Source organism: Somniosus microcephalus, chromosome 3 (assembly GCF_052327205.1).
Source record: "Somniosus microcephalus isolate GS21.2 chromosome 3, FLI_Smic_1.0, whole genome shotgun sequence".
Lineage (NCBI taxonomy): Eukaryota > Metazoa > Chordata > Chondrichthyes > Squaliformes > Somniosidae > Somniosus > Somniosus microcephalus.
The window spans coordinates 63,584,136-63,728,314 of NC_140989.1; the positions used below are offsets into that span (position 1 = coordinate 63,584,136).

The 144,179-nt window shown below is 45.1% G+C and overlaps 1 protein-coding gene across 3 annotated transcripts; it reads right to left on the reverse strand.

Annotated features, from left to right (window-relative positions):
- Nucleotides 1-20,873: 20,873 nt before the first annotated feature.
- pkdcca (protein kinase domain containing, cytoplasmic a) lies at nt 20,874-85,943 on the reverse strand. Of its 3 annotated transcripts, none has more exons than XM_085980776.1 (7): nt 85,052-85,938; nt 73,386-73,508; nt 71,240-71,511; nt 68,533-68,612; nt 58,617-58,724; nt 24,968-25,141; nt 20,874-22,357 (listed from the first exon to the last, which is right to left on the reverse strand). In XM_085980776.1, the coding sequence occupies exons 1-7, from the start codon at nt 85,763-85,765 to the stop codon at nt 22,272-22,274; spliced, it is 1,557 nt and encodes a 518-aa protein (XP_085836902.1). In that variant the 5' UTR covers nt 85,766-85,938; the 3' UTR covers nt 20,874-22,271. The 3 variants fall into 3 exon arrangements, 2 of the variants coding, with proteins under 2 accessions (XP_085836902.1, XP_085836903.1); XR_015076564.1 differs by lacking the exon at nt 20,874-22,357 and adding an exon at nt 47,928-48,040 and having other exon boundaries at nt 25,073-25,141; nt 85,052-85,943; XM_085980777.1 differs by lacking the exon at nt 58,617-58,724 and having other exon boundaries at nt 85,052-85,939.
- Between the last annotated feature and the right edge of the window lie 58,236 nt (nt 85,944-144,179).

Sequence of the window (144,179 nt, forward strand, 5' to 3'; positions counted from 1 at the left end):
TTAAGAGAAGGAGGAGGCCTGCAGTACCGCAGCCTGCCGCTCCGCAGCGGCTGGCGCAGCGGCGCCAAGAGCGCTGAAATTCAGTGTCAGCGCCCCAAGCGGAGGCGGGCACACCCTGGCATAGCGCCCGGTTCCGAATTGGGGCGCAAACACTGAATATCTGACGATCGCTAATGGCTCCCCGCCCAACGCTAACTTTTGGGCGCGAGCGAGCTGGCCGCCCCAAAGTGAATTTCTAGGCCATAATCTTAAAATTGAAGCTAGACTATTTAGGAGGGAAATCAGCAAGCACTTTTTCACAATACATAGAAACATAGAAGATAGGAGCAGGAGTAGGCCATTCAGCCCCTCGAGCCTGTTCCGCCATTTAATGAGATCATGGCTGATCATCCAAATTCAGTACCCTGTCCCTGCTTTCTCCCCATATCCCTTGATCCCTTTAGCCTTAAGAAATATATCTAACTCCTTTTTGAATATATTTAATGAATTGGCCTCAACTGCCTTGTGTGGTAGAGAATTCCACAGGTTCACCACTCTCTGGGTGAAGAAATTCCTCCTCATCTCAGTCCTAAATGGCTTACCCCTTATCCTTAGACTGTGACCCCTGGTACTGCACTCCCCCGCCATCGGGAACATCCTTCCTGCATCTAGTCTGTCTAGTCCTGTTAAAATGTTATAAGTTTCAATGCGATCCCTTCTCATTCTTCTAAACTCTATCGAATATAAGCCTAATCGACCCAATCTCTCCTCATACGTCATTCCTGCCATCCCAGGTATCAGTCTGGTGAATCTTCACTGCACTCCCTCCATGGCAAAAACATCCTTCCTCAGATAAGGTGACCAAAACTGCACACAATACTCAAGGTGTGGTCTCACCAAGGCCCTGTACAACTGCATCAAGACATCCTTGCTCCTGTACTCGAATCCTCTTGCTATGAAGGCCAACATACCATTTGCCTTCTTAACCGCCTGCTGCACCTGCATGCTTACCTTCAGCGACTGGTGCACAAGGACACCCAGGTCTCGTTGCGCATCCCCTTTTCCCAATCTATTGCCGTTCAGATAATAATCTGTCTTCCTGTTTTTGCCACCGAAGTGGATAACCTCACATTTATCCACATTATACTGCATTTGCCATGCATCTGCCCAATCACCCAACCTGTCCAAATCATACCTGAATACTCATAGCACTGTTATGTTATAGGTACCCATTTGAGACTAGTAGCTGCTTGGAGGGATGCAAAACTGATGCAAGTGCTGGCACTCAGTTTTACTGAGCCCAGTGTGAAGGTAAAACAATATAAAACTAACTCCTTGAGGTCTGACATCTTTTGCCTTAATTTGATCGGGCTAACCAGAGTTACACTACACACTGTACCTCAATGCAAAACTGAGGTGTGTGGTAGTATAGCTCACACCTTCAGCTTTTTATATTGTAATTGTTTCTCAATGGCATCAGACAACTGGTGGGCTGATACAGTACAATGTTTACATTCCCTTTTTAGGGCAATTTAACCTGCACATTCCTGTGGCAGGCGTGTGTCACAAACCAGTAATGTGCTGCGGATACAGGGAGATTTGAAGGATTACAGTTGGAGTCTCTGCCAGTTCAGATGAGATTAGAGAGACTGATGTTCTGCTAGCAGAATGGACCACACCAAAAGGGAAGGTAATGGGTGAGCACTGTTTTAAAAAAAAGTCTAGTGCTGACTTTTGTTTTGGGACTGCTCAGATTAACAGTAGATAAAATAGGTAAATAATGGAATGAAACAATGCTGCTGAGGAATTCTCACACAGCCTTTTTTTCAACTGGAGCTAATACCTCTGAGGTTCCAAGAAGTAATGGTGTGGTAAATTATTTGAAACTTCTTTTTTTAAAGAGGGAGGAAAGTCTAGACGTGGAATACATTTTGTTCATAAGAACATAAGAAATAGGAGCAGGAGTAGGCCATTCGGCCCTTCGAGCCTGCTCCGCCATTCAATAAAATCATGGCTGATCTTCTATTTCAATTCCACTTTCCTGCACTATCCCCATATCCCTTCATTCCCTTAATATGCAAAAATCTATTGATCTCTGTCTTGAATATACTCAACGACTGAGCCTCCACAGCCCTCTGGAGTAGAGAATTCCAACGATTCACCACCCTCTGACTGAAGAAATTTCCCCTCATCTCAGCCCTAAATGGCCGACCCCTTATTCTGAGACTGTGACCCCTGGTTCTAGACTCTCCAGCCAGGGGAAACATCCTCCCTGCATCTACCCTGTCAAGCCCTGTAAGAATTTTATATGTTTCGATGAGATCACCTCTCATTCTTCTAAATTCTAGGGAATATAGGTCTCTTCTCCTCAATCTCTCCTCATAGGACAATCCCCATCCCAGGAATCAGTCTGGTGAATCTTTGTATAGTACTCCGCAATGTCTATCTGAAAAACAAAGTAACATACAGACATATTATTGTTATTAGATTGATGTTGGTTTTTATTGCTTCACACAGACCTGCTATTTCAGGCCTTCGTCCCTACATGGATGTTCAGGTGAGACGGCTGATGGGGAGGAGCTGCCTACACCTTGGAATAGCTCCAACCACTTTAAGGGGCGGGAACACCTTTTGGGCCTGCCTGAGAATGCCTGACCCCCGGTAAAACACGCTTCATGTTGGGTAAGTTGCATACTTTACTGGTAGCATATTTTGGGTGGATCAGGTTTAGATCCAGACTGGCCTAATATTGCAGCCCCCATTAAATTGAAGGAGACACTCAGAGAAAAGCAGACGGTTCCTCCCTGTCAATGTATTTTATAATGAGCATTGAGATAACATCATTAATGGCTAGGAGGAGTCACTGGGCCAGACAGTGCAAGGAAGCTGAGTTAGCAGGAATACTTGAAATGACAATGCCTAAATCGTCCCTGTGTTAAAGGCTGCGATCGGTACTGACATTAAATTAACTCCCTCACACTCAGTACAGATCCGAGCCGGTAACTGCTTCAGGCCAATTCCCTTGATAATATCATCAGCACTCACTGTTTAGATAAAAGTAAATTCTTTTTAAATTGACTGAAATAATCAGGGAGAAACAAAAGGATCTTCATAACCATTAGTCTTGATAGCAAGACTTGTTCTTAATTGGCAGTTCTCACTGAATTTTTAATTTTAGAAAGAGACATTGTGAAGAGATTACAGACACCAACCCTCAATTTTCTGAGTCTGGGAAAATCAAGGCGAGGCAAAGCCTCCCCCATTCCACACCACCAAACATGCCCACAGCACCAACGGCAGGCTGTCACCACAGTTGCTGTTGCTACTCGTGAAGCACTCCAACAGTCTTAAAATGAGGCATAGGATGAGCGCAATTTATAGGAACACCAAGGGGAAGCACAGCCATAGAGATTACAGCACGTGAGCATTAAATAACACCGAATAACCAGAAACCTTGTTATTTCTCCTTTGTATCATAGAATCATAGAATGATACAGCACAGAAGGGGGCCATTCGGCCCATCAAGCCTGTGCCAGCTCTTTGGTAGAGCTATCCAATTTCATGGAATCATAGAATGGTTACAGCACAGAAGGAGGTCATTCAACCTGTCGAGCCCATGCCGGCTCTCTGCAAGAGAACTTCAGCTAGTCCCACTCCCCTTACCCCGTAGACCTGTAGTTTTCTTTTCTTTCAGGTACTTATCGAATTCCCTTTTGAAAGCCGTGATTGAATCTGCCTCCACCACCCTTTCAGGCAGTGCATTCCAGATCCTAACCACTCGCTGCGTAAAAAAGTTTTTCCTCGTGTCGCCTTTGGTTCTTCTGCCAATCACCTTAAATCTGTGTCCTCTGGTTCTCGACCCTTCCACCAATGAGAACAGTTTCTCTCTATCCACTCTGTATTAGACACCTCATGATTTTGAACACCTCTATCAAATCTCCTCGCAACTTTACGATAGCAAAATTGTTCCACGGAAGCTCAGCGTAAACTCGAGGAACAGCACCTCATCTTCCGATTAGGCACTTTACAGCCTTCCGGACTCAATATCGAGTTCAACAATTTCAGATCATAACCTCGGCCCCCATTATATTTTTATATTTTTTATCCACACTTTTGGTTTGTGCCTTTTCCAGTTTATTCTCTTTCTCCCACATGGCAGCTGTCTTTCACTCTGCCAGCGCATTTCACACTTCATCTAGAGCCATTGTTTGTTTCTTTACCTGTCCTATTACTATCTCGTCTCACCTTGAATATCTCTTAATGTCTCTTCTTTCATCCCCTCCCCCATTTCCCAGCCCCCAAACTGCCTTTTAATCAGTTTCATTTCCTGCCTTTCTCAGTCCTGACGAAGGGTTTCAATCCGAAACATTGACTCTGTTTCTCTCTCCACGGATGTTGCCTGGCCTGCTGAGTTTTTCCAGCGTTTTCTGTTGTCATCTCCTCTCAACCTTATCTGCTCTAAGAAGAACAACCCCAGCTTCTCCAATCTATCCACGCAACTGAAGTCCCTCATCCCTGAAAGGTAATGTCAGAAGTGAGGTTTAGGCCCACTCCCCTGCTCTCTCCCCATAGCCCAACAATTTTTTCCTTTTCAAGCATTTATCCAATTGCCTCTTGAAAATTATTAAATCTGCTTCCACCACCCTTTCAGGCAGTACATTCCAGATCATAACAACTCGCTGTATAACATTTTTCTTCCTCGTGTTCTTCTGCCAATTACCTTAAATCTGTGTGGCTTGAAAGGATCCTGTGGCATAGGTGCTTAGCACCATAGTGATGTTCACAGCTCCAGGAAGAGCTGTCTCAGTCCTTGACATTACCTATAGATCAGCTTACAGAAGATGGCGTAGTTCAGTGACTTCCTCTCATGTGAAGTGGAGGCACCAACGACAGGTCTCCTTTGACATACCCATTCAGCAGTGGCATGGTTTGTAAACATAGGTCCTTGGACATGACGGGACTGAAAACCCATTGAGGTATATTTGGACCTGAAGCTGTTGAGTCCTTATGAATGGTTTCTCTTCATCCAATTCATGCAGCGCCAAGTAAATACCCAAATGGATTTCCATCCTGCCAAGTAAGTTAGCTGCAACATGTACTGAAGCAGTAATTGCCTAGACTCCAAGAAAATATATCTTAGCAAAACAAAGGCTTAAACATAAGGTCAAAAATATGGAGGAAACAGAAAATATGTAAGATGCTAAATGTACAAGCAGAGAATGTTCACTGCAAAAAAAAAATCATACTTCAAAATTCAATCAAACAACAACAGCAAACTAGCTTTAAAAACACTCCAAAAGCAAGACAGGCTGTTACCCCTGTTGTACCCATTTTATATGGGTGAGCCACATGCTAGGGGTGTTCCCACCTAGGGTCATGATGTTAAAAACAGAATACTCTCCCTCCCCTCCAAAAAAGCTACTTCCACAAATAGCCGACTGGTCATGGTGTTTGCAATGCAGAAAAGCACGGCTGCATTGCATACTGTTTGTCTAGCAATGTTCCTTTCCCCCTTCCCAAAAAGGAACAATTTTCTTATAAAAGAAATAACTGCAAGAAGAGACCCAGAGAAAGGTCTCACTATAACAATAGTTATGGTACTCGACCAGTAACCCAGAGGTCATGAGCTTAAATCCCACCTTGCCAAGTTGTAAAATTGATTTCAATAACTCTTATAAGTTATGAGCTAACACAGGAGAAATGATCATCTAAGGATGCTGGATTGTTGTAGAAATCCAAATGGTTCAATAATGCCCTCAGGGGAGGAAACCTACCATGTTTGTCTGGTCTGGCTTACACATGACCTTAGTCCTATAATATCTGGTTGACTATTAATGCTCTTTAAAGTGGCCTATGGTCTGGATTTTAACTGGCAGCGGGTTTCTGAAACTGTGCTGGCGAGTTAATTTCTCGCGCACCTACCCGAGGCAGAATGAGACCTGGCCGATTTTGACGGATGAACCTCATTTAAATCCCACCAGGCGGCTTTCTACCCATTCTATCTGTTTTAGTCATGTTGATTGAGGAATAAATATTGGCCAGGACATAAGAACATAAGAAATAGGAGCAGGAGTAGGCCATACGGCCCCTCGGGCCTGCTCCACCATTCAATAGGATCATGGCTGATCTGAATCTAGGCTCACGTCCACTTCCCTGCCCTCTCCCCGTAACCCCTAATTCCCTTATCTGCTAGGACAATGTCTATCTCCATTTTAAATTTATTTAATGTTGCAGCTTCCACAGCTCTCTGGGGTAGCAAATTCCATAGATGTACTACCCTCTGAGTGAAGAAGTTTCTCCTCATCTCAGTTTTGAAAGGGCAGCCCCTTATTCTAAGATTATGCCCCCTAATTCTAGTCTCACCCATCAATGGAAACATCCTCACCGCATCCACCCGATCAAGCCCCCTCACAATCTTATATGTTTCGATAAGATCGCCTCTCATTCTTCTGAACTACAATGAGTAGAGTCCCAACCTATTCAACCTTTCCTCATACGTCAACCCCCTCATCTCTGGAATCAACCGAGTGAACCTTCTCTGAACCGCCTCGAGAGCAAGTATATCTTTTCTTAAATATGGAAACCAAAACTGCACGCAGTATTCCAGGTGTGGACACCAGGGATAACTCCCCTGCTCTTCTTCAAAATAATGCCATGGGATCTTTTACGTCCTCCTGAGAGAGCAGATGGGGCTTTGGTTTAATGTCTCATCTGAAAGACAGCACCTCCGACAGTGCAGCACTCCCTCAGTACTGCACTGGAGTGTTAGCCTAGATTTTTGTGCTCAAGTCTCTGGAGCAAGACTTGAACCCACAACCTTCCGACTCAGAGGTGCGGGTGATACCAACTGAGCCACGGACACACATGCTACCTAACAGAATCATGAGAGAAATATCGGACAGACCAATTGGCATTGACCCAGGTATTGGATCAGGACAAGACTCGGGCAATCACAGCACAGGTGATCCTGCAAAGTCCTCCTCATGAACATCTGGGAACTAACATCCAAGTTGAGAGAGCTGTTCCACACACTAGTCAAGCAACAGCCTGACATAATCATACTCACAGTCATATCAATCAGCCAGCATCCTCCATCATCATCATCCTTGGGCATGTCCTGTTCTACCAGCAGGATACACACACCAGAGGTGGGCGCACAGTTGTATACAGTCAGGTGATCATGGGCATGGGAGACCTCAACATTGACTCCAGGCCCCATGAAGTCTCATGGCTTCAGGTCAAACAATAGTAAGGAAATAACAACAGAAAATTCTGGAAACACTCAGCAGGTCAGGTAGCATCGAGGAGAGAGAATCAGAGTTAACGTTTCGGGTTGATGACCCTTCGTCAGAACTGGAAAAGATTAGAGGAGAGATTTTTAAGCAAGTGCAGGGGCAGGGACGGGGGAGGGGAGGAAAGAACAAAGGGAGGGACTGTGATAGGCTGGAAGGCAGGAGGGATTGACTGACAAAAGGGATGATGGTGCAAGGCAAAAAGAGAAGGTAATGGGACAAGTTAAGAAACAAAAGATGACTCTAGATGAGGTGAAAATGGCGATGGCAGAATCATCAACAGCTACCATGTGAAAAAAAATATATCGGGGCCAAGGTTATGGTCTGAAATTGTTGAACTCGATTTTGAGTCCAGAAAGCTGTAAAGTGCCTAATCGAAAGATGAGGTGCTGTTCCTCAAGCTTACGTTGAGCTTCGTTGGAACAGTGTAAGAGGCCGAAGACGGAGAGGTCAGAGTGGGAGTGGAGTGGAGAATTAAAGTGACAGACGACTGGGAGCTCGGGGTTATGCTTATGGACTGAATGGAGATGTTCTGCAAAGCGGTCACCCTTGTCCAATTACCTTCTCTTTTTGCCTTGCACCATCATCCCTTTTGTCAGTCAATCCCTCCTGCCTTCCAGCCTATCACAGTCCCTCCCTTTGTTCTTTCCTCCCCTCCTCCCTGTCCCTGCCCCTGGACTTGCTTAAAAATCCCTCTTCTCTAACCTTTTCCAGTTCTGATGAAGGGCCCTCGACCCAAAACGTTAACTCTATTTCTCTCTCCTCGATCCTGCCTGACCTGCTGAGTGTTTCCAGCATTTTCTGTTGTTATTTCAGATTTCCAGCATCCGCAGTATTTTGCTTTTGTAATAGTAAGGAAATCTCCTGCTGATTGACAACTGCTGAACTCCCTCAATTGACGAATCAGTACTTCTCCATATTGAACAAAACTTGGAGGATACACTGAGGGAAGCGAAGGCAGAGAATGTACCCTGGATGAAGGATTTCAATGTCTACCACAAGAAGTGTTTTGGTAGAACATAAGCACATAAGAAACAGGAGCAGGAGTAGGCCAATCGGCCCCTCGAGCCTGCTCCGCCACTCAATAAGGTCATGGCTGATCCAATCTTGTCCTCAACTTCACTTTCCCACTCTCTCCCCATACCCCTTGACTCCCTTGTAGTAACATTACTGATTGAACTGGTCGAGTTCTGAAAGGCATAGCTGGCAGAATGAGCCTGCATCATGTGGTGACAGAACCAACACAAGGAAGTTACCTACTTCATTTTTGTCCTCACCGATGTAACGATTGTAGACATGTATGTCCATGATAACATTGGCAGGAGTGACCACTGCACAGTCCTTGTGAAGACAAAGTCTAATTTTCACGTTAAGATGCCCTTCATTGTGTAGCATGGCAGTACACCGTGGTAATGGGCCAGACTGAACATGGCGCTAGCAGGCCAAAACTAAACATTCATATGGCACTGTGGGCTATCAGCAGAATTGTATACCACCACAATCTGTAACAGCCTGACACATCCCTCACTTCTCCATTACTATCAAGCTGGAAGATCAACCATTGTTCAATGGAGTATAGCAGAATGGTGGTGGACAATCACCAATTGAAGGGAGGAGGAGGCTCTGTGAACATGCCTATTCTCAACTATCGTGGAGTCTAGTGCATGAGTGCAAGGGGCAAGGTTGAAAGGTTGCAAGCATCTTCAGCTAAAAGTTCCAAGTAGACAATCCACTCAGCTTTCTCTTGAGGTCCCTACCGTCATAGAAGCCTATGTCCAGCCAATTTGGATCACTTCATGTGACATTAAGGAGTGGCTGAGTGCACTGGACACAGCAAAGACTATGGACCCTGAAGATCTGTGCCGCAGAACTAGCTGCCACCCTAGCCAAGCTATGATACTGGCACCTACCCAATAAAGTGGAAAATTGCCCAGCCATGTTCATTGCTGACAAAAAGCTGAACATCCTGGGGGGGTCACCACTGACCAGAAGCCTAACTGGGCCAGTCATATCAACAATGTGACTACAAGAGCAGGGCAGAGAATGGGTACTCGGAACAAATAGCTCACCTCCCTGCCCCTCAATGCCTCTGTACCATCTACAAAGCTCAAACAGGACTGTGATAGAATCCTCACCACTCACCTGGATTGGTGCAGCTGCAACAACACTCAAGAAGCTCAACACCATTCAGAAAAAAGCAGTCTGCTTGACCAGTGCCCCTATCACTAGATTGCACATCCACCCTTTGCACTTTGGCACACTGTGGCTGCAATGTCGACAATCTACAGGATGCACTGCAGCAGCTCACCACGCTTACTTTAACAATGCCTCACAGCGCCACAACTTCTACCATGAAAAAGGACAAGAGCAGCAAAATTATGAGAACATCATCACCTCCAAGTTCCCCTCCATCCTGACATGGACATATAGCACTGTCTTTCATCACTGAGTCAATATCCAGAAATTCCCTAACTCCATTAAGGGAGCACCATTGGCAGAAGGACAGCAATGTTCAAGGAGAAGGCCCACCAGCACCTTTTCAGGGCAACTAGAGATGGGCAATAAATGCAGCCTTACAAAGCATCACATACGTTCTAAGAACAAAATCAAAAAGTAGCAGCAATGACGTATTCTTTACTTTATGTGACACTGTATGAAAGCGGAGGATAGTGTCTCTTGCTATAACTCTTGATTGTGTTGCATTTCTTCCATTTGTGTAATTGAAATTGCCAAAAGCTTATCAGAAGCAATTTGCAGTGATTGTCGCTGAGAACTTTATGGCCAGCACATATCATAAACCAACAACTCAGCCTTCAAGCACAGCTTCTCTTCTTTCTACAAAGAGACATCTGATATGGTGATTTTTTTTTTTACAGAAAACCTCATGAAGATTTCTACAAAAATATTTGAGGGATTCTTGCCCAATAATATTTTGCAAACTTCTTTAAAAACATTGCCCTGAAACGCTATGGTCGTGTTGTAAAGTCTTGTACCCTGCAGTGGCACTAACCCAAACTTCCCAACATGGCACAGTACATCAACATGTGATTAAGGGCAATGAGAGATTATCAGAAGTCCTGATTTACTCATGAATCCTGCAATTTTCCGATAGTTTTTTTGAACTGCATGCAGTTCAATTGGAAACTTAAGCATGTAGAAAACTATTGTTACATTTTCCCACCTGAAGCACAGGCATTTAAAAACATTCCTGAAAATCTTGGGGCTCATGAATAAATCGAGTTTTGGTGCTGCTGGGCTAAGCATACCTGTACCAGGTACGGAAGAGAAAAAAGCCACAAGCACTTATCATTTTACTCGCGACCTCTACCACCTAGAAAGACAAGGGCAGCAGGTTCATGGGAACACCCTCCAAGTTCCCCTCCAAGTCACACACCATTCCTTCATCGTTGCTGGGTCAAAATCCTGGAACTCCATCCCTAACAGCACTGTGGGAGTACCTTCACCTCACAGACTGTAGCAGTTCAAGAAGGCGGCTCACCACCACCTTCCCAGGGGCAATTAGGGATGACAGTAAAAGCTGGCCTTGGCAGCGATGCCCACATCCCATAATGAATAAAAAAAATGTTGCTGCCACAGAAATTCCTTTAAACTCTGAAATAAAATCATAAAAAGCCTAATGGGAAAATTTATCACATGGTATGGCATTGAAGGAGCCTTTATAGATCATGAAGATCCTACGTTCGATCACCAGTCTGTGCTGAAATGACTGATTTCATTTGGGCACTGTGTTGACCTTGGTGCCCCTGGCCCAGGGTTCCTGCTGCTGATCACCATCCAGTGAACCCTGCTGCAAGATCATTTGACTGGACATTGGGTGAGTACAGGATCATGGTTGCTGTGATGCCCTCTAAGGTTGCATAACCTGCCAAACATAACTGTTTTCGGTTTCCACATGAGGGCTGGCCAAATTGTATCCCTGGAAGAGTCTAGAGAGAAGAGAAATGTCAGAAAAATAAACATACAGATATTTTAATGTTAAACTAATTGTTCTTGGATTTGCTTTGTGCTTGCTACTAAAGTTTCTCAATTATGTATGAGACTCCAGAATCTCCTGGGAGTATTAAGGCAAGAAGATGAAAGCAGATGCTTACATTTTCAGCGAGCTTGGAGTCTGAGGGATGGCTCCACTCTGCAATTTCCCTCACCTCATGACAGAAGATAAAACCCTTACAGTTTTGTGCCAGACAGGTATTAGCACTTTGTGCAAGTGACTAATAGAGAGGTAAGTGTGTAATTTGTAGTAGAAACATCAATTTTTGTGACCGATAAGACTGTGCATGTTGGAGAACATAAATTGAAATTTGTATTAAATATTGCCAACAAATTACATAATGAAACCATTAGCTTTCTTTAGTGATGGGCATCTATCCAGCTTGGCTGAAAGTTTGAGAACATTAAGCTCATGGATACCTACAACAAATAATTCAAGCTGACTTTTTTCCCCATTCAGCTCGCTAGCTTTCAAACAAGTATTTCATTTACTTAAATCCCTGGCACAACAGAGCTTTTATTTATATTTTGACAACTAATGGATCTCTTATTAAAAAATCTGTGCCTTACAGACAGTAACACGCCTAGCTTTGATTCTGGGTCAGTACTGAGTTAGCTGATTTCAGTTAGGTCAGTAGAATGGGCACTAAAATTAGCTTCAGAGCTCCTTGGCCAAGGAGGAAAAAAATGATTGAGGATTCCTGCTCTTGATTTCTATCCAGTGACAGTTACTGGAAAGTGCATGTGTAGACATTGGAATCTAGATTTTTCACATGAGTTAAAGCCAGAACAGAAAAATGTCAGAGTTTGATTCACACCTACCCAGTCAGAAGTCCTTCTTCTTAGGCAGTCCCTCGGAACCGAGGATGACTGGCTTCCACATTAAAAATGAGTTTGCAGGTGACTGATGAGTCCAATGCGGGACCTACAGTCTCTGTCACAGGTGGGGCAGACGGTGGTTGAAGGGGCAGGTGGGTGGGGTGCCTGGGTTGACGTGCGCTCCTTGCGCTGCCTGCGCTTGGCTTCCACTTGCTCCCGGCGAAGAGACTCGAGGTGTTCGGCGCCTTCCTGAATGCTTCTCCTCCACTTTGTGCGGTCTTGGGCCAGGGATTCCCAGGAAGCTTTGACCACGCTCAATCAGCTCCGATGGACGGGTCACATCGTCCACATGCCCGATACGAGACTCCCAAAACAAGCGCTCTACTTGGAACTCCGACACGGCAAGAGAGCCCCAGGTGGGCAGAGGAAACGCTTCAAGGACACCCTCAAAGCCTCCTTGAAAAAGTGTAACATCCCCACCGACACCTGGGAAGTGAGAAGTAGATTGACCCTGTCAGAGTTTCTGAAGTCAGCCTAGTTTGACTAATAGTGATAAGCACCCTGTATCAAGAACACAGGGTGCTCATTACCATTATTCAAATTAGACTTTGAGGTTGCCAGGTTCATCGATGAGTCTGTGGAAGTGCTTTTCCACAAAGTTAGGTAGAGACGGAAGGCATTGGTTGGCACCCAGAGTCACAAGCTCACAAGGAGAGCAGCACAGCAGCAGTGGAAGGAGCTGGCCAGGGCAGTCAATGCCAACTCCAAAGCTCCATGGCAATTTAGTGCCAGAAAGAGTTTAATGACCTTGCCAGGTGTGGCAAATTAAAAGGAACCAGCTGCACCTTCCAAGAATACACTGAACGAAGCATTGTTTGCAATTTACAATCACCTCTCCCTCACTGTGTTAGAGTTCTTGAATGGCATGCCATCAATGTCCATGAGGTAGTGTGATGCTCTTTATGTTCCTAGCCTTCACGTGCAAGTATTCCTCCACTCACATTCTTGCATGGTTTCACCCCACTAAAAGCATCACATGGCATGTACCTGCTTGGTTGATGCACCCATCAACACCCCATTATGAGCTGCATGCTGACACCTGGGTTTCACTGTATCTCATGGCAACCAGAGGTCATTCTCACCTTTTGCAATATTTTTAAAGGAGCAGACCGCCCATAACAGCTGACAGAGATTGGTGACTGGCAGCGAACCACTAAACCTCTGTCTACTCATCCCAACAAAGAGGAAGCATTGGAGCACCTGGGGACGGAGGCCATAGTGGGAGATGGAGATGGAGAAGTAGCAGGGCAAGTGCCAGCTGCAAATTTGTCATAATATTCTGCTTCTCTTCTTCCTCATCCTATTGTATTGGCCATTACCTGTCATTAAATAATGTCAGAAAACCTTCATGTTACTCCCGTTACTGAAAGCAACATGTGAACTTCATCCCTTGGCAACTTGTTTAAACCTCTTTTCTTACTCTAGATGTGCTTGAAGAAGAAGAAACAGAAGAAGAAGAACCAGGCTCCTCTGCATCTGGCCCTGCCAGCACTTCAGAGTATGTGTCATTACTCACTCACTCCCTTTCAAGTACCAGCCCCGAGGCATCTGGGGAATAAGAGGGTGAGCCAGAGAAGAATATATTGGATGAAGTGCAGAACATGAATGAGCTGGAGCAGCTGTCAGTGGGAGGTAAGGAGGAAGACCTTGCTGACTGGAATGTTTCCCCTCGATTGAAGAACCTGGAGAACCAATTCTTACAGGTCCTCCTTTTAAAAGAAGGATGCTTGTAGAGTATCAAGCATACATACAAGCACTGAGGAACATTCCAGACAGTGTGGAGGAGTCCACTACCTGCATGTGTAGTACATTGATGGATGGCTTTGGAGTGTTTGGCCGCTTCAGCTAGATCTGCACTGAAGCTCTCCAAAACGGAGACCCTATGGGCAATCTGTGCTTGCTCCAGGGATGCTCAGAGTATTGCCATAGAGGCCTGGAGCATCAGACTGGGGAGAACTGTTTCATTTGGCCTCAGGGTGAATACAGAATACTAGAATACAGACTGGTATCTGACTTCACTGATCTCATCGTTACTATTAGGCCTTCTTTTCCACAGATAAATGGCCATACAGAGGCACTGAACAGTACTAGTAGTGTGGCAGAAATTAGCACAGATGATGTTGTTTTCTCTCATGAGTGCAGCACATGTGGCCCCCCAGCTACCCCCCTCCCATGTGTAAATGTGTCTGAAATGGCCAGGCTGGCCATGCATTTGTACAAGAGGTGTAAATCAATCTTGCTATGAGATGAGGGCCATCTCAGTTCCAAAAGACTCATATAGGATCACAACAGCCAGCCATTTCCCAGACTGTTACCATTCATGTAGCACCTAGGAGAAGACAAGATTACATTTAAGAGTTCACGCTGGCGCCAAGGAGAAATATTGATAAAGAAGCATTAGGCACGCACACAATATGGTTTTCAATTAAAACTATGGCTGTGTTGTTGCTTTTATCTGGTGGAATAAATGGGATTTGTGTGTCTTGCAGCATGCAGGGAAAATTCTGCGGTTGAGAGCATGTCATTGGTGGGAAGGGGAGAAGGTGGACACAGGACTGGTGATGCAGGTAATGAGGAGGAGTGCTCCTGTATCAGTGTGACATGACTGGCTTTTCACAGGATGAAAGGTTATCCTCCATAACATCTTAGAACATAAGAAATAGGAGCAGGAGAAGGCCATTTGGCCCTTCGAGCCTGCTCCACCAATCAATAAGATCATGGCTGATCTTCTACCTCAACTCCACTTTCCTGCATGATCCCCATATCCCTTGTGTCCCTTAATATGCAAAAATCTATCGATCGCTATCTGAATATACTCAACGACTGAGCCTCCACAGCCCTCTGGGGTAGAGAATTCCAAAGATTCACCACCCTCTGAGTGAAGAAATTTCTCCTCATCTCAGTCCTAAATGGCCGACCCCTTATTCTGAGACTGTGACCCTTGGTTCTAGACTCCCCAGCTAGGGGAAACATCCTCCCTGCATCTACCCTGTCAAGCCCTGTAAAAATGTTGTATGTTTCGATGAGATCACCTCACAATCTAAACTCTAGAAAATATAGGCCTAGTCTACTCAATCTCTCCTCATAGGACAATCCCCCCATCCCAGGAACCAGTCTGGTGAACCTTCATTGCACTCCCTTTAAGTATATCCTTCCTTAGGTAAGGAGACCAAAACTGTACACAATACTCCAGGTGTGGTCTCACTAAGACCCTATATAATTGCAGTAAGACATTTTTACTCTTATACTCAAATCCTCTTGTAATCAAGGCCAACATACCATTTGCTTTCCTAATTGCTTGCTGTATCTGCATGTTAACTTCCAGTGATTCGTGTACAAGGACACCCAGGCCCCTCTGAACACCAACATTTCCCAATCTCTCACCATTTAAAAAATACTCTGCTTTTCTATTTTTCCTGCAAAAGTGGAAACTTCACATTTCTCCAAATTAAATTCCATTTGCCATGTTCTTGCCCACTCACTTAGCCTGTCTATATCCCTTTGAAGGCTCATTGCATCCCCCTCACAACTTACATTCCCACCCAGCTTTGTATCATCAGCAAACTTGGATATGTTACATTTGGTTCCCTCATCCAAATCACTTATGTAGATTGTGAATAGCTGAGGCCCAAGCACTGATCCTTGCGGTACCCCACTAGTTATAGCCTGCCAACCTGAAAATGACCCATTTACTCCTAATCTTTGTGTTCTGTCCATTAATCAATCCTCAATCAATACTAGTATATTACCCCCAATCCCATGAGCCCTAATTTTGTTTAATAACCTCTTTTGTGGCACCTTATCAAATGCCTTCTGAAAATCCAAATACACCACATCAGCATACATTCAGCAGACTGCTCCTGCTCATAGAATGATAGAATGATACAGCACAGAAGGAGGCCATTTGGCCCATCATGCCACTGCCAGCTCCTTGAAAGAGCTATCCAATTACTCCTACACCCCTGCCCTTGCCCCATAGCCCTGCAAAATGTTCCCCTTCAAGTATTTATCCAATTCCCCTTTGAAAGTTACTATTGATTCTGCTTCCACTATCCTTTCAAGTGCATTCCAGATCGGAACAACTCGCGGTGCAAAAAATGTTTTCCCTAATTTCTCCTCTGGTCCTTTTGCCAATTACCTTATATAACTCCTTGGGCAAATGCAGGTAGAGGTGCCTCTGCTGTATCCTCTGGTGTGAGGTTTCCAGTGGGTAGGCGCCACGTGTCATAGAGTCATAGAGTTATACAGCACAGAAAGAGGCCCTTCGGCCCATCTGCAGCCTGGCTTCCCAATGTTGCTCCTCCTCTTTCTTGAGGAAGAAAGGGTAGAGATGACTACCCAAAGAGAAACCCATTGTGCTAACCCACGTGGTGTTTGTGGGGGTGGACTGGGGGTGCGAATTTTTGCCCCACAGCAAATGACAGCAATGGAGCTTGCAAAGTGGTTGAGATGAACAAAATAAATGAAGAAAATAATGATTTTGTAAAGCTTTCAAATATCTAGCTCGTTAAAATAAATGGTGCCTTTTTCCTCAGTTCCTAACAACCTTTATTTTGCAGTCATGATTACTGCTGAGCACAAATGCAGTAGAAATGGCGAGAGATGGGATGCATGATGTCAGCAAGTCATTACCACTTCATTTAAATGCTGGAAATGACAGTGAAAACTTGAGTGAGAACAAAGGTGGCAAGGGTCTGGTGTAATGGGACCCTGCTTGATACCCCATCCATCTGAGGGCTGTGCGAAAATCGGGCAACAGAAAATCCAGGCTGAGTGAGTACAAAATCTGGCTAACCTATAATACACCGTGGAAGAAAAAGCCTCCAAAACTATTTTGCTGCCATGTGAAGAGCAGCTACTTAGGCAAGATACTGAAAAGGCTCTTACCCCTTCTGGAACTGTATCGCAGTACGAACAAGTGTCTTCAGAAGAGAAGTGGAAAAAACGTCCGGGAGTGGGGGGGGAGGTGGGGGGGGGAATAGTGGACCGTGCAAATTAAACATCTTGTTCAACATTTTGATGAACGAGCATGCTTGTGGTGCCCTCCCCTCACCACCTTAAATTCAACAACCTCCCATCCATACAAAGCTAGATTTGCCAAATAGAGATCCTCCACCCTTATTAGTAAAATGGGCATTTTCACTCCAATGCCACTGCAATTAAAATAGTTTTGAAACTTCACAAATTGGCCACCACAGGACAAAGATGCTAATGTGGACTATGTATAAAAATACCAGTAGCATCCGGAAGTTTAAGGAAATGTGTACTGCATCATTTTGTGATCCCATTCTTAGTCATTCCCATTGTCCTACAGTCACTTTTCATCAATGGCTGCTGGTCTTGTACTGAGTAAATATCGTTCAGCTGCTTTTTTTCAGATTTGTTTATCTTGTGCTCTGGGCCAGCCACTCAGCAGACCCCTGGATCTTCTTTCAGAGCAGGGTTAGAGCTTCTCAGGTCTGAAGTAGAGTGAGTGGATGTATTTGAAAAGGCAAAAGGGCAGGTCAGCCTGTTTGAACCTCACAGTGAGGATAGAGTAACAAGCAATCCATCACACCTGCCCCATTCAACATGGACATTTCTTTAATCTGAAGCACTGTCCATCTGTTAACTGGTTTAACCACATTATTTGTCTTACAAATTTATCTATTACAACGAGCAGCTTGGGAGGCTAGGATCCTGCTTCTCTCCCCTCCCCCATATTTTAAGAGGCTTTGATGGACTGTGCCGAGTTCTGGTCTAATCAAGTGTGTAATCAAAAATCATTTTGTCCCGGCTACACACAGTCCTCACCGCACTGAGCACATCCTTTGCAGACCTGGCTCTGTGATTGCCAGACTGAACAAGTCTGTCACACTTCAGCTTTATGGGACCCGCAACACACTGTGCAATACCATCTCCAGCCCACCCCCCACCCCCCCTCAAACCCAGTTACACGGGATCCACAACACACCACACAACCCCCATAATCCCAGCTACAAGGGAATCACAATAAAACATGTAATTCCACCTCCAACCCCCCACCCACTTTGCAGACACAGCTGCATGGAACCAACAACACACCATGCAAACCACCCTTCCCTCCAAACCCAGTTACACAGCACCCACAGCACACCGTGCAACCACTGCAGTCCCACCTACATCCATATCACACCAAGCAACCCTCACAGGGTGCAGGTGGCAATTTGCGACGTTTCAAATTGCAGTGATGGAATGCAAATGACACTACATCGTACCAACACTACACCACCATATCCCCCATTGTCTATCGGGATGGTACCAACACTACACCACCATATCCCCCATTGTCTATCGGGGTGGTACCAACACTACACCACCATATCCCCCATTGTCTATCGGGATGGTACCAACACTACACCACCATATCCCCCATTGTCTATCGGGGTGGTACCAACACTACACCACCATATCCCCCATTGTCTATCGGGGTGGTACCAACACTACACCACCATATCCCCCATTGTCTATCGGGGTGGTACCAACACTACACCACCATATCCCCCATTGTCTATCGGGGTGGTACCAACACTACACCACCATATCCCCCATTGTCTATCGGGGTGGTACCAACACTACACCACCATATCCCCCATTGTCTATCGGGATGGTACCAACACTACACCACCATATCCCCCATTGTCTATCGGGGTGGTACCAACACTACACCACCATATCCCCCATTGTCTATCGGGATGGTACCAACACTACACCACCATATCCCCCATTGTCTATCGGGGTGGTACCAACACTACACCACCATATCCCCCATTGTCTATCGGGGTGGCACCAACACTACACCACCATATCCCCCATTGTCTATCGGGGTGGCACCAACACTACACCACCATATCCCCCATTGTCTATCGGGGTGGCACCAACACTACACCACCATATCCCCCATTGTCTATCGGGGTGGTACCAACACTACACCACCATATCCCCCATTGTCTATCGGGGTGGTACCAACACTACACCACCATATCCCCCATTGTCTATCGGGATGGTACCAACACTACACCACCATATCCCCCATTGTCTATCGGGGTGGTACCAACACTACACCACCATATCCCCCATTGTCTATCGGGGTGGCACCAACACTACACCACCATATCCCCCATTGTCTATCGGGGTGGCACCAACACTACACCACCATATCCCCCATTGTCTATCGGGGTGGCACCAACACTACACCACCATATCCTCCATTGTCTATCGGGGTGGCACCAACACTACACCACCATATCCCCCATTGTCTATCGGGGTGGTACCAACACTACACCACCATATCCCCCATTGTCTATCGGGGTGGTACCAACACTACACCACCATATCCCCCATTGTCTATCGGGGTGGTACCAACACTACACCACCATATCCCCCATTGTCTATCGGGGTGGTACCAACACTACACCACCATATCCCCCATTGTCTATCGGGATGGTACCAACACTACACCACCATATCCCCCATTGTCTATCGGGGTGGTACCAACACTACACCACCATATCCCCCATTGTCTATCGGGATGGTACCAACACTACACCACCATATCCCCCATTGTCTATCGGGGTGGTACCAACACTACACCACCATATCCCCCATTGTCTATCGGGGTGGCACCAACACTACACCACCATATCCCCCATTGTCTATCGGGGTGGCACCAACACTACACCACCATATCCCCCATTGTCTATCGGGGTGGCACCAACACTACACCACCATATCCCCCATTGTCTATCGGGGTGGCACCAACACTACACCACCATATCCCCCATTGTCTATCGGGGTGGTACCAACACTACACCACCATATCCCCCATTGTCTATCGGGGTGGTACCAACACTACACCACCATATCCCCCATTGTCTATCGGGGTGGTACCAACACTACACCACCATATCCCCCATTGTCTATCGGGGTGGTACCAACACTACACCACCATATCCCCCATTGTCTATCGGGATGGTACCAACACTACACCACCATATCCCCCATTGTCTATCGGGGTGGTACCAACACTACACCACCATATCCCCCATTGTCTATCGGGATGGTACCAACACTACACCACCATATCCCCCATTGTCTATCGGGGTGGTACCAACACTACACCACCATATCCCCCATTGTCTATCGGGGTGGTACCAACACTACACCACCATATCCCCCATTGTCTATCGGGATGGTACCAACACTACACCACCATATCCCCCATTGTCTATCGGGGTGGCACCAACACTACACCACCATATCCCCCATTGTCTATCGGGGTGGTACCAACACTACACCACCATATCCCCCATTGTCTATCGGGGTGGTACCAACACTACACCACCATATCCCCCATTGTCTATCGGGGTGGTACCAACACTACACCACCATATCCCCCATTGTCTATCGGGGTGGTACCAACACTACACCAAGCAGTGTCCCCACTGTGTGATCACATGGTACCCACAGTACACCAAGCAACTTCCTCCGCCTAGCTGTGGCACCCACACCACATCACCCAAACCGTCCCAACTGTCCAGATGTGGCTCTCCTACCACTCCAACATATTCTGCCACAACTGGGGAATATAGCAACAGTTGAGAAGCATAATATCTGACCCTGAGAGGTCCCACACCACAGTACTCACACAGGCACCCACACTGGCACGCAATAAAATACACAACTGACTGGATGTTCACTTCATCAAGTTTAATGCTTTTTCAATACAAAAAATAAATAACTGTTTACTAAAAATATGTATATCACATTTTTTAAAATATTAAAGAGGTGATTTTCTGACTTTATGCTTTCAGTGGAAAGCCCCACCTACCGAAGGCACATGTCGGAAATTCGGGCATGGTTTTTATGATATCTTAAAATAATAACCGGAGAATTGTGCACAGGGCACACCCCAATTTCCAATATGAGCTCCGATGGGCGACGCTCCCTCAATGAAGTGCAAAGTTGGAAAATTACCCCTTAGAGACAGAAAGGATCATGACAGATGTCACTGCATCAATAATACTTTCACTGAAAGCAAATAAGCGAGACAAACTTTGTCTATCACAAAACATTAATTTAAAAATACACCTGATCGGTTGGCACTTGTGGTTGCGCTCTTGGTGTACGGTTATGCTTTGATTTTCTTCTGTTCTTAGGTTCTCCTTCTCTGCTAATGTTACTGAACAGCACTGAACTGATAAACATTGGTATGGTCAAAATAATAAAAGGCTTGCGTTATTAGGTAGCAGGTGAATGGTAGAAGTTAGTACCTTGGACTAAGGCAGAAGAAACAGGTGAATGCCTCAGTTAAAATAACACGAAAAGGAATTTCATCTGAACTTGTTAATATTCAAAGGGCCTACCTTCAAGGGAAAGGTTTCAAACCTGAGATTCTGGGAGATGGAGGGAAAACTTGGAATGGAGGCTCTGTATGTATTGCTCACATACATTCCCCTATCAGCTATCAGGAACAGCTCCATTGGGGACCTGAGAACAAGTCTTTGCAGGAAGTGAGTGTGCAGCGTGTAGGGTAGGGGAGGGGTAGACAATACCAGGAAATAAAAATGAGGGCAAATAAAATGCCCTTGTTACGTTTCAAGATTGAAAATGCCAGGAGCTCAGTGCTACTTAATACATTTCTGTATCCTGACATAGGGCAAACTGTCAGCTTTATTAACAGATTATCATGTTCAAAATGCCCTCTTCATCTACTCCAAGCGATGACTTGTGGTTTGGCTTATTTCACTCGGCATCCTGAGATGGTTTTTCTGCTTGCTCAGTGACAAGAGAAGTGGAGGAGATTTCCAGACTGAATAATCTAAACAAAACAGCAGTGACCTTACATTAGAAAGTCACATATACATTTGGATTGTTCTTTTGTTCACTTTCCCCACCCTCTTAGTATTGCACATTTGTCGTCAGCATTCCAGGTGATCCTGATCACCTGCCTTTTGTTCCATCACATGGCACTCTAGCAGAGAAAAAAAACACAAGCAACAGTGCAGGAGCACTTCAGCCCACACTGGGCCTTGCTTTTTATTCCCTGCCAAGGTAGTTCATGCTCTTCAGTGTCAAAAGCTCATCCAGTGCTCAGTCTTTCACTTTCACAAATGTTATCTTCCCCACATCAGGCACAATGCGATTCGAACTGGTTTTGAAGAAGACAAGATGTCGCCCTGTGAATGGAAGAGAATTAATACAGTGAACTGGGATCTGGTCATAATTGCACTCAAATGAGGAAACAAATGCTGAACTGCTGGAGTCCCACTCAAGCTTGTTTTAGTAAAGGTAGTCAAGGTAATGTCAAACGATGAGTTTCCTTCAACTATATGCTTTAATTAGATGGGACTTTTTTTCTCAAAGCTTCCTGTTAAATTACAGAAGCAGCATATTATGCTGACAGACAGGCACCCATTACAGTTGCTGCTACACTGCTTATCCTTCTGCAGCTCATAGAAGTAATTAAAGCCATCTTTCAGTAAAGTGTCATTTGCAGATTTCATCAGTGCCTGGTGTTTTCACACTCTGGCCTCATACACGCTGAGCTGAGCTCCCACTCACATTCTCCAGCAGCTGGACTTGATCCTAGTCTGTGCTGCCCCTGATCACTGGTGCGTGCACCAAGATATGACAGAGAAACATAGATCAGTGGTCCATCCAGTTCACCATTGGTATGCACGTTGTGACTTGCGGTGACTTTTTTTAACCAAACTCCCTCCCTCCTCTATGTTATCCAATCATACTGCATGGCACTTTTTCTTTAAAAATCTTCTGTTTACTTCAGCAGACTTTATTTTCAACATTTCTCAAAACTGACCTTTAATTTAAGAGTTTCCTTAAGCCTGTGTACATACATTTAAAAAAACCTCATAAAACTGCAGTATCTTGTTTGAATTTGGGTGCTGTACAATCTGGCAGAATGTTTACCCTCATTCTGGGGTTCCTTGAGTACTCTAAATATTGTTATTACACATGCCTTAAATTAAGATTGTCATGATGTGTATTTTCATATTTAAATGAAAGAAAACCATATTTTTGTGACAAATAGACCTGGCAATGCATGCACTGGGCTCCCCCTGAGACCTGGTGCAGTAGGGTTTATCTTGCATTTTGAATGCAAATCATCAGCATGACTGAGGAAGGTTATGAGCGAGATCACCATTTTTTTTTACAGAAAGACAAATAGAACAGAAAACACTGGGAAAGATCCGGACTCTCAGATAATAAAAACTAACTTTTGACTTATCCAGTCATCATAAGCTAGTGACCCTCGTTGTGAGAAGTCATTTGACACAGCTCATGGATCTTCTGGCTAATGTTCTTGCGATGCTTCACCCAACATAGCCAAGTTTTTCACCCACTCTCAGACTCCTTCCCCATCCCTTCAAGAGTTCAAGAATGTCATGAAAATTGTCACTTGTGCCTGCTGGAAACCACTGCCGCTATTCCTGGCAATCTTTCTGGAGTTCTGAAATCTATATCCCAATGGCATTCACCTGTGCCACTAAGGATGAAGCTGGAATGCCTGCCTGAAAAAGAACAGAAGGTCATGCTGAAGGTTGCCTAGCTGGGAATAGGGGCTGCTAGGTCCCTGCCTCTGGAACCAAGAGAGGTGCCCCTCACTGGCACCCTTTGTAAAGACCACAGTCTATTAAAAAAAAAAATTGGCCTTTTTCTTCAGCGGTCCAGCTCACAATCATAGCCTGGATCCTCACGTGGTTCCCTATATTCTAGAAAGGTCCCAGCGGATTGGAAGATAGCAAATGTAACCCTGCTATTCAAGAAAGGAGGGAGAGAGAAAACGGGGAACTACAGGCCAGTTAACCTGACATCAGTCGTCAGGAAAATGCTGGAATCCATTATTAAGGAAGTGGTAACAAGGCACTTAGAAAATCATAACATGATTAGGCAGAGTCAACATGGTTTCATGAAAGGGAAATCATGTTTAACAAATTTATTAGAGTTTTTTGAGGATGTAACTAGCAGGGTAGATAAAGGGGAACCAGTGGATGTAGTATATTTGGATTTCCAAAAGGCATTCGATAAGGTGCCACATAAAAGGTGGCTAAGTAAGATTAGGTCTCATGGGGTTGGGGGTAATATAGTAGCATGGATAGAGGATTCGTTAACGGACAGAAAACAGACAGTAGGGATAAATGGGTCATTTTCCGGCTCTAGGGAAACTCACAAGGAGGCGGGATTAGAGCGGGATTTTGACAGTGGACCTGCCTCCAAACCCGCCCTCTAAGCGCCGGCAAAATTCTGCCTATAAGATTCTACGTTGGATTGACAGGGCAGATGCTGAGAGGTTGTTTCCCCTGGCTGGAGTGTCTAGAACTAGGGGGCATAGTCTCAGGATAAGGGGTCGACCATTTAATACTGACATGAGGAGGAATTTCTTCACTCAGAGGGTTGTAAATCTTTGGAATTCTCTATCCCAAAGGGCTGTGGATGCTGAATCGTTGAGTATATTCAAGACTGAGATAGAGAGATTTTTGGACTCTAGGGGAATCAAGGAATATGGAGGTAGAGCGGGAAAGTGGAGTTGAGGTCGAAGATCAGCCATGATCTTACTGAATGGTGGAGCAGGCTCGAGGGGCCATATGGCCTACTCCTGCTCCTAATTCTTATGTTCTTATGTTCTTATGACCAAATGTTATCAGGGAGGTACACCTGTTCTGACCAGTCCAATGTTCTCACTAAACTTGCCCCAATATGGCAAGTTTTGCACCCACCCATTGTCATGATATTGGATTGGATTTTGTCTGGACTAGAACAAGGTTTACCTGTCCAAGTTGTCTGATTGGTTAGAACAAAGACATGGCATTGGGAATGATTATCACAGATCTCCATGGCCTCATTGAGGTCGTAGACAGACAGCAGGCAGCCCTCGTGGTGGTAAGATGGCCAACACCTATAGTTCTCATCTGGCACAGCAACGTCAGCCAATTGCTTGTATTCTGCAAACCAAGCGTAATAAATGAGGTTAATATCATTGATATATGAACCAAACCAATCAACAAGGAACTGGTGGAGCGAATCCCGTTTTTCAACCACGAACAGTATGCGTTAGGTATTCACTCATACCAAAAAACAAGCTGGTCACATCCTGGAGATTAATCTTATTCTCCCCTCCTTTTTAGTCTTGTTTCTCGGTCTCTCTCTATTCCTATAAATGCTGGGATACTCTCCCCTCCACGACCATGTCTTGCCTACTTGTGCTCTCCAGCAAGAGAAATACCGTATATCACCAGCACAGTGCACATGCCCAGGAGTTGGCAATCCCTAGGAGATCACTATCAGCCAATGAAGTACTTTTGAAGTGTAGTCACTATTGTAATGTAGGAAACACAGCAGCCAATTTGCGCACAGCAAAGTCCCACAAACAGCAATGTGATAATAACCAGATAATCTATTTTAGATGTGTTGGTTGAGGAATAAATATTGACCAGGACACCGGGGATAACTTCCCATCTCTACTTCGAAATAGTGCCATGGGATTTTATACATCCACATGAGAGCGCAGACAGCACCTCGGTTTAGTGGATCATTCAGAAGACTGCACCTCCAACAGTGCTGAATTGGAGTGTGAGCCTAGATAATGATCACGGGAACCTGTCTGCACAGATCCGTGTTATGAAAGATGCAGGTGCAGAGCTGTGCCCTCTGCTACAAAGACATCTGCAGCGACCAAGCAGAATCGGGCTGGCACATCCAGTGACTGTGGCCTGAAATGTGGCACTACCTCCTTGCAGGCATGCTGTAATGGTGATCTATGGGGATGGCTGATTTTTAATGACCTCTGTAGTGGCTGCCACCACATTCTCAGTGATGGGCAGTAAATGTGGCCTTACCAAGAACAAAACAAAATTAGAAATGATCCTGTTAAGTGACAGAGAGTGCAAACCTCCTTGTAACTATCTCCACTTCAGTAGTCATCAAATAGGGGTCTGGTACTGGGCTGTTCCATCACTTGCCTGCAGACTTGTGCCTGCATTGTCATTCTACTTTCCCTTCATTTATGCCTAATTCTTTTTGGTCCTCTGCCCATTCAATACTGGCAAAGGCTAGTCATGGGCTGAGATGCCTTTTAAGGCACTTCAAAAGCTTACAGAAAATGTCCCTTTAATTGTCCTATCCATTTAAATTTCAGTTACACACAAACCTGCTAGCACTATGCTAAGTGTGGTGACAGAATGTCTCACAATAGGGAAGGGGGAGTCCAGGGTAGGAGAGGACACAACTTTCCTTGTAGGGCCCAGAGGAGCACTCCTGTTCCTGCTGTCACAAAGGAAAGTAAAACTTTACCTTCAATGACCCTGGGGGCGATTTTGCCAGTCCTGAGGAGGTGGGTCTGGAGGCGGGACTGCCGGGAAAATGGCAGAATTTGGGGGTGGGTGCCCAACCCGCCTCCATGCCATCTTCCTAGGAGGTGGGTAGCTGTCCCGTGCTGGGTCCCGTCTCCTTTGAGGCGGGAAGGGATTAAAGCCTATTAACTGCCTGTTAACAGGTAGTTAACAGGCAGAAAATAGGATTATCTCCTTTTTGCCCTCACAAGTGTGGGCTTCCTGAAGGCTCCAAAAGCCGCCAGGTCAACGAGGCGAGTACTGGGTCTGCGGGGGTCGGGGGGGTGCAAAAGTGTGGTGTGAAGTTAAGTGATGGGTATAGAGGTGAGTATCTGAGGTAAGTGCAAAGTGTTAGTAAAAGTGTACTTACCTTTGTTTCTTCCTGCAGGCATCAGTCGGTGTGTATGCGTCTCGGACCTCCATGTTGCAGATGTGAGATGGCTGTTGCATTCTCAGATGCAACAACCATCTAATTTCTGTAAAAGAAAGAAGTTTGATGAGGTCTTGAATTCAAGACTTCGTCAAACTACAGAGAATGTCAGTGTTTGACAGCTTCACAGAGCTGTCAAATGATGACAATTCATCTCAAAAATTTTTGACAGATGAACCGTCATACGGTGACATTCTCTGCAACAGGCTTTCCCTTAATTGGCCTGCTAAGCCTGCTGGGTCAATCAAGGTCAATCAAGGGAAAATAGCGTGGGTTGGCCACAAATTAATGGAGGCGGGACACTGACCAGCCAAGCAGCAGTCCCGCCTCCAACGCGCCCCCATTAACAAAATCGCCCCCCCCCCCCCCCCCCCCCCCTGTGTTTCCAATCTCATAGCAGCTTTCCCACTCAGGCTGGAGTTAAAATTGCAGTCAGGGCCCAATGACATAATCGGATCCCAATCTGCATATTTAAAGAAGTACATCGTCAGTTTTAGTGACTTAGCTGTCCGAAAATGCCAGTAAAAATGGGCAATGGCGGGATCCAGGCTTGGCATCGACAGGTAAGTCACACGTCTATGCACCTATCAGGGTTTCCACCGATCTTCCACCAAAGTTACAGCAGCCATTTGGGAGAATCCCAGTGGAAATTCCCAGCGACTGTTTTCAAGATGTAAATGACTCAGAATCTGGGTGTATATCGCTGAATAATGATTATTTTCTACAAGGAAATAATGCGTTAGATTTCCAATCAACATTATTTTAACACTAGCATGTCTATGATTTCTAAGTGAGAAGCAGCTTTTTGTGAACAATGTCAAAATTGTCAAAAAGTAAATGAGAAAAGTTGCTGTTAACTACTTGCATGATATTAAAAGTCTGAAACTGTAAATTTTCACACGGTATATTGCACTTGTAACGAAACAATTAGCTCCTGGCACTGACCACGTTGACTTTGTACCTGCTGGTAACGATCTGTTTGTGCTGTGCTACTGGAAAGCGCAAAAGCTGCATTGAGGTTGCAATGCTGAAAGTGCCATTTTGTCTGCTGCATAGGGAGCAATGGCAGCTTTTCGCCTGCCTTTATTTTAAAAGAATCCTAGATTAACTAACGAACTTATGTCCCTGTCGGGACTGGAGCAGTGGCCTGCAAATGTCACATTTTCATGACATGACATGGCCTGGTCTTGAGGTTTTTGTAGGCTGGTCTACCTAAGTATGACATAACATTTATAATGTTACTCTTGAATAAGATTTTTTTTGAAACGTACTTCTTTGGAATGCTGCTTTTATCTCAGTGTAGTGCCTTTGCTTATCTGATACAAAGTCAGAAGGCTAAGATGAACTGCAACAAATAATTACAAATAGGAGATGCTTTTATTTTTTTTACCTTGGCCTGGTTATTTGTAATTATAAAAGCCAATCCTATATTGGCCAATCCCAGGCTGTTGTGGGAGGCAAGGGAGGAGATTGCAGGGGCTCTGACACTAATTTTCAGAACCTCTCTGGCCACAGGGGATGTACCAGAGGACTGGAGAACAGCTAACGTAGTACCATTATTCAAGAAGGGTAGCAGGGATAAACCAGGGAATTACAGGCCAGTGAGTCTAACATCTGTGGTGGGGAAATTATTGGAAAAAATTCTGAGGGACAAAATTAATCTCCACTTGGAGAGGCAAGGATTAATCGGGGATAGTCAGCATGGCTTTGTCAAGGGTAAATCATGTCTAACAAATCTGATCGAATTTTTCGAGGGGGTGACTAGTGGGGTGGATGAGGGAAATGCTGTGGATGTGGTGTACATGGACTTCAGTAAAGCTTTTGACAAAGTCCCGCATAGGAGACTGGTCAAGAAGGTAAGAGCCCATGGGATCCAGGGTGCCTTGGCGCGTTGGATCCTAAACTGGCTGAGTGGCAGGAGGCAGAGGGTGATGGTCGAAGGTTGCTTTTGTGACTGGAAGCCTGTGTCCAGTGGGGTACCTCAGGGATCGGTGCTGGGTCCCTTATTGTTTGTGATCTACATAAATGATTTGGATGAAAATGTAAAAGGTATGATCAGTAAGTTCGCAGATGACACGAAAATTGGTGGGGTGGTAAATTGCGAGGAGGAAAGCCTCCGGCTACAGGACGATATAAACGGGTTGGTCAGATGGGCGGAAAAGTGGCAAATGGAATTTAACCCTGAAAAGTGCGAGGTGATGCATTTTGGACGGACAAATAAGGCCAGGGAATACACAATGAGTGGTAGGACCCTAGGAAGTACAGAGGGTCAGAGGGACCTTGGTGTACATGTACATAGATCCCTGAAGGCAGCGGAGCAGGTAGATAAGGTGGTTAAAAAGGCATATGGGATACTTGCCTTCATTAGCCGAGGCATAGAATATAAGAGCAGGGAGGTTATGATGGAGCTGTACAAAACGCTGGTGAGGCCACAGTTGGAGTACTGTGTGCAGTTCTGGTCGCCTCACTATAGGAAGGATGTGATTGCTTTGGAGAGGGTGCAGAGAAGATTCACCAGGATGTTACCTGGGATGGAGCGCCTCAGCTATGAAGAGAGGCTGGACAGGCTGGAGTTGTTTTCCTTGGAGCAGAGAAGGCTGAGGGGGGACCTGATTGAGGTGTACAAAATAATGAGGGGCATAGATAGGGTAGATAAAGAGGAACTTTTCCCCTTAGTGGGGGGGTCAATAACAAGGGGGCATAGATTCAGGGTAAGGGGCAGGAGATTTAGAGGGGATTTGAGGAGGAACTTTTTCACCCAGAGGGTGGTTGGAATGTGGAACTCAATGCCTGAAAGGGTGGTGGAGGCAGGAACCCTCACAACATTCAAGAAGCATTTGGATGAGCACTTGAAATGCCATTGCATACAAGGCTATGGACCAAATGCTGGAAAATGGGATTAGACTGGACAGGGATGGATGGGCGGCGCAGACACGATGGGCCGAAGGGCCTCTTTCTGTGCTGTAAAACTCTATGACTCTATGACTCTATATTCATTCTTGCATGTGATTCTGATCTAACATCAAACAGTGCCATAATATCACAGATCAGGATACGGAAAGATTAAATATCTGTAATTACCTGCTATAACCTATGAGTATGTGAACTTGGAGGCCTGGTCCAAGCAAATGGACTGATTTTGATTTCAAAAAAATGTTAATTGCCTTGCCTTTATCACTCACTGAATTCTATTGAAATTTCTTTGTTTATCTTTTTCTAGTAAATGAGGTAGCATTTTGGATCATAGGAAAATTTAACTGGAGTAGGGCATTCGGCCCCTTGAGCCTGCTCCACCATTCAATTAGATCGAGGCTGATCTATATCTTAACTCCATTTACTTGCCTTAGTTCCATAGCCCTTGTTACAATTTAACTGACAAAGAAACACAACAAAAATCTATTGTAAACATTTACTGTAAATCAATTTCCAGTCTAAATATCATGACGTTTTGCACATGAGCTAGAGATTACAAGCAACTTCAGAACAGTAAGAATTGCTGAATTCTTTTAAGCAGAAACTAGAGTACAGCCCACAGTATGCTTACTCATCACAAAATCCCTAGGTTGATGGTATATTTTTGGGGTGATCCATTTTCTTCCCTAATTTTCTCCGTCTTCTCAGTGCACTCGCTAATATTGACTCAGGTTCCAGGCGTGTCAGCAGCCCTGTAGTCATAAAAATCATAGAAGCTTACAGCACAGAAGGAGGCCATTCGGCCCATCGTGCCTGTGCTAGTACTTTACCCAAGTATCCATTGTTTTAATGTGTGAGTTTCAACAGTGTTTCCTTGCCGAGCAAAACTGTCAGAATTAGACAAATGGTAAGTTGGAGATTTTCAGACGTGGGTCATATATCAGAGGCATTAAGGCTTGCTCTAGAAATATACACGTGGCTAAAAGCAGTAGGCTGCATCTGTCATGCATGCGGCAGGAGACTGTCAAATGGCATTAACCTACTCTTTTATCCTATTTTTCTTTCTTTCCTACTCTTTTCTCTCTCTTTCCTCAGCCCACCTGGCAGTGGAATTTGAGAATGTTTTCAGTTGCTTTCGCTCACTGGAGAGCAAGAAAAACACTGGGATACACTGGCACAGGCCATACTTGTATGTGAGCACGATCCTTAAGCAGGAGGGCAGGAGATCGCAATCTCACGCGTGAGACTCCTGCCGAATGTGGGAAAGTTGCTAGGTCTAATTGTAACTAGATTTTTCTTCCAAATAATTTGGACTGTAGAGAGACACACAGCATAGTGGGCTAATTGTAAACAGATGAATTGATATATTATGGTGATTTTAAAGTGTGTTTTTAAAAAAAAGACTGGCTGTAGCTTGTCCAGCTCTACGAATTCTTCCTTTCATTATTCAGTGAAGCACATTCTTTAGCAAAGCAGTGCTGCCTTGCCACGTGCATCTTAAATGGACAACTAACAGATTTACAGCCGTGGGGCCAGGCCAATCACATTAGTCATTTGCAACCAGATGTTTTGTACTGTCAGTACCATGCCGTTAAGTGGGACTCAAAGCATTAAAAGATGAGCTTTTAAAGTTTGACTAAAGAAAAGAGCAAACAGTTAACCACTTGACCGCTGAACTTCATAAAAAATGTATTTCCTTTTATAAAAAAGTTAATTAACTGTATATCCTTGACAAATATGCCGCCTAGGGAGTTCTTGGGAAGGCTTAGTTCCTGGAAAAGTCAGTAACACCCGGCCTGGAAAACTCATTGTTTGATGGCAATATAAAATGATATATAGATTTGATTTGGCACAACCTTTGCTTGGCAGTGTGGTTTCTCCATTTACTTTTCCAACTTGCCGCCCTTTCCCCAAAGCTAGTGAATCTTGCTGGAATAAGATTACACAACGCTCCAGTATCTTGCCCTAGTGACCATTCTTCATGTATGAAGCTTGACAATGAGTATGAGCAGACTATACTTCCTCACAGATTCTCTTGATCCTGTTCACACCCAATATCCACAGATGTGTACTTTTGAGCAGAAGTAACTTGGATAGCGACCACAACTGTAAACCCTGGTTGATTTTAGCCCCTCCTGTGGGGAAATGTGAGGTTATTCACTTTGGTAGGAAGAATAGAAAAACAGAATATTTTTTAAATGGTGAAAAACTATTAAATGTTGGTGTTCAGAGAGATTTAGGTGTCCTCGTACAGGAAACGCAGAGAATTAGCATGCAGGTACAGCAAGCAATTAGGAAGGCAAATGGCATGTTGGCCTTTATTGCAAGAGGGTTGGAGTACAGGAGTAAGGAAGCCTTACTACAGTTGTGCAGGGCTTTGGTGAGACCGCACCTGGAGTACTGTGCACAGTTTTGGTCTCCTTATCTGAGGAAGGATATACTTGCCTTAGAGGTAGTGCAACGAAGGTTCACTAGATTGATTCCTGGGATGAGAGGGCTGTCCTATGAGGAGAGATTGAGTAGATTGGGCCTGTACTCTCTGGAGTTTAGAAGAATGAGAGGTGATCTCATTGAAACATATTATGAGGGGGATTGACAGGGTAGATGTTGAGAGGTTGTTTCCACTGGCTGGAGAGTCTAGACCTAGGGGGCATAGTCTGAGGATAATGGGTCGGCCATTAAAGACTGAGATGAGGAGGAATTTCTTCACTCAGAGGGTTATGAATCTTTGGAATTCTCTACCGCAAAGGACTGTGGATGCTGAATCATTGAGTATATTCAAGGCTGAGATAGATAGATTTTTGGACTCTAGGGGAATCAAGGTATATGGAGATCGTTCGGGAAAGTGGAGTTGAGGTCGAAGATCAGCCATGATTTTATTGAATGGCGGAGCAGGCTCGAAGGGCAATATGGCCTACTCCTGCTCCTAATTCTTATGTTGTAATGTTCTAATAACACGGGCTGCTGAGATCAATTGTAACACTTCTACCATCACCGAGGCTGTGACCAACTAACTCAACAGACCAAGTATTAGACCTGGGACCTTCCTAATTTGTATGGCTAAGTATCACATCAGGTGACACACCTATGCAGTAAGCCACTGGGGGAGCACATCAAGTGGCTTATTTTATATGCACCATTGTATCTTTGGTATACAAACGTGGTAAAGTGTTTACAAGATAAATTAACATGGTAGCGCACCCCCTTAAATTGTTGTTTTATGGTGTTAAGAATAACAGCAGCCTGATCTGAAGCACTTTCACTTCACTAAGTTACCTCAGCATTCCTGATGCAGCACACTGAAACTCAGCTTCTTTTTTTTTACATGCATCTTATTTACAGGCAGCATAGTGGCACAGTACTTTAAAGGCGTAACACAGCAGGTTATGGACATGCGCTCAGGCACCGTGTTATTTCTGGCAGTGACTTTATATCTGGGCTATACCAATGGAAGGAGGGGTCAGATGGAGGCTAGGCACTTAGAGGAATGGAAAGCAATTGCTCTGTCACAGCCCCAACCCCTGCTCCTGGTCACTCTTGCACAAAACCTAAGACCTGCATTTCAGTCTGCCATCTCCACAGTACAGATTCATTTCACTGATCCCGCACTCACGGGACAGTGACAGGAATCTGTACGACGTTTTCAGAGATAAAATGAAAAACCGTGAACGGTGGAAATCTTCTGAAATAAAAATAGAAAATGCTGGAAATACACGGTGAGCCCAAAACATTAATCTGCCTTTTCTTTTTCAGATGCTGACTGACCCGCTGTGTACACTCAGCATTTATTTCTTTAGACTTCCTATTGCTCTACAACCAGCAGTGCTTAGTAAAACAAGCAACAGATTGAAAGCAAGTTTCTCAAGAGCATGCAACTATATATTTTTTAAAGGAACAATATGACATGTTTAACACACTTCAGCAGTCAAGTGGTTAAATGTCTAACCATGTCTTTTTAATTATTCACAAGCATATAGGAAGAGGTGTTTTTGAGCCCTTCAACCATCTCAAAATAAACTGTAAGAAAATGGCATTAACTGTAACTTCAAAAGTTCCTTTGAGATTCACTGCACAAAGCTCTATCTATTAAATCTACAGAACGCCGACATACTTCTGAAAAAGATGTTGCAGATAAATTTGGTTCAACAAATTCAATATCCATTACCCTGTGAAGTGCATGTCTCTATTCTATTCAGTTCTCACAGGAAGAATGCAGCTTTTAATAAGTAGCATCCATTCAACTGAACTATTTCTTCATCAAATCCCAAACACTGAGTTTGATTGTTGCTGTTAGAGCTGGACTGGCGTCTTCTGCCCCTCCCCCCAAATCAGAAACGCAAAACTATTTTGCTTTTCTTCTCTCTGAGCATGAATGGTGCAGAGGCTTTTAATTAACAAAACTTTTCTTGCTCTGTTTGACAAAAAGGTTTCTTGATGGGATTCAAAGAAAGGAGTACATGAAGCATGTCAGCTTGATTCTTGCCCAGTTTCTCTGGCCTGCCCGGCACTGCACCCTTGGCTGCCATTCAGTCTCGCTTCCCTCCATGAACTCCCTCTATTCTATGTGGTTCAAGGAGAAAAAAAAAGTGTCCTGTCTCTCAACTCCCCAGCTGCCTCTGAACTTTTAAGCTAAGCCATGCAGCAGCAAATTAAAATAATCACGAATGAAGATTTTTTTTATTTGCAGCTGTATGTAGACTCCACCTTTTAACCTTTCTATGTTGATTGAAGTCTCCTGTTGAACTACATTCTCAGCAACAAGTATCCCTGTAATGTCACATTCATATTACAGAATTGCTTCCACTTGAAATGATTTCTATAATAATTCTGGCTGCTGTATGTAATATGCCCCATTACATCACGGACGATTAAACAGTAGTGGTAGCGCCAGACAATAATCACAACTTTCATTTCTTGCCATGAGTGCTCACTTAATGGCTAGGGAAGATCCATACCAGCCAATCATTTTAAAACTAATTTGCTGGCCTAAAGAGGGAACTGAGCAGTCAAACAGTCTATGGATAAAGAAAATGGTGGCTGGCACCGTATAATCAGATACTTATGATGTTGCTTTGGTGCCACTGTCACTCTAAGAGCCTCTATGGATAACAGGAACGGGATTGAGACTGTTCAAACTTGTTTCTTTCTCTTCCTAATTTTCTCCCTCCTTTTGTGAAAGTGCTGACTCACTGGGAATTGGGGACTATTTTAACCCTACTCGCTCAAACCTGGTGGGTGGGTAGTTAAGATCGCCCTTGCTCTTACCTGTCTGAAAATCACCATGATCACAACATCTGCAATTTTAACCTGCTCTCCCGAGCAGGCGGCAAGGATACGTGCCCGCAGCCAACAGGGTCCTTCTTTACATATGCATGTTGCGGCCCGATGACATAATTGAGACCCAACTGTAATTTTAACTCAGGCCTGAGCGGGGAATCCAACTGGTGTTAAAATCAGGGCCATATGGTTCAGCAGCTCTCTGCTACCTTACCCAAGTGGCCATTCTTCATCTGTTAGCATAGATAATGAGTACTGGCAGGTTACTGGACTGTGAAGGGTATCATCCATCCACATACAAGCATTTCTGGCAGTGGTGATTGCAAAGTGATCATAAACAGAAACCACAGCTGATTTTTCCCCCTCTCTGGCTCACAAGCTACTTATATCTATCACCCCCATCAGTAACCTGACTGAGATCAGCTACCTCAACACAAACCAGAGACTGAAACTGGGACCTGGTTTGTGTGGCTCAGAATCATATCATCATGGTGCATTAATCCAATGAGCTACTGAGAGAGCTATGAAATTAATTTTAGGTAAGACCCTTGCAGTTGCCAATGAGAGATGTTCATCCCTCTGGTCTGGGCCAAATTTAAATGCAGCTCTCAGAGGTGCTGGGACAGCAGACTAATCTACTGACCCACATGGTCATCCTGGAGCTTTCTTGTTAGCCCATGCTGAAATTGCTCCCTGGTCAATCCTCAGGGTAGCAGCTGAATCTACTGATCAGAAGAATGGCACACTTGAACCTAGGTCATCAGATTCTGTTGAGGTTAGTTGTTAGGTTGGTAAAAAGAGGTTCACCACCACACAGATGCCACTGCTAAAAGCAACTTCCTCTCATATTCCTTAAAGCATTGGACCAAACTTAAGAGGTAGATAGCCAAGTTTCAACTAAACTAGTCATCAAGAATAACAGAAAGTACCTCACAGGCTTTCATGCATCCAGGTTCCACAATTGCGACACACACAAAAAAACATTATTATGAGATCTTTTCATCAAGCACACGGGTTACACAAGGAAACCAATTTGTAGCTTCAAGGTGGCAAGATCAAAGTCAATCAGAAGTTGATTTGAGGGCTCTGTACAAGTAAAATCCAGTCAAGTCTCAAACACTTTGAAGAAGCTTGATTTTTGAGCCCTGACAGCGAGTATCTGCAAACCCACACTTTGAATACTGGGCAGCTCCTGTCACAGTCCTGCTTATAGATATCAGAGACAGCTTTCCCAGTGACTCAATTGGTAAAAGTAGTATATAACTGAATCATACAGACCAGTGGGTCCTGGATTCCATCCCCGGTGTGCGCTAAACTCGCTGAGCTCAGCCAAGGTGGCAGTAGAGACACCACAATTAAACTGTCTCGACTCACACATGAAATATGACCACTTGGGCGCAGGAGGGTGCTCAGTGCCTGTGGAATCATATCTTAACACAATGGCTTTGAGAGAGGAGGAGGGGGGAAACAGGCAAAAAAGAGATGGTAGTTAAGAAGGGATGCATTTATTCATTAAGCTGCCTGGTCCATCAATAGGAATGATTCACAGGTAGCCAGTATATCAGAACAGCTGAAGGCTACAATACCAGAAAGAAAGGATAGGTTGGGCCCACAGTCACGAACATTTATGTAATGTAAATTTATAACCCACAGATCTGATTTTCTCCTGCCGTTCTTCACAGTTTTGCACAGGAGATTAAGGGGAAGATAGCAAATGAAATATTTCATATGAAACTAAGCTAGCAACTCTCCAGTTAGTCACAAGGGAGTGGCTCAAACTTTAACTCTCTAGGTGATTAAATTCCTCAGCCAATGCACCACTTAAGATGGATGACCAGAGCTACCCACTAAAGCCGTAATGTAAAATTGTTAAGAGTCAGTAGAAGAAAGTACACAACCATAGAAAACACAGAGAAAACGGTTGTGTCCTAGCTCCTGTCACTGAAGAATTTAGATCGCAGTGCTTTTCAAAAAAATTGCATATACTAAATGATATAAACAACTTGGAGGAGTCTGGGTTATTGTTAATTCCTATTGTGAAACTATTAATTAATTATAATTATTCAAGGTTTCTCAACAGGGATTATTGTTCAAAGGGACATAAAGAAATGAGTTGCGCAACTCTAGTTATAAATAATTTAGTATGAGCCATTTAAAAAAAAATTCCTCACTTGATCGTCTGATCATTAAGACATATTTCAGAACATGTCTCAAAACTCTGGTGCAGGCATCGGTACAAAGAAGCACCAAGCTGAGGCCAGGTGTTTTCCCCAATGGGAAGGAGGGAACATTGGAAGCAGAATCGTCTCTAGGCCGCTGTCGCAGAGCAACTAGTGGCTTGTTTCAGAGCAGCAGTGATGGCGGTTTGAAAAGCTGGACACCCAGTCACTCTTCTGGCTTTGGACTGTGTGATGTAGAAAGACTCCACTGGGGCCAGGGAAGTAAATCACTTTTTAAAAAGGAACACCCCTGTCCCAAAAAAGTACTTCAAAGTTATACACAGAGACTATTACTGATCTTTTGTTTGTGCAGTAGACAGTAATAACTGAAGACACTACTTACAACCTTTCGCATGTGTGAAAGCGCTCCAGCACCACATGGTAATGCAATTTCCCAACACTTTCATCATCATTTACTACACTTTCCTGCACATTGTCAGTCAGCATGCCTTCCCTTTGCATTAAATCTGTTTACATGGTGCTACTTGAGGTTGCTATTAGGCTGGCCTTCCAAATCATGTTAAAGTGGTAACATGTGTTACACGGTGTGCTGGAGTCCTCACAACTGACTAGGTAAATGGCAAAGGAAGGGCTAAGATGCAATGTTTACATGTGTTTAAATATAGCAGGTATTGCCATGTGGAAGCTGCCTAGTTATTCCATGGATGTAAAACACAGTACATACATTACACTATAATTAGGCTGCTACTTATACTTACACAGTTATTTATTTCATTAATTCAAAACTAATATTTAGCTGTAAAACAATTTTTTTTTTAATTCTGTATATCTATATATATATATAAAACGGTCTGTCTTTCTGTCTGTCTTTCTGTCTGTCTTTCTTTCTGTCTGTCCGGCTATACAATCAAAAGTTATAGAGCGTACCTACACATGTGTTATATCAAAAGAAAGCTTATGATTATCGAAACCTCATAAGCGTATTTACTTTTTGCTCAGACAAAAATTGTTCAGGCAGTATACAAAAACCCTTCAAAAGCCTTCAAAATTCCACTCATTATCCACTCATTACCATTGAGTGACGTGAAGGTTGTCACAATCCTGTGACGTGATGATTGACCAATCCTACAGTTCAGTCACCTGATGTTTGACCAATCGCTGCGTGTGTGGGCGAGACTAATCATTCTTGGCTCAGGGATCTGGCAGCCATTACACACCAGCCGGGCCTGAAGCTAAAAATATGGTAATCGAGGTCAGTATCTTTTTCAAAAAAAATAAGATTTACCAAAAATGTTTTATAAGTACTTTAACTTTCATCTTTGAAGGTATTAAAAGCTAGAAATGTTTAGGTTAAAAAACAGTGGAAAATACCCAAGGCCCCGGGGCCTAGGCTTCTCCAACTGCTGACAACCCAAATCCAGTCCCAGGCTCCTGGCCCAGACATCGACCAGGCCCAAAAAAGCCCTGGCAACGCCGGGCCCCCCCAGCTAGTCTATATATATATATATATATATATAAAAAAAAGAGTTTGTCTCTCTGTCTGTTTGTCTGTCTGTGTGTCTGTCTGTCTGTCCGGCTATACAATCAAAAGTTATAGAGCGTACCTACACGCATGTTATATCAAAACAAAGCTTATCATTAGGGGAGTCTCATAGGCATATTTACTTTTTGGTCAGACAAAAATTGTTCGGACAGTATACAAAAAACTTTCAAAAATCCTCAAATCTCCGCTCATTAGCGGTTGACCAATCCTAACTCTCATTAGCGTTGAGTGACGTGCTGGTTCACCAATCCTACAGTTCAGTGACCTGATGGTTGACCAATCGCTGCATCACGGGCGGGACCTAATCCTCCAGTCTCCCAAAACTTCACCGCCATTTTTTTCATCCCCACAGCCACAGCACCAGCCAAACAAACCCCCACATTGCGGCTCTGGGAGCGGCAGGTCAGTTTACACACAGCGGGCGGGGGAGCAGCAGCGGCCGGCCGTCAACCGCGCCATCCACAGGGGAGCTCAGCTGGGGTCCGTCTCAGCCCGAGAGCCCGGCCGGGCCTGAAGCGCTAGGCCCCGCACGGCCGGTATCACAACGGCACCGGGCCTCAGGCACTAGGCAGCGAGAGGGGACGGAGGGACAGAGAGAGGGGGAGGGAGGGGAGGGAGGGAGAAGAGAGGGGGAGAGGGAGGGACAGAGAGAGGGGACAGACGGGGCAGGGAGACCGCGCGGCCCAAAATTGCCCTGGCAACGCCGGGCACCCCCAGCTAGTATTAGATAAATATAGCCTTTGATTGACAGATGCCCATCCACATGCCTCTGCAATTGCTTAAAAGTTCAAGGACATTCTACTTGTGGTTCTGTTACTTAACTGATTGAGTAGCTGAGCTATATAGACCAACAAGGTCCCTGGACTATGTGCTGAGTTAGCTGACCTCATCAAGGCATGGGGTAGGGATATTACAATTAGCCTCAGCTTTCCTCGCTTAGGAAGGAGAAGCTGGCCAGGGTTGCTCTTGATCACAATCCAGCGACTCCTGCTGAAAGTGCACATGTGTTGATCTTCTTGCAGTGAAGACAGTAGTGTGTGCAAACCCTGCTCCTGAGCTCCCACCAATTCTCCTGTTATCAGCAAGGGACTACCCAGGCATGAATCTCAGTTCAGATTCCCTCCTACAGCCACTAAGAGATGCCACAGCGTCACTTGATGCCTCCCTGCTCAACACAATGGAAGTCAGCTTTGTAGGACTGGAGCCTGCGTGTGCCCTGCGTTAATGCTCAGTGCTATTACAGCGCCATTTTGTCATAGGCAGCAGCTAATAGTCTTCTCTGAAGTGTGCAATGAGTATAAATTTCCTGCAGTCCTTCAAAGTGAAGCTGGCCAGGTTCCTGGAAGAGGACAGCAATTCCAGTTATAGAGGATAAGTTTACAGCTTAGTTAGACCCTTCTTTTGGTTGACATGTAGAAGGTGACACTGAGTTGCCCCAGTGTCACCAGACAGAAACATTAAAATATTAAGGCAAGTGCCCTAGGGCACCACAAATGTGATAAACAAACAATAAATAGCTATGCATTATACAGCAACATTACACAAATAATAATTAAATGATAATGTGATTGTGAGCATCAATTAGGAATAGTAGGATTTATGAGTTATTGCAGTTTGCTAGAGCCCTTCTTGATTGCCTTAGGGAGTTAGAGAGGAAATTCCCAGAGTTTTAGCCTCAGGTTTTTTCACCTCTCCTTGAAATTTGTGACTGTGGGGCGGGATCAATGAAATACATGGCTGCATATGTAGGTCCCGCATTGGACTCATCAGTCACCTGAGAACTCATTTTTAGTGTGGAAGCAAGTATTCCTCGGTTCCGAGGGAAGAGGCAGTTAGAAAGATTACCTGTAATCATCTGGCAGTGTTCTCTGACTATATATGCTGTGCCTATATGCGTCTCTTCACTTCACCTGATGAAGGAGCAGCGCTCCGAAAGCTTGTGATTTCAAATAAAGCTGTTGGACTATAACCTGGTGTTGTGTGACTTCCCACATTTGCCTAAGAGAAGACATGGCTGCACCATGGGGCAGGCTGGATGGGATGAATAGTCTTTTCCCACTCCTCCATTGAAATATTTCAACTGTGTAAATAACTTCTGAAGTACCCCGGCAAGCCACTCAGCTGTATCAAATTGCTGGAAAGAAAAACAAGTATCAAACCGGATGGACAACTTGGCTGCAACATCAGCATTGAATCAGGACAGGGCAAAGGCACACCCAGCCCACACGACCCTGCAATGTCCTCCTCACTAACATCTGGTGACTGTCGAAGACTAGTCAAGCAACCGTCTGACATAATCATGCTTACAGAACTGTATCTATCAGCCAAAGTCCCAGACTCCTCCATTACCATAGGATCAGGAGAAGTGCCACTTAGCCTCTGTTACATCATGGCTGATCTATAACACAATTCGATTAACCCTCCTTTGTTCCATATCCCTCGATATCCCTGTACCCCTAAAAAATCTAGCGATCTCAGTCTTGAACATTTCAATTGACCCAGCATCCACAGTCTTTTGGATGTCTTAGCTCTCATTTTAAGACTGTGCCGTCTTGTTCTGGATTCGCCCACCAGAGGAAATCGTTTCTCTGTATTTACCCTATCGAATCCCTTTTCATTTGAAACATCTCAATTAGGTCATCTCTCAACTGTATAAACTAAAGGGAATACAAGCCAAGCTTATGTAACCTGTCCCCATAATTTAACCCTTTAAGCCCTGGTGAATCTGCGCTGTACTCCTTCCAAGGCCAATATATCTTCCCTGAGGTTCGGTGCCCAAAATTGAATGCAGATGGAGTCTGACCAAGGCTTTGCACAACTGAACCATCACTTGAGATAAAGTCCAATATTCTATTAGCCTTTTTTATTACTTTTTGTACTTGTGCACTCGCTTTCAGTTATTAATGTGCATGGGCTCCTAAATCCCTTTGCTCCTCCACAGCTCCTAGGCTCTCACCATTAAGAATATATTCCCTGTTTGTTTTTCTCCGATCCAAAGTGGATGACCTCACATTTGCCTACATTGAACTCCATCTGCCATAGATTTGCCCTCTCACTTAGTCTGTCTATGTCTGTTTGTAATTTATTGCACCCATCCACATGGAGTCATACCTGGAACAAAGGAAGATGGTTGTTATCATTGGAGGTCAGCATCTGAGCCTTGGGATATAACTGTATGAGTTCCTCAGGGCAATGCCCTAGGCCCAACTATCTTCAGCTGCTTCATCAATGACCTTTCCTCCATCATAAGGTCTGAAGTGGGGCTGATCACTGATGATTGCACAGGGTCAGCACCATACGCAATTCCTCAGTTAACAAAACAGTCCGTGCCCGCATGTAGCAAGACCTGTAAAATATCCAGGTTTGGGCTGATAAGTGGCAAGTAACATTCGTACCACACAAATGCCAAGCAATGACCATCTCCAACAAGAGAGAGCTTAACCATCTTCCCTTGGCATTCAATGGCATTTCCACTGCCGAGTCCCATGCCATCAACATCCTGGGGGTCACCACTGATCAGAGACTCAACTGGACCAGGCACATAAATGTCGTGGCTACGAGAGCAGGTCAGAGACCGGGTATTCTGTGGCAAGTGGCTCAGCTCCTGACTCCTCAAAGCCTCTCCACCATCTACAAAGCATGTTGGGAGTTTGATGGAATACTCTCCAATTGCCTGGATGGATGCAGCTGCACCACATGGACTGCAGCAGTTCAGGAAGAAGGCCCACCACTACCTTCTCGAGAGCAACTACGGATGGCCAATAAACGCCAACGACGCTCATATCTCAAGAATGAATGAACAAAATAACGATATTAATCTCAATTCACTTTTACCTTTGAATAAGAGGGAACATTTTGTCTAATTTACAGTCCTGTCCCAATACTACCTGATTAGCAATAATTTTCTCTGAGTGGCAACAGTATGTTGCTGAAAGATCACCGCTTACTCTGCATAAATCTTTATGCTTTAACTATGGATGATTCTGGATGCTGGCCAAGACGAGTTTGGCAATGATCAGAGACACCTGCTGAAGATCCTAGAGAATAGGGACTTCCTACAGCACATCGTGCAGGTATGTGAAAGGTATGCTTGTGTTGTGAGCTTCTGTTCATCTCTGTGCCAAATCTTCCCCCACCCCCTCCCCTCTACCCCCCACCAAGTCAGCTGCTCGTCCCTACCTTTCACAGTCATTCAAAACAGTCAGCATAACTGGTTGATCTCAGATAAAGAGACTAAAGATTTCCTGTGACCAGCCTCGCTCAAAACAGTGTGCAACAAACTTCAATTTATCAAAAATCCAAGCGCACTCTCAACCAGCTGTTCTCAACTCCTACCCACCCCCATTGGAGACATCCCATTGCTTTAAAACAGTTAGATTTTATTGAGGCTTGGTCGAGTTCAGTCCTGTGTCCTGCCAAGAGAGGCCTTCACCCAAACAGTTTCAATAAAATTTGAAGGCTCACATTAGTAAATCATAGTACAAAAGGCAAAGTTATGGTTGATTTACAGCCTAATGGTCTTTCAAAGTAATAAATACATGTCCACCACCAGACAGGCACTGCAATAAATTCACACATTTTCATCTCTCGCAGTGTATGTAAATGTGCATCTGCATTTGCGGTGGTACGTTGCATTAGAAATATAATCAACATTTGTAAAATAAATTAAATCAATTACTTTTTTAAATATAATTTGAGTGTTGATGACAGCACATTTTATGAGACTGTGGATAAAATGTCATTTAATCAGACCGTTTGATGTTTCCCTCCCTCCAGGCAGCCCATTTCCCAGACAAGACTTAAGCAGTTTCAAGTTGTAGCCTGCGGTAATATTTCCTGGCAGCTACTCCTGGGTGATTTTTGTCATATCTAATGTTGAACTGTCTTGGTGATCTGGCACTTCCTTTTATTCAGTTCTTTTTCTTCTTGTACTTTGAAGCTTTAACTTTTACTTTGAAGCTTTAACTTTAAGTGACAAATATTACAACTTGCACGCTGCAGCCTCATTAATAAGGGCCATAAAACCCAGCTTTGCTCTCATCATGTTAGCTTACAATTGGTATATTTGGATTTTTGTTTTATTCGGAAGATTCGGCTCGAGCCATAAAGATTTTTTATTTTAAGCAGTCAATCTGCACACTCACAATCTAGGTTCACGCATGAAACATGGCAACTTGGGCCAGGTACTGGAGGCATGCATGTTCCCATGGAACCGTAGCCCAGCAAGAGCTTCAAAAGAAAAGGAGAGAAAATTGGAGGAAACAAATAGAATCATAGAATGGTTACAGCACAGAAGGAGGCCATTCGGCCCATTGAACCCATGCCGGTTCTCTGCAAGAGTACTTCAGCTAGTCCCCACTCCCCCGCCCTTTCCCCGTAGCCCTGCAAATCTTTGGCCTCGAAATTCAGTAAGGCCCCACCAGCTCGCTTGCGCCCAAAAGTTAGCGCTGCGCGCGGAGCCAGTTGCGACCGTCAGAAATTCAGTTTTTGCGCCCCAAGTCGGAACCGGGCGCTATTCCAGGGTGTGCCCGCCCCCGCTTGGGGCGCTGAAACTGAATTTCAGCGCTGTAGGTGCCGCTGCGCCACCCGCTGTGGAGCGGCAGGCTGCGGTACTGCAGGCCTCCTCCTTCTCTTAAGGGGGAGGTGCCTGCAACGGGCAGATCGCCGCTGGATTGTGCCGGCAAATGTGCCCGGCACCACGGAGAAGTGCCGGGCTCGCGGAAAGCAGCCGGCAATGCCGCGGGGGGGGGGGGGGTGGAGGAGGCCGGGGAAGGAGGTGCGAGCAGGCGGCCGCCGAAAAAGCGGCCGGCCGCACCTCCGCCTTAACTAACGCCACTAAGGCTGCAGGACAGCCACGGTTGCAGAACGTTGTTTGCGGCCGCTGCGGAAGAGGCGGCCGCAACTAAATATGGGAGTCGGGCCGGTATCGGGGCGGAACCGGGGCACTGCGCACACCGATGACGTCATCGGTGCCGGTGCAGCGCTACCGGCTACCGCCGCCATTACCGCTGCGCTGAATATCAGCGCAAACTCCTCTATTGGCGCAGAAGCCCTCTTTGGGCGGTAACTGGGCGCAAAGCTGGCGGGGCCTTACTGAATTTCTAGCCCTTTTTCCCTTCAGGTTCCCTTTTGAAAGCCATGGTTGAGTCTGCCTCCACCACCCTTTCAGGCAGCGCATTTCAGATCATAACCACTCGCTGCGTAAAAAACTTTTCCTCATGTCGCCTTTGGTTCTTCTGCCAATTAGCTTGAATCTGTGTCCTCTGGTTCTCGACCCTTCTGCCAATGGGAACAGTTTCTCTCTATCTACTCTGTCCAGACCCCTCATGATTTTGAATACCTTTATCAAATCTCCTTTCAACCTTCTCTGCTCTAAGGAGAACAACCCCAGCTTCTCCAGTCTACCCAGGTAATTGAAGTCCCTTATCCTTGGAACCATTCTTGTAAATCTTTTCTGCACCCTGCGCCTTCACATCCTTCCTAAAGTGCGGTGCCCAGAATTGGACACAATACTCCAGTTGAGGCCGAACCAGTGTTTTACAAAGGTTCATCATAACTTCCTTGCTTTTGTACTCTATGCCTCTATTTATGAAGCAAAGAGTTGGAATAAACGGGTCTTTTTCCGAGTGGCAGGCAGTGACTAGTGCGGTACCGCAGGGATCGGTGCTAGGACCCCAGCTATTCACAATATATATTAATGATCTAGATGAGGGAACTAGATGTAATATCTCCAGGTTTGCAGAAGACACAAAGCTGGGTGGGCGTGTGTGCTGTGAGGAGGATGCAGAGAAACTCCAGTATGATTTGGACAGGTTGGGCAGATACATGGCAGATGCAGTATAATGTGGATAAATGCGAGGTTATCCACTTTGGTGGCAAAAACAGGAAGACAGATTATTATCTGAATGGCAATAGATTGGGAAAAGGGGAAGTGCAACGAGACCTGGGTGTCCTTGTGCACCAGTCGCTGAAGGTAAGCATACAGGTGCAGCAGGTGGTTAAGATGGCAAATGGTATGTTGGCCTTCATAGCGAGAGGATTCGAGTACAGGAGCAAGGATGTCTTGCTGCAGTTGTACAGGGCCTTGGTGAGACCACACCTTGAGTATTGTGTGCAGTTTTGGTCGCCTTATCTGAGGAAGGATGTTCTTGCCATGGAGGGAGTGCAGCGAAGATTCACCAGACTGATACCTGGGATGGCAGGAATGATGTATGAAGAAAGATTGAGTCGATTAGGCTTATATTCGCTAGAGTTTAGAAGAATGAGAGGGGATCTCATTGAAACTTATAAAATTCTAACAGGGCTAGAAAGACTAGATGCAGGAAGGATGTTCCCGCTGGCAGGGGAGTCCAGAACCAGGGGTCACAGTCTAAGGATAAGGGGTAAGCCATTTAGGACTGAGATGAGGAGGAATTTCTTCACCCAGAGTGTGGTGAACCTGTGGAATTCTCTACCACAGAAGGCAGTTGAGGCCAATTCATTAAATATATTCAAGAAGGAGTTAGATATATTTCTTAAGCCTAAAGGGATCAAGGGATATGGGGAGAAAGCAGGGACAGGGTACTGAATTTGGATGATCAGCCATGATCTCATTAAATGGCGGAGCAGGCTCGAGGGGTCGAATGGCCTACTCCTGCTCCTATCTTCTATGTTTCTATGAAGTCCAGGATCCCGTAAGCTTTTTTAACTGCTTTCTCAACCTGCCCTGCCACTTTCAACGATTTGTGCACATATACCCCCAGGTGTCTACTGGAGTAAAGTTTACACTATGAGCCAGCAGATTCTCCATGACAGCTTTAATACTTCGACCTACCTCTTTTAATGGTAGGTGGGTGGATGCTGCAAAGGTGACTGGACGTCTGTATTGCTGCTAAATCAATTGTTTGGTCTAACCAGCAACAAGATCACTTTCCTAATTGGTCACGTCTTTTCTTTAAAAAAAAAAATTCTTGATAAAAGTCTTAGGCCTAGAAATTGGGTTGAGGCGCCAAACTGGCACCAAGTTCGCCTGGCCGCTGGTTTTTGCGCAGCGTTCGAAGCTGTAGCGATCGCCAGAAATTCAGTTGAAGTACCCCTAGAGGGAGACGGGGTGAGGCTCGAGGCGCTCCGCGTCCCTCTTAGGGCGCTGAAACTGAATATCGCAGCGCAACGTGCCACACGCTGCGGCACGGCACGCTGCGGTACTGCAGGCCTTCCTCCCACTGTTAAGGGGAAGGGGCCTGCAACAGTGTGAACCCCGATCGCGAGTGCCGGCAAAAGAGCCCGGCACCAAGGAGAAGTGCCGGGCTCTCGGGAAACAGCCGGCAATGCCGCAGGGGGGGGTACCAGGAGGCCGGGGACGGAGGTGCTGGCAGGCGGCCGCCAAAAAAGCGGCCGCCCCGCACCCCCACCTTAACTTGCGCCTCTGCCGGCGCAGCAAGGCCCTGTGAACCGGGCGCGGGTAGCGAACGGCGCCGCCGTTCGCTACCAAATATCGCGTTCGGGGCGCGAATGGGGCGCTGCGCACACCGATGACGTCATCGGTGGTGGCGCAGCGCAAATGGCTAACGCCACCATTAGCGCCCCTGCTGAATATCGCGGGAGGCGCAGCCAGTGGCGCTACAGCCACTGACTGCCTCTTTAGGCGCTAACAGGTGGCGCTACTCACCCAATTTTTCCCCCTTAAAGTTTGACAATAATTTCCACTCTCAATTAGTCTGTTGTTTGAGTTGAATTAACTTGACAGGCATGCTTCTTTCAAAGAACAAATACCTTACATCACTTGTAAACAGTCTTCGTGAGTACAAAATGATCGGTTATAGTTCGCCTCCAGGCAAGCTACTGTGAATACATATAGCTAAAAAACACAAAACCGATTACAACAGGTACAATTCACCAGTAATAACTCAGTTTTGTATACATTCTCAATAAACCCATATCCCAAAAGCCTGTAGGGTCAAACAAACTCATTTTACAGTTTTAATGCAGCGTAATAGGTGCAATAGATTGTGGTCTCTTTATTCAGCTTGTCTGAAGGACCCCTGAAGCTGAATTTAATCAGCCCTAATGACCACTTACTCTACCCACAGCAGTCGGGTTGTGATTTACTGCTTAGTGCAGATCCTGGCTGGAAACATGCCAGTCTTTCCCCAGTTATCACCTGCAAATACACCATGGTTCCAGAAGTACAGCTGCAACAAAATAAAATTTAAGTAGACCATTTAGGATCCTACCCACAAAAATGAGAAAAAAAACACCTTGTTTAAAGTCAAGTATATGAATCCTCACAGAGCACAGCTGCCTATTCTGTGCAGAAATGAACTAAACAAAACACCATTTTATTAACATGAGACATTGCAAACTCTTTACAATCTGTATGTTCAAATCTCAATTTTCCTCTTATCTGTTCTTCATAGGAAGTGTGGGATCGATTTTCGCCTTCACTGTCTGAGTGGAAATCTGGCGGGTGGATTACTTGACCATTGTAGAACCCATTGATTTCAATGGGATGAAGAAAAGGTGGGATCTGTAACGGCTGGGCAACCTACTCCACCAGATTACTGCCCAGGCGGTGAAGATAAAAATCTACCCTTGTATCTTCCTTCTCAAATCATAGCAGCCAACATGGCTCTGGATGAAATGCCAAGTTTAATCAATTCTTGTCATGTGACATGTACTTCACACATTGTGGGATCCCGTCTCCAAGACAGAAGACACACACTGTGGGAACCAATCTCCAGACGGAAGCTGCATCCGTTACTGTGTAGCTAATAGCATACGGTCTATATGTACCGTCATTTTTTCAAGTCTATATCTGTGCCTGTGCAAACACAGCTATTACATAAGCTGCTCTCCCATACTAGTGCAGTGCTGTACATTACTACATAAGCTTTGTGATGAGTAAAAACATCTTTTCAGGCCCCTTCTGAGAGTAGTGGGCATTCTCTCTGTTGATTTTCTTTCTGATGTTCATCTATTGAATGTTTAGATTTATTTTTGTCCCTTTTTTAAGGTTTATCCTCTTTCCTACCTGACGTTCACTGGCTCAGAGGGGAGGGAGATACTACAGCCTAGACCTTCCACTTGGGTGATTATACCAGCAGAAGTGCGGTGGGACTGGGCACCACTGGCTGATTGTCTGGGGTCAGCTCACTTAAATATTGCTAGGTGGGCACAGACCACATTTCCGCCAGGCATTGGAGTTTAGCCTGAGGAGGTGGGGGAGGGATGGAAAACCTTTTGCTGCAGCAGAATTATTGCATGTGTTATTTCCTCACCACTTGGTCAATGTTCAATTGATGGAAGAATGCTTCTTCATGAGACTCTAGTCTGGATTTTAACTACTGGAGGGAGTTGGGCTGAGGCAGATGGGAAACCGCCAGGCCCTCGGCAGTGTGACATTTTAACTCCCGAGCCTCATGTGTATGGGCTCCGTCAGACCTGTGCCCGAACCTGGCAGGAAGTGCTAGCTGGATGGCAGGTGGGAGTGGGATTGTGGTCAGCAGTGAGCCGCAGTCAAGGGCCTAAAGGAACAGTCCCCAGTGGTCAGGTAAGTGGCTAGGAATGGGGTCCGGAGGGCCATGCGGTCACAGTAGGGAAGCCTGAAGCGGGGGGGGCCTAAGCTTGCCTTGTGGAGCCTGGAAGAGCACTCCTGCACGCTGAACCACTTGCAGTTTAGAGAAATTCACACTATCTTGCTACCCAATGCCACGTATCATAAAAATATTAGAGCAGCTCATGGGAATCACACAGTTGAAAGTTGGGTAAGATAGAGTGAGCGAAAGAAAGAGAAAGATAGAAACAGAAAAGGCAAGAAAGAGACAGAGGGAGAAAGGGTATGATCGAGAGAAACAAAGAAGGAACGAAGATTGCAAAAGATAGATTAGGAAGGAAGAGATAAAGTGTGAGAAAAGAAAGACTTGCATTTATATAGCGCCTTTCACGACCACCGGACGTCTCAAAGCGCTTTACAGCCAGTGAAGTACTTTTGAAGTGGAGACACTGTTGTAATGTGGGAAGATGAGAGAAAGATGGGGAAAGAGAGAAAGGAAGGAGAAACAATATGACAGGCAGACAGGGAAGGAAAGATATGAGGGTGATAGGCAGAGAGAAAGAGAGGCAGAAAGAGAAAGAAGGAGAAAGAGTACGAAAAACAAATTAAGAGACAGACAGGGAGGAAGGGATAGGATGTGATAAACAGAGAAAGTGAGGAAGACAGAGTGTGACAGATTGAGCACAGACTGAACAAGAGAAGGACAGAGAAAAACTGATCATAACTTTCCTGCTGTTCCTAAAGTCTCTCTTTTCTAGACTTAGCGCATCTCTCATCAATTTTTTAAATCAAAACAACACAGCGGTTAATCCACATTACCTCAACGGTGTGTTCTGATTTGCCACTTAAACTGGGATCAACTACCACCAGAGAAACCATAACCTTCCTGGCACTTTCTCGACAAAGGAATGTTTGTTATATTGATTGTGGTGCTGAAAATAAATTTAGTGTGATGACAGGCATCAGTCAGCGGGGAGCATGACGGATATCAGAGAATTAGAAAGTCATCAGAACACCTGTGCAGTTTTTCGTGCTAATTATGAAGCAAGGTAACTACAGAGAATCTGGGGCTATTTCAGCTCTGTTTGACAATGAATGGCTTTTCTGTCCTTTCTATTCCCCACTCTGAACTCCGCAATCAATCATCGCTCATCTCCCTCTGCTATACAGCTGCAGTGAAGCGGTAAGCGACAGACGCCCATTTCAAATCAAACAACCGCCAACCAGCCAGAAAGACTGGACAACTCGACTGCAGTAGGCTTAGGGCCTGCCCACAACCCAAAACCTGTTCATAATTCTTCTTTACAATACCCAAGTATTTTTATTTTGTCTCATTATGCTATTTGTATGAACTGTACTAAGCAATGGAATGTGACAGATTTGAACATTACAACTTTAAACAGTCAAAGAATGCAATGGCTCTGGAATATACGGGAAACACAATCTGAACTTTCGTTATGCTTGATTTTTTTTGATAAAAAAGTAATATTCCACATAGTAGAGCTAACAGGAACGACTGAAAGAGAAATGGATCGTTTCTGATAAAGGGTCCTTCCCAAAAGGTTACGCTGTCTTTTCTCCTTCTGGTGCTGCCAGACCTGCTATGAAGTTCCGGCATTTCTGTTTTTATTTAACTTGAACAAATTTCCTGTGGTGCTGCTCAGGGTAAGTCACTATTTTATAAAGACAGGCACACCGTTCCATATAAATACAATGGGCAATAAATTTCACTTCCGCCCAAAACAGGCGCAAAGTCTGCAGAGCAACGGTTCTGCATTTTGGTCCTTGCAGGCCCGAGGCCGGTGCCAAATTTGGCTTTGGGCATCATTTAAATGCCAATGGTGAGCTGGGGATGCCAAACAGGTGCTCCGTTGCAGCTCACAGGTCAGGCAGGGCAGGAAATCAGCTGACAAGCCGGATCTGGGAAGGGCAAGGAGGCTATCCTGGGGGGAGGGGGAGGAAATCGAACAAGCCAGCAAAGGGCCAGCGTTTCTGGTGAGCCCAGCAGGAGCACTCCTGCTTTTACTAGGCCCACAAAATTAAAACTTAACATTTCCTGACCCATTTTTTTTGAGCGGCCTCCAGTATTCCCTTTAAGGCCACTCAACACCTGGTACAACTCTGCAAGCTCCACCCATTTTTTTACCTGACTTTCGCATTTGGGGCCTTATAACGGCTGTGTCAGCCTTGGTTCTGTGGGTACCAATCTCTCCTCTGAGTCAGAAGGTTGTGGGTTCAAGTCTCACTCCAGAGACTTCAGCACAAAATCTAGGCTGGCACTCCAGTGCAGTACTGAGGGAGCGCAGCACTGTCGGAGGTGCTGTCTTTTGAGTGAGATGTTAAACCGAGGCCCCTTCTGTCCTCTCAGGTGGACATAAAAGATCCCATGGCACTATTCGAAGAAGATTATGTGGTCCTTATCATATTGCTGTTTGTGGGACCTAGCTGTGTGCAAACTGGCTGCCATGTTTCTTGCATTACAACTATGACAGCACTTCAAAAATTGTAGGGTCCTTTGGGATGTCCAGAGGTCGTGAAAGGCCCTGTATAAATGCAAGTCTTTCTTTCTTTACAAGCCCAATTTGCATATTTAAGTAGCATAATGCCTGAATGACTAAAAGTTGCCTGAGCCTATATGGGCTCTTCTGGTGAAGTTCTGGGGCGACACATCACAATGTAAAATATGGAGATCAAATGCTGTTTTTGCACCAGGAAAACAGGCAGAGCCGTGAGTTGAATTTTTCCCCAATGTATTATTCTTCTGCTAAGGCCCTATGGCCTAGAAATGCAGTTGCTTGCGCCAGCCGGTAGCGCCTGAGGAGGAGGAGATGTTGGGCGCTAGGCGGCTAGCGGCCGGGCGCAGCGCGATCTGCGCCTCTCCCCAACTTCACTCACGATTTAGCGGCGGCGCAAAGTCTTTGCGCGCGCTCAGCTGCGCGCGCAGATCCTGACGTCATTTCCTCGTGCAACGCCCTTTGTGCGCCCCAAACCGGAAATTCAGTGGCGACGCCCTATTGTGCACCTGGCACCCCTAGCGACTGGTAGAAGGGAACGGTTCTCAGTCGATGCGGGGCGCGGGGGGCGCAAATTAAAGGGCACACCTCCTGCAGTAGAAAAGGCTGCCATTTCGCAGCACTCCTTTTTGAGAGACGGTTCTTTGCAGAGAGACAAAGGTAGAGAGCTTTCTGCTTTGGCTCAACACTCGGACAGGTACTTGTGGCTTCAGGCCACAGCTTTGCACTTGTCTTTGCCTTCAGTGTCATATCATTGTTTGCAAACATATAATGGGGGCTGCAATGGGTGCAAACGCTGGCCTTCTCCATTGCATCCAAAGGGCTCACAGACGCCGTGAGAGAGTGGCAGTCCTGGCTAGACGGAGAGGGGGCAACAGGCGTCGGGAAAGGAGGCCTTACCCACCCAGGGTATACCGCCAGCAGTTCTCATATCTGAACACGTCTGACGAGCAGTGTGTTCGGAGGCTGCGGTTCCGAAGGGTGGTGGTCACTGAGATCTGCAACCTGCTTGGCGGTGATCTGCAGGAGCAGGACGTCTCTGTCGGTGGCAGTGAAGGTGACGGTGGCTCTCAACTTCTATGCCACCGGCTCCTTCCAATCCGCTACTGGGGACATTTCCAACATCTCCCAGTTCGCCGTGCATTGCTGCATCCGCCAGGTGACCAATGCCCTTTTCAAAAGGAGACGTCAGTTCATCTCCTTTTCCATGGCCCTTGTCAAGCAGCAACAGCGTGCAATGGGCTTTGCAGCATTCGCGGGCTTCCCCATGGTGCAGGGCGCCATTGACTGCACGCATGTGGCTTTGCGGGCACCTCTGGAGAATGCCGAGGATTACCGCAACTGGAAGGGCTACCATTCCCTCAACGTTCAGCTGGTGTGTGACCACAGGCAGCTCATCCTAGCTGTCAATGCCCGCTTTCCAGGCAGCAGCCACGATGCCTTCATCCTGCGCCAGACTTCTGTGGCAGACATGTTCCAGGCCCAGCCTCACCCACGAGGATGGCTTCTCGGGGACAAAGGCTATCCTTTGTGTACCTGGCTGATGACCCCGCTCCGTGCGCCCAGCATCCTTGCTAAAGAGGGATACAACGACAGCCATCAAGCGACCAGGAACATCATTGAGCAAACAGTCGGCGTCCTGAAGCAACGGTTCCGCTGTCTGGATCGTTACGGTGGAGCCCTACAATATTCGCCGGAGCGAGTCTCCCATTTCGTGGTCGTGTGCTGCATGCTGCACAACCTGGCTATCCGCAGGACTCAGCCACTGCCACCAGAGATTGGAGGACCACCTGAGGAGGAGGAGGAGGAGGAGGAGGAGGAGGACCAGCACAGGAGGGAGGCAGAAAGTGCAAGGGCCGCCCGTCGGCGGCTTATTGAACGTCGGTTCTAGGCCCCCTCTCAGGGAATGGCTTGTGCCAATGTCACCAGATGAATGTAGCCGCTCCACAAGCCCTCAGCCGAGCAGGGCAACCAGGACTTGCAAAAAAAAGCATGCACAGTGCGATTTAAGAACATTTATTTATTGGAAACCTCTGCCCTTCCCACATTACAACCTCATGGAGAGAAGCCCCCTCCAAAAACACAAAACGAACAGTCTCGGCCTTACAAAACAAAGAAAGACACCAGTCTCGGCCTTACAAAACCACAACTACACCAGTCTCGGCCTTTCAACAAACACAAAGCATTTGGCCAGACCTTCTACTTTTTGCCCTGCGAGGGCGATGCCTTTCGCATCCATGACTGGCCCCTGCCCGCCCTGCAGCTGCTCCTCAATGGGACCCCAGTGGCTGCAGCAAGGCTGGGGGAAGGCTGCTGAGGGTCAGATGGCGAGACGCCAGATGCCCTTGGGGGTCGGCCTGCACCAGCTCTGGCCCTGGAGGGTCCGGCTGCTGACTGCTCCAACTCTGCTTGGGCGGCAGCAGTCTGTCCAGCGGTTCGTGGCAGCTGCAATGGCTGAGTGGCAGTGTCGGCTGCAGGAATGGTGCCAACCTGACTGATCGCAGGTGCTCCCTGGTCGCCTGAGACATTGGCACTCGCACGGGCCAGCACTGCAGCATGCGCAGCAAACAGCTGAAGAACAGACTGCTGGGCTGCTGCTGCGCGGCGAGTGCCCTGGCGATGCCTGGCCGATCCAGCGAGGGTGGCAGCAGTTAGTGCCCGTGTGGCCCTGGTCTGTGTCCGCATGACACCAGCCAGTGAATGAACGGCACGACTGAGCACTTGGCTAGAAGCCGCCTGTGCTGCCGCGAAGTCCTGCAGACTCCTGGCCTGTGCTGTACTGAATTGTTCCAGACTCCTGGCCTGCGCTGCACTGAATTGTTGCAGACTCCTGGCCTGTGCTGCTCCGAATTCCTGCACACTCCTTGACAGAGACTCAATGAAGTCAGGCATCCTTGCCACTGCAGCCATGAGCTCATTGTGCCTGCGCTCAGCCTGGAAGGCCATTTCCTCCAGGAGCCGCACCTCCTCTGCGCTCACCGTCGCAGGACTGGAGGCCGCACTCACCCTCTGGGGAGAAGTCCGCCGAGCTTCCCCACCCCTCCCGCGTTGCTGCAGGCCGCTGGGCCCCGGAGCTTCACTCTCCTCCGACCCTTCCCCCCGGCTCCCCTCCAGGGAAGACGTGTCCCCTTCATCGCCATGGGCTGGCGCGGCTGAGGGTGGCACTGATGGGCCGCCTTCCTCTTCCTCCTCCTCGAATTCGGAATCGCTGACAGTGGCAGCTTGAGGGCCCGCCTCCTCACCTGGCGATTCACCATCTGAAAGCAGGGAGGCACAAAAGTTGCTTTAGAGTGAGGACAGGGCGGCAGCGAGGGAGGCATGAGTGCTGCCATGCACTGCATTGGTCGGACAGTGGCAAAGGATGCTGATCTGAGGCGCAAGTGGAAAGAGGTCAAAAAGGTGACGCCCTTACCATTGGTGCCCAGAACAGGGTCGGCATCTCCACTGGCAACGGGGCCAATCAGCCGTCCTGCCATAATGCGCTCCACACGCTGGTCGAGGTCGGAGAGCTCTTTGACGTCAGGACGGCCTCCCCCGGTCTCACGTTGCTTCCTCCGGCTGTGCGCCACCTTGGCCTGCAAGAGAAAGGACGGCCTCTAAGTACAGTGTGAAGCCCTGATCTTGTCTGCACTGCCTCCCGTGGTGGACTGGCCCTGACAGTGTGAAGCCCTGATCTTGTCTGCACTGCCTCCCATGGTGGACTGGCCCTGACAGTGTGAAGCCCTGATCTTGTCTGCACTGCCTCCCATGGTGGACTGGCCCTGACAGTGTGAAGCCCTGATCTTGTCTGCACTGCCTCCCATGGTGGACTGGCCCTGACAGTGTGAAGCCCTGATCTTGTCTGCACTGCCTCCCATGGTGGACTGGCCCTGACAGTGTGAAGCCCTGATCTTGTCTGCACTGCCTCCCATGGTGGACTGGCCCTGACAGTGTGAAGCCCTGATCTTGGCTGTACTGCCTCCCATGGTCGAATAGCTTGTACAGTGTGTAAAGTGCTGAATGTGCAAGTGGTTTTCATGACAGTCCCATAGCTGCTGGATGAGGGCTGGCCCTGAGGGCTTTCAGGTCCCTTTGCCCATAAACTGAGGTGCACATGCAGGGATGAGGAGGACACTGGAAAGGGTACTCACCCTGACAACCCAAGTGAGGTCGTTGAACTTTTTCCGGCATTGCACAGGAGTCCTGGCAACCACGCTGTTGGAAGTCACCCTGTTTGAGACCTCCCTCCAGGCTTTCCGGTAGGCGCTGGGCAGCAGCCTCCTGCCACCTTCTGGGAACAGAACATGGCACCTGCGCTCCACTCCGCCAACCAGCACCCTCAGGTCACCCTCGCTGAAGCGCTGCGCTCTCTCCCTGGCCTTCTCCATAGCCCTGGGCGTTGCGCAGATGAAGCAGAAGTGGTCAGGCCTAGCTTGAGGGCTGCAGTGTGCAGGGCGTGGCAGGCAAACAAATCCACCCTCCCCCTTTAAGAGCTGACCGGCGCCAGAGTGTCTGCCGTCAATCAACAACTCTCCGCACCTGCGCTGCGCCCGGCCTCGGGGGTATCGCTCAGGACCGCCGGCTTAGCGCCTAAAGATAGTCGTGCATCACCTGTTTTAGCGCAGCAGCAACCTCTTGGGGCGATGCGACTGAATATCGGCGAAGGTGGCGCGAACTTGCGCCGGGCGCAAACTTTAGCGGCCGCCCGACTTTAGCGCCCCGAACGTGGCTATACTGAATTTCTAGGCCTATGTCCCTTTTAAAGCAACAAAAATCTACGGTAAGTAAGTAAACACCGAGTTCATACAAAGAGCAATTAAGAGGCTGTTACTGTTTTAAAAAAAGATAGCTGCATAAAGAGGCTGGCTCTGGTATTTTGTGTCCTAGATTTTCCTTTATTTCTTTATAGTTTCCTTTAAAGTGTGACACAGAAGTTGAAGTGCAACAGAGAAGTGTGGCAGACAGGAAATATGTGCTAAATCTACCATTTTTATAAAATTTAGTTATACATATATCATGTTCATTACAGTACAAAGATACACACAAGCATCTTAAAGAGATACACCTTCACAACTAGAGAATGCTTCGACTTACGACTAAAAAGAGAAACGTATTTGTTCACATTCGATTCACCAAACAACTAATAAACCAACCAAATTATTTTAAAATTTAAAAAAAATGTAACTTGAAAGCACAGCAGTTGAAAAGTCTCTGATTGATGGATACAAACTATAATTTCAGCACCAGCTGTGAGGAGCTAGAATTGGTCTCTCTTCAATTAACCTGTAAATATTCCCTGTCGTAGAACAGTATATGGATGTGAAATGTGCACGTGTCAGATTAGCACTGTATAGAAGCACTTAAACTTTATTTCAACTTTCTTATTACAGCTATTTTTTGTACCTCTTTGTTTCACACTCATAGCCTCCGCACTGCACGCCCACGCATACATATGTGCGCATGCACACACATGTGTGTACACAGGCATGCTCACACACACATGCTCACACACGTGCACACGCATTGCATTATTTCCCAGATGAAAGGGGTGAGTAAGAAATCTGCTCCCAAGCTTCTGCCATTCTTCAGGTCAAAGAAAAAACAGAAAGACTTGCATTTATATAGCACCTTTCACGACCTCAGGACGTCCCAAAGCACTTTACAGCCAATGAAGTACTTTCTTGTTTAAGTGTTGTAAGTCACTGTTGTAATGTAGGAAAATGCAGCCAACAATTTGCGCACAGCAAGGTCCCACAAGCAGAAATGAGCTAATGACCAGATAATCTGTTTTAGTGATGTTGGTTGAGGGATAAATATTGGCCAGGACACCAGGGATAACTCCTCTGCTCTTCTTCGAAATAGTGCCATGGGATCCTTTATATCCATCTGAGAGGGCAGACGGGGCCTCGATTTAATGTCTCATCTGAAAGACGGCACCTCTGACAGTGCAGCACTCCCTCAGCACTGCATGGAGCATCAGCCTAGATATTTGTGTTCCTTTCTCCAAAGTGGGACTTGAACCCACAACCTTCTGACTCAGGCAAGAATGCTACCACTGAGCCAAGGCTGAAACCCTGGAGGAGGGCAACTCACATTCTGCTTTTTCTTCCCTTGCTGTGAAGGGACAGATTCTACTCCTGGCACTTTTGATGTTCAGCAAGTTGTGGACAGCAAGCTGTTTCATGCACACACAGAAAAATGGTGCTGATCTAGTGCTGCCCCTCCCCACCTACCCCATTGAAAAGGGGCATGGAGTAACTATACCTAAATGGAAATTTCCTCTTGAAAATTGTCAGGGTGTAACATGGATTCTGACACTGAAAGAAACCAAAGTCTCAAAAGTCTCAAGCCGTTATTTGTTTTCATGGCAACAGTCAAACAAAATTACTTTACACGGACTGCTGTGTAATAAAATAAAAGTTACATTTTGCAAGCTATCCATAGCAGAGGACCAAACACATACGTAATGTACCCCACCTAAACACATGCCAGGATTAAAATATGTGGCCATTACTTTATAATTATTTTTCTTTATACACTCTGCTTTCATACAGCTCAAACCACAGACTCTTTCATCACAGTGCTTTGAACATTTGGATCAATGACACAATCTGTGATGAATCAAGTTCCCCTGCCCCCTCCATTTAACCTGATGCCCAAACAGTACGCAGCATGTTTGGAGGTTTGGCAGTCTTGCAGTTAAAGTATTTGAGGCTGTCTTACCCGAGGCTCGACTTCGAGTGACATTCTGCAGATATAAACCACTCTTGAACAGGTACAGAACATCCTCTAGCTGAGCCAGGGTCTCGTCTATCCCCCAGCGTAACTCCCCTGCAAAACAAACAATGTTTCAGTTAAATGTTTTCTTGTCTCTTTCAATCACTTGAGCACAATGTCACTTTCTCTTTACATTTTAGCTTCTCAACACGACTATGGTCAGCGCTGCTCTGAACAGTTTTCTCTTGTTCCTCTTCCGACCCCCTACATTCACACTGTTGAACTCAATACTCATTGTACTCATTGTACTGTCTGTCTAACTCTTTTATTCTTCCACAGGGCCTTAAAAACTGTGGAACGCCAGTCTTTTTCTCCTCCTACAAACCATACAATTCTCAAGCTTTTAAAATCCAAACTTAAGAGTCACTTAACCACTACTTTCTGATAGCCATTGTCTTCTCTTCTATTCTTCTCACCCTTGCACCATAGGCCTTAGCCCTTCATCTAGGCTTCTCAATTAAAAAAAAGTAGAAACCTGATGTTCAGGGCAGTGCGAATGCACAAAGGCTGCTAGGAAGCAGGTTCTCTCTGCAACTCCCCAGACAGCAAGTTCCTGATCTCAATTATGCCATTGTATGGAAGTGCCCAGCAGAATGCAGGCACATCCCCACAGGAGGGAAGAGGCAATAGATTATCAAGTCACATGCACTCCTTACTTTCTAATGTAAAATGGCATTTGACCTTATCTTCAATTTAGGTAGCGAAGGTACATGATATAGAGCAGACTACAGGAAGGGAAATAGGGGAACTAGGTAATTGCAAAAAGTACCACATATGGGCCTAGAAATTCGGTTTTGGCACAGCGAGGGCTTTAGCGCCGGAAGTTAGTGCCGGCGCTAAGTCCCCCTGCGCGCGCCAAAAATTCAGTAGCGCCGCGCCCAAACGGCTGCCGGCGCTACTGAGGGGTCTCAGCGCCTCAAAACTGGCGCCACGCGCCGCATTGCGGCGCTATTCCGGCGCTGCGGCGCCCGCTGCGGTGTGGCAGGCTCGGGAAGTGCAGGCCTCCTCCTTCCGTTAAGGAGGAGCTGCCTGCACCCGGCCGCGGCCCGCGATAATCTTTTTAAAAATGAGCCCGGCACCTCGGACAAGTGCCGGGCTTGCTTCTGTTCCGGGGGGGGGGGGGGGGGAAGTCCGGGGAGGGAGCTGCGGCCAGGCGGCCGGCGGGAAAGCGGCCGGCCGCCGCGGGGCCTTTAATGCGCCGGCGCAAAGTTCTGTAAGGCACCTCTGCCAGAACGTTGCTTGCGGCTGCCACGGGCGAGGCGGCCGCAACTCAATTTCCGAGTTCGGGCGGGTTACCATGGCAACCGGGACGCTGCGCACACCGATGACGTCATCGGTGCCGGCGCAGCGCTACCGGCCTAACGCCGATTTAGGGCCCCTGTCAATTTCTAAACTGGCCATAACTTCGGCGCTAGGCCCTCTAGCGCCTCAAAAGCGGCGCTAAGGCCAGTGAATTTCTAGGCCATGATGTTTACAGCTTTATATGATTTTTGACTAAATATATTAGTGGAATGGGAATGTCACAAACCAGAAGCTACTGTTGGAAAACACCACTACAGTTAAACTCCTTCTGCTCTGACAGTAACATCTGTAATAGCCATTTTACAATTAGCACGGTGTGGAATGTAGTTGTCTGAGCTGCATCTCCAGAATGCGTTCATTATGCTTGTTGCATAGTGGATGTGTCATTAATAAACTGAGTGCGAGATTAGCACTGTGGGCGCCATATCTATATTGTCTACTTTTTCAGAATTATGAAAATCTACAGAAAGAAGTCTAGTTCCCATCCCCCCTCTTTTCATGTTGCAGTTTGACGCCCTCTCTCAGCCAGGGTGGGGGGTGGGGGGCAGGGTGGGCTGAGCTGGCTCAACTATCATCTGGTATTCAGTCAACCAACAGGGGATGCACTTGCAGTGGCATGAGCCATTGAACGGTAGCACAGTGGTTGTATTACTGGGCTAGTAATCCAGAGGCCTGGACTAATGATCCGGAGACATGGGGCCCGATTTTGTGGCTTGTGTGGGAAATGGTCGGATTCCCCCGAATGTGGGGTTCTGACACACAAAAAAATGTCAGCCAGCTCCACGCAATTTTCCCTCAAGTGGGCAATTAATTCCCAGCATGTGAGCAGCCTTGCTAATTGTCCATTTCTAGTCAGAAAGCCCCACAGTATGATGTCATCATTCGTGGTGCTTTCAAGGTCTATAGCAAGCACTGCATCTTCTGAAGGCTTCCAAACGAACCATACAGGATGGAAGAGGAGCCTGCAGCAGCTGTGGCCAGTGCCAGACCCCGAGCTGCCTCCAAATTCGACGAAGCTTCACTGCAGGCATTATTGGATGGGGTTAGGGCCCACATGGAGGTCCTCTTCCCTAGGTCAGGCAGGAAGAGGCCTCCCACTGAGACCAAGGCTGCATGGATGCAGGTGTCAGCAGGTGTCAACTCGAATGTGCATGTAACCTTGGTATCACATCTCTAACTCCTTCCTCTACTCCCCCACAGGACCATCCAGAGCCCCCGTCTCCACTGTGGAGGAGGAAGAGGCTGTGCAGCCAGACTCCTCAGAGGAAGCTCCAACCTCTGAGGGCGCAGCGTCAGCAGAAGTAAGCGCACCCAGCACCAGCGCAGACACACTCACCTCGGGGGGACCTTCGGGACATAGAGTAGTGTTGTCACCTGGTGCTTCACAACTCACAAGTGAGCCTCAGCAGATTCTGGAGACAGGGACAGCAGTGGAGAGTCCTCGTCGGAGGGCGCAGGACTCTGCCAGCTCAGCTCAGCTGCGCTGCATGTCGACCTTCTGCCTCTGGGTCTATCCGCAAGAGAAGAGGTGATGGATCTCCATGCACAGATGCAGGAGTCTCTGGCAGGTTTTGTCTCCAGGGTCGCTGTGAGTGTGGAGCGAATGGAGGAGTCCATAGCGACCATGAGCAGAGCCTTTGTGGAGTCATTGGCGCATGAACACATCACCATGGAAAGGTTGGCAACCTCCATGGAGGAGATAACTCGCCAGGGTACGGAAAACATGGTGAGTGCTCATAAGAGAATGACATCTCTTGAGCAGCGTTGGCCATCTATTGAACAGAGAAACCAGACCTTCATGGAAGTCCTTCTGAGTAGGACTGCCAGTGCAGAAACGGGTCCCCATGGCCCCCTAAAGCGCAGCAAGGTGCTCTCGAGCCATTTCCAAGTGCTGGCCCCTTCTGGCCTGTGCAGCTTCAGGTGAGTGAGCAGCAGCCTGGTGCTCATCCTGCTGTTCCTGGTTCTGCTGCTGCCGCCTCTGCTGCTGGAGATCCTCTAATGGCAAGAAGGGAAGGAAAAAAAGGCGTCCCATGCTTCTCGTAGGTGCCTCCGCTGAGGAAGCGCTGAGTGAGGGTGGCGAGAGGGGCTTCACAGGAGATCACATTGGAGAAGTGTGTGAGGCTCCAACCTTCCACAGCTGTGCCTAAGCCTTGAAGAAGTAGCCCCAAGCCTGCAGCAACAAGGTCCTTCACCAAACAAATGCTGTCCCTTTAAATCGCAGCTTTCCCGAATGACCTGCAGCTGACAGCAAGCAAGCCGGCAAGCTTCACGCCAGGTTTCATCAGCGGGGTTCCCCGCAGGCGTGTTTAGCATGGGGAACCCCACAAAATCGCAACGGCCCCTGAAAATCGGCTCAAACATGGAAATAAGTGGTAATTAGTGTTCCGACGGCCAGTCCCGCCAGCGGCGGGCGGGACTGAATCGGGTCGCGGAGAAACGGCAGTCCGAAAGTCGGACGGGGCGGGGAATCAGGCCGGGGGGGGTGGTGGTGACCCGCTTTTTCGCCGATTTTCGGCCCCCGGCCGCATGAAAAGCCGCCCGACGGCTGCCAGAAAATCGGGGCCATGAGTTCAAATCCCACCACGGCAGCTGGGGAATTTAAATTCAGTTAATTAAATAAATCTGGAATGAAAAGCTAGTATCAGTAATGGTGACCATGAAACTATCAGTGTGTCGTAAAAACCCATCTGGTTTACTAATGTGCTATAGGGAAGGGAACCTGCCGTCCTTACCTGGTCTGGCCTATATGTGACTCCAGGCCCACAGCAATGTGGTTGACTCTTAACTGCCCTCTGAAATGGCCTAGCCAACCACTCAGTTGTAAAAACAATAAGAATAAAACCGGACAGACCACTCGGCATCAACATCAGTACCGGCTACGGACACGACAACGGTACACCCAGACCAGCTGACCCTGCAAAGTCCTCCTCACCAACATCTGGGGACTTGTGCCAAAATTGGGAGCGCTGTCCCACAGACTAGTCTGACAGAATCATACATTTCTGCCAATGTCCCAAACTCCTCCATCACCAACCCCAGGTGGAGTGGGCCTTTGGCGTAGCGGTAGCATCCCCGCCGCTGGGCCAGAAGGCGTAGGGTTTCGAACCCCGCTCCAGACAGTCCCGGCAAGTGGAGTCGGAGCTCCGGCTCTAAATTCTGGGTTGACATCCAGTGGGATACTTGCGTCCGTGCCCACCATAGGACTAACCACCCTAATGGCTGGTGCGAAGATGGTTACGGTCACGGAAGGAGTGTTAATCGCGGCCAGAAATCCTTCCACCACTTCATACAGTTCCCCAAAGGGAACAGTGTGAAGACACGTACGGCGACGACCAACCCCGGGTATGTCCTGTCCCACCGGCAGGACAGATCCACTAGGGGTGGCGGCACAGTGGTATACAGTCGAGAGGGAGTGGCCCTGGGAGTCCTCAACATTGACTCCGAACCCCATGAAGTCTCATGGCATCAGATCAAACATGCGCAAGGAAACCTCCTGCTGATTACCACCTACCGCCCTCCCTCAGCTGATGAATCAGTACTCCTCCATGTTGAACACCACTTGGAAGAAATACTGAGAGTAGCAAAGGCACAGAATGTATTTTGGGTGGGGGACTTCAATGTCAATCACCAAGAGTGGCTCGGTAGCACCACTACTGCCAGAGCTGGCTGATTCCTGAGAGACATAGCTGCCAGTCTGGACCTGCAACAGATGGTGAGAGAACCAACAGGAGGGAAAAACCTACTTGACCTCGTCCTCACCAACCTACCTGTCGCAGATACATCTGCCCATGACAGCATTGGTAGCAGTGACCACCGCACAGTCATTGTGGAGACAAAGTCCCGTCTTCACACTGAGGACACCCACCATTGTGTTATGTGGCACTACCACTGTGCTAAATTGGATAGATTCAGAACAGATCAAGCAGCTCAAAACTGGGCATCCATGAGGCACTGTGGGCCATCAGCAGCAGCAGAATTGTATTCCAGCACAATCTGTAACCTCATGGCCTGGCATATCCCTCACTCTACCATTACCATCAAGCCAGGGGACCAACCCTGGTTCAATAAGGAGTGCAGAAGAGCATGCCAGGAGCAGCACCAGGTGTATCTAAATATGTGGTGCCAACATGGGGAAGCTGCAACACAGGACTACATGCATGCTAAAATGCGGAAGTAGTATGCTATAGATAGAGTTAAATGATCTCACAATCAACGGATCAGATCAAAGCTCTGTAGTCCTGCCACATCCAGCCGTGAATTGTGGTGGACCATTAAACAACTAATGGGAGGGGGAGGCTCCATGAATGTCCCCATCCTCAATGATGGTGGAGCCCAGCACGTGGGTGCAAAAGACAAAGCTGAAACATTTGCAACCATCTTCAGCCAAAAGTGCCGAGTGGGTGAACCATATTGGCCTCCTCCTGAGGTCCCCACCACCACCGAAGCCAGTCTTCAGCCAATTCGATTCACTCCATGTGATATCAAGAAACAGCTGAGCATACTGGATACAGCAAAGGCTGCGGGCCCTGACAACATCCCGACTGTCGTGCTGAAGACTTGTGCTTCAGAATTGGCGTGCCTCTAGCCAAGCTCTTCTGGTACAGCTATAACACTGGCATCTATCTGACAATGTGGAAAACTGCCCAGGTATGTCCTGTCCACAAAAAGCAGGACAAATCCAATCCGGCCAATTACCGCCCCATCAGTCTACTCTCAATCATCAGCAAAGTGATGAAAGGTGTTGTCGACAGTGCTATCAAGCGGCACTTACTCACCAATAACCTATCACTGATGCCCAGTTTGGGTTTTGCCAAGACCACTCAGCTCCAGACCCCATTACAGCCTTGGTCCAAACATGGACAAAGGAGCTGAATTACAGAGGTGAGGTGAGAGTGACTGCCCTTGACATCAAGACAGCATTTGACCGAGTGTGACATCAATGAGCCCTAGTAAAACTGAAGTCAATGAGAATCGGGGGAAAACTCTCCACTGGCTGGAGTCATACCTAGCACAAAGAAAGATGGCTGTGGTGGTTGGAGGTCAATCATCACAGCCCCAGGACATCACTGCAGGAGTTCCTCAGGGCAGTGTCCTGGGCCCAACCATCTTCAGCTGCTTCATCAACAACCTTCCCTCCATCATAAGGTCAGAAGTGGGGATGTTCGCTGATGACTGCACAGTGTTCAGTGCCATTCGCAACTCCTCAGATAATGAAGCAGTCCATGCCCGCGTGCAGCAAGACCTGTACGACATTCAGGCTTGGGCTGATAAGTGGCAGGTAACATCGCGCCACACAAGTGACAGGCAATGACTATCTCCAACAAGTGAGAGTCTAACCACCACCCCTTGACATTCAACGGCATTACCATCGCCGAATCCCCCACTGTCAATATCCTTGGGGTCACCATTGACCAGAAACTTAACTGGACCAGCCACATAAATACTGTGCCAACAAGAGCAGGTCAGGGCTGGGCATTCTGCGATGAGTGTCTAACCTCCTGACTCCCCAAAGCCTCTACACGATGCACTGCAGCAACTCGCCAAGGCTTCTTTGGCAGCACCTCCCAAACCTGTGACCTCTACCACCTAGAAGGATAAGGGCAGCAGGCGCATGGGAACACCACCACCTCCAAGTTCCCCTCCAAGTCACACACCATCCTGACTTGGAGGTATATCGCCGTTCCTTCATCATCGCTGGTCAAAATCCTGGAACTCCTTCCCTAACAGCACCATGGGAGGCAGCTCACCACCACCTTCTCGAGGGCAATTGGGGATGGGCAATAAATGCTGGCCTTGCCAGTGACGCCCACGTCCCATGAACGAATAAAAAAAATACAGCATCCTTCTTCCTCACCCCCATAATGGTACATCCCACGGTTCTCCATCTCGAAACCTGGCTGAGACCAATGTGATTACTTTCATTAGACCCAAGTACCAGCGTGTGTGCCAGTGGAAGGAGTGACTTAATCTTTCCTTTTTGCTGTGGCATCACACAGCAGGAGGTCAGGACATTAGTGACAAGATGCATTTATGACTACATTGTGAAGAATGAAACAAGTTTGCACCTGTTTTGCTGTAAGCAAGTATTGTTTGAAATACCAAGGAACTGATAAGTACTAGAAAGACTATATCTAATCCACAGGATCCATTTACTGAACGGACCATTTCCAAAGGAGTTTATACAGGTAGAAAGTTGCATATTTTTGTTATATAATCACTTTGGAGCTAAAAACAATGTTGAATGAGAATAAATAGCTGTAGATAAGTTTTATTTTATCATCTAATTAAAACAGGACCCAAACTTTATAGATTGGTAAAGCCCATAGCTCTCACCTACAATGTGTTAAAAGGGTAGGATTTAGATTAGTACTTGGGACAGGAGTTTGGGTTTTTGTAAAACTTACAAACCAGCCTATTTTGTGAGCTTGGTAACCCTTGCTCTTCTTAGTAATGCTATTTAATGTTGGATGAGACAATTAAAGTGGAACAGGTGAGTGGTTTGGTGAAACTATTCAATTTTATAAAACTTTTTTCTGCAACAATTTAAACCCAGCTGCAGCATAACATAAAAAAGCAGGCGTGATTTACTGATCTGTCTATATAACCAATACAAAAATCTACAAAGGGTTCGACCCGAAACGTTGACTCTGTTTCTCTCTCCTCAATGCGACCTGACCTGCTGAGTGTTTCCAACATGTTCTGTTGTTATTTCAAAAATCTAATTATTTACAATAACTTTCTCCACTTGTCCAATCCCTTGCTGTTTCTTCTGTTTGTATGTAACCCTGTAGTACATGCAAATTCCTTTCAGCTATAAATGGAAGACCTAGTTTGTTCCTGGAGCACAACATGTACAGCACTGGGATTGATCCACCGCCTAATCCCCTAGTTGGATACTTAGAAAGAGGTACGAGTCTCAAATTCTGTTTTTGTCTTTGCTTTCACATAAAGACAAGACAAACAATAAAACACAACGGGAGCAGTGTTTTGTACAGTGTTTTCTGTGAGGACAGTCTTCCTTATTCCAATACATCTCTCATATTGCAGGCTACACTATCCTCTTAATTGCATAAAGTTGCTGCTGAAGGCAATTATGAAGATAGTGCTCTCTGAAATGTGAAAGATGGAATTTATTAAATAAACAGTAAAATATCCATTGAAATGGTTGGAGGTTCAATCACTCATCACAATTCCTAGTTTGTTCTTTCTGTAAAGAAATGTTAGGAAAACCACAAAAAACAATGAAGCACTTTAATTTCCAAGTGACTATATTTCTCTACTTGGTTAATTCTGCTGCCCATACAGACCTGTGAAGACTCCCGGTCTCAATCCCTCAAATCGGGTTTCTGCCCCTCCCACACTACTGAAACAGTCCCAACCAAAGACATGAATAACATTCTCTGTCAGACAGCCATTGCTTTTCGCCTCTGATACAAAGTATGTCCTCACTGGCATAAGTTAACCACTGGTCTCCATTGCCTCAAAATTAAAATTCTCAGTCTTATGTTTAAACCCCTCCATGGACTCACTCCTGCCTATTTATGGAACCTCCTCCAGCCCTACAACTCTACTTCCATCCCTGAGTTCTCTGCTCCTCTGTATCCAGCCTCCTGTGCACGCCCCCTCCCTCTGCCCCACCATTGGTAACCATGCCCCACACTCTGGAATTACCCCCCCTAACCTCTTCACCACTGCACTAACCTCACCTCCTTTAAGACCCTCCTTAAAATGCATTTCTATGCCCAAACTTTTGGTCTCCCTTCCTAATCTCTCCTAATCGCTCCAGGGACTTGAGCACATAAAGTTAGGCTGACACTCCAGTGCAGTGCTGATGGAGTGCTGCACTGTCGGAGGTGCCGTCTTTCAGATGAGACATTAAACCAAGGCCACTCTCTCAGGTGGACGTAAAAGATCCCATGGCACTATTTCGAAGAAGAGCAGGGGAGTTATTCCTGGTGTCCTGGCCAATATTTATCCCTCAACCAACATCACTAAAAACAGATTATCTGGTCATTATCACATTGCTGTTAGTGGGAGCTTGCTGTGCGCAAATTGACTGCCGTGTTTCCCACATTACAACAGTGACTCCACTTCAAAAGTACTTCATTGACTGTAAAGCGCTTTGAGACGTCCGGTGGTCGTGAAAGGCTCTATATAAATGCAAGTCTTTCTTTCTTTCTTGCTTATGGCTCAATGCCCATTTTTTCCTTATGCCTCTGTGAAGCACCTTGGAACATTTTTTTCTACATTAAAGACAAATCAAAACAACATTCATGGCAATAAGTGGTTTGTTTTTGTGCATAGAAATATATTCAGTTAAACGGTTCATATGATTAAGTGTAAATCAATTAAACATATCTAATATAGTTGACTGTTTTGTCAGGATTGGGAAGGCCAATGTGGTTATAAGTACCCTAGTTACTTACAGCTTTCATCCTACTCTATTGCAATAACAGAATTCGGGTGCCATACTTGTCAAACTATTTCTAAAATTACATAATGTAAACTGAAACTTTCAGACAGAATGAAGCCAGTTGTAATAAACATTTCAATTTCATACCTGTAGCATTCACTACAGTATCCAGTAGTGACCGTAGAGTTGATGGGGCACTGTGTGGCAAGAGATAAGTAAAGAAGAACCTGCAACAGGAGAAAGTATTGAGCTGCGTTAGGCATATTTTTAATAGGTAAGAGATTTATCATTTTTCTTCCACTCCCACTTCTGATTCTTACACCCCATTAACAGGATATCAATTTTAGCTAAAAGTTAGGGTTTAGGCTTGGTCACAGATGTGAGCTTAGATTCATTGGGGGTGAAATTCAACTTCGGCAGCGGCACAAAATTGGTGGTATGAAGTCAATGGAAAATCAGGCCAATCCACTATGGCCTGTTTTGGGCTCCCACCGAAGTTGAATTTCGCCCTCATTATTTTACTGAGCATCCCCGTTAAGCTTATTCAAAAGATACCCTGCTAATGTTATTTTAGAAATAAGTGCAGTTAAAATTGGTCTTAGGTGAAACCACAGAACGGGCGATAGCGAATCAGCAGCCTGTTTTACAAACCGCCCAATTTTCTTTTCTGTTGCAGTCACTCGGGCGGGGTGCAAAATGGGCGGTCGATTCGCTATCACTCGTTTCACACTATCGCCAAAGAGCAATTTCATCTCCAATGTTTTCTATTATTTTTGAACTTTATTAAATTACAGAAGTTAGCAAAGCTGAGAGTATCCTGTCCCTGCTGTGTTTCACAAGAGCATATGCAGGAGAATGAACTAGGATATAGATTTTCAACCTGCCGCCCGAGTGTGACACTGGCATTGTGGGTCAGCCACTGTAATAGAAGCCGCTCGATTTCAATTTCCAATGAAATTAATGGAAATTAAAAATTGGGTGCTTTCTATAATGGGCGACCGATCCACACTGCCAATTTTACGTGCAGCAGGTCAGAGATTTTTTTGTGGGCCCAGGAAGCACTCTGCTCCTCCTGGCCCCACCAAACAAATTAAAAGTTTCCTGAGCAATTTTGTGAGCGGCCTCCAGCAGTCTCTTTAAGGACCATTGGTTAGGCTGCAGAACGCCTGAAAGAATCCGGCAGAGCGTGTGTGTGAGACAACGTGTACACTTCGCCCGTTTGTACCTGAAAAATGCAGTCAGGGTTCGACAACCAGCGTGAGACACCGATTTGGGTATTTAAGCAGCATTCCATTCATTCCAGGTGGGTGGGCTGCTTGCCCATTTACAGGCCTGCCTGAAAATTGTATCCGATCATGACGTCCCTCTGATTTCCAATTGTCGGCCGCCCGTTTTTCAAGCGAGAAATGGGCAGGCGGGTGGGAGTTGAAAATCGGCGCCATGATGACATAGTGTGCAGTAAGCATAGTCAAACAACAAACAGCAAATAAAGCAAGGGTTAGTCTTTAAACTGGGCTTCAGCACAGTCCAGTTCATTTGGACTTAGCAGATGCTTTCGCACTGTGCAAGGATTTCAAAGGAAAAATTAAAAAGGAAAAAGACTTGCATTTATACATTGCCTTTCACGACCTCAGGATGCCCCAACGTGCTTTACAACCAATTAAGTACTTTAGAACTGTAGTCACTGTTGTAATGTAGGGAACACAGTAAGGAATTTGCGCACAGAAAGCTCCCACAGACAGCGATGAAGTAAATGACCAGGTCATCTGCTTTAGGTGTTGGTTGAGGGATAAATATTGGCCAGGACACTGGGAGAGCTCCCCTGCTCTTTTTCAAATCTTTTACGTCCATCTGAGAGGGCAGACGGTGCTCGGTTTTAACATCTCATCCAAATGGTGGCAACCCCAACAATGCAACACTCCCTCAGTACTGCACTGAAGTGTCAGCCTAGCTTATGTGCTCAAGTCTCTGGCACTGTCACCCATTTATGAGAGAGGCCAGGGATAACAGCAAATCACATACAGCTGTTCATTACAGTGTAACACAGCATCTTCAGTTAGTCAGTAGGTAAATTAGTGTTTATTGGACTTACATACACTTTTATTTCTCTCAAACTGTTCAGAAATGTTGCACAGAGAGATGTGACCTTTGAGCAATATTATCAATTTTGAAAACAGAAACCATTCTCAATTCCCCCTTCAAACTCACCATGTGCCTAATCCCGTTTTGTGACAATGCAAGAAAGTGAGAACAACTGACAGCAGTTTCTATGGTAGAAAACGTACATGTCCATGTTCTACATATCACATGCGAGTTCAACTCATGTCATGTGCATTGAAATTCTACACACACATCCCACAGAATCTTGTTCCGGTTTTTGTTCTGTAACATCCCAACTTGTATATCTGCCTCATAGCAGTGCTCATGTTAGTGGCTAAATGCTATTTTGTGCAGAGTGCATGCTTCTGAAAAGAATTAAATGGAGCAAACTGCACCTATCTGTAAAGATTAGTATGAATTGGTGCTCGCATATGACCATTTTTTTGTTGTTGTCTGGATTGTGACTGAACTGTGTTAAAACATTGGGATCATTGCAAACTCTCTCACTATTCATTGCTTTTCTTCTCTTGTCATAATAAACACCGAGTGCATATCAGACTGTATCGTGTTTGGACATATTATCCCTTCTGAGAACCACAGAACGAAGTCAATTACACAAGATCTTTACAAAGTGGAATGCAGTTTCAAAGCAATTTTGCATAGCGATGAAACTGACAAATAGTCAGTTTCTGACAATGGCAGTGGTTGCAATCTGAGCTCTACTGACACGTTCAGCAGTGAAAGAAGCAATTACCTATATGCATTGTAGAGATTCCGCTTCTCGTTCATGCTTTGACATCTACCCTCCAAGGAGCAGGTTAAGGTGAAATTTCGGGCAGGAAACTCCATAAAACAATCACTGTTGCTTGAGCAGGGTGTTTCATTGATGCTGGCATCATCCAAGTCCGTCACTTTTAATTCACCATCAACGATAACAAATTGGCGAGGACGAAAGTCCAGCAATGTCACTGAGCCAAGAGGAGAATGGGCCAAATAGTGTAATAAACGTATCAAACTCAAACATATCTGCAATGAAAATAGCACAAGGTACACTTCATACAATTTGCTTCAGTTTTTTTTTTAAACTCGAAAGACAGAGCTCAGTAAAATATAGCTTCACTTGTTCTCCGTTAATAATATATACAGGGTAGGGAGTTCCATTGAAATTGGCTGCATATAAAGAATAACTTGCTAACATGCTAACACAGCTGGTCCTACATCTTAGACTTAATGAGCCTTCAGGTACCTATACATTCAGTTTTAGTTTCCCTTTGTTCCTATAAACAATGCCTCTTGCTGGAATGCAGTTCCCCATGCCACTGCACAGTGGAAGCATAGTCCAGAAAGAGGCACTGTCTGGAGAACCAGTCTGCATCTCACCCAAGTGACTACTCTTTAATTGTCAATAGGCTATTCAACCATGTAGGACATACAGCCGAGTCTGATTCTGTCCTCGCTTGAAGTCCATACGTCTACATTGGGCAGTGATCAAAAGCAAGAAGTCTGACTGATTTCCTCTCTCCCTAACCCAGGAGCCCCAACCTTTGCCCTGACTAAGATTAGTTAACTCTGCACAGGCTGAGAATTGGACCGGAGACTTACTGCTCTGTAATATTACTGTACCAAGCTGTGCATTTACATCACACTTTTATATAATTTGGCATCTTCAAACACTAATTGAAATATGGCACAGCAACAGAGGAAAGTTCACGATGTTTACATTACACACAGGAACAGAAACATCTTAGCGAATTTAAGACAGTGGTGCAATTTCAGGTATCTGAGCCCTTTGATTTATTTAGTACCTTGTAATTCATTTTACTTAACATTTCCTGGGAAACAAAATAATACATTAAAGAAGGAATAGGCCATTGTATGGTTTTACATTTACCTACTTTGGAAAGAAACCCAGAAAATCCACTCTAACCTAGTAAGAGGGAGCTCTTCAATTTTTGTTAGAAATATTAGTAAATGAATGGAAAATGCAGGGTAGTCTGCAATCTATAACATCAGAGCACTGGAATGCTGAATAAAACGGCTACACATTTGCTTCTGAGGTCTTCAGGAGGCCAAATTTCGCTGGTCTCACAGAAAGAAGCCTTCTGGGGGTGGCAGATAAAGAAAATTCACAAGCACCAGCTGAAGCTTCCTGTACCAGTGAAGGGTGCCTCCCAGAAGGGTAACTAATGTCTGTATGCTGGACGGACTTACCATCCTGACTGAGAACACAGGAGACTTATGTTGGGGAGAAAGAGAAAAAAAAAGGTTCATTTTTTAAAAAAAGAAAGCAAATTAAATTTACTTTTGTTTTTCCTGAAAATTCCCAAAACGCTCATTTGAAAATGAAACAGATTAGGCAGAGTAAAAGAAATGAATATGAGAGATGTTATTCATGTTAAATACAAAATGAAATGTGTAACATATACATGTCTCTTCCCAAAGTGACTGTTGTGTTTGAGGCTGGTCCCTTTCTGGGGGCTTTTCCACAACGTTCGAGGCTCTACACCTCTGACAAGAGGAAGTTCAGTAATTACAAGCATGTATCACAAAGATACATTAAGAAAGATATAGAAAAGCATTTATTTTATTTTAAATGTTGCGCTAATTGGAATGTTAAACCCAAGAATGCTAAACAAAAAGAGAGAAGAGAGATTATCTCATTGCGCTTAATCAGATAAAAAATCAGCTTGGTTTGACTAACAGGCTCGTGACTAATTCGAAGATTTTAAAAGACTACCTTGTTTACCAAGCAAGATTTAAAATTCCAGTGAAAAAAAATTGTTTAGGAAACAAAATTCTTTTGTGGCTGAGACCTTTTCTTTCCATGCTTTGCAGCATGTTTTCTTACCCCGCCCCCCACCTCCTTCCCGCTCAAAGCTCCAGAGACCCTCATTACTTACTCGGAATCTCTCCTCCCATGAGGTCTGTAGAAGCTGAATCATCTCTAATGGAGACCCAAGCTCTGTGATAGTGGTCAATGTGTCTGCGATGTCATCGCTGTCCTGGTAACAATAACCATACAGCTGCAGGAAGGGATCAATCGGGAGGAAAAAAACACAAGAAAAGCAGCATGTTAAGCTGTTTAATCAAAGTTGATCTATAGAAGAAAACAGACAGGTACTGGTGATATTGCTGGGATATAATTATTGATTAGCAAAACATGGTATCTGGGGCTTTTTACATAGAATTAACAGCACAGAAACAGGCCCTTTAGTCCAACTGGTCTATGCCGGCGTTTATGCTCCACATGAGCCTGCTCCCACCTTACTTCATCTAACCCTATCAGCATAACCTTCTATTCCTTTCTGCCTGATGTGTTTATCTAGCTTACCCTTAAATGCATCTATGCTATTTGCCTCAACCACTCCTTGTGGTAGTGAGTTCCACATTCTAACCACTCTCTGGGTAAAAAAGTTTCTCCTGAATTCCTATTGGATTTATCAGTGACTATCTTAGATTTATGGCCCCTAGTTTTGGATTCCCCCACAAGTGGAAATATTTTCTCTACGTCTACCTTATCAAACCCTTTCATCTTGTTTGTCAATTTTCTCCCCATCTCTCCTGAAAGTACAAATCATGGATAGTGTCAGCCCTCTAATACCTCGCTCAAGTGACCATTCTTCATGTGTGACCTCAGGCAATGCATGTTGGTAGGGCTATTCAATTATGTAGGGTGTCGTACCCAAGCCCAGCTGACCACACCTGCATAGTTTCTAGCAGGAGTCACTGGGTAATGATCACAAGTAGGAACTCTAGCTAACTTTCCTCTCCGTAAACTAGGAGAACTGAGGCTAACTTGCACCTAAATTGCTGCCCTAATTAAGATCAGTCAATTTAGCACAGAATCACAGAATCACAGAAACCCCACAGTGCAGATAGAGGTCATTTCGGCCCATCGAGCCTGCACCGACACATATCCCACCCGATCCCCGTAACCCCTACACCATCACATATCCCACCCTATCCCCGTAACCCCACGTATTTAATCCCCCTAACACTAAGGGTCAATTTATCATAGCCAATCAACCTAACCCGCACATCTTTGGACTGGGAATTGAATTTGAGAATTCTGGTCTGTATGGCTTAGTACCACATCAGGTGTTGGAAACTGGAACCTGCTTGCTAATGTGTTTATATCATAAAGTGCTGATAAATGTGAGCATTTTTCATTGCAGTAAAAACAGATGTTAATGAAACCAAATGTCTTAATTAAATTGAAGTGGTAGTACTGGATTCCTTGGAAATACTGGTACTTTATATAGTCTCACGATTAAATTTATTTGTTGCCTTATGACATGTCCCATCACATTAGTAACGAAACCTTTAAAGGTAGGAAAATAATTTGTCATCAGATCAAAGGATTTTTCACTTCCAAAACATAGGGGTCGAGTTTAACTGTTCCTGCCGGGTGGGAAAGGAACAGCGGCAATCAATGGAAAGGACAATCAGATGGGCTGTAAAATGGGCGGGAACAGTTAAACTCAACCCCATGTAATCTTAATGTTGCTCTTTAACTGTTTCATGAATTCAGTTGCTTCATAAAAAATTAGAATCAGAAACTATTAACAATCTCAGACAAATTATTTTGAGCGATGGTCAGTTTTAAGTTTATCAAATTGAGGGTATTTTCCCCACTGTTTACACCTAGCATCAGTGTCAAGTATGGGGTCAAATTATAGCATGGTTACATGCAGAGTAAAACTTCCTCTACTCGACCCCAACAATGTGCCTTTACCCCAATCTCAGAACTGCTTACTTCATCAGTGTGACACTTCCATTATCAACACCAGTTTCCTTGCAGTATCTCAGATACTAAATTGGCAACTTGATTGTTAGTAAGGGCAATTTGTGCGTTTCACGCACAGCCTGTGCACCACCCAACCCCCAATCATTGTCATTTCCTAAAGTTTGGGATTGTTACTGTAGAATTGTACACAATTTATCTTAGTGTTTCCAAATGTTCACATTTGTGGTAAATTCTACAGAAGACCGTACATATTTAGGGGGAAAAAAGCATTTTAATCAAATGTTTCAAACATGCTACAAAAATAGTCCATTAGCATCAATACACAGTCTGTCAGAACCAAATAGATAAGTGAATTGATTAAAAAAGATATAAAGTAAGATTGTGAAGGACTTGAGCTCTGCCTGTAACCCGTGTATAAAACAAGATTGTAATCTAATAAAACGACCTCAAATTATTAAAGAACAAAAGCAGTTTGAGGAAATTGTTTTAGCTGACATTTCACAAATCTCTTATTTTACAACCAACAATTTAATTTTCCCCCCATTATGTATATCCTTGTGACCTTCCCTGCACTAACTGAAATTTATTTTTAAGACAAAACACCCCTTTTTACAGAAGTCATTTTCAGCCTGACTGCTGAGATTCCAGCTTGTTCACTGCTTGCTGCCTATTGATAATCATTTTAAAACAGAATATTTTTTATAATCAGTTCAGAATTTTACCCACCTTCACATACAACAAAGAAAGTTACACTTTGCAGGCAGCAGTTCTTTTTAAAAATGAATTTGCACCTCTTCAAGTCACTCCTGATTGTTTCTGAAAACAGTATCTAATCATATTTGAATAAGGAAATGACCTATAGAATCAAAGTTACTGAATTTACATGGTGCTGTTAAACCTCCCTATTGTAACGTGGTTTGTATTTTTTATTTCTAGGATAAATTGTCCACCTATGTTTCTAATAAAGGAAACCAGAATCTTGTAGGTTTTTATATGTATGACAATCTCAGTGCAATCTGTCACAGCCGTAGTCTCTCAAAAGTCCTTCATTCTTCTAAATAATAGTGACACCGCTGCCCCTTCCTCTGAAAAAAAAGGAAAGGTTAGCCTGCCACACAAAGCTTGACAAGCTCATTGGGATGAAACACAAAGTGAGGACCTTATTAAGCTGTCATCAGCAAGTTAACAGCATGCAAGCAGCAGCCCCTCATGAATGAATATGCAAGAAAAATGGGCCCTGTTTTGTTGTGTGAAGTGAATAGCAAACAGAATCACTGGGGAGAGAATCCCAGTGCGATTCAGAAGTGCTCTTGTGCCTGTCTCCAGTGAGGCTTTAACTCAAAGTGAGAGTTTTTCCTTTTATTGCACTCTATAGAGCTGTGGCATTTCCCTGAATTTCTGTGAGCATACGTTTTTATCCTGCAAGAACACATGGAGTTCACTGGGAAAGCCTTAAAAAGGGGTTGGGTCATGCGGGTGAAGTATCTTGCAAAATGCTTTACTCTGTAAATGGCAAAATGCATAGTGACACAATCAGTGGCAACAATTGTATATGTTGCTGTTCATTTTATTTATCTCTGTTTTTATTTAAAAAGTATTGGAGTTCTCCTCAAATCTCAGTGGGTAAATAAGATTATATAAGGCATTGGTACATCCACACTTAGGGTCTACCCATCTGGTGATATGTATTGCTTTATAGAGGGTATAGAGAAGGGCAACAAGGATAAACTTCATTCTTTTAGATTAGAGAGCTTGGGGATAGGATATAGATTTTTTAAAGTTATGATAGAATAAGATGTAGTAGAACTGGGTAAGATGTTCAAAATAGATTGTGATAGGACTAAAGGACATGCCTAGAAAATATGTAGACAAGATGTCAGATTAGATGCCTGGAAGTATTTCTTTTCTCAAAGGGTTGACGCTCTAATGAACAGGTTACTTATGGATATGGTAAGTAAGAACATGCTGCTGTCCTTGAAAAATTCTTGATGGTGAAGAACGCTGGGGCATATCAGGGGTGTGTCAGTTGCATTTGCTCAGTGATGCATCATGGGTAACCATGGACACCTTGCACTTGCTTGATTAACTTATGGAGTTGATAAGAATTTCCTATAGTTCTTTTCTAAAATTGGTCACAGAATTTGTTCTTCTTTTCCTCCCTTCCCCATATTACCAATTGTTGGGGAAGGCATTGCATGAGGTTGCATCATGAAGGAAAGGATTGCGAATTGATTGTCCTGATGAATTTTCTTACCCTACAGAAGTGCACTGCATGGTGTATATGGACCAGAGAAGGTGCAATTTAATTCACTGAGTTAGTTGATCTCAGCCAGTGAGATGCTACAATTGGCCTCTGCACCCCTAAGTTGGAGAAGAAGAAAGCTAGCCAGATTTTCTGCTCCTGATTCTAGCCAGTGAGCCCTGCTAGAAAGTGTGCCTGTGTGGATGAGATCAAGTTCAATTATGATGCTCTCTTCTGTCAAGCAGCCTGCTGACATTCACTGTCTAGGCTTAGACTTGCAGAATGGCCACATGGGTGCGGTGCTGGAGGGCCAATAGCGCCTTCCTAACCATACTTCAGCACGAGTCTGTATCTTCGACAGATGAGACGAGAAATGTGGAGGAAACATAAAGATTGAAAAAGCTAATGCTACGCTGGAGATAGTACATGCTGCACCATGAGCGTTAAGGGCTCCACTGCCACTGTTGGTGCACTGCAAATGGTTGACTTCTTTGAAGCTCTTCGTGAACAGGAGGGATATCTCAAGTCATTGCCTCTCCAGTCAGCCTGAGCCTCCTTGGGTACTGCTCCTTGACATGCCCAGATACCTGCCTCTGTTGTAGTGTATCAACTGCCTGGGATAATACCTGCAATGAGTCATATTCCCTTTTTTAAATCATTCTCAGGATGTGGGCGTGCTGGCAAGGCTGGCATTTATTACCCATTCCTAGTTGTCCTGAGAAGTTGGTGGTGGGCCTTCTTGAACTGCTGCAGTCTATTCTTTGTAGCAGACCACTTCAGGGGGAAATTATGAGTCAACCATATCAGTGTGGGACTAGACTCCCACACAGGCCAGATCAGGAAAGGGCATCAGGTTTCCTTCCCTAAGGAACATTAGTGAACCAGTTGGGTTTTTATGACAATCCAATAGCTTCATGATCACTTGTACTGATATCAGCTTTTTATTTCCAGATTTTTTTTTTCAAAACTGAATTCAAATTCTTAAACTGCCATGGTGGGATTTGAAGCCCTTCTGCCCAATCCTCCTATGCCAGAGTGATATATCTGCCATTGGCTGCTACACTCAGGCTCTGGGGCAAAAAACTTTCCCATACTATTCACTTATGTGACTGATGAGCTCACTAACTCCAGCTCTGACCTTGAATAAAATGCTCACTTTTTGGTTTGATTCCACAGCTGCAGAATGCTGCACAAATTTGCCATTGATGATTTTTACCAGGTCCTTAATAAGAAAAACATATGACTTTTGTTATTACATTTCCCTAGCCTTTTAAATTCATATTAGCACCAAATATGCTAAATAATACGTTGATGCTTTTTTCCTAACATTTACATCACTCTTGTGTATTTTTTTCATTAAAATTACTGAAGTTGGGAATTGAGGCAAGACGAACTTTGAGTGTTCTTTGGAAATTTGAACTGAATTGAAACAAATCCTAGGATAGAATTTCAATTTCATTTAGATTGGATTCCAGGAGACCAGGATCATGAGCCAGCCATATGCATTTACACGAGTAATTCCTGATAGGACCATTTTTTTCTGCTTTTAAGAGCCTGTTGCTGGGATAAGAGAGCTGGAGTTAGCAGCGTAAATGCTGAGAGCTGGTTTATGAACACAGGTCTCCTAGATTCTGAACAGTGCCAATATGAATGTGGTAAGTCAAAGTGATGTGAGATAGCCTCCTGGAGAGAATCTCACACCTCAGGATAAGTGTGCCTGGTAATCTTCTGAGTTATACTGCACACTTGCATTGATGAGGAAACAAAACCACTTTGCATCAATGCATGTAGCAATGTAAATGAAGCTTTGAAATAGCTGTCTTCCCCATTCTGTGCCTTGCTCTATCTGTCTCCAGTTCTCGTTTTCATTTTCTTTCTTCCCCTTTATCCCAATTTCCCTCTCTCACACACAGAAAAACATAAGGAATAAAAAGGACTTCTCAGTCCATCGGGCTCACTCCACCCTCACAATCCGATGTGACCATGATTTTTCAGTTTTTTCTTACTTCAAACCTATACACGTCAACTATGTGGAAGTGATCCAATTACCTTTTCAATATTTCCATCAGTCAGCAACTCTCAGCCGACAAAAATGTATTTCTCTGAACTGAATTGTATTACTCCTCCTGGTTTTTCTCTGCCTTACACACACAATCTGTGGTAGTCATAACAGGCACTCTTTGCCCCATATCATTACAAAGGGGTCTGGCACAAAACAAAAGAATAATTAAGCTCACATAAGCTTCCCTCCAAATCTTCTATCCCCAAACACCAGTGACACACACACACAGTCTGTCCTCAGTGGAGCTCCCTTCAGTGCTGATCAGAGAAACTAGTAAGAAACCAGCTGCCGCATACACTCCTTTCCTCGGCACCTCGGCAGCCACTTTAATACGTGTTATATACTACGACTGCGGTTTTATTTCGCGGGAGTAGCTGAGTTATCACGAGTTAATAATTAACCATTAGATCCGCATAACAGACCAAATCTGCGCACAATGCCTTCATTCTACGGGAATATTGAGACGGATTTTTGTGTCCGTCACATGATCTTGATCGGGCGGGTTAGTCCATAGTCCGATGGATTTGATATTGGGGGAAGGGGGGGAGGGCGGGGGTGGTGAGGTGAAGTTAGCAATTCTTTGATAGTTGATTACCGTTCTTCAGTAATGTAGAAATTATTAGAACCAAAAAGACCAAGCTTGTGCTTTGATGAATACAAGTAACTGGCATTCCTAAATTCTTTTTTTTTAACCTTATGTAAGGGAGCTGACAGGGAGGAGCGATTTAATTCCCAAGAGTGTGTGTGTTAACAGATGACGCGAGGCGCACTTCAGTGCTCATGTCAGCCCGTCACGCCGCCAGCTCCGACAATGGGTAGAAAGCGCTGAGCGGCGCTCCCTGCAGGGCTGGACAGCCGCAATGGTCGCTGCCACATCCAGGCACAGCTCTCACAGGAGGTAGAAAAGTGACCAAGACGTTACACCTACAACCCACCCGACCTCACTCCCTCCTCCCTCAGATGTGGCGGGGGCAAAGATCACCCTCAGTAGTTCGTGAAATGCAGCTTTTGCAAAGGGGAAGATGACAGGCAATCGATCAATAGCAACATACCAAGCGGAAAGCAATGAGGTTAAAGAGCATCTGTCATCGTAGATAGCGAATCGGAGCTCATTCCATTCTCCCGCTAGAATAAACTTGGCGGATTTGATCCTTTTTGCATTTCTCCTTCTAACATTTTACTTGTTATAATGTAAATGCTGATTTGACACATTCACAAAGGGATCCCTCGAATAGAAGACATCTGCATTCTTCAGAATAAAATTAATTCCAAATACACATCCTGCTCAGGTCGCGCCAGTGACTGGTGACAATTTATTTTCTCTCCCCACCCTTCGAGTCTGATGACAGGTCTTTTTTTCGATCACTATATTGCGATTTGACCAGCCTGCTTCGGCTGTATTGCAGCAGATATCAGAAATAACAACTCGTGGCCGTGTGAAATACAGAAAGGACAAGCACCTTTCACAAAGAAATCACTTCACACTGGAGCAGCGCTAATGAACTCGCGGAGTTACCCGTCAACCAAGAATTGGTCTGCCGGTTAACCTCCTCCATCCATTACATTTTGTTAACTCCTGGCTCTGAGGGGCAAATTCTGTTTTTCCAATGGAAGGTAAATAAATAAAAGACTGAATGAGCGTCGGCTGTCAGGAGCAGATTAACATCCCCTTTAATTAGGCCAGCTAAGTCAAAAATGCCTCGATTTCCTGAACATATATTGTGGGTGCATCTACAGAAACCTACCGGTAAATATATTAGTATCAATGATCGACTGAGGCACTGTTTGCATTGTACTCTCGAAATGTTACTTAGAAATTAACTTCACACCTCACTAAAATTCAGGGTACGCAATAAAAAATTATTCCACTGGATATTCCTGCAAATATCTTAGAATAAATAACTGATCCTGTGGGGTTATATAGTCGTGTACTCTTCGGCGTGCGACAGTCTATGTTTAGAAACTGTGTTATGAGACTTCAGGCGTTCTGGGATGGAAATTTGAAAAAAAGAATGATTCAAGGAAGTCAGTATGTCGAAAAAATAGCTAATACGTGGCGCAAAGGTGGAAACGACAGGGCGTTAATGAGTGAGAAAAAAAAACCTCTTGAGGGCAGAGGACATCCTCGCTTTAAGTGGTGCAGCGAGTGCAATTTGTACCAACTAAAGGTCTGGCCATAAATCAGTGATCCGCATCGATCCCACTCTGCCGAACTTCAGCGCCAGCCCTTATTAATTCAACAGCCCTTACTGAAACCTATATCTCCCTCCCACTCCCATCAATAACTGCAATTTCTGAACAGCTTTCCTTCCATATTGACACCTGTTCGCGGGTAAGAGAGAAAATGAGGCGATTTCACCACACGGCAGGGGTTAATGCATATTCAAATCTCCTTCCAAAGGACATCTTTCCCAGGAAACTAATATTTATTTTAATGAGTGGATGGACAACAGAACAGTTATTTAAGAAAGTACAGCCTCCCCCCGCCACCCCCCCCCCCCCCAATCAAATAAATAATAGTTTGTCTTTTATTTCCAGTAATAGTCATTGGGTATCTGTTCTCACGACAGCCCAAACTCACTTCATCAGAACGTTTGGCGCTGGGCTTTTTAAAGCATCTTCTCTGTACCTTTTAAGAATCCATCACGTATATGACGCACAGACACAGAATTGCACAGTGAACCGGGTACAGTTTAAACGCCACTGGTAATGTACTTAAATTAAATAAAACACTTATAAAGATCTATTCAAAGTAGAAACTGAAACGGTTTTACTGTATCGTGTTCTGTGTATGCGGAATTTAGATCTGTAGATTTAAATTGGTGCAGATCTTTCTTGCTAGGAGAAAAGTAACCAAATGGAGTAGGTTTTGGAGTTTTCAGTTTACTTGAAGTCAAGTAAACTGCATTCTGCAATCACTTAATTAACTAGTGTTCTTTCATGGGGCACTTCGACTGTTAAATTTTTAAGAGCGAGAAGTTATAAAGGCCCTATCATTTAGTGCTGTTACAGGGTGCACCTATTCATTATTCTCAGGTTTATTGTGCTATTTGTAGACCAGTAATGCTGCCAAACTATCCTCAGGAAAATCTGATAAACTTAATCAACCGTGATTTTTTTTTACAATTAAAGAACAAATATTGGCCGACAGCGGACATTTTACACAAAGTTAAATATAAATCAACACGGACGACACATTTCTTTAACATTCTCGGGGTCCTGGGAGTGATGCTTAGTCTTAACACGGACACAATGTGATGCTCTCATTAATCGGGGGGGGGGGTAGAGGTAGGGGGGTCGGGTCAAATGTTATTACTGAGAGCAACATTTACTAGCTAGTTAGAATGCGGCCCTTAATCTTATTCTAAATACAGTATCGGAACTACTGTGAGAAGTGGAAGAGAAATGGGATTTGTGACAGACCCAGAATACATTTTACTGCGTGCTGTCTCTTTAACATCTTTAGATCACTGTGTCTATCTGCAAAAAAGATAATAGTGAGAATTACTAATATAAGCCTTTGTGTAATAAAGGCAGTTTTGCCTAGACAAAGTATTGCTTTACTTTATAGGTTAAACCTTTTGGCCGTTGAAATGAGGTGCCTCGAAACTACATATATTTAAAGCTAGAATCAGGCTGGCCGGATTGTACAAGAAGACAGACCTGGGTTAGATCTGCTCTTGCCAAGACAGAACATGCCTGTTATCTTGCAAGTTACACTTAAGCCTGCCATCTGCCCTGGACATCCGACAAAATCCCTTTCCCAGTAAAGAAACGAAATGCGGCCACTATAGAAACTTGAGCAACGCTCCTGGATTTGACACATTTCACCGTTGGCAACACAAATTCATCCGTTTCCCAAAAATCAGTCAAATTCCTGACTGTATGTGCGCAAGAACTCTCTTAAATTACATTTTTTTTTCTTTTTGTCGTATTATTATACGGCTGATCTGTCCTCAGTCATTCTTAAGCACCAAAGACATGGAGAAAGCGATCTATTCAAATGGTGTCTGAAAGAAAATAGTACAGAGCAAACACGTTCTGGCTGTCGAAAGCAGCTCGGTACAATCGACTAATTGAAGGGCCGATTCTACACCAGTTTTTTTTTAACAAATCATTAATAGTGAACAAAGCCCGAGATAGACACAGCAGGAAGGATCCCCCCGGGTTTGTGACGGGCAGATTACGGTTGGCCAGAGGGAATTAGCAAACTAGCAGGCGACCTGACAACTCCAGATGACAAGTTTAAAGTCTTGCCTCTACATAGTGGATTCACTAAACTTGCAAAAAATGTGCAACATGTCTAACTGCATCGTATCTGTGTGCCTTAAAAAAATAGCGTGAGCCACGTGGTGATAGGTGATGTGACTGGCTTTACCTCACATTCCATATGTAATGTTCCAGGCTTCTGTTGCACTCTAACCAGCGTGATTATTTTTTAAATACTGCGGGGACAGCTTTTTAGCATCAATGACGGTATAACCCGCTAGTGTTCAAATCGGAGCTGTGATTTACTGAGTTCCATTTTAAACTGTAACAACACTTGTAGCGGAGTCAATGCCCGGTGAAATCGATCACAATCCTACACACAGGGTGTTTTAAACTCTTCGGGTTCAAAGGTCTTGGAGACCTTCTCTGCGCACAGCCGAAGCGTTTTAAGCAGGGAGCGATCGCGGCTTCGGCTACCCGAGCAAGACCCCCTTAAAGCAAACACGAAGCAGACGGCCGGAATCTGGAGCTGAACTCGACAGCCAAACAGCCACCTGAGCCCATCTCCTTCGGTACCTCAATGCCGGCGTCCTTGGGAGAACTGCGCCCTTTCAACAACTCCCAAAATCCGAAAAGGAAGTATTTCCTAAAGATCACGTAGAACTAAATAACACAATTAAATGTCTGCACAAAACAGCCAGTAAGTGGACGGCAGAGAGTATGAAAAACAAACACGTTTTAGTTTAAATTAGACTGAAAAACTTCAATTCACTTGTTAAACTTCAGCGCATAAGTTTGTTGACCTGACTTTTAAAGGTGAATTGTTAGTGAGGATTTTAAACTGTTAGCGCGTTAATACCGTGACCCAATTCTGCAATTACATTATGATCCGAAATTATGCTGAATAATTGGCTAGTCCTTTTGTTGAAACTTTTCTTTTTATGCAGTTTAGTGGCACAAATCCGTGTAAAATCAATTTGTTGTCAAAGGAACGTGTAATAAATATCTTTTATTAACTGCAATGTTTGCTTTTGCACATTACTCCAGTCTGTTAATGGGACACTCAAGACATTTAGAAAAACCATGAGTGAAGATATCGTGGGTTTAGCAATGTTTTCCTTAAGTACACGATAGAACTACATTTTCACGCGTATAGTTGACCAGTATAGATCAATCAGAAGGATGGGTTCTGATTATGATTCACTGCACTAAGAAATGAATCCCCCAATAACCCGAATATTTTCTTTCTTCCCATTAAGAAATTGCTTCATTAATAAGTTGCGGATGGACAGTGCCTGCCGCTTACCTTAAGAATGTTTGCGTGCTGCAGCCGTTGTAAAAGTGTCATCTCTTTGACAAGTTTGTAGGACGCCAGTCTGTAGCAATCTTCCAGTGTCCCATACTGTTTGACACAGTTTTCCATGTCGTGTCCTCCAAAGTCCACCGATTTTAAGGCCACTGCCAGCGTTTCGTTTAGAACCGCTTTGTACACTGCTTTTGTGTATCCAGATCCCAAGTAATGGACACTGCTCGCGTTATTAATATCTGGACAGCTCAAAGAAAGCGAATGGAACCGAAAGTCAATCTTTGGGCTGCTGGAGACGAAGGTGCTTTCTCCTTCCACGGTCCAAGGTTTGTTCTTTTGCAAGCCTGGGCTTTTCTGTTGTTGCTGATGCTGGGGTTGCAGTTGATCAGGGGAGCTGTTCTGTGCGAGGTCCATCAAGCGCCTTTCCAGCGGTCTGGCCAGCCTCCCTGCAGCCGCCGAGGAGACTGGCTGCTGCCGATAGCGGACAACCTCCTCGTACCTTTCTTTAATTTGCTTCAACAGGTCCTGGTCGGTCACCCCGTTGAAAAATAGAGTCGGCTGGATGCTGAGGTGATCCTGCCCGGTCTGCTCTTGTTGCTGCCGCTGTTGCTGATGGTGATGATCGAACCCAGGGATAAATAACAGATTCAGTAAAGTGCCTAGGAAGAATGAAAAGCAAAACCCAGCTGCGATGGCAATCTTTCTGCGTTTCATTTCGTTGTTAACCTGCGATCTGCGGAAAGAGTGCTGTGGAACAGTATAGCAGGCGGGTGTTTGAAACTGAAGTTTTCACATTGTACAGTAAAATTTCTACCCTGCAGGGAAGATAACACTTGGGGATTTTTTTTTTCCTTATGTATTCTTCACATTGGCTGCGCCCCCCCTCTGAAACCTTGATAAGCAAAGCAGCGTGACGCGCGGTGATTGACAGCGTGAAACCAGCCAGGCGGAACGTGCCGCCGGGCAGCCTGGGAGTTGTAGTCCCCCACCCGGCTGGGCCTTTGCGGCTCTGGAGTGCGCAGGACTACATGTTCCAGCGTGCCCTGCGGCACTGGGGCCGGCGCCGGCTGGCAGTGGGAAATTCCCCGTATATGGGTCTCAACCAATCGGCGCGAAGGAGGACAGGGGTGCGACTGTCAACCTGCGAAGCGTATTGGCTAACCTCAATGCCAATTAGCATTATGGGCGGGCTCCCGTCCCCCCCCCCCCAAACACAGTGCACGTGACAAACCTGAGCACAAACACTCCCCCCCCGCGCCGCTGGGAATGTGAATGAGTGGCCTGATTGGCAATGACACGGTTATCCATCAAGCGCACATTACCTCGCTATTAGCGACTAATTAACAAATGCAATCATGCTTCAAATTCTGGAGGAGCAGGAAAAAGAGGCAAAAAATAATAAATGTTTTGATTAGTGCGATAATTGATGAACGGTAATAAACGAAGGGCGCGCAACCCGGGCATCTTAAGCCAGCTTTTCATCCAGGTTATTCATTATTGTTGTCAACAAATGTTACAGTTTGCTTGCTGAAATATGGACCTAAAGTCAATGGGTCAGGCTGGAGGACTTAGTTCTTACAAGCCTCATCCAGTCAGCAACAGGGCAACATTTGAAACGTACCGTCCGATGTTAGTGCTGTGTTTTAAATTGAAACAGTAGTTTGACTTGTGACCCCTGTTCAATTCTGTCCGACTGTATTCTCATAATAGTGCAGAGACTGTTACCGGTTTGAAGCAAAAGCACTTTAGGAAAGTGGGGCAAGAGTAGCTGTGCATAGAGCGCAGAAAGCAGCATATTGACCATTTCAAACTGTAGCGATTGAAAAGACTGCTGGATGCAGTTGCTTTAAAGCTTTATTTATGCCACTGTATATTGCGTAATTTCTCTAATCTAAGGAGGAAATAATAGAAATGAAGAGCGCCAACTAAATTAAAATCGCAATGTGATGTTACACAGTGTGCAGTATTTAATATTTATATAGAGAAACCCACCAACAGCATTTTCTGCAAAATGCATGCCTGGGTGGGTCATTACAGATTCTTCAAGAGGCAAGTTTCACCATCACGATCCCTTCTAAAATAAATCAGACAGAATTATAATGAGAAACGATCATGAACATGCATCGCTCTGATGAATTTGTGGTTTAAAAAAATGAACACTTCATGGTGGAAAAGAAGTGGATATGGGGTAAGTAGTTTGAATGAGTTACTGACCCCCATTGTAAAGGGAGCTGAATGAACACCGAGTTCGGATGAAGGGCCCACACCTGAAACATTCACTTGTTTTAGTCGTTTTCTCTCTCCGCAGATTCTGCCTGGCCGGCTGTGAGTTTCTGGCATTTTCTCTCTTCGTTTTAGTTTTTTTTGTGTGTGTGTTAATTGTGCTGTGACTCTTGTATCTCTCCAAGCCATTTCTTGAATCATATCGGCGACTTATTTATAAAGCCCAAAGCATTGCCCAATAAATTTACTGCAGTTGCTTCCTTTCTGTGTCATTCAAAGCCGTCTTCTTCATGTATGTAGGTTTATAATGTGTTGTTTCTTTACTGTTTCATGCGCCGCTTTAAGGCGACCTTTGCATTATTTTCCTACGTAAAAAAAAAGTTTCTCGTCTTTTTTTTAAGTTGTAGTTTACTGTGGTTAGGGCTATTTTGATAGAAAATTTCCTTCGCTGTGGTTAGGGGGGCACTGTCAGCACAAGTAACACATTTCGGAGACCGAAAGTCGAGAAATTTTTTTGCAATTAAGAAATACGCCATCTACTGTTTCAGGCGGCTGAAACCCGAGAGGCCAACATTCCGGGATTGGGTGGCCAGGAGGGCTCAAAGCAATAAATCCAGCTCGTTTCAAAGAGACACCATTCCCACTGCTCACTTACCCAGAACATGTCAAACTTCTTAAAAAATATACACGGCGCCCATTTTCCCCATAATATAACCGAGTCTTCAGTTTAGCCTACTGTATTACAATATACAATCATAACATACACCGCTGTGTAACATGATTTAAGATCGGCGCTATTCTCTGCCCCATATAAACTTAAATTAGAATGCAGCTTGTCACGTATTGTGGCTTAGTAGAGCTGAGAGAAACGTGTTATATTTGAATGTCATTTTTTAAGGTTTATATAATTTGCACGTGAACCGTGCGCTCATTTTTACAAATACAAAATTAAAGAATCCGAACTCCCATGTGATCCGTTAAAAAAAAAGGCAGGTTCGAAAAATCGCCTTTTTCGTCGCTTTTTCAATCTGTAAATCCCTTTAAAATGAAAGGGATATCGTCCGTCCGGTCAGAGTCAGTAAAAAGGAAGACGGGGACCTCAATGTAATAGTTCGAACCCGCCATCGCTCTGCGGGAGGTGAGAGTAGACACCATGGTCTGCAATGAACGGCCGTGCCGTGCCATTTCACACAAATCGCCGGCAGTCAAACCCGGTCAAGCTTCAGATCAGCATATTTAGGTTTTATCTTGTTAGTTTGCAAGTGAGAGAATTGGCGTTCTGGATGCTATTTCCAGCGACGTTTACTGAGGTCGGCACACGTTCGCAACTAATTGAAAAGAAGAATCTCCATTCAAATGGAGGGCAATAATACACTTTCAATGAGCGAGGGGGAGAAAGTGTCAACAAGCCCGCAGAAAAGGCAGTAACCAGTTCTCGTTGTTTATTTGCCCCTTTACTTAAACTTGACCGGGTTTAGCCTTTCACTTCGTGTGTTTCTACCTATTGCACTGAATGTTTCTGCCACATTAGTACTGATTCCAAAAATACATTGTGCATACATTCGTGTCTGTAACACTGCACTACCCGACCGACAAGGCTGTGTTATTCCATCCCGTCGGCAAAGATTCACAGCTCAAGCAATTCTGGAGTTCCAGGAATTGATGTCTTCAGTCCGTCCTTCAATAAACAGATTTAAGCATTAGATGTACAAGCATGACTCAATATTGGTGTGAATTGTAATCTCAGTTGAATAAAGCTCCCTGAGAGGCATCTTGTGCACTGGCGCGGAGCCCATCGACTGGTATAGATAGCCCGCTTCCCGCATTATAACTCAATAACCGAGAGTTATTGAACGAACGATGCTTGGCAACGCGGCAAGTTTACTAATGGAACACATTTGGTACTGTATTGGGTGTCAGCTTCAATAAACCGTACAATAATAGATCAATAGCCGCAGCATCGTGGGTGTTACAGGCGGCGATTACCACAGTGCGATATTTCATTCTCAGTGCCAGAGATCTTTAACTAGGAGACTTGGCTCTTTCCCCGGAACAGTGTTTGCCCCGGAAAAGCTGTTTGTGCCTATTCGATTTGTTTAGCATCACCTAACGGCAGGTTATCACACAAGGCGGAATACACTGAGGCCACCTTTCAAATGGTTCATTTTACGTATTATTGGCAACTTTGTTTTAGGTGACCACTTGTGCACATAGTATGATTGCAGATATAAACGGTTAAAGAGCCTGGTCCCATTACTGTTACAAAAAGGGAAACTCAATTTACGAATTAAATTGGTATTTGCTAGCAACGCGCACATTTCCAAATATTAATACTTCAATATTGTAATTAACATTAATTCTGAGGAAAATCACACTGGACATTGATAATCCATTACATCTCACACAGAAAAAAGCATAAATCTTCGACATATATGCAGTAAATGTCCTGTTACAACAGAGGTCAAGGTCAGGCGGAGCGGAATCCGAACTGTGCGAGCAATAAACTGATCATCATTCTCGTATCGAAGTATTTTGCTTCCACCGGGATAGCGCGTGTCTACATTTAACTGTCGGAGTATTCGTAAATTATTTCTAACTTGAATTGAATGTATAGTTGAATACTATTCATTTCAAGGATTCGACATCGGAAATAGAGCTAAATTCACCGAGGGTTTCCCCCGATTAACCAATTAACAAAATGATGGGGCTCAATAAATTCACACCGCAACAACAATATCCGTACTCTCCCAGCCAACCCCGCCAGGTACATTAAGAAACACCTCATTGTATCTTTTTGTTCTTATGTACTTTCTAGAGAACCACAGTGCTGTTTGGTTTACTTAGTGAGTGAGAGAGATAAATATTAGTCCTATAAATTGTTTCTATTTTTAAACCAGTCCCGTCATTTTTGTAAACTGTAATATACTTTGTATTAATTAAGTGCTTTTAATATAACACGGATCCTTTTAGATTTCGAAAAAAGATTCGAATTTAAATAATCGTATGAAATAAATATTTTCTTTCAATAATTGAAAACGAACACGTTGGAACCGAAAAGCGCCGTGTATTAAGGGCATGAATACTGTCACAGTCTACCTAACTAATAGTTATTACATTGACTAATTCAGTTACTATCGAAACAAGTAACATCAGTTCAGAAATATCATGTTATCCCGCGCACCTATCTCTTTCTACTTCATAGGATCCGCTAGTAGAAAGTGACACAAAATCGCCATTGTGTGCTATATGACAGCAAGGCTAATGTGAACCGGGGTAAAACTGCGGTTGAAATTCCTGACATTGCGGCCACTGTATGCAGAATATCACACCGAGAGACGTTATAAAGTAGTTTTGTGTTGTAGTCTGGGGGGGGGGGGGGGGAGCGGAGTTCCTATTTCCCCAGCAGTTGTAAGGCAACTGTAAAAGCTCGGTTTGAGGGATGACATCGTTTTAATCTTTTTTTAATCTTGCGGAGTCTTCCAGTAAATAACTGTACTTACTCCAAAGTATTCCCTGTACTTTTTAAAGCCAAGTACTGTACTTGTCAAATAAATATAATTAGTAGCACGCCGTTTCATTTACAAGTTGTAACTACATAAAATACACGGGGCTTTGATGTCGAGTTGAAATGTGGTCATTTTCGTACCTTAATTAATATTGTGTCTGTTTTTGTTCCTTGTTTAAACAATATTATTTCAAGTCGAAATGAAAGTGCAATTCTACAGTGTTGTACAAACGGGAAAGGCACCAGAGAATGATTGCAATGCCTAGAAACTATTCGACAGTCTGGTTGGCTAGTTACCTAATATGATTTGCAACTGAAAGTGTTTCTGTCGTACTCATATTTTTCATCGACATTCATTTTTTCCATCACCAGTCTTATGGATTGCGTTTGAAACGATCAAGCGGGTTTTTTTTTACTGTGTGTTGGGCCTGCTCCAACTATTACCCCACCAGTATCACGTAGCCTGATTGGGTTTGTCCCAGAATAAATTAATCATAAGTGTAGCTTTGTACCATTGGATGCGCTGGAATATTTTTTCTTTCAATTATTTCTGTTTAAAAGCAAGACAAATAATATATGCATTCAAAAATAAATTATATTAGTAGCCGATTGCTCACGGGTCGCCAGGGGTCTGAGGCTTCTTGTGATATTTATTTACTAAGGTGGCCTGTCCCTTTAAGGCCACTTCTCAGGTACTTCCTGTGTAGCAGTGGTCTGAACAGGCACAATTAGAAGTTAATTGCTGAAGGAAGTTTTCGTAGATTGGCTGGTGCTCTGGGGGAGAGGCCTGGTTATCAATATTGAAAATACATGAACAGATGATTGGCTTTCTTTCTATACATTTGCTGCTTTGAAGTGCAGCTTCTGAAGTGTGGTGAATGTAGACAATTATATATAGTAGAAACACAAAGCAAAGCACTGCAGAGTTAGATCTATTTCGTAAGGCTAAAGGGATCAAGGGATATGGGGAGAAGGCAGGGACAGGGTACTGAGTTTGGATGATCAGCCATGATCTCATTGAATGGCGGAGCAGGCTCCTATCTTCTATGTTTCTATGTTTTCTATGCTGAAAATCTGAAAACAGAAGCAGAAAAGGCTGGAAATGCTCAACGTATTGGCCTGCTGGCTGGGAAAGGTGTTGGGTCAGAAAAGGCAGCTGGACCAGCCTTGTGGGAAGGGGGATGTGTGGGATCAGAAAGGCAGTGTGGGGACGTGTGGCATGGAGCCTTGAGGCAATATTTATATAAAGTTGCAGGCAAGTAGGAATTAAAATAACATTTTTAAGTCAAATGCAAAGCCCAAGGGCTGAAAATATAGGCAGGCGAGCAGGCATTGTTTATAAGGAGAAATTTAGGCAGACAGCAAGAAGAGGCTGATCGCTTCAGTGAGGAAATGGAGTGGCTGTACAGTTCTAGCAGTGTGGGGAGGTCTGCAACTGTACCATCACAGGGACTCAACATATTCACCACAATACTTCTGCAGCTGTGGATTTGCTCAACCACTCCCTCTTCTTTGATGCTCTTGTCGCCAGCAAAATATTTATTCTTTCTCATCCCGGTCATTCCCTTTGGTATGACCCTCATCTTTGCTCCCTCATCCAAGGGGCACAGACTTGAGCATACCTGGTGCACAATTGATTTACCTATCCATCATCAGAACTGGCTGGACCACATCAAGTTCTAGCACCCACTACTCCAGGATCATCCTGGAGTGCAAAGATAACCCCCGGCTTCGCTTCTGCACTACCAACCATCTCGTTAAACCCCTCTACCCTGCTCCCTCCACCCTCACCTCTAACAACAAGTGCAAAGAGCTCCAGACAAAAGGAGATATTGGGACAGGTGATCAAAAGCTTACTCACAGAGGTAGGTTCTAAGGAGTGTCTTAAAGGAGGAGAGAGAGGTAGCGAAGCCGAGAGATTTAGGATGGGAATTCCAGAGCTTAAGGTCCTGGCAGTTGAAGGCACGGCTGTCAAAGGTGGAGCAATGAAAATTAGGGATGTGCAAGAGACCAGAATTGGAGGAGTGCAGAGATCTCGGAGGGTTGTAGGGCTGCAGGAAGGAAGGAAGAAAGGAAGGAAGGAAACAAAGCAAGGAAGGAAGGAAGGAAGTTAGTTAGTTAGTTAGTTAGTTGACAAACAATGCAAAACTTTCAAACAAGAGAGAATTAGAGTACGAATCACATATATTCCTACAAGAAATAAAGGGGGTGTAGCAAAAGCCGAAGTTCCTTGGATGAATAAAGAAATTGAAATTGAAATGAAAGTTTAAAAAGAGGCCTAAGGCAAATTTAGGACTAATAATAAAAAGATATCACACGTATAGAATATATGGAGAAGAAGTAAAAAAAATAGAAAAGCAAAATAATAGTTAAAGAAAGATTGGAATGAATGAGAGATAAAAAAGGGAATCTTCTCATGTAGGCTGCAGGAGTGCAGAAATATTAAATGTATACTTTGCCTCAGCTTTCAGAGAAGAATAGGATAGTAGGAATGGAAGGGTACAAGAGGAGGACATGGAGTAATAGATAGGGTTACTATAGATAAGGAAGTAGAACTGAAAAGGTTGGTAGATCTCAAAGTGGAATAGGCACCAGATCCTGATGGGAAGCATCCTAAAATGCTGAAGGAAGTCAGAGAGGAAATAGCAGAGGCTTTGACCACAATCTTTTAAACATCTTTGGAAGTGGAAGTTGTGCTTGAGGACTGGATGGTTGAAAATGTAACATTACTGTTCTTGAAGGGAGAAAAGGTTAAATCAGGTAACTATGGACCAGTTAACCTAGCATTGGCAGTGGGTAGGCTTCTGGGGACCATAAGATGGAGTAAAATCAGTATTTACTTAAAAAGACATGGATTAATTAAGGACAGCCAGTACAGATTTTTAAAGGCAAGTCTTGTCTGACAAACTTAATACAGTTCTTAAGGAAATAATAGAGCTCACTGATAAAACAAAGATGCAGTGGATGTTATGTATATGGGTATTTAAAAGGCATTTGAATAAAGTTGTAAATAGGAGGCTTGTTGATAAAATGAAAGCATATTATATTAAAAGGAATATAGCAGCATAAAAAATATATATAAAGGATATTACATAAAAATAACAATAGAATGCAAGATCAGAGGGTAGGAGATAATTCGACCGGAGTGCATGGACATAATTCAGTCCTCATTTTTAATGTCATACATTCCTTCCTTATTTTTATGTCTTAACCTTTGATTTTATATTATTATTTATAGCTAAGTAGAAAAAACTTGGAGCCATTTATTTTAAGAGGCTAAGAATTTGGAGACAATGGGGGAATTTTAATCTAAAAGAAAGGAAGGGTTAGTAGTGGTGGGGTAGTTAAAGTGTTAAAAATTGGAATCTCAATCTGAACCCACTTCTGGTTTTAACGAAGGCAGGATGGGAGGCAGGACGGGGGCAGGGCTGGGCGGGACGGGGCGGGTAGGCAAACCACTGCCAGGAGACGGGACGTCAATTTAAATATTACAATGAGGCTGGAAGACTCTTCAACCTACACTTTGTGTTTAACTGTAGCTAGTCGGGTTTTGCACACCTCATAAAACCCGGCAATTACAGTAAGACGAGGACTGCTGTATCTAGGAGGTAAGTGCCTTTTCACCTACCTCCTGGATCCAGGATCCCTGCCTAACCCATCCCCCACGATCAGAGAACCCTGCCCCGGCCTCCAATCCCCTTCCCGGACTCCACCACCCAGGCCACCAATTCCCCCCACCCCCACAGCCTCCGATGCCTCCACCAGGCTTCCCCCTCGCGGCCCATCACCCCTGATCTTCGGCATATCCCCCACCGTGCTCCTGACGGCCAGTGATTGTCAGCTGAGTCCCCTCCCCGGGCTCCTGATGGCCTGTGATCGTCAGTTGAGTTCCCTGCCCCGTGCTCCTCCTGGCCCACTATTGCCTGCTGAGTCCGACCCCCACCCCATCACCACCCTTGCTGCTCCAGCCTGCGATCATGGTAAGTCAGACCCCCCCCCCGCCCCACATCCTTGCTTCTCCGGTCGACCCTGGCCCCCGCACGATCTCTTTCGCCCTCCCTCCTCTGTGCGGCCTAGTGCCGCAGGCCTACCCATCTGGAGCCAGCCAGCCTCTCAATCTGACTGGCTGCAGGTGGCAAACAGAGGCCTTGCATGCAAATCTGGCCCGGCTATTAAAGTCAGCAGGGCCTGTGGGAAACCCGTTCTCTCAGGTTTCCCGATCACCTCGGAGCCCCGTCCCCCTCTTACTCATTAAAATCCTGAGAAAAAGAGAGAGTGCAATAACAATCCAAGCTATGGGCTGGGAGAGAGGTCATAGTTGGGAGAAATGGTAACAATATGAGGCATATGCCAGGAATGTGCATGGAGATAATAAAAAGTATGGGGGCAGAGTGAATATAGAGAAAGTTAGAGACAGAGATAGAGATAGAGATAGTGTAGAGCAGTGAAAACACAATTTTCAGCAAATGAGTAGCAACAACAAGAAAGCTATTTGTGATATAACAACAGAAAATGCTGGAAAAACTCAGCAGGCCAGGCAACATCCGTGGAGAGAGAAATAGAGTCAACGTTTCAGGTCGAAACCCTTCATCAGGAATGCTGCTATCAAGCTATTTGTGATGTTGTGCAAACATTCACCATTGTATCATGAAGTAGTACGAGCTGAAAAATAAGCCATTGAAAAATAAAGCAGCAGCTTCCAGTCCCTGCATGTGTTATAAGGATTGCAATATATCACATTGTTGCTGTTGTCACATATGCAAATTTAATTTGCAATATTCATAACTGCTTTAAAAAAATGACAGAGGCCCTAAAATTGCTGGGCCTGTGAGGTTGGAATAAGGACTCGTTGATTTTAATTTAAAAATATGAAGAAAATAGAATAGCAGTATCTTTAAATCAATCATAATTTACAACACATTTTGGGGTCAGAATGACTCAAGCCCAACTTTACTGCAACTAGTGCCATGGGGCTGGGCCTCAGGACACCAATGTGACTGGCTGTTGACCCGTACCCAAATCCTTAGGCTGGAATCATTAGCATTAAAGGGGTTAATGTCTCCGTCATTTATGGTGCTTTTGAGTCATCAGCTTGTGTAGGTGGGGGTGGGGGGTGGGTGGGGAGGGATCAGGATAATCTGAATAGCGCAATTGATTGTCAGTGGGAAGCTGGTATTAGCGTCCACCACCACATTTGTGCAGTAATATACTCCTGCTTCATTTTGGCTTCAATTTGGCTGCAGGAAAGGTGGAACTGTTGAGTATTCTGGTGGAGGACGGTTAACCTGCCAGTCCTGTCTTTCTGAGTGACACCACGACAGAAGGGATAAAAGGCAATTAGCACCAACCCCCTCCCAAATCCCTCCAGAGACTTGAGTACATAATCCAGGCTGATACTCCAGTGCTGAGGGAGTCCTGCACTGTCGGAGGTGTGGTCTTTTGGATGAGATCGTTAAACCGAAGCCCCGTCTGCTCTCTCAGGTGGACATAAAAAATCCCATGGCACTATTTCGAAGAAGAGCAGGGGGTGTTCTCCCCGGTGTCCTGGTCAATATTTATCCCTGAAAACAGATTATCTGATTATTATCACATTGCTCTATGTGGGACCTCGCTGTGCGCATATTAGCTGTCGTGCTTCCTACATTACAACAATGATTACACTTCTGAAGTACTTCAATGGCTGTAAAGTGCTTTTGGACATCTTAGGTCGTGAAAGGGCTATATAAATGTAAGTCTTTTTCTTTTTCCTATTGTAATTTCAGAATATATAGAAAAGGGGTGGACACCTGGCAGAAATGGGTCTTTTCCCAAATTCCAGCCTTCCAACCCAACTTGAGCCCTCGTTCCACCCTCTCAGGTACAGTAATTTCAGGGTCTCTGTGCCAATTCTTTTAAGTCATTGTGAATATTGCAAATTAAATTTCGATAACCTTCAGAACACCTGCCAGTTGGTGCTTACAGTCTTGACTGTTTTCGATGATAGAGTAAAAAGTACAAGGTTCAATGGCAAGACTGACAAGTGCAGCAAATGCATCTGTCTTGATTTTGTTAAAGATTTATTTGCCATCTTGAGAGGCCAAAATGAGGGAGTGAGAAATAAAACCAGAGAATCCTGATAGCTTTTACTGTGTTCTGCAGTTGTCTTTGTTGCCTCTATTGCTTTTGCCTTTCCTCCCCTCCTCCCATCTCCCTTCCACCACAGGAGCAGTTTAGCAGAGGCTTATCCAACTGTACACAAGCAAATAAGTATTCAGTCACTTCTCTGTGGAGATTAAAATCTCAGTGCAAGACTTTGTGACTTTTCGTCAGAGCTTTAGCAGCTTTATCAGTTAATTGTGCAAACACAGAAGAATGTTTAATGATACTGAAGAGAAGCCTGTGATTTATTTAATCTTTCACTTTGCATGGGAATCCTACCTGTGGAGACCTAACAATAAGGTGGCCAAGGGAATAAGGGAATGCAAACCAAATTTACTGAAACCTTTTTTGTTGTGTATGCTTCTCTGTACCACTTGTTGAGTGAATACATTTAAATAGATAATTAAACACCTCACCGATAGACTCAGCCAGCTGTATTTAGGCATTGGAGATACCGTCCTTAAGAGTAAAACTTATTTACCACAAAATGGATCTCTCCAGTGGGGGTTATTGTTTACTCACATCATGCTGTTCAGCAGTGACCTCCTGATGTATCTCCCGCTGTGTGCAAAGTCAAAGAAAAAATATTTTACTAAACTAGCAACGGTTTATGATAAGGAGGGTGGTGGTAGTGATTTATATTGAGAATTGGTAAAAGCGTTGTTCTTTAACATCGCACACAGAGGAAAATATAACCCCTGATGTTTAGACATGATAGTTAATGAGACTTTCTATAAATAGCTATGATGAGATGCTGTTTCATGAGGTTACAAGCTAGATATGGATGAGGAAGGCTGTTCAATCCATCCTTACTCATCCATCCAGAGGGAACCTACAGTTATCCATCACAGCATTCAGCTATTGCTTAAACAAATTTAGAGGCCAGTAATACAAACTTTGGTTCCCAAAGTGATGTTGATCATCAGGCATTGGGTCCCTACATTATGGGACACTGAGGCCTTACAAGCATCAAATGCACAGTGCACATGATAATCTGACCTGGATGTGCCTGAGGCATTGGAGCCCAGTTGTGCACTAGGCTTATTAAGGTCCAATTAACATGCAAATTAGGAGAGGCCTCCATTATGCAATTGAAGTTCCTGAACAGTGCTCCATTGGCAGAGAGTCCACAGTAAATGTGCCCTTGCTCTCAAAGATACATTATTTGTTTTTCTTATAACTCTTTATAATTTATTGCTTATCTGCTGATGTCAAAGAAAGGAAGGTAATGAAACTTCTTTAAGCTTTGCTGGAAGTTTCTTGAATCTGTATCATATCTGTAATCTGTGCCTATTTCCCTCGTTAATAGTCTTTGGGGGAGAAATTCAGTATTGCCCCGTTTGGAGCGCGATTATCGGCCAGGTGCAAAGTATAGCGCCTGGCGCTAATTATCGCCTCCGACTGCAAACTTGGCTTCTATCGCCCCTGGAGGTGATTGGAGCACTACATCAGGCGCTGCACACCTGTCTTAAGGCGCTAACGCCGAGGAGTGAGGCGCTACCTCAGAGCGCTGGCAAGGCTCATGTGATGTCAGTCGGCAATGGAACACAGACACAATGGCACCGGCCAGTTCTTAAAGGGGAGGGTCGATCTTGCTCTCCATCCACACCTTGCTCATTGCAGCCTTGAATCTCGGCCTGGAGAGACCTGTACATCAAATCTGCTGGAAAGAACAATGGAGAGACCCAGGGAAAGAGCTCAGAGTGCAGCCCCCACAGTCTCTTCTAAATCGATGCAAGGAAGATCAAATCAAAATGAACCTGCAAAGTGCTGCTCAGTACCCAAAACTCCTTCACACAGCATTGAATATCTCCAGAAGTCTCTCTCACTCTCTCAGGTTGCATGGTGCAGAAATGTCGCCGACAAAAAAAGGCAGGAAGTGGTCACCTTTAAATAGCGCTCCCCCAGTCTCTTCCCGACTGCAAAACGCGCCCCTCAACCTGTCGTTGCTAGCGGTAAGGCAGGGGGCACCACTCAATATCCGGTCCAGGGCGCTACCGGGGCGTTGCATGCTCGACTGACGTCACGATCTGCGGGCGCAGGAGATCATGGTGGTAGTGTTTAGCACCACCGCAAAATGTCTGGTCAATTTCGCGAGCGGCGCAAACATCGCCGCGCCCGGGCGCTAGTTGCTTTGCGCCCCATTAGTACCCTCTTAAGGCACTAATGAGAGGCGCAAACCAACCAAATTTTTCCCCCATAGTATAGAACATAAGAACATAAGAAATAGGAGCAGGAGTAGGCCATACGGCCCCTCGAGCCTGCTCCTCCATTCACTAAGATCATGGCTGATCATCGACCTCAACTCCACTTTCCCGCCCGATCTCCATACCCCTCGATTCCCCTAGAGTCCAAAAATCTATCTCTCAGCCTTGAATATACTCAAAGACTCAGCATTCACAGTCCTCTGGGGCAGAGAATTCCAAAGATTCACAACCTTCTGAGTAAAGAAATTCCTCCTCATCTCAGTCTTAAACGGCCTACCCCTTATCCTGAGACTATGCCCTCTTGTTCTAGACACTCTAACCAGGGGAAACAACCTCTCAGCATCTACCCTGTCAATCCCCTTCAGAATCTTGTATGTTTCAATGAGATCACCTCTCATTCTTCTAAACTCCAGAGAGTATAGGCCCATTCTACACAATCTCTCATCATAGGACAGCCCTCTCATCCCAGGAATCAATCTAGTGAACATTTGTTGCACCGCCTCCAAGGCCAAGTATATCCTTCCTTAGATAAGGAGACCAGAACTGTGCACAGTACTCCAGGTGTCGTCTCACCAAGGCCCTGTACAATTGTAGCACCACTTCCTTACTCTTATGCTCCAATTCCCTTGCAATGAAGGCCAACATGCCATTTGCCTTCCTTATTGCTTGTTGTACCTGCATGTTAGCTTTCTGTGTTTCTTGCACGAGGACACCCAAATCTCTCTGAACACCAAGTTTCTCACCATTTAAAAAATATTCTGTTTTTCTATTCTTCCTACCAAAGTGAATAACCTCAAATTTCCCTACATTATACTCCATCTGCCACCTTAATGCCCGCTCACTTAGTCTATCTATATCCCTTTGCAGACTCTTGTTCTCCTCACAGCTTACTGTTCCACCTAGCTTTGTATACCTCATTGAGAAGAGCTATGGATATGACTATGGGCACACCTCTCTCTCGCTTTGCAGGTTCCAGAGGAGCAGAATGACAGAAGATGTGCTAGACAGGTAGATTAGGTATTTAATTAGGACTCATTCACGTTGGACTCTGTCAGCGGTTGCAATGACCTTTCACATGGCAGAAGCATTCCAAGGAGCCAGGTGATCTTCAGTGCGTACTTGCATCATGCAGGTCACTAATGTATTCTTTTCCACGGCCAATGAATTTATCAGTTTCCCTTTGGAAAGCAGCCAGCAGCAGGAAAGAGCCTTTCACTTCTACTGTGGGGCACGATTATCCGTGGCTTTATTACCGTATACTCGGGTGGCCACACATGACCCCCAATGCCACCCACTTCATGAACAAAAGGGTTACCTCTCCATGAATGTACGGCTGCTCTGTGACCATAGGAACTCAATTAGGTACGTAAATGCTTGTTATCATGGCAGCTCATGTAATTATTTCATCCTATGGTAGTCAATGGTGCCAGTGTTATTTGAAGGGCCATGAAGACTGCATGTTGGCTGCTGGGGGAGTGAGGATATGCATTGCAGGTGTGACTCATGACAACTGTGCAAAAGCTAAGGACAAGAACTGAGCAGGGAAACAATTCAGCACATGCTTCCACCAGGGTATTAGCCAAGCATACCATCAGCATCCTAAAGCAGTGATTCAGATGCCTGGACAGGTCAGGAAGAGTGCTACAGTCTGGGCTGGCCAAAGTGTCAAAGATTTTTTCATAGCTTGCTGTGCCCTATACAACTTTGCCCTACAAAGGGGCATAGCTGTGCAGCAGGCAGTAGAAGAGAAAGAGCAGCAACCAGAGGCAGAAAATGACCCAGACCACCAGACAGAACCCTGAACAATCAACAGTTCACTCAGACCAAACATTTAAATCTCTGTAGCTGCCAATGCACAGTAGTCATCTTCACGGGTTGCCAATACTCTTGCCACATCAAGTTCACTTTCACTTTGGACACAGGCAGAAAACTGGCAGTTGCAGATCAGCTGCCCTTTATAGAGCCTGCCGAATTTTTCTAACACTTCTGCTCCTGCTCAGTGTCCATCATTCATCCCCCTGTGGGACATTTCTGTTGTTATCATTGTTGTCATCAAAAAATAATTCCTGATATGGATGAATCTGAAATTGGGGCAGTTAAATCTATTCAGATTTATACAGATTTGCCCAGTTCGGAGCAGTTACATTAGGCAATTTTGAAAGTCTTTTCAGTTTGATTTGTAAAAATGTGGAAAATTGTGGATCTAGAAAATTATACGCCAAACACACATTTGACAAAAACAACAGAAATGGGAACGAAGATATAAGGATTACGAAAAAAAAAGATTCAGCAGTGAAGATGGTGGCTCATGTTAGGGTACAGTCCCACAAGTATTAGCAGACCACATGTACCATTCTTTATATGTGAGCATAGACAATGAATGTCATTAAGCTACTCAATCACAGTGTGTATAGTAATCAAGCCTGATCCTGTGCTCAACCAATGTCCACACCAGTGCACTTTGCAGACAGTGTTACTCGGATAATGAGCAAGAGTGGGAACTATGGCTAATTTTTCTAGGGAGCACTGAGACCAATCATTGCACTAGCTAATGTCAGGAAACTCAGCACAGACCAGGAATCAAGCCTGAGGCCTTCTTGGTTGTATGACTTGATATATTGTGTGGTACATTTACCAACTAAGCCAGTGGGGGAACTGCAAACATATGAGCTCACCTGATTGTTGCTTTGTGAGTAAGTTGATGACATACACTCTGCTTAAATGGTTTGCACACTTCAGTAATGTTTTATATAGATGTCATAATAAACCAATGTTTCTACTGCAACAAATGTAGTTTCAATAACAACGAAACTTTTCCAGCTGTCAATAGTAACGTGGTAGATTTTGCTTATTTTGTCTTTTGATGGCTGATCATCAGAATTCAGAACCTGCATTACTACAGTTGAATTGAAGGATATGTGGTTGTTATTCACTGAAATGGAAGCACAGGCCTTTTAAAGGATCTTTCTTTAGCAGCACTAACTGAATTCATTTTGTTTTTCTTTTCCCTGCACAGATGATGCACAATGAAAACAGATCCAGTGCTTGTCAGGAAATGGTTCATGCAGGCAATGAGCTGGAAATGACTTAAACGTAGGCTGTAGAATAGCAACTCAACATGTTGGGCTCGATTTTGCCATTGGGGGCGGGCTGGGGGCGTGTCAGGTGGTCGTCCTGTCAAGATCTCAACTCTGATGTGAAGTGGGACAAAAGTGCGATTTTGCCCTAATTGGGCACTTGATTTCCAGCGTGTGGAAACCCCTGGCCCAATGAGCCTTTTCATACAGAAAGTTGCCTCCGATGACGTCATCAATGCTGCTGGCTTTAAGGCCTGCAAGCAGCCTTGCTTCTTTTTCAGCATTTAAACTTTATGCCCATTGTTCTGATCACTTCGTTCAGCAATTATGTCCACCAGTAGACCAAAGTGTGCTCCAAGATTTGATGAGGCCTCCCTCCAAGCTGTGGTGGAGGGAGCAAGAGGAAATAAGGAGCTGCTCTTCCCTTCCTCAGGGAAGAAAAAGCCTCCCCAGCAGACTAAAGCTGTGTGGCCCAAGAGGTAAACACAATTTCTATGTGCAGCAGAACCTGGCTACAGTGCAGGAAGAGGGTTCATGACCTTCTCCACATAGGAAAAGTGAGTATATCATTCCCATCACCCTCATTCTGATCCCCATCACCTCTCATCATCAGCACTCTGCTTTGCCAACCTCTTCCTCCACATCCCACTTGACCCTTACATCACTGTACCCTTATCCATTCCCTCTCTCTATGGTCACATTCACTTAACTATTCAAACATGCAGCCCTCACACTCCCTATCACTGTGATGCAATGAGAACAACTTACAACACACAGGGAGGGCCCTTTGTCTCCTTCTAAGCATCTATGCTATGGATTCTCTACACTCACTCCTTCATTCTCATTCAAACTCCACTTGTCTCCCTCATTGCAGGAAAAGAGAGCCCACAATAAGAGGGAAAGAGCGAGGACAGGAGGAGGGCCACCTTCAGTAGCCCAGCTCACCAATGCAGATGAGGCAGCCCTGGAGATTGTCGGAGTGGAGGACAATTCACAAGTGGGGGACAGACAGACGGGCGCATCACAGCAAGCTGGTGGCAGAATAGTTTTGCATCTCTCTCATTGACATTGCATGAGTGACTGATAATGGCCCAGAAATTCGGGTCGGGGGCTTCCCGCGGGTGCAAGCCCCTGATCTACACTTACCTAGCGCGCCGGCCATTGAGCTGTGGGCCCCCGTGGAATTCCGATCCGGGGCCTGGTCCAGCTGCCGGCGCGCAGTGCTTGCGTATCCCAGGGGCGCAGTTAGTTCGAAGCCTCCCCTGGGATCACGTGGGCCATGGGGAGCCATTCGGAGCAGGGAATGCTCCATTCATAAGTCTGACAGGAAGAGCTGCTGAACTTAGAAATACTACGGGCCCTTTCTTCTTACAAAACAGCACTAAATCTTCAAATACATTTTTTTAAAATTGCATTTTTTAAATAAACTATAAATTAAATGAAATAACTATTTTAAACAATAATTTAAATTTTTGAAACAAATAATTTTATTTTCTAACGGGGCTAAAAATAAACTTACCTTTCTTTAAAGTATTTAAAAATAATAAACCTGTGGAAAAAATGTTTTAATTTTAATTAATTCACCACTTACCTTGTAAAAAGCAGGCCTTACGCCTGCTTTTTACATGTCTAAATTCTGGAGACTTACCTTCCCGGGAAAACCTGTAAAAAAAAATGAAGTTCGATGCGCACGCGCAGCCTCTCCCGCGCACGCGTTCGACCTCTGAACCCCTGCTTACAGGGGAACGGAAGTGCCAGTTTTCCGCGCATGCGCAGTGCATGCAGGAAACCGGCACTTCCATTGGGCCTACAGGTGAGTACCCCGTGCATACTCACCCGTGGAGACCCGAATTTTCATTGATTCTGATGCTCTAACAGATTGACTTATGATCATCTGCACAATCTGCATGCAACCTGTACCTCTCATCTCTAACTCTTTCCTTTACTCCCCCACAGGACCAACGAGAGCCCCCATACCCACTGTCCAGGAGGAACAGCCTGAGCCTCAAGACTCCTCAGAGGAAGCTGCAACCTCTGAGGGCGTAGCATCAGCAGAATTCAGCGCACCCAGCACCAGCGCAGACACTCACACCTCGGAGGGACCTTCGCGAGATAGAGTAATGTTGTCACCTGGTGTATCACAGATTACAAGTGAGCATCAGCAGATGACGGAGACAGGGACAGCAGAGGAGAGTCCTCGTCAGAGGGTGCAGGACTCTCCCAGCTTGGCTCAGCTGCATGTCGACCCTGTGTCTCCAGGTCCATCCAGAAGGAAAGTGGTGCTGGAACTCCAGGAACAGGTGCAGGAGTCTCCAGGATGGCTGCGAGTGTGGAGCGAATAGAGGAGTCCATCGCGAACATGAGCAGAGCCTTTGTGGAGGCATTGGCGCATGAACGCATCACCACGAAAAGGATGGCAACATCCGTGGAAAGGATGGCTACCTCCATGGTAAGGCTGGCTACCGTAGAGGAGAGGATGGCTATGGTAGAGGAGAGGATGGCTACATCCATGGAGGAGCTTAGTCGCCAGGGTATTAAAAAGATGGTTATTGTTCAGAATAGACTGACATCTCTTGAGGAGCGATGGTCAGCTATTGAGCATAGAAACCAGACTTTCATGGAAGTTCTCTGGAGTAAGACTTCCAGGGCAGAAACGGGTCCTCATGGGCCCCCTGAAGTGCAGCAAGGTGCTGTCAAGCCACTTGCTAGCTCTGAAGTGGGGCTGACCCATGAGAGGGATGTTGGTGGCAGACAACAAGGAAGTGGGGGCTCCTCTCCAAGCTCCAAGCTCAAACGACCATGCCACTGTAAAGCCCTCGGTCAGAGCCCCACCAGAGTCCTCACCCAACTGAGATGGGCGTCTCAGCCCCTGCACAGCCGCAGGAGCAGCAGACTGTTGCCGAGCCCTCACAGGTTCGCAACCCCAGAGGACGGCCGCCAAAGGTGTCGAGACAGGAGCAGCAAGAAAGTGAGCAAGGGGCCTCCACATCTGCTGAAGCCACAGGGGAAGCACCACGTAGGAGCACGCGTAAGAGGAAGATAAAGCACAAGTAGTCACAAGGGTAGTCACTTGGGTGTTCTGTTGTATTGATTTTTGACAAACCATCCTTGAATTGTTATGATAAACAGATTTGATGGCAAACTGTTGAAGTTGTGGCCTGTGTCATTTTGTAAATAGGACTTCCACATTGAGGGCTTAGGGCGACTTGTAATTGTCAGTATGGTGGTCAGAGTGATAGGAATCTGCAGGTTCTTGTCCATTGTCGATGCTCTGGTAAGAAGGTATGAGGCAAAAGTGTTTGATTGTGCAGGCTAAGCAAATCTGGCCAACATGAGTGCGTCCCTTGCATCCCGGGCAGCAATGTGGTCGCGCGCTGGCACCTTCTGGCCTTTGCAGCTTCAGGTGGGTGAGCAGCAGCTTGGCGCTCCTGTTGTTGCTCTTGCTGTTGGTGCTGCTGTTGTTCATGGTTCTGCTGCTGCCACGGCTGGTCTTCATCCGAATCTGATGTCCAGGAGGATAGGAAATAAATGGTTCCCATGCTTCTGGTATATGCCTCAGTTGAGGAAGCGCTCTGTCAAGGTGGGGAGAGGAATTTCCCAGGAGGTCACACTGGAGATGGGTGTCAGGCTCCAAACTTACACAACAATGAGTACACCTGCTAACAGTTCCCCCAGGCCTGAGACAACAAAGTTCTGCCGCCTGCAAATGATCATTGGTGAAAACTCCTTTTTAATGGTGGAGCTGCAGCTGTTAGTAAGCAATCCACTTGTGAGGTCACCTGGATTAACAAGCGTGTTCCAGAGGAGACGTGCAGGACGGGGGAAATGTGTTAAAATCAGAAAGGCCTCTCAAAATGGGATTATAGAGGCAATTAACTGGTTGTTAAGGGCCTTAAGGGCCTATCCCACCTCTTGGAGGCGGGATGGAAATGGGGTCTGAAACCATGAATGTGGGAAAATTGCACAGAAGCGGTTGGAGGCGGGATCGGATCCACCCGCCATTTTTTTCGCGATTTTGACAACTCACACGCCTCCAAACCCGCCTCCTCGGGCCTGGTAAAATCGAGCCCGTTATGTCTGTCTATTGTCATCTGGATTTATGCGTACTTCGCATGAACTTTTATGTGTGGCTGTGCATTCGAAATCCACATGACTGATTAGTGTCCATTCTCCATCCTGAAGCTGTCTCTCATAATTACACTGGTGTACAGATTGGGCAAGTTGTTCATGTCATACATAAAATGCCATCACCTGGCAGAAGGAGCAAAGGCAACTGACATCAATGTTTGCACTTTAGTAGTATATAGAAAATTATAAGAAAATCGAATGAAGACAGTGTTGTGCGCAGAGTACACCAGCTTATTGTGAATGTGCCAGACGGGATAGCAAAATAACCCACAAAAATTTGCTCTGGCTATAGAAGCCAAAAAAACCAATGTGGTTTGGCTGCATGTGGATAGGAAATGAAACAAGGATAAAATACGGACAATAAATGTAATTAGACCATTGAGGATTATAGTAGAAATTTGTAGTGTTTTTAAAGATTATACGTTACCATTATCATCATTAGTATCATTATTTTAAAGGAGGCTGGTCCCATGCGCCTCACTGTGCACTGCAATATTCAGCTGCATCTGTTTTATTTAGCTGTGGGGTATGGATAACACTGGCAAGGCCACATTTATTGCCCATCACAGGTTGCCCTGAGATGATGTTGGTGGGCATTCTCCTTAAGCCACTGCAGTTCTGTCGTGATGGTGCATCCACAATGATGTTAGGTAGGGAATTTCAGAATATTGACCTGGTGACAATGAAGGAACGCTGATACATATGCTGACCTTATAACGGAGGGAGGGTTATTAATACATACATCCACAGTTTATGAAAAATGTATGCAAAGTATGTTTTCATACAAATATGTAAAAAAAAACACAGCTTTCAAACAGTTGGCTTGAATTCCAGAATAACTTGCATTCAGAGAAAAGGTACTGTCATCATGTGCTACCATGAAAAGAGAGCCAAAAAAAGGTAATGATAAGCACAGAAAACAGTGCTTCAATGCTATAAGTAAATACCACAGTAGCAAGCACGGGTGTAAATGCCAAATTCTTACAGTTGATGAAGTGAAGGAATCAGATGTTCAGCAGAAATGACATAGATGTTAAATTTTATAGATAGTGGTCCTGTAGATGGCTGAGCTAATTCAATTGCGACAAGTTCAAGCAATGAAACATTGTACTTGTAAATTACTGTGCCTTTTTCTATTTACCAAAGAAGTAAAGACAATGTATTCCTATTTTCAAAATAAATAACCCCAAAAATGCACATTCTGGCTTTGGTTGTCACAGTTTTATTGTGTCGTCGTTTGACTGCCTTGGAACCAAAAAAAGTCTGAGTGGCAATCCTGGGTGACAAACATAGCAAAGTGTTGATGTTTGTAAAGTAGAAAGTTAAAAATGTAGATACCAAATAAATAAAGAAAATTAGTTTATGAGTACTTACCAAAATGTTAAGGGTGATTCCATTATCCTGCGCTCTTAAGGTTTTTCCCACTGGGAGCACTGGAGTGTGAAATCACCCCTATTGTTCCAAATGAATATGTACGTGCACAGATATACATTCAGTTTGGCTTGGACTGTGAGTGCATATTGAGTTACAGGTTTAAAAATTAACAAATCCCATCTGAGAATAGAGATTAGATGAATTCTTTTTACCGTAAAGCAATGGAACAGACTCCAGCAAAACCAAGTGATGGTGTATTGACTCTGGGGCTTCTCCTGATTTGCTGCTGTAACTTCGGCAGAAATCCTGCTTACACATATAGACGGGGTTTTCGCCAAACATCCGCCAAAGGAAATTCCTGGCACTGGTTGGGAATGGAACTCAAGGTTATGGAGATAGATACGAACTAGGACAATCAAGTGGATATTGATAAGATGGTGGTGTAACAATAGACAGAGGCTGCAATCATTGTCTATGTAACAGGAATGAGAGTTCTACACACAGGAGTCAAACAATTACAAGTTTATTAAGGGTTGAATGAACATCTTCTTCCTGCTTCTTAGGCAGTCCCTCGGAACCGAGGATGGCTTGCTTCCACATTAAAAATGAGTTCGCAGGTGACTGATGAGTCCAATGCAGGACCTACAGTCTCTGTCACAGGCGGGGCAGACGGTGGTTAAAGGGGCGGGTGGGTGGGATGCTTGGGTTGACGTGCGCTCCTTGCGCTGCCTGCGCTTGGCTTCCGCTTGCTCCCGTCGAAGAGATTCGAGGTGTTCGGCGCCTTCCCAGATGCTTCTCCTCCACTTTGTGTGGTCTTGGGCCAGGGATTCCCAGGTGTCGGTGGGGATGTTGCACTTTTTCAAGGAGGCTTTGAGGGTATCCTTGAAGCGTTTCCTCTGCCCACCTGGGGCTCTCTAGCTGTGCCGGAGCTCCGAGTAGAGCGCTAGTATGAATGAACATACTCACAGGCAGCACCCAATAAACACAGTGATGCTTTGCTATAGAAGATCACATGTTACAGTTGTTGAGCTCAACTTTCTAAACCTGCTTCTTCTTCTAACTTAACATTACAACCTTGCCCTTTTTAGATCTGACTAACTACATGACTTCACATTCCATGACCTTTATACACTCTGCAATTAGCAGTCTTTATCAAGAAGTTCCAGGCTATCTAAACATCTATCATCTGTGGTCCCAGAGGCTAGCAGAAGCTACTGGTGTTTAAGTTTGAAGTAAAGCATAGAATATACCTTATTATGGCTATACTACAGATAAGTTAATCTCTAAGCATGCATGAATTGTGAGAAAGTTCAGAATGAAATGTAATCAATGTGTTGTTTAATCTTAAGATCAGGCTGTTTGTGACTTATGTGAAGACTGCCACTGTCAGCAAAATTCTGCAAACTTTTAACCTTAAAGACTTAAAACAAAATGGATTCCCGATTTGCTCTCAATCCCTTAAAAGTTCCCCCATGTAGGGTAGATTGCACACGGTCTATGGAAGGAGTAGGCTTGATGGGCTGATTACTAGTTTCTCATTCCATGTTTTCTTATGATATAAATGATAAAACATGGCATTTTGGGGATTTTTTCATATGGAAGTAGTGCAAAGTAGAGAAGCCATTGGCACAGCAGATAAAGAACTAAGGTTAAAGGATTAATTGTCTCTGAGGCCATACAGTAATGTTTCGGAACATCACTAACTTCAGATTGTTAATGGTAACCATGGTTGGCAGTTCTACTCCAAAAATAAGGATAGTGGGTAACTTTCCTAAATAAATTGGGCCTTAGGACCTTATTGCTAACTACATCATGCAGAACACTGAGCCTGAATGGAGGAACACTTCCGGGGTGATTTTCATTCAGAAGTCGGGAAGGAGGCGGGACTACAACTTTCAGGGTTGTAGTCCTGCCTCCATCGAGATGCGGCCAATCCACACGATTTTAACTTGATTGACCTTGTTGAGCCTGCCCAGCGGGCTCAGCAGGCCAATTAATGGCCACTCGGCAACAGGTGACGTCACAGACTGAAATTTCATCTGTCAAGACGTTTTGACAGATGAAATATCAGCGTTTCACAGCTGTTTGAAGCTGTCAAACACTGACAGTCTTACTTCTAACCTGAGTCCTTCTACACAGACTCAGTTAGAAATCTCTCCGGCACAGAAAGCTGCAGGCTGTCACTTTTGACAATTCGAAGCCGTTCTGCTTTCTGTGCCGGTTAGATGATGGACTCCCGAAACCTAGAGGAAGGAAGGCTGTAAAGGTAAGTACAGGTAATTTAAACTTCTTTACACACTTTAGACACACCAAACACACTTACCTTTGCACTCATGCACCCATCACTCACCTGAACACCGACATCTCAAACCCTCCAAGTCCTTCAACCCGACGGCCCGACTCCTCTAACTTGGCGTGGTTTGGAGCCGTCGGGAATCTCACAGTTCAAGCTTTAAAATAGAGATTAGGCTAAAAACTGCCTGTTAACTACCTGTTAACAGGCAGTTAATTGGCACTAATCCCTTCCCGCCTCGGGTAGGCGGGTCCCAGTGCGGGGCGGGTACTCGCCTCCTTTGAAACTTACATGAAGGCGGGTTGGGGGTGGGATGGTGCCGGGACCCCGAATTCGGGACTTTAACCCCCTGCACGCCTCCAGTCCCGACTCCACGGGTCAATGAAAATCGACCCCTTCATGTAAGTGAAGTTACATCAGGAATGGGTCACATACTAGTTTTATTCATAATTTTACTTCACTTCACATAAATACCTAATAAACCTATCAATGGCACAGAGTGGGACAATGAAGTGTAAAAGCTTGAAGTAAATTGGTGAATGCAGTGAATTATGGGTTTGTATAACAAGTGAAAGGTGTAAAAGTACAATAAATTACTGAGGGTGGTTAGTGGTAGGTTGACTAATTAACAGAGATGTGCTCATCGGAATTCCAATAATATACCTGTTAAATGAATCATGCTATTAGCCCAGACTTCAATAGATCCAATAGTTGGTTGAGCGAAAATAAACAATTATGAACATATGCTGCTGTTGTAATTTTACAATTTCATGAGAAACTTATTGGTTGTGAGGGCCCAGCTCTGAGAAAGTGTCAATCAAGAGCTGCTGTTTGCTCGCACCAGAATAGAATATAGCAGTAGCAACAGACTGTAACAGCTGGGTTTTAAATGAGCCCAAACTTTACTCTCTTTCGCAAGAAAGGAATATCTAGGTCAATCAAAATATTTTGAAAATATAACACTGCTCCTCCAATAGCTCAGCTGGTTAGCTGGTTAAGTGAGTTTTGGGCTGGATTTTCAGAATGGGAAGCTGTTGGAGGTGGGACTCCCACTTGTCGGGTTTCAGTCCCGCCTCCATCAGCTTCTGGCCAACCAGCGGGATTTTCCCTTGATTGATCTTGTTGAGCCCCCCCCCCCCGGTGGGCTCAGCAGGCCAATTAGGGGGAAGTCAGTGACAGAGCACGTCAATGTATGACATGTCATCTGTCAAGAACTTTTGAAAGAAGAAATGTCATCGTTTGACGGCTCTGTGAAGCTGTCAAACACTGACATTCTGTGTAGTTTGATGAGTCCTTGTGTTCAGGACTCATCAAACCTTTCGACTTTGCAGAAATCAGCTGGCTGTTGGATCGGAGGATGCAACAGCCAGTCTGGGATCTCTACAATGGAGATGTTGGGGACTCCGGCTCCACAGCGGCTGAAGGCTGTAAGTAGAAACAAAGGTAAGTTAACATTTTCTAACATTTTACACTCACCTCACATATTTACCACTCCACACTTGCACCCATCACTCACCTCTACATCGCACTTTGACCCTTCCAACCCCTGCAGACCTCCTACTCGCCTCCTACACCCCGGCGGGGTTCCCCCAGGTCGGGAAGCCCGCACTTCAGGATGAAAAATGGGGATAATGCTATTTTCCGCCTGTTAACTACCTGGGACAGGATGGCTTCCCGCCTCCTGGCAAGAGGGCATGGAGACGGGTTGAGGGCGGGTTTGCCACCCACCCCCAAAATTCTGCAACTTTCCCAGCAGTCACAGCTCCATACCCGCCTCCTCAGGGCTGAGAAATCCAGCTCGTTGTGTCATACAGCCCAGGAAAGTCGTTGGTTTGATCCCTGGTGAGTGTTTGTTAATCTCAGTAGTGGCAGTGTTGATGACTCACTTGGCCCTGGTGTCCCTGGATTGTAAGGGAGAAGAATGGCCAGGCTTCCTGCCCCTGTTCACTATTGAACAATCCTTGCTGGAAATCTGTGTGTGTGGGCATCAGGTGAGGGTTGGATCAGGTTGACCTGTGATGCCCCGGTGATCGAAAAGCCTGCTGACATTGTTACTGAGTGTTGACACTCAGATGTGAATAATAGTCATGTGGCTGAGGTTCTGCGGGGCAACTGGTTGCCATGGAGTCTTACCCAGCAAAAAGTCAATGCCCTTGCAATGGTCAGTACACCTTCTTTCACCTGGCAGACCAGCTGCTACTTTATTTGCAGAGCCTAGGCGGAGAAAAGCCCCAGCCTGGGCGTCCCCTCCCTGCAGCCACGCTCCCTCTGAGATATGTGACATTGTTTCGGGGGGAGGAGGGGGCAGAGGTTCTGGCCCAGACAAGGCCCCATGGGAACTGGTAGAGAAGGTCAGAACTCAGCGTATTCAGGCTCTGGTCCAACTCCTGGGCCTTCTACTGCACTCTGTAAGTCAGTCGGGAGTGTACTGAAAGATCATCTCCAGCCATGGGTTGTGGGACAGGTTAGATTCCAAGCCATGATCCCTCAAAGTTAGGCTAGAAACTTTCGATTAACCGGCCCCTAAATAACCGGACCGCTCTATCCACCGGCAAAATTCAGGAGTCGGTTCAGGTAACTTTTTTTACTTTGAGTTACTTGTTTTACTCCATTTGTTGCTGTGCAAGGGTGTAGCTGAAGCTGTTGCTAAGCTGCAGAGACGCTTGCAACTTGTGCCGATTGTTTTGAAGCTGTTGCTAACAGGGTTTGTTGCTTTATACGGAGCTCTGAGCGCCGTATCTTTTACTATAGCGTTCGGTTATCCGGAATTGTTGATGAACCGGCACCACGTCGGTCCCATCCGTGCCGGATACCAGAAAGTTTCCTGTAATTGTTGGGTTTACACTAGTTCCTTAGTGCCATATACCTGTCAGAAACACAAATAAAGATTTGAATTGAACAGATTCTAATATTCCCAGGAGCAGTGTGTGTCGTAAAAATCTCTTCTGACATTTTATTGCAATTCGGAAAGCAAATCATTCAGATAACAGGGCATAAAAGTTTGCAGAGTAGAAATTCTTACAAGCTTAACAATCCTGATTTCCAGGCTTACATCCAACAAATCCAAAATTAAACTCGACAAGAGCCTGTAGCACCCCGGCATCCTGAGGATTATTCTGCTCACCGATTGCCACAGCTACTGATCATGGAAGCAACATAAACATGTGTTACCATAATAACCAATGTCCACCAACCAGCACGGATGTGTGCATGTTTAAAAGCACCCTCAAATGAAGACACAAACTGGTAGCTGTTTGTAAAGTGCTGAGAACCACATAGGGTTGCCAACTCTGGTTGGCCATATCCCTGGAGGTTTCATCACATGGCCTCTCACCTCCAACCGCCCCGCCCAATCAAACAGCCTTTTTTCCCCCATCTTCATTATTTTTATAACTAATAAATGAAAGTCTTCAAAGAATATGTAAAAAAAAACATTTAAAAAAATCTCACTATTATTTTTACCCTGGGTTTCTTGCAGCAGTGCCCAGGAGATTAATCTTTCATTCCTGGAGACTCCAGGATAATCCTGGAGTGTTGGCAACCTTAGACTCACATTGTTTGAGAGTTGACCAAAATTAAGAACTGTCGGCTAAACATTCAAAAAATAATTTTTGTTGCTCATGAATTGAGTTCACCGTTAGTTACAGGCACAGAGCTTTAATGGTAGGTCATGAGAGCATTTTTGGAAATGTACTGCTGGTGAGTTTGGGGCCATTAATACAGTTGTGGTGCAGTGGCGGTGGGACTGCTGCTCTTTGGGCACTGCACTGAGCTGGCCTCATGCTATCATGAGAGATCACTTCATTTAAATACTAGCATGGAGCGCCTGCCATGTGGCGCACCACACGCTGAGCGGACACAAGGGCTGGAGGCCGGATATCCAGCACCAGCAGCTCTTAAAAGGGTTAGCCCATTGGCCTTAACTGAACTGGTTGAAAGTTCCACAAAACATTAGAAGCGAGCCACGGGGTCCAGGGGGAAGAAGCTGTCCATGAATTTATTTCTTGCAAAGCAGCAAAACAGGTGAACAGATTAACGTATTAACAGGTAAATATGGAAAAAAAAATGGAAAACACAGCAACTACTGGCAGCAAGTCAAACTTGTTCAAATTAAAAAAGCCCCAAATATAGGAAGGGGCTCCCCAGGCAGCGCATTTTTCATGCTGACATTGCATGGCTAGAGCACTGTTCAGGTTTTCCAAGTGTACTACAGGGTATTGGGTGGTCCCCTAATTTACATGCAATTCGGGCCATTCTGAGCCCAATACACAGTGACCCTGAAGCTCCTTGAGATGCCATCCCACCGGTTATATGCCTCCAGAGATAAGGCGTGTCCTGACTGAGCAAGTGGAGCAGGAGCTTCCAGCATAGAGAAGCCCCGCCCCTGACTCCATGCTCCCTGATGTGCAGGTGGAGGTTCCGTCCCTTACAAAGCATGTCAGAAGCTCCTGGTAGTGGCGCAGACCTAGCCCAGCCAGCTCTCTGCTGTATTACGGGGAGGCTTGCCGGTCTCCCGCTAGAGTTACGGATCTTCGGGCCCACTAGGTGCATGGCTTTCAGTGTCATGGCTACTTAAAGACTGTATTGTCATGCACCCTGTGTACTGGGTGTCCTGCAGGTTTCAGGCCTCAGCTCTCCATGATACGGAGTGCTGCCTCCCAATATGCTGCAGTGCTTTAGACACTTGTTAACTCCCTTGAGAAGGTTAATGACCTTAAAGACAGGTTAGTAAAAAATCTATGAATCCTGGACCATTCTGAGGGTATTGAGACACTTAATCATCACTTCCTTCTCAAACTGGTCAGCCTAAAAATAGGTGACAAACCAGTAACATGAGAGGGATCCTTCTCTCTGACCTCACAGATATGATAGCCACACTGAGTGCTATTCCATTTCTCTCATATGCGAAACGCCATTCACCACGACATTGCAAACATCAAAACAGCACTCAATACCATGCTCACACGCAATGTTCATGCCTTGCTGGATTTATTTATTTAGCAGCGAGAAAGGTCTAAGATGAACTGGCACCTGCAGCAATTGTCAATCATGGCTCTTTATAGGCCATTCACACTTGTGAAACAAGCCAAATAACAGTGTCGCTCTTGAAATATCGTCTACTACACAGCAGCTGCTCATTTGGATTGGTACTAAATTTGCAGCTGTCCTAAGTTAAGATGAATAGCAAGAAATGATGCAGATTCATTTTTGTTGATCTTGCTTCAGGCCTTTGGTTGACAGCTTTGTGTTTTACCCTCCTGCCCTGGGCTACAGTTCCATGAGTGGTGGCAGTCCTCTGCTTTTTGCTCAAGTGGCTATTCATGTGTGAGCCCAGACAGTGAGTGTTGACTGTGGGGGCACTATAGTCAAACCCATAACCCTGTCCTCACCTAAGTGCCACACGCTTGCACTTTCCAGCAAGACTCATTGGATAGAAATCAGGATAGGGAACCCTGGCTGATATCTTCCACCTCCAGCCTGAAAACACTGAAGTGGCTTGTAGCGTCCCCTCTACTACTTCGATGGAGGTTAACCAACTCAGCACAGACTACATATCAAATCTGGGACCTTCCTGGCCTATATAGCACCTCTAGCTTCCTGCCACCTACTTTGAGAGGATCTTAGTTCCATAAAAGTTTCTCAGAGAAATAGATTAAAACCATACTTTGACAATAGGAACATTAGAAATAGGAGTCGGCCATTCAGTCCCTTGAGCCTGTTCTGCCATTCAATTAGATTATGGTTTATTTGTACCTCAACTCCATTTACCTGCCTTTGTTCCATACCCCTTGATAGGCTTACCTAATAAAGATCTATTGATCCCCTGTCTTGAAAATTTCAATTGATCCAGCATCCACAGCCTTTTGAGGGAGCAAGTTCCAGATTTCCATGACTCTTTGTGTGAAAATGTGCAACCTGTCCTCATAATTTAACCCCTTAAGCCCTGGTATCATTTTGGTGAATCTTCCAAGGCCAATATATCTTTGCTGAGGTTTGGTGCCCAAATTGAATGCAGTACTTCAGATGGGGTCTGAACAAGGCTCTGTACAACTGAAGCATCACTTGCTCATTTTTAAAATTCCAACCCCCTTCAGATAAAGGCCAATATTCCATTGGTCTTTTAGATTACATTTAGACGTTTAAAAGAAAAAGATTAAGGCCTCAAAAATCTGGGACTCCCACTCCAATGAGGTGGGATTTATGACTGCCTGTCAGAAATTCCAGGGTTAGATCATTTGAATATTGCAGAGTAGGACCAGGAAGAGGCCTCTTTCTCCTCCTTTAAAACGCTCATTAATACCTACCTCTTTGACCAAGCCTTTGGTCACCTGTCCTAACATCTCCTTAAGTGGCTCAGTAACGCTCCTGTGAAGCGCCTCAAGATATTTTACTATGTTAAAGGCACTATATAAATGCAAGTTGTTGTTGTTTGTAAGGCGATGACTTCTTCCTCCGATCATCATTTCTGGCTGAATTTGAATGGGGCAGAGTCCCAGCAGATCTGGGTCCCACTTCAATTTCCTGTCTCCCCCACACAAAAAGCATTGCCACTGTGTCCTCGCCAACCCCAAGAATTTCAGGGCCTAAGAATATTGTAAGCTTTTGTCAGTGTCCTTCGGAGTTGCTTCGGTGCTGCTGGAATGCACCATTATCAATTTGTACTAAAGTAGCATCCATAACAATTTAAACTTATACAGTGTCTTTAACGTAGCAAAATGGCCCATGTGTTTCATGGGTGGGGTGGTTTGGGCGGGGCGGTATTGGGCCACCGAGCAGGAATTTAGCAAAGTGCTAGGGAAAGTGACTAAATGTGTGGTTAAAGAGGAAGCTTTTGAAGGTGGGAGAGATGTAGTGAAGCAAAGGGTTTTAGGAAGAAAATTCCAGAAAACAGGACCATGATGGCTGAAAGTTCTACAGAGCGAGAGTGGGCACACAGCAGTCCAGAGTGAAAAGAGTATAAGGTATGAACTGGTTGTGAAAGAAATGCAGATGGATTGAAGTGGAAAAACTAGCCCACTATGGTAAGGAGACATTCATTTTCCAATCTATTACTTTAGACACAGCAAGGTTTCCTGTAAGCTTCCTTTAAAGGTCTGGTATAATAGCAGCAAGAATTTCTTGAAAATGTGAAATTCCTGGTTGATTCATCACAATGATTTTGTCATGCAATTTTACAAGATCCAAAGATATCACTAGTTACAAAATTGACTTGTATTTATGCTGCCATCTTTGATTTTACAATTATGATTTTGCCATCCCCGCAAGCTTTAGTTTCAAGCTTACACTGTTCTAAGATGTTACTATAATCATGGTACCATGCATTCTCCCCTTGGAACAACACAATGCCAACTGTGTACCCAAGTCAATAAAGTTTGTAACCCCTTAGAGTAGGTATCAATAAGATCAATAAGCACAGTGTACTACCTTTAATACGATCTTTGGAAGCCACACAATTTCCTGGATCACATTAAGCAGAAATTACGCCAATATTTAGACCATTTTTTGTGCCGATCATGTCGGCAGAAATTTTCTGCGGAGATCATTTGCTTATGCCGGAGCATCAAAACCAGAGTAAAACAGACACAAACACAGCGTCACCAAAAGGGGAAATGTATTGGCTCCTGTTCTTCGCCATGGTACCTCACGTTAAAAGCTTTTTGCTTCTGCTACTCCTGTTGCTCTTCCATCATTATGCAGAACAGGGTTAAACATAGAAACATAGAAGATAGGAGCAGGAGTAGGCCATTCAGCCCCTCGAGCCTGCTCCGCCAATTAATGAGATCATGGCTGATCATCCAAATTCAGTACCCTGTCCCTGCTTTCTCCCCATATCCCTTGATCCCTTTAGCATCAAGAAATATATCCAACTCCTTCTTGAATATATTTAATGAATTGGCCTCAACTGCCATGTGTGGCAGAGAATTCCACAGGTTCACCACTCTCTGGGTGAAGAAATTCCTCCTCATCTCTGTCCTAAATGGCTTACCCCTTATCCTTAGACTGTGACCCCTGGTTCTGGACACCCCCACCATCGGGAACATCCTTCCTGCATCTAGTCTGTCTAGTCCTGTTAGAATTTTATAAGTTTCAATGAGATCCCCTCTCATTCTTCTAAACTCTAGCGAATATAAGCCTAATCGACCCAATCTCTCCTCATACATCATTCCTGCCATCCCAGGTATCAGTATGCCCATTGGGACGGCCATTCCAACTGTTTAGTCCTTTTGAATGTTTCAGGTGCACCGAGTCTGACAGCATTTTGGTTAAGTTCAGGTCTCAGTAAGAAACTTTTTTTTTAAATTGAGAAGAAAATTGGCATCAAACTGTAGAAATCTCAGTTATGCCAATATCAAGTGACTTCGGGCTGTGCTGCGCCTAGATTTTGGGGTGTAAATCTACACTAGCACATTATTCGCGTAAATCCAGAAGTCTCATGCAAGCTGGTCACTTGCATGGGAGTAAATGAACAGCAAAGAGTTTTGGCAGACATATCGCAGAAGCGACGTAAATGACTGAGGAACTTTGCGCGGAGCAATGTTTCAACGTAAAACCGGCGTAAGTCAGTTGCGTGCAAATTAGCTCCGAAACAAATGCCGCAACTCTACTCTTACACCGTAGTTACGCAGAAACCTTCCAGGATATTCTGGGCCTGTATATAAAAAGGAGAACTATTAGTCAAAGAGCCAGAAACAATGCTTGTTATAGTAAAGTTGGCATCTAAAATCTATATAAAAGGAAGGAGAATGTGTTGTATTAGATGTTTTCCCTCAGTCAGACAAAACTGGATTAGGCAATACATTGGATTGAGTGCCTAATGTTTCTCAGAGCATGTCCCTACTCAATTTAATCTTTAACTGAACTGGTTATTGTTAGAATTTCTCAATTACCTGGGTTGTTGGATAAAAGTAAGACTAATGAGGTGTGAGTGTACTTTGGATGAAATAATGTCTAATGTTCTTGGGAGCATGTCTGGTAAAGTGAATGTTATCCATGTGCAGTATTTTCCCCATTCAGTTCTTTGACATTTAATGCCTGGTAAAAGTGAGCAGCTTTTCTTATAACTCAAGAGTTTGTTATTCAGCTGTGCAGCACCCGAGTGATGCAAATGGCCTGGCACTCACATATCCAGAAGTTTCCCTCTTAAGTCCCATAACAAAACATCAGAATATTAATAGCCATTTCATGGTAAGTAAAGAAAGAACTTGCATTTACAAAAGCAAGAATCATCGACCTGAAACGTTAACTCTGTTTCTCTCTCCACAGATGCTGCCTGACCTGCTGAGTATTTCCAGCATTTTCTGTTTTTATTTGCATTTACGTAGCATCTTTCACGATCTCAGAACAACCCAAGCCACTTCACAGCCAATGAATTACGTACTTTTTGAAGTGTAGTCACTGTTGTAATGTAGGGAAACCGTGGTATCCAATTTAGTTTATGAGAGGTTTATAAAGTACTGAGTGTAAGAGAAAGGGTTAATCCCAAGACAAATTTGGCCACTCAACGCCCATCTTCCAGGCACTAAATGGGCTCCTAAGCCTCCAATATGGCGGGCAGGAAGCGCACACTCATTACGAGCCAGAATTGCACCACTTGCCATATTGGCAAAGGCCAAAAAATTATTGTGCAGCGCCCACGCCTGAAATAGTTGTTAGGTCCTTTGCATATGTCACCGATTGTCCTCCCCTCAGCCACCAAACGGCCCTCGCAGCCACCAACTGCCTCTCCTGGCCACCGCCACCTCCCAACCCGCTCTTTTCCTTACTTACCTGAGTGCTGCTGCTAGCAACACAGCAGCCCGATCTTCAAACACCATTCGCCGGCAAGCTGCCTCTTACTCTCCGCAGATCACTGGCTTGTTGGAAATGAGACACCGGACCCAATATCAGGGCCACCTCGGGTATCACCTTTAGGCATAAGGATCATATCATCGCGTATGTGCACACTCGAATTTCCAGACAAATCTTTATTAGATTGAGAGGAAACTCCTTGTGGCAATCATACTTTGCCCATCTACTTGTTATAGGGAAATGTTAGTTAGCCTTAACTTGGCAGCTTCCCTCAGGATTGTAAACCTCTTCTGCAATTTTATAGCTGAGAGGTCAATAACCAGGGGGCATAGGTTTAAATTATTAGTAGAAGGATTAGAGGAGAGTTGAGGAGAACTTTTTTCACCCAGAGGGTGGTGGGAGTCTGGACCTCACTAGCTGAAAGGGTGGTAGAGGCAGAAACCCTCATCGCATTTAAAAAGTACTTGGATATGCACTTGAGGTGCTGTAACCTACAAGGCTACGGACCAAGAGCTGGAAAGTGGGATTAGGCTGGATAGCTCTTTTTCGGCCAGCAAAGACACGATAAGCCAAATGGCCTCCTTCTGTGATTCTATGATTTTCTACCATGTCGACTGGATGTTGTAGATCTGATTTAATCTTGCCCTTACCTCCTCCCAGGCATGCTACACTGCTCTTCCGAGGGTAGGGAGCCCTGAAGTGGCAAACAGGGCTGCTTTCCATTCATTCATTGTCTGTAGCAGAACTCTTACTCTCTGTAAAACTAGGATTTCTTTTGGTACTCTGCTCCATCACTTGGTCAGATACTCAGTTTTAGCCTAACAAGCATTTCTTGCTATACAATGGAAACTTCATTTTAAATGGCTGCCTTCATTGTACAAGCTCACAATGCTAGGGTGCTGTGAAGGAATAAATAATTAGGAGCACCTCTGGAAGTTTTGGTGGCTGTGTGGAAGCAGTTAAGTGGATGGGCTGCTGAGTAACTTTCTCACTCTGCGAGACCAGATACTGGAAAATTCACCATTCTGTTTCAACTGACACCTTTATTACTACTCTGTTCTAAGCTTGTGTGGAAAGTCCTGTTGTAATGTGATAGAGAAACTAAGTCAAGTTTATTTTGCATTACTGAGCTTATTTTACATCAGCTTGTAAAAATAAAATAAAATAAATTCAATGTGATGTTATTAAAGTAATATAGGATTGCCTGGCAGTAGTGTGAGTGCTGATTCAGATGAGCTTCAAACCTCCCCTCAAAACTTACTTCTTTAACGCTGCTTAAATTAGATTTAGATGGATGCTAAAGTCATCAGTTCCTGACATCTATTTTGTTAAGTCCAGCTACCAGGAGGATCTTCCCAGCGCCTGGATTTAGTAAATCCAGAAAGTTTACATTGAGGTTGTCCCAGCTGTGTGAGATCAATGGACTGGCAACCAGCTGTGCGCGCACTCCACTAAAACCAGTAGAAAAGCAGCTTTGGAGCGTGCCTTCATCCACCTCTGATTTTCTGATCAGATCCCTATATCCCTCCCTTGAAAAGTACCACAAGATATTTTGTTATGCGAAAGGTGAATATTCCATCAGACTCCTGATTTGAGCCTTGTAGATGATGGAGAGGCTTACTGCTGAGAAAATGGTTCCTTTGACTTGCTACCAGGGGGTGCTAGAGAACGCCCAGGTCTGACTTCCCCTCATATTTTCCCTTCCCTCTGCTGAATTGGTTTCCAGCAGTATAATAACAGTTGCTCTGTCTGCCTCTCCCAGCGGAACAGTTCCAATCCTCCTTTTAAAGTTACAGACCCAATCTAGAGCAATGATCTTGGTCAGTGACTCTGCTGTACCCGAGTCACATTAGCAGCAATGGGCTAGAGCATGGGTTAGACTAACGTGTGTTGGCATTCTCTCAAACTAAGTTATTTAGGGGGAACTTGTACCTGCATAAATCTGAGATAAATTATCAGCAAATTCTGCAAAATAAAAATTGATCTGAGGCTCCATGCATTTCTGTAATTCGGATTTGATAACATTTAGTATTATGAAATTTATACTATTCATTACATGGGCATTTGGAGAGTCACAAAAGAGGTCTTAATTGCCAAAGGTTTTAATGCAAACAAGATGCATTTCTAATATCAGATAAGGACAATGCCTTAGAAAGGATGGAAAAAAACAAGAAGAAATTATTTCATCCTCCCCAATGGTTAACAAATAATAGAATAACGTATAAAATATAGATCGCTAGCAAGGTACACACTGAAAACAATCCAAATTTAAGAAGATTACAAAGTATTTGCCTGAGTCGTTTGTATGGTGTTTGTGGATTTGTTACGAAAAAATGTTTCTAGACACTTCTTTCCCCAGAACTATTGATTTTGGGAGAATGCCAAAATGTAATTATCAGATGATGTCCGCTCTGCCTGAACCTTGTGCTGATAACTTGACTGGGGTTCTGGAGGGCCTGTGAAAAGCATCGGGAAAGATCATTCCCAAATATACCTCAATGAGCTGTGTGACATGATGGGCAGCCTTCCAGAGAGCTGCCCAATAGATCTTCAGTGAACTTAGTAAATTTAGTTCTCCCACACATTTTTCTTAATAAAAGCATCTTGACTTTGAGATTACAAAATATGCAGGACATTTTTGAACTTTAACCCTTTGGACTCTGACTTTAATTGTGAAAGGACCTGTAACTTCTGTGTAAAACTCAGTCCTGTAATGAAACAGGATATGTTATTTGCTTTTTGCTTTCCATAATTCATGTGGTGGAATTCACAGTATTCAATACTTGAAATTCGAAAGATTATACTAAAGATCCCAGAGATTTCACAGGAGGGTGATGGAGCAGAGATGTGGGCGTACTGGGACTCTCTAGGATTTTTACAAATTGGGTGCTAATTATGAGCTCTCTGGGTTTTATAGGGTTAGCAGGTATTAATGTTTTATTCTATGAAGAATTACGCCTCTACATCATCTTACAGAACAAATTCTATTACTTTATTTCAGAAATATACACTTAAAGTACCATAGGTGTAAGATTCAACTCCAGTGGGGGTACAAGATAAGCAGTAGTGGATCAGTTGTTTGTTATACACCCCACCCAATTTTTCTTTCCATTGAAGTCAATGGAAAAGATTATCAGGCGGTGTCTATAATTGGCAGCTGGTCGGCTACTGCCCATTTCATGGCCCCACCGAAGTTGAATTTTGCCCACTCTTTTATCTTGAATATGAACCGTTCCCAAACTAATGCTGCTGACAAGTAATTTCTGGACTTCAGTTTTTTTTTAAGAATCAGCAGGGTTTCAGTTGGGGCGATAAGATTGGTATTAAAGGCCAAAGGAGGAGGAGAAATCAGCCGGTGTTCCAGCTCCTGATCATTCTGGCAACTCTTGTTGGAAAATGCAGGGGCAATAAATTCATCTTGGGCAGTCGTGCAAAATGGGCGACAGTGAATCAGCACCAATGGACGTCAATGGAAAAGAAAAGACTGGAGGGCAAAACGGGCTGCCGATTCACTACTGCCTGTTTTTTTGCTATTGCCCATGTCAAACGCATGCGGCCCCCCACCCCACCCCCACAAGTGTAGGCATTTGGTAAAAACAAAATAGTGGCATCTCCCATGGTTCAATAGCACTCACTGTTGAGGCTTAACAAGCAGAATGGCCACTGCCACCTGTCTTAGCTCAGCAAGACTTAATGGGCGAAAAATTGAGCAGTGTCCCATTTGGGGCGCTAACTTCGCCGGGGCACTACTTTTAGCGTCCCAGAAAAAGTAGTGCCCCCGCGCCACAACTTGTGTGGATGTGCCCCAAGAGGGAGGTGGGGCGCTACTTGGGGCGCTGCGACTCAATATCGCGCCGCGGTATTGCAAGCCTTCCTCCCCTTCTTAAGGGGGAGGGGCCTAGCGCAGTGCGACCCGGGGCCCAGCTGGGCCCCCAGGGATCGGGAGTGCCGGCAAAAGAGCCCGGCACACAAGAGAAGTGCCAGGCTAATGGAGCACAGCCGGCACTCCACGGGGGGTGGGGGGGGCATTCAGGAGGCCGGGGATGGGAGCGCAGGCAGGTATTGGCAGGTGGCCAGCAACAAAATTGGCCGCCCTGCAACTCACATTTAAATTGCGCCTCCCTGTCTGCAGGTAGGCCCCCCTGACCCCGTTGGACATAACGTCCGGTGGTAAATCAGGGGGTGCTCCCGAAGATCGCGGCTGGGGTGCGAGCAGGGCGCTGTGCATGACGATGACGTCATCGCCGGCGGCGCAGCGCCGCGGGGTGCTACCAGTTAGCACCGCCGCTAACCTCCTGCTGAATTTCGCGGGAGGCGTGAGCGGTGCTGCGCCCGGGCCCCATTAGCGCCCTCTTAGGGTGCAAATGGGAGGCGCAAAGCAACCCAATTTTCCCCCCCATGACTTCCGGCGTGAAATAGGCAGAAAAATTGAAAAAGAAATGCCACATCAGATGTGGTGGTCTGAGGTTAGAATAGGTATAGTTCAGGTACAGTTCAGAGTCTGTCACATTTTCTGGGGAAAGAAATCAGGGTATGGGGCAAAATTTAACTTTCAGCTGACTGCGCTCACGTCCAAACCTTCCCTCTTTCCTGATTGAAAAATTGTGGCAAAGAGAAATTCTTTTGCTTTCCATTGTTTTTGTACACAGTTGCTCTTGTGTTAAAGTAAACAGTATGATCGCAGTATTAGCCATCCCTGTCACTTTGGTTTATTGTAGTTATTCTAAAATCACTGAGCTTGATGTGTCTAGACTTGAATGCGCATCTGACCTTCAGGCAGTTTAGTGAAAACAATTGAATTGGCCCTTTTATTGCAAAGCAATAACATTGTCATTAAATTCTGGTCTAGACACAATTCCCACCTACCCTATAAAGTAAATGGCTTTGGCAAGCATTAACAGTGACAAGCTAACTCTGCAGGTAACAAGTGTGTCTTGACCATAGTAGTCCATGCACTCTGTGAACTTGGGTATATACACAGTGTGACCCTTCTGGCCTCAATATCACAATAATCTCTGTTTTTGACAGTGTTTATATTGTTGCTGCTTGTAGGCATCATAGAAGACTTTAGACAAGACAGACCATCTACATAGACGGCACACATCTTTTGTTAAAGCATAGATGAAAACCAGCAATCTACACTTACAGAAAGAAATCAAATAATGGATGACTTCCTGTATATAATGACTGAATCATATATCATCTAAGAATTATACACAATAGAGCTTAGTTTTTTGGGGGGACCATTAAGCCTAGAAATGAATCATCTTAAAAAAAGCAAAAGGTGTAAAACCCAGTTTTATAAAAAGCAATTATTACTTAATCCAAGGAAATACCTTCAGAACCCATTTATATTGCTTCCAGTAAATGCCTGTGTTTTAAACTTCCCTATTTATACTCCAGGGAAGATTTGGACACCAGTGAGAATCCTGGCGCAACTGTGCATATGTCATTTTCCACATGTGCAGTTGCTACAAAAAAAAATCATGTTTGCAACTTTAAAATTCTGGCCGCAGATGCTCCCTGATGTCAGGGGAACAATCGTGCAGGCCAGAAATGTTAAAAGCACATTGTTAGCCTGTGTGGGTGGGCTCGCCTATAGTCAGAATAAAATGGCAGACCTGACAGCAAACAGCGATCTGGTAGTAACTATGTACCTTTGCTGCAGCCTTCAATATTTTGCCCCTGAAAGTAGGGAATAAAAAATACCATATAAGTTGCTGCTCCCTGCCTTTGACTACGGTCTCTCCGGAGGCAATATTATCTTCTTCTTAGGCAGTCCCTCGGAACCAAGGATGACTTGCTTCCACATTAAAAATGAGTCCTCAGGTGACTGATGAGTCCAATGCGGGATCTACAGTCTCTGTCACAGGTGGGGCAGACGGTTGTTGAAGGGGTGGGTGGGTGGGGTGCTTGGGTTGACGTGCGCTCCTTGCGCTGTTTGCGCTTGGCTTTTGCTTGCTCCCGGCGAAGAGACTTGAGGTGCTTGGCGCCTTCTCGGATGCTTCTTCTCCACTTTGTGCGGTCTTGGGCCAGGAATTCCCAGGTGTCAGTGGGGATGTTGCACTTTTTCAAGGAGGCTTTGAGGGTGTCCTTGAAGCGTTTCCTCTGCACATCTGGGGCTCTCTTGCCATGCCGGAGCTCCGAGTAGAGCGCTTGTTTTGGGAGTCTCGTATCGGGCATGCGGACGATGTGACCCATCCACCGGAGCTGATCGAGCGTGGTTAAAGCTTCGATGTTGGTGATGTTGGCCTGAGCGAGAACACTGACTACAATATTATAAGTGTGATGTGAGACACCGTGCCTATATTTTCAGATAAGAATTTCCAATCAGTGATGTTCGTGTCTGACTGCTTAACTAACACCTGCTGAACAGTATCATACACTGGAATGTGGTAGAAGCACATTAAATGATCAGACACGAATTTCACCGATCTGAAGTTCTAACCTATAATTCCCATCAGAATCATTATCAGCATTTGACAATATATAGTTTACAGTTTTTTCATAAAGAAATCTAAAATCTTATCTCCCATATAGTCATAATGATTGATAGATTTCAAACATACTGCTATGGATTTAGCAGTACAATACATATTCACAAAGGAGGACACAAATAACCTCCCAGGAATATCGGCAAACATAGGGACTAATGAGAGGGAGGAGCTGACAGAAATTAGTATCTCTAGGGATATGGTGTTGGGTAAGTTGAGGGGACTGAAGGCCGACAAATCCCCGGGGCCTGATAAACTACATCCTAGGGTACTTAAGGAGGTGGCCCTGGAGATAGCAGATGCTCTAAGGATCATCTTCCGGAACTCCATTGACTCGGGAACAGTACCCGTGGATTGGAGGGTAGCTAATGTTACCCCAATATTTAAAAAGGAGGGTAGAGAGAAAGCAGGGAATTATAGACCAGTAAGCCTTACATCGGTTGTGGGCAAAATGCTAGAGTCCATTATTAAGGATAAAATAGCGGAGCACTTGACAAATGGGGAAAGGATCGGACAGAGTCAACATGGATTTACAAAGGGTAAATCGTGTTTGACTAATCTGCTGGAATTTTTTGAGGAAGTAACTGGTAAAATAGATGGGGGAGAGCCAGTGGATGTGGTGTACCTTGACTTCCAGAAAGCCTTCGATAAGGTTCCACACAAAAGATTATCATGCAAAATTAAGGCTCATGGAATTGGGGGCAAAGTATTAACGTGGATAGAGAACTGGCTGGCGGATAGAAAACAGAGAGTTGGAATAAACGGCTCGTTTTCGGAGTGGCAGGCAGTGACCAGCGGGGTGCCGCAAGGATCTGTCCTGGGACCCCAGCTGTTCACAATATATATAAATGATTTGGATCAGGGAATTGGATGCAATATTTCCAAATTCGCTGACGACACTAAACTAGGAGGAGGGGTGGGCTCTGATGAGGATGTCAGGAGGCTACAGTGCGATTTGGACAGGTTGGGGGAATGGGCGGATACGTGGCAGATGCACTATAATGTGGATAAATGCGAGGTTATCCACTTTGGGGGTAAAAACAGGAGGGTGGATTATTATCTAAATGGCAATAGATTGGGAGATGGGGAAGTGCAGAGGGACCTGGGTGTTCTTGTGCACCAGTCACTGAAGGAGAGCATGCAGGTGCAACAGGCGATTAAGAAGGCAAATGGTATGTTGGCCTTCATATCAAGGGGGTTCGAGTATAGGAATAGGGATACCTTACTACAGCTGTACAAGGTGCTGGTGAGACCGCATCTGGAGTATTGTGTACAGTTTTGGTCGCCCCATCTGCGGAAGGATGTTCTTGCCATGGAAAGAGTGCAACGGCGATTCACCAGGCTGATACCTGGAATGGCGGGAATGACCTACGAAGAGAGATTAAATAGTTTGGGCTTGTACTCACTGGAGTTTAGAAGATTGAGAGGGGATCTCATCGAAACATATAAAATTATGGCAGGCCTGGACAGGCTGAATTCAGAGAGAATGTTTCCAATGGCCGGGGAGCACAGAACCAGGGGCCACAGTCTAAAAATAGCGGGCAAATCATTTAAAACAGAGATGAGGAAGAATTTCTTCACTCAAAGAGTGGTGAGCCTGTGGAATTCCCTGCCACAGAGGGCTGTGAAGGCTAATTCAATAAATATTTTCAAGAGAGAATTGGATATATTTCTGAAGGCTAAGGGGATTAAGGGTTACGGAGAAAAGGCGGGGACGGGGTACTGAACTGGTAAGATCAGCCATGATCTCATTGAATGGCGGAGCAGGCTCGAAGGGCCGAGTGGCCTACTCCTGTTCCTATCTCTATGTATAATGGGGGGAAAATTCAGTATCGCCCCGTTTGGGGCGCGATTATCGGCCGTGTGCAAAGTTTACTGCCTGGCACTAATTATCGCCTCCAACTGCAAACTTGGCTTTTATCGCCCCCGGCGGTAATTGGAGCGCTAAATCAGGCGCTGCACACCTGTCTTAAGGTGCAAAGGCCGAGGAGTGAGGCGCTACCTCAGAGTGCTGGCGAAGCTCATGTGATGTCAGTTGGCAATGGAACACAGATACAATGGCGCCGGCCAGTTCTTAAAGGGGAGGGTCGATCTTGCTCTCCATCCACATCCTGCTCATTGCAGCCTTCAATCTCGGTCTGGAGAGACCTGTACATCAAATCTGCTGGAAAGAATAATGGAGATACCCAGGGAAAGAGCTCAGAGTGCAGCCCCCACAGTCTCTTCTAAATCGATACAAGGAAGGGCAAATCAAAATGAACTTGCAAAGTGCTGCTCAGTACCCAAAACTCCTCAACACAGCGTTGAATCTCTCCGGAAGTCTCTCTCTCTCTCTCTCTCTCAGAATGTGTGGTGCAAAAATGCCACCAATAAAAAAAGGCAGGAAGCGATCGCCTTTAAATAGCGCTCCCCCAGTCCCTTCCTGACTGCAAAATGCTCCCCTCAACCTGTCGTTGCTAGTGGCAGGCGGTAAGGCGGGGGCGCCACTCAATATCCGGTCCAGGGCGCTACCGGGGCATTGCACACTTGACTGACGTCACGATCTGCTGACGCAGGAGATCATGGTGGTAGTGTTTAGCGCCGCCGCAAAATGTCTAGTTAATTTCATGAGCGGCGCAAACATCGCCGCGCACGGGCACTAGTTGTTTTGCGCCCCATTAGCATCCTCTTAAGGCGCTAACGGGAGGCGCAAACCAACTGAATTTTCCCCCCAATATCCCTATTAAATTATTGAGCTACTCAAAATTGTGCTGGCTGCTGTTATTTCAAATCTATCCAGTTTATCTCTTAGCTTCCCAGAAATCTCAAACATGACCATAACATCTCTGTGAATGCATGATTGCAGTTTATGCAAAATCGCGAATCTAACTTTACTGATCTGGCTGTGGACATTTCCCGATGTTAGGAAAGATCTGCACAGGTCAACAATGGCAAAAGTGTATCACTGGCCTGCAGGTGTAGGCTGAGTGGTAGATGTTTGCTGTTTATATTTACCACAGTCCGCACTTTTGGCAGGAGGTAGAGAGTTAAAACCTGGAACAAGAAAGGTTTCAATACTTCTAATGGGATGAGTGCCAAGATATTTAATCCGCAGGGTTGTTGCTGATGGTGGGGTTGCCATCGGTGGTATAGTCAACGGTAAAAAGGGGGCATGGAAATATTGATCAATTCGTTGAAAAACAAAGCGACTTGGCAAGTTCAAGTATCACCAGTGGGTCCAGAATTCTGACCCCATCCATCATTCTTTGTGGTTGTTTCAGTATTTCTCTAGTTTTGCAGTTTTTGCCTATAGTAAATGTTTCCGCTATAGCAATGAACGCTCTGTAATATTTCACATTAAAATGGATTTTGCGGAGTTATTTATTGAGTGGGACAGTTGCTCGGTGTTCTGAGGATTATATGCAATCAAATGTGTTTCTGCCATTGTCTTAGGTTAGTCACTCTTTGTCGTATCCAGAAACAGAGGGGCAGGATAGAGGCGGGGGGGGAGGTGGGGAGGGGGCGGTGCGCCGTTAGGTATTAGTTCATGGTTTGAGTTCTCATGCTTACTTTGCTGCTGCTGAAAATTCATCCAGAAATGTATTAACCTCAAAACCTAAAGTCCCCGCATCAGGAAACACAAAAGTGGAAAAAATGAACTTGCATTTCAAACAGCAAGTTTTCGGTGTCTGGTTTACATTTTAGAAATTTCTAGACAGCCCCCTCAGAAAAAAAAACAGACCAAAAATGGATGGGTGGCAACTCCTGTCTTCAGTTCTTCAGTATTGTGTGTATATTCCTTCAGGATGTAATCATCTTGGTTTCAACAAACCTGACAGATTCAAGTTGGTTTTACAGGAAACTTTCGATTTACCGGCACCTAAATAACTGGAAATCTCGGTTAACCGGCAAAATTCAGGAGTAGGTTTTACTTCATATTTTTTTGCCTTCTTCCATCTGTGCTGTGCAAGGGTGTGGCTGCAGCTATTGCTAAGCTACAGAGACGCTTGAAACTTGAGGCCATTGTTCTACAGTTGTTGCTAAGCAACAAGGTTTGTTTCTTTATACGGAGCTGTCAGCTCTCCCTATCTTTTACTATAGCGTTCGGTTATCCGGAATTTTTGATGAACCAGCACCACGTCGGTCCCGTCCATGCCAGATAAAAAAAAGTTTCCTGTATATTGCAGCCCAAGTCTTGGGAGAATGAGCTAACTTCACTGTTTTCTTGCTGTGACCTTTGTTACGGGCAACGGGTCTTCCTGTAATCTGGCTATACCGAGAATGCACTGACTGGCCATGACATTTTGGCTAGTGCACATGCACAGTGTAGTACCATGGTGATGTTGCATCTCAGAGTCACTGCAGATGCACGATGAAATCATTACATTGTGTGATGTCACCATGTAAGTGCGTTGCTGTGACCACAGCAGCTCAGCTACTGGCCCAGAAAGATTGGAGGCACTCAGGAAGACCCAGTAGAAAAACAGATCTTTCGGACCTCCGGTCTTTAAAAAAATCCTGTAACTTTATTTTGATGTATCGTCTGGCTGCAGCAAACCTGTGTTACAGGAGCCGATGGCTGAAGACCAATATTAAAGCAGCTTCAGATGGCCATCTTAAGACCCGCACTTCATATTGGCATTCCTGTCTGTCAGGGTATTCATTTATGTTTCAAAACCTTGGCATTTGGTTTAATTGCAGATGTGTTGCAGATTAATGGACTTGGACAAGGTGATGAGAAATCTTTTGTACAGGCTGTCTTGGGCGACATGTCATGAATTAGGTGTTGATAGTTATCTCATCACCTCATTCAGGATGAGTAACCCACAAAATATATAAAATAAGACCAGATGTTAAGGTTATGTATCAGAAGTGAATGCCCGGTTTTAAAGGGGGAAGATATTCCTTCAATTGAATTGCATTTTAAACAAAAGACTGGCATTCACAACCACCGGACGTCCCAAAGCGCTTTACAGCCAATGAAGTACATTTGAAGTGTAGTCACTGTTGTAATGTAGGAAACGCAGCAGCCAATTTGCGCACAACAAGGTCCCACAAAGAGCAATGTGATAATGACCATACAATCTGTTTTTAGGTGTTGGTTGAGGGATAAATATTGGCCAGGACATCAGGGAGAACTCACCCGCTCTTTTTCGAAGTGGTGCCATGGGATCTTTTACATCCACCTCCGAAAGACGGCACCTCCGACAGTGCAGCACTCCCTCAGTACTGCACTGGAGTGTCAGCTTAGATTTTGTGCTCAAGTCCCTGGACTGGGATTTGAACCCACAACCTTTTGTCTCAGAGGCGAGAGTGCTACCAACTGAGCCACAGTTAACACCAAAAGGAGAAAAAATCTGAAATGCAGATAGAAATTGCAGTTTGTAACCTCATTTCTATATTCTGTTGGATGAGAGAAAGAAGGGGTGATTAGACGAGTTAATGGCACAAATAACTACATATGGGTATGATCTTGTGGCCATTACAGAAACATGGCTGCAGGATGACAATGCCTGGGAATTAAACATACCAGGTTATTTAACGATCAGGAAGGACAGGCAGGAAGGAAGGGGAGGTGGGGTGGCTATGTTAATAAAGGAAGGAATCACTGTAATACAGAGAAATGATATTGGGTCAAAAGATCAGGATAATGAAACAGTTTGGGTGGAGGTAAGGAATAATAAGGGGAAAAAAACACTAGTGGGCGTAGTCTATAGGCCTCCGAACAGTTGCAACTCTGTTGGACGGAGTATCAATCAGGAAATAGTTGAGGCTTGTAATAAGGGAACATCTATAATTATGGGGGATTTTAACTATCATATTAATTGGACAAATCAAATTGGGCAGGGCTGCCTTGAGGATGAGTTCATTGGGTGTATTAGGGATGGGTTTCTTGAGCAGTATGTAACTGAACCGACCAGGGGGCAAGCAACCTTAGATCTGGTTCTGTGTAACGAGACAGGATTAATTAAAAATGTCCTAGTAAAGGATCCCCTTGGAATGAGTGACCATAACATGGTTGAATTCCATATTCAATTAGAGGGTGAGAAGGTTGGATCGCAAACAAGCGTGCTAAGCTTGAATAAAGGAGACTATGAAGGTATGAGAGCGGAATTGAGTAGAGTGGATTGGGAAAATAGATTAAAGGGTAAGACGATACATGATCAGTGGTGTACATTTAAGGAGTTATTTTACAACTTCCAAAAAATATATATTCCACTGAGAAGAAAAGGGTGTAAAAGAAAAGACAGCCATCCGTGGCTAAGTAAAGAAATTAAGGATAGTATTCGACTAAAAACAAGGGCATATAAGGTAGCCAAATCTAGTGGGAGGATAGAGGATTGGGAAAACTTTAAAAGACAGCAAAAAGTAACAAAAAGATTGATTAAGAAAGGGAAGATAGATTATGAAAGTAAATTAGCAAAAAATATAAAAACAGATAGTAAGAGTTTTTATAGTTATATAAAAAGAAAAAGGGTGGCTAAAGTAAATGTTGGTCCCTTAGAGGATGAGACCGGGAAATTAATGGTGGGAAATATGGAGATGGCAAAAACACTGAATGAATATTTTGTATCAGTCTTTACAGTAGAAGACACTAAGAATATCCCAACACTGGACAAACAGGACGGCTATAGGGGGGGAGGAGCTAAACACGATCAAAATCACTAAGGAAGTGGTACTCGGTAAAATAATTGGACTCAAGGCAGATAAATCACCTGGACCTGATGGCTTACATCCTAGGGTCTTGAGGGAAGTGGCGGTAGGGATTGTGGATGCATTGGTAATAATTTTCCAAAACTCCCTGGAATCAGCAAAGGTCCCAGCAGACTGGAAAACTGCTAATGTAACGCCCTTATTTAAAAAGGGCAGTAGACAGAAGGCTGGAAACTATAGACTAGTTAGCCTAACATCTGTGGTAGGTAAAATATTGGAGTCCATTATTAAGGAGACAGTAACAGGACATTTGGATAATCATAATTTAATAGGACAAAGTCAGCATGGTTTTATGAAGGGGAAGTCATGTTTGACAAATTTGCTGGAGTTCTTTGAGGAAGTAACTTATAGGGTGGATAAAGGGGAACCAGTGGACATAGTATATTTAGACTTCCAAAAGGCATTTGACAAGGTGCCACACAAAAGATTATTGCTTAAGATAAAAAATCATGGGATTGGGGGTAATATTCTGGCATGGATAGAGGATTGGCTATCTAACAGAAAGCAGAGAGTTGGGATAAATGGTTCATTCTCGGACTGGCAATCAGTAATTAGTGGTGTTCCACAGGGGTCAGTGCTGGGTCCCCAACTCTTTACAATCTATATTAACGATTTGGAGGAGGGGACCGAGTGTAACATATCAAAGTTTGCAGATGATACTAAGATGGGAGGGAAAGTAGTGAGTGAGGAGGACATAAAAAACCTGCAAGGGGACATAGACAGGCTAAGTAAGTGGGCAGAGATTTGGCAGATGGAATACAATACTGGAAAGTGTGAGGTTATGCACTTTGGCAGGAAAAATCGTAGAGCAAGTTATTATCTTAATGGCGAGAAACTGGAAAGTACTGAAGTACAAAGGGATCTGGGGGTCCTGGTGCACGAAACTCAAAAGGTTAGTATGCAGGTGCAGCAAGTGATTAAGAAGGCCAATGGAATGTTGGCTTTCATTGCTAGGGGGATAGAATATAAAAATAGGGAGGTATTGCTTCAGTTGTACAAGGTATTGGTGAGACCGCACCTAGAATACTGCATACAGTTTTGGTGTCCATACTTAAGAAAAGACATACTTGCTCTCGAGTCAGTACAAAGAAGGTTCACTCGGTTAATCCCGGGGATGAGGGGATGGACATATGAGGAGAGGTTGAGTAGATTGGGACTCTACTCATTGGAGTTCAGAAGAATGAGAGGCGATCTTATTGAAACATATAAGATTGTGAAGGGGTTGGATCGGGTGGATGCGGGGAGGATGTTCCCGATGATGGGTGAAACTAGAACTAGGGGACATAGTCTTAGGATAAGGGGCTGCTCTTTCAAAACTGAGATGAGGAGGAACTACTTCACTCAGAGGGTGGTAGGTCCATGGAATATGCTGCCCCAAAAAGCTGTAGAAGCCACATCATGACATAAATTTAAAACAGAAATAGACAGTTTCCTAGAAGTAAAGGGAATAAAGGGTTATGGGGAACGGGCAGGAATTTGGACATGAGTCTAGGTTCGGATCGGTCATGGCCCTGTGAGTAGCGGAGCGGGCCCAGGGGCCATGTAGCCTGATCCTGCTCCTATTTCATGTGTCTAATTCTGTTAGATTCAGGAGATGGTTCAGTGATAGTAGATTGGCGGTTAGGATCAGATCAGCCATGATCTTATTGAATGGCGGAGCAGGCTCGAGGGGCCGATTGGCCTACTCCTGCTCCTATTTCTTATGTTCTTATGCTCTTATTCCATAATCCATTGGTTCCACAATGCACATCATGGGAAATCACAAGCCTGCAGTGAACAAATTTGCATTAATATAGCCCCTGTCACGTCCTCAGGTTAGCCCAAAGTGTCTGACAGCTAATGAATTGGTTTTGAGTGTAGTCACTCTTACTTTGCAGGCAAACATGGCAACCAATTTGTTTACAGCAAGGTCCCACAAACCCATAACTATGACCAGTTAATTTGGTACTGGTTGTGTTGATAAATGTTGGCCAGGGCAGGAGAACTCCACTGCTGTTCTTTGAATAGTGCCATGGGAACTTTTGTACACCTGAACAAGCAGTTGGGGCCTCAGTTTAATGGCTCATCCAGTATGGCACTGAAGTGTCAACCTAGATTATGGGCTCACGCCTTTAGACTGGGACTTGAACCTCTGACCTTCTAACTCAGAGTTAAGAGTGCTACCTCTGGGCCAACCTGACACGTTTCCCTAATACATGCCCCCGTGTACATTGTTCCTGCCTGGGTACAATAATTGTGGAATCACCCATGGAATTCTACGTGATAAAGAATGTGGCAGACAAATTACCCAGAATTCCACCTGGGCCAGCCCATTGTGTGACTGCTTAGATGTTTAGCCTCATGTACAATATTCTGGAGATATAAGTGAACAAATTTAGATTAAAATCATGATTCATAGTTTAGATGAACAGTTCTAAAATTAAGATGGTAATCGAATCAATTTGGCTGAATACGTTTGAAAAATTACAGGGGTGAAAGTGGTCTTCACTGCTAGTGCAAAATGGACGCTGGTGAATCAGCAGCCTGTGTGCGCCCAATCTTCATTACCATTGAAGTCAATTGGACACGGTGTAAAACGGGCTAGTGACTCACTACTTCTCAAAGACCAAGTTCACTCCCCAGCTCCCCACTCTTGTTTGAAATCTCAAACATATCACCTGGACCCCACACATTAAAGCACAAACTATAATCAAACTGAACTGAAAGGGAACTGACTTAAAAAAAAGTCTACTCCAAAAATTCTTCAGCTTGGTATCTTGAATCATGTATTGCTCTCCATTGAAGAAGTCTAGGGGAAGATTTCCTCCATGTGCTCGGTGCAGCAACATTGTAAATACATTGATAAAGATCACTTATATGATTTTGGTACACTTAACACACAAATGAAATCTTACCTTCTGCTCTGTAACATTTCAGCAAGAGAGGGATTGCATTTTTTCACCTTTTATCCAGTGCATTCCGAGTAATAGCCCGCAGTGACATTATGGGGGTAATTTTAACCCCCTTAAAACGGGTGGGTTTGGGTTGGGTGGGAGGCTAAAAAGTTAAAAATCTAAAACAGGAACCCAACCCACCCACTTCTGGTTTTAACGGAGACGGGGCGAGGGGCGGGTCGGTCATTGAAACCTTTTAAGGAGGCTGCGTGCCTCCATTTTAACAAGGTTTCTATTTTTAACTCATGTCTGCCGGGTTTCCCTGGCCTCGGGAATCCCGGCATGATAAAGGGGGCAAGAAGGGCTGGATCCATAAGGTAAGTGCTTTTACAGCACTGCTTGTGGACCAGGAGGAGCAGGAGTGTTTCCTCCAGGCCCAACAAGCTAACCCTGTCAACCCCCCCACCTCCACGATCTCGCCCCGACTTCCCCTCCCATCACCGACCTCCCAAGTGCCCCTCCCCCCCCGCAATCTGTCAGCTTCTTCCAAATCTTCCGTGATCACCGATCCCCCAACCACGCTCAACCAACCCATCCTCCCACCCTGCCCCGCCGGCAATCTCTCCCTCCCACCACCACAAAACTTACCTGATCCTGGGCTGCGGCCTTTCTTGGAGCTTTCCTTGCCTGATAGGCAGCCAAGCCTGTCAATCAGGTTGGCTTTTGGGTGGGGAACCTGGCGGAAAAAAAAAATCACTCACCCTGGAGTTAAAACTCCACGGTGTTCGTGGAAACCTGCACTTCTGTGTTTCCCGCCCATAACTCCTCACCCCCTGCTCCGAAACCCCACCACAGTAAATATCGGGTCCAATGACCTTTCATCAGAATACTAGATATAGATATAAATAGATTACATTTTGGAAAATTGTGGATACATAGCTATAGCTATGCTTTTGCATCTTGTTGATGAGACGGTAAGCTCAGGCTCCGTCTGCCCTCTCAGGTGGAAGTAAAAGATCCAATGGCACTATTCGAAGAAGAGCAGGTGAGTTCGCCTGGCGTCCTGGTGTCTTATTCATTGCTGTTAGTGGGAACTTGCTGTGTGAAAATTGGCTGCTGTGTTTCCTACATTGCAACACTGATTGTAGTTCAAAAGTACTTCAGTGGCTGTGAAGCACTTTGGGATGTCCTGAGGTTGTGAGAGATGTTGTATAAATGCAAGTTTTCTCCTCCTTTCTTTGTGGATGGAAATTCTGGGCTGTGTGCCTGCGATTTCCTGACATGCACCTCTGGGAGCAATGCTCCCCACTGGGGGCACTGTATCATGGAATTACCTTAATATTTAGTTCATTTGTAGCTTGGATATGAATTTCCTCAAATTGAATTTAGGCAAGCGGCATATAGTCTCACAGCACCTGGGCTTTGCACCCGCTCCAGTATAACTGCAAGGGCAGTAGTCGACAAATGCGATTGTAAAACTCATGCATCAGTCACTGCTTTTTGGCACTTCCAGAACATTTCATGGCTCTTCAGAACTGAACAAATAGTTCTTCATCTGGATAACGCATCTGTGCATTTTATCAGAGGTTTGCAGAATGCTCCATGGTCCTTTCAAAGAACTCCAGTGCTTTCATCTTTTCACCAATTTGGTACAGAACTGAAGGAGCTGACAGCATCAGTTGTCTGAACTATGACTGGCATGCTGCTACTGGAAGAGATTAAATGGCAGATAAAATGTTTCAGCTGCAAACCAAATATTGATATTTGGGATATTTGAGCTTACGCTGGAGATGTTTTAATAAAGTTTGCACAGCAAAACCAGAAACTGTTACTGTGATATTACAATTTATTCAAGTTTGTAAATATTTCACACATTAATATCAAACAAGTTTAATATCTGTAAATAGGCAATTAATCACGAGTTACAACCGCTTCAATAATGTGGACTTATCTCTTTCACAGTAATGATTACGATCTCCTCTGAGCTTCTAATCATTAACAGTTACTTTTTTAACGTACGTGGTATTCTTTTTGAAGTTCTCCACTCTTGCTGGGGCACGGGTCCATATGCAGCTCTCCTGCACTTCATTCAAATGATCATTCACATGTGTGAACCAGGAGAGCAACTGTCGACAGGTATAGAGGGCATTATTCCTGAGCACAATCTTGTTCATGTCCCAAACACATGCATTCTCCAGCGGGAGTAACTGGATAACAATTAGGCCTGGGCTACATTTTCCATCCCTTATCCTGGGATGCTGAGGCCAATTGCAGCACCCTGTCGCTGCCTGGGGCTTCCCCATCACTGTTAAGTTCAGAGGTTTGATAACCTTCTTAGATAGACCAGCAAACTCAGCACAGATAGGAATCAAATCTGGTCTGTATGGTGAGATGGTGTCCTTATTCACTCAGTCATTAGGGAAGCCTTTGCCATTTATTTGCACTGTAAATTGTGGCACGTAATATATTATATAAAATGTGGGGGTAGATTTGAATTTTACCATGGAGCACAGAAAGGAAAATTCATGTGGGAAGGATTGCATGCCTATAATGGAGTCTGCCTGATTTATCCTCAATTTGAATTAAGGGCAATGCTTAATGCCCGGGCAGCTAAGGTGAAAATCTAAACCATGGCATTTAATTGTATATGATTACTGAATTTCATTCATCACTTCTCATTCTATTCAACAAACTGTGGATGAGAACATTCTATTCAACAAACTGTGGATGAGAATTTAGACTTGTGCCCAACATGGGCGACAAGTCAGTGGAGCACTCGATCCGCATGCCGGTCTGTGCCGATAGGAGGCCTGTGCTAAATCTGGCATCGGGCCTCATCTCCATAGAACTACCAACCTGCGGATGCCACTAAGGCGTCAGGAAGCAGGTCGCGGGTTCCATCTGCAGTGGTGTGGGCCGGCTTCGATCCTGGCAGTGGCCCTCAAGTAGGTCCTGGGGGTGAAGAAGATGCCAAGGGGGGCAAGCTCGGGTCAACAGCTGCTCGCAGTTCTTTTGTGGAGCCTGGAGGAACACCTCTGCTACTTCTGATTCCACAAAAAACAAACATTAATGCAGCTTTGAGGCCCTTTTCCTGTGGTCCTTTTAAAATTGGGCCTTGGATGTCAGACAGGCAGTCTGCCAGCAGAGATTCAGTGGTGGATTCGAGAGAGGTGTTGGAGAGGTATAGTTGGGTGTCATCAGCGTACATGTGCAAGCTGACTCCATGGGCTGGATTTTCTGAATGGGAAGCTTTTGGAGGCGGGACTCCCACTTGTCAGGTTTCAGTCCCGCCTCCATCAGCTTCTGGCCAACCAGCGGGATTTTCCCCTGATTGACCTTGTTAAGCCCGCCCGGTGGGCTCAGCAGGCCAATTAGGGGGAAGTCAGTGACAGAGCACGTCAACGTATGACGGGTCATTTGTCAAGAACTTTTGAAAGAAGAAATGTCATCATTTGACAGCTCTGTGAAGTTGTCAAACACTGACATTCTGTGTAGTTTGTGTTCAGGACTCACCAAACCTTTCGGCCTAGAAATTCTCTTGGGTTTGTGCCCATTTAGGGGCGCAAGAGTGGGTTGCGCCGGAAGTTGCGTCGCCGCTGAAATTAGGTGGGCCTTTAAATCGGCGTAAGCCGGTAGCGCTGCGCCGGCACCGATGACGTCATCGGTGTGCGCAGCACCCCGGTACCGCCCAAAACCACGCCGATCCCCATCTTCAGTAGCGGCCGCCTCTTCCCTGGCGGCCGCTAACAACGTTTTGAAAACCTGGCCGTGCTGCAGCCTTAGAGGCGCTATTTAAAGCGGAGGTGCGGCTGGCTGCTTTTTCGGCGGCCGCCTGCCCGCACCCCCTTCCCCGGCCTCCTCCACCCCCCCCCCCGCGGCATTGCCGGCTGGTTTCCGTGGAGCCCGGCACTTCGCCGTTGTGCCGGGCTCTTTTGCCGGCACTTTCAACGGGGCTCCGGCCGTTGCAGGCACCTCCCCCTTAAGAGAAGGGGGAGGCCTGCAGTACAGCAGCCTGCCGCTCCGCATCGGGTGGCGCAGCGGGACCGGCAGCGCTGAAATTCACTTTCAGCGCCCCAAGCGGGGCGGGCACACCCTGTACCAGCGCCCGCTTCCGCTTTGGGGCGCTGAAAGTGAATTTGGGGCGGGCACAACTGGCTCGGCGGCGGGCGCTAAATTTCCGGCGCAAACGCGCTGGCGGGGCGTCACCGAATTTATAGGCCTTCTACTTTGCAGAAATCAGCTGGCCATTGGATCGGAGGATGCAACAGCCAGTCTGTGATCTCTACAATGGAGATGTCAGGGACCCCGGCTCCACAGCGGCTGAAGGCTGTAGGTAGAAACAAATGTAAGTTAACATTTTCTAACACTTTACACTCACTTCACATACTTACCACTCCACACTTGCACCCTTCACTTACCTCTACATCGCACTTTCAGACCCCTCCGACCCCCGCAGACCTCCTACTTGCCTCCTACACCCCGGCGGGGTTCCCCCAGGTTGGGAAGCCCGCACTTCAGGATGAAAAATGGGGATAATCCTATTTTCTGCCTGTTAACTACCTGTTAACAGGCAGTTAATAGGCTTTAATCCCTTCCCGCCTCCTTGGAGGCGGGACCCGGGGCAGGACGGCTTCCCGCCTCCTGGCAAGAGGGCACGGAGCAACTTTCCCGGCAGTCCCGCCTCCATACCCGCCTCCTTGGGGCTGAGAAAATCCAGCCCTAAGTCTTCAGAGATGTCACCAAGGGGTAGCAAGGAAGAAAAGAGGACCAAAGATAAATCCTTGGGGGACTCCAGAGTTAAGGGTGTGGGGATGGGAAGAGAAGCTATTGCTGAATAGGTAGGAGTGGGCCAAGCGAGGACAGTCCCATTAAGGTGGACAATGGAAGAAAGACATTGGAGGAGGACGGTGTGGTCGACCGTGTCAAAATGTGCAGAGAGGCCAAGAAGGACACGGTAGAATAATGCACCATGGTCACAGTCACTGGGGATATCAGTTGTGACATTGATTAGCACTGTTTCAGTGCTGTGGCTGGGGCAGAAACCTGATTGGAGAGGTTCAAACATGGATTTTTTGGAAAGATGGGTACAGGTTTGGGAAGTGACAGCACATTCAAGTGTTTTAGAGAGGAAAGGGAAGTTGGAGATGGGGCAAGCACAGAGGAATCAAGGAGGAGGGGGAGAGTACCCGAGGAGGGAGAACTTCTTCTAATGTCAGCTAGCATAGTGATCAGGAAGGGAAATTTGGGGCTCCACATAATGGAGTCAAGGGAGCAGAAGATAGGTTTTGTGGACAAGATGTGCTTGGAGAGAGCATGAGGAAGGATAGGAGAGTAACTGAAGAAAGATGTGGGTTCAGGGCAATGGTGAGGAGGGCCTAGGGAGAGGTTTGGCTTGGTGGGAAAGGGAAGGGTGGAGGGTGGATCCGCAGAGGTGGCTGAACAGATGGGGCAGGATTTTCATTGGGCCGTGGAGGTGGGATTGGAGGCGTGTGGGGGTTAAAATCTCAAAATCAGGGGGCACGAACCCATCCCGCCCCCAACCCGCCTCCATGCCAGTTTCAAAGGAGGCAGGTACCCGACCTGTGCTGGGACCCACCTCCCTGAGGCGGGAAGGGGATTAGTAACAATTAACTGCCTGTTAACAGGTAATTAACAGGCAGTTTTTAGCCTAATCCTTATTTTTATTGCTGAAGTGTGGGATTCCTGACGGCTCCAAACCACGCCAAGTTAGTGAGGTGGGCCGTCGGGCTGAAGGGTTTGGAGGGTTTGAGATGTCCGGTGTTCAGGTGAGTGATGGGTGCATGAGTTCAGAGGTAAGTGTGTTTGGTGTGTGTAAAGTGTTTAAAGAAGTTTTACTTACATTTACTTACCTTTACAGCCTTCCTTCCTTCAGGTCTCAGGAGTCCCTCATCTCACCGGCACAGAAAGCAGAATGGCCGCGAGCTGTCAAAAGTTGCAGCATTCAGCTTTCTGTTCTGGAGAGATCTCTAAATCAGCCTGAGAGGAAGGAGTTAACTTGGAGTACAGATTGTCAGTGTTTGACAGCTTCAAACAGCTGTCAAACGCTGATATTTCATCTGTCAAAAGCTTTTGACAGATAAAATGTCAATCTGTGACATCACCTGTTGCCAGGTGGTCCTTAATTAGCCTGCTGAGCCCGCTGGGTGGGCTCAACAAGGTCAATCAAGTGAAAATCGCGTGGGTTGGCTAGAACTCGATGGAGGCGGGACTACAACCCTGAAAGTTGTAGTCCCGCCTCCTACACGCCTCCTCAGTGAAAATCCAGCCCATGGTCTCAATCTGAGTGACACTGAATCCCTCGCAATCCTCACATCAGTGACGGGTGTGAATTCATATTCCGTTGGTGGTTAAGTGAGCATGGTGCACTGGCTTTTTTTGGGGTGGTATCACTGTTCATTCAGCTTCATGAATATTCTAATATTCCCACAGAAACAAACCCCCCAAATAACCCAAATGCTTGTCCACAGTGTAAATAAATCTTTCTGCTTGACAGTGTCCGGATTGTTTAAAAATCAGTCTTACAAGCAGCTTCTGATAGATGGAAATAGTTGACAGCTATATGAATTAGCAAACAGTGAATCTCACAAGGGAGTGCAGTTTCTCGGAATTATGTACTCATTCAATAACTATATTCATTTTGTGCCAGATCAGATCTTGGCACGTTGAAAAACATAAATAACTGTTCACTTTGTCATTCCCTATTGCTTAATTGACTTCTATTTCATCACCTACTTTGTCAAATATTTTAAAGCATTATAATAACTCCAAACCATAATATTATTTTCCAAACTCAATTTATAATTGTCAGTTTTACATTTGCATTGTAATCTCAGGTAGCTCAGTTTAAATTGCCATAATGTATTCAGAGAGAGGTACGTTACATAAATAAATCCTTCTTCATTAACTTGGCATTGTTTCATGTCTCAGTTTTGCAGAATGCAGTGGTGTTACTTTAATAGAAAAAGACAAGTCTGAACTCACTCACTCTAACTTCATCATTACCAGAAAACCTTCAAACAACCAGCACTCATGTACCAGACACCAGCCAGGAGACACTTCCATCTCCACAACTTAAGAGAGCACAGGAGATTTCACTCAGCACAGATGATGTTTAACTTCCAATTTGGAGAGGCCAGTGAAAGGTTCTTCGGTGTTCTTGTTTTCCTCAGAATGGAAAATATACAACATTTTAGTGATGTTGATGGAGAAAGTAAAACATTATCTATTTTTGTTTTGGTAGGCGTGTGGGAATGGCTGTTGTTTGGGTGTAACAGAGAATGAACATTTTGTTAAATTTCATATTTCTGAGGTTCAATAGATGTATGAGTAAATTCATTGCTCCCTCCTCCCAGGGAGGCCTAGAACACTGCAGTGTGGTAGCGCCAAATTTCCAACTCACACTCCCTTCAAGGGCAAGCACTAGGTTTGCCCTATGGTATACATTGTGCTAGTCACGCAGTACATGACTAATTTGTTGATGACACCCTGCTCTACTTCTCCATTACTTTTTACAACTTCTCTGTTCCTTCTGTGCTGTCAAATTGCTTGTCGGACATCCAGACTTGGGCAAGTTATAATTTACTCCAGCTAAACATTGGGAAGATGTCGGGCACCTTCTTTGGCCCCTACCACAAAATCTGTCTCTAACTCACATTGACTGCTATCTCAGACTGAACCAAATAGTTCGCAAGACCATCTCCTGTTTGACTCCAAGCTGAATTTCCAATCCTATATCGGCCCTGAAAATCCATGGTTATTCTGGCATTCTTCCAGCATAACTTTGGCCGTATTCCACCAGAAATGAGTCCATTACATGGATATGGAAAGTCCTGGCCTTGCACTGATGTTTCCTCAATGACCTCTTGGGAGCAGAGCCTCCGCCCACCCCAAACATGGGCATCTTCATAAAGGGGGCAGGGACAGAGGCAACAATTCCCTACATCAGGAGTTCCCACATCCTTGACCCTCAAAGGGACCCAGTGTATGACTGACAGAAGTAGCGCCCACCTATTTTACACTTATACGCATTAAACAGAACTTACTATCTATTGTCCCAGTTATATAAAAGATCTAACTTCTTCTGAATCTGATTGCAATGCCTCTCATTATTTGCTTGCCCTATTGTGGTATCTTCAGTAAACTTGGAGATTTTGCTTGTATGACCCTCATCCTTAAAAATAGCAAAGGTCCTAGGACTTGTACCCCATTTGTAATCACTTTCCAGCCACACCAGTACTTTCCAAACTTAATAGCAACTGAGAATGAAGCATTGGCTCTTCATGAGCATTAAAATTGAACTGGCATTTGGAAACC

Bases quoted from the DNA above. Each gene is read 5' to 3' on its own strand.
- pkdcca (XM_085980776.1), bottom strand. From the start codon at position 85,765: ATGAAACGCAGAAAGATTGCCATCGCAGCTGGGTTTTGCTTTTCATTC. The intron at 71,512-73,385 runs GTAAGTAATGAG...TTTTCATTGCAG, and splicing joins CATGGGAGGAGAGATTCCGA to ATATGTTTGAGTTTGATACG. The intron at 58,725-68,532 runs GTATGAAATTGA...TTTGTTTTGCAG, and splicing joins TACTGTAGTGAATGCTACAG to GGGAGTTACGCTGGGGGATA.